Below are 144,179 nucleotides of genomic sequence, written 5' to 3' on the forward strand. Positions count from 1 at the left end.
ATACAGAGTGTGGATGCTTCTGAAGGAGCTCTGCACAAGATTTGAAGTCCTTTTGCTGCAAACAAATCTCAAAATGCAAACACCTTAGATGGGTTAATGGAGGACAGCCAACTGGTAGTAACTTTATGTGGTCATGTTGAGAGGTCCCAGCAATCATCAAAGTATGGAAGCATATTTGCTTATAGTTTCATTTGTATTTATGTATGCATTGGAGTTATATCCCACCTGTTCTACAAGGAGTTCATGGTGGTATTCATCTTATTCTCTTTTTTTAAAAAATAATAATATATTTTTATTTGTTTTTTTAACATATCATTTCCAACATTCATTTAACACAATTTCTTATCTTATACAATATTTTTGACTTCTGTCAACTCCTCTGATGATTTTCCATTTCTATCACTTATTCTGCCTTTCTTAATTTCTCTATAACCTTTAATTATCATTAACTAATAATTCTCCTCATAGTCTTTCTTGCAATATTTCAAATAGTCCCCCTTACAAAACTTATTGCAATCCTACTAGTGTAATCTGTTCATTACATTTACTTTTCAAATAGTTTGTATATTTACTCCAGTCTTCTAAGAATCTCTGGCCCCACAGGTTTTGAATTCTTCCTGTTAATTTATCCAGTTCTGCATAGTCCATCACTTTCATCCTCCATTCTTCTTTTGTCAGTAGTTCTTCTTGTTTCCATTTTAGGTATCCATCTCATTCTCAACTCCTTCTCTATCCTCTCAACAACCCTGTGAAGTATGTTAGGCTCAGAGATACCAACAGGTGCTCAGGTTACCCAATGAGCTTCATGGCTGCATGGGGATTTAAACCCTGGTCTCACATTTCCACATCGGTTTGCTTTTTAAGCAAATGTTCCCATGGAAATTCATCAGCATTTTAGTGCTAATTTCTACACAATTTTGGAATGCAACTTTGCTTAATACGCTCCCTTTCAAAGTAATTTCCCACAGTGTCGTGATATTTTGCACACATATAATCATGTTATTGTAAAGTTGGAAGGGACCACTAGGATCATCGAATCTAGCCCCCTGCAATGCAGGAATCTTTTGCCCAATGTGGGGCTCAAACCCACAACCCTGAAATTAAGGGTCTCATGCTCTACTGACTGAGCTATCCCAGAGCTTCCATATTGTTCTTCTTCTTGTTGTTGGTATACTGCACTAAATCTCAGGGCAGTTCACTACATAAAATCACAATATAAAAAAAAATGATATATGCATTTGTGGACACATTACTCAACTAGAGAATACTACTGCAATATTGAAAGAAAAGCACATTTTGAAAGTTGGCTGTGTTTTAACATATTGTTTCAGAACTGCAAATCAGGTACCGTATGTTCTGGCGTACAAGATGACTTTTTATTCCTGGAAAATCATCCCAAAAGTGGGGGTCGTCTTATACGCCGGGTATACATGGAGCCACCTTTTGGGAAGGAGGAGAGGGAGCTGGTGAGCAGAGGCGCCCCTTCTGCCGTCGCTCCTCCTCCCTCCCCACAGAAGGGGACGCAGCCACCGCTCTCTCCTCACAGCAGAAAGTCCTTCTGAGTGCGGTGCTCACCCACCTGCTGCTGCCATGGGAGCCGGATCCGGCCTCTGCTGTGGCCGCGCGGGGCTTCACTTGGCTCGTGGGCGCCATGAAGAGCCTACCACAGCGAGGTGGTGCTCGGCTTCGGCCGGGGCTCCAAGGAGCTGGGCATCCCCACAGGTGAGGGCAGCGGAGGCCAAGGTGGCCGCTCGCAGCCTTTTCCTGGAGGGAGGGAAGGAAGGAGCCAGGAGGGAGGGAGGGAGTTCCACCCACCAAATGCCTCACGCACCTCTGGCTGCTGCTGCGACAACAGAGGCAGCAGAGAGGTGCACGCTCTGACCCTGGCGGCGCTTGGTGGGCGGCCAAACTCTATAATTTAACAGCAAAAGTTGGGGGGTCATCTTATACGCCCAGTCGCCTAATACGCCGGAATCTACGGTAGATTCCCCTTTCCTTTGCTGAAACGTAGCAAAAATAATGCCCAATTCTGCTGCTGAGCTGAGCTTTATTTAATCTTAGAATCTTAACTGCTTCCGAATTTTAGCATCCTGTCTGCCTGTCCATTAGAATTTGCTTGCAGAAGTTGACCCCAGCAGCACAATCAACTTCCCTTATGCAACAGACAATTTAAATTCTATAAGCATGTTCATATGATTTAATCTCAACAACTAAGCCACCAAGTGTTAAGTATTATAATACTGTTTACTCTTTTACTTCATCTCAAATAGACTGAGAGCTATTATTATTATTATTTTAATTCCTCAGAGGTTTTATAGCAACTCGGATACCGCAGCTTTAGCCTCGCTGAGATTTATAATCTAAATATCACTCTTCTGAGCCGCAACCACGTGAGGTCGGCCTCTTTCATTCGTAATGCAAACTTTAATAAATTGGTAAGCTTCCAAAATTGCAGCCCCCTGGTGGCAGGGAACTGAGATTGTCTTCATGATTGACAGAGCAGACCTTCATTTGCATAGCAGAGTGGGACTTATTTATCTGTTTACCAGTACAGTGGTACCTTGGTTTTCGAGCATCTCGGAAGCCGAACGTTTCAGTTTCCAAACACCAAAAACCCAGAAGTAAATGCTTCCATTTTCGAACGCACCTTGGAAGTCGAACTTCTGAGGTTGCTTCCTGTTTGAGTTTTCCGTAAGTTTTGAGGCTTCCACATTGAGTTTTCATTTTTGGAACATTTAGGAAGCTGAATGGTCTTCCAGAACGGATTGTGTTCAAAAACCGAGGTACCACTGTACAGATTTTTTGAAATGTAGGAACAGACCAAGAATTTGACGAGTCCAGAAGCTGTCATGAGACAAAGGTTCTTAAGAGCAGAAGCAGTAAGGCCTACAAGGTCTACACAATCATTCAAGCCTGTTAACTGTTGACAGCAAACTGCTGAATCATTGTGGCTCACCTACAGGATGACTCATTCTCTCCATAAATTTGTATCGTATTTGCAGGCAGGCCCAGTGCAGTGTGTGTGTGTGTGTGTGTGTGTGTGTGTGTGTGTGTGTGTGTCTCAGCCAGCGTTGTGTTGTCACAGAGTGGCTCCAGGACTCTAGTAAATCAGGAACTAAGACTGTGCCTCTGTGAAGAGTCAGACAGCTGCTATGAGCACTCTGTCTATGCTCTTTAACTATGCTGTTTCTGAACAAGTTTATTTTCTCAAGTAAAAGTTTTATTCTGTTTATGAAGAAGACTATGCGACATTAATTTACCGTTGCTCGACAGAAGCTTGTTCCCCCCAAAAGAAACAAGTCTGTGTCTGGAAGAGCCAGTGTGGTGTAGTGGTTAAGAGCAGTAGTCTCGTAATCTGGAGAACCGGGTTCGCGTCTCCGCTCCTCCACATGCAGCTGCTGGGTGACCTTGTGCCAGTCACACTTCTTTGAAGTCTTTCAGCCCCACTCACCTCACAGAGTGTTTGTTGTGGGGGAGGAAGGGAAAGGAGAATGTTAGCCGCTTTGAGACTCCTTAAAGGGAGTGAAAGGCGGGATATCAAATCCAAACTCTTCTTCCTCTTCTTCTTCTTCTTCCTCTTCTTCTTCTTCCTCTTCTTCTTCTTCTTCTTCTTCTATTGCAACTGGCCAGGGAGAGAGACAATGCATGGTGGTGCCAGTTCTGCACACTGGCATCTGGGAACGTGACCAAGAGATGTTTAGATCCACACCTTGCCCCTAGAGGCATTTTTGGCCATGCCTGCATTCAGTCATCCCTCCCTCTCTCAGTTCCAGTGCAGAATTTCCAGTCACTTCTGGGCTGAGTGGGATTTTTTTCCCCCTCCTCCCCACAAACTGGCCAGATCAGGCAGTTACTTTTTGGTTTTTTACCAACTCTGAACTAGTGGGAGTTTAGGGTTGGGTGTAGTTAAAGAAGGTAATGGAAGACCAGGGAACAGATGAGCATACTTGGACACCTCTAAGGTGAAGGATGTTTTTGGAGTCCAACTGTTCTTGGTTATGAGTGCCAGGAGCTTGTCCTACACTCGAGTAGGACCCTGGCAGAGACACATGCCCAACTGGCATGTTCTCTCCCTTCTGGTTGATCATTCGGGAGCTTCAAAAGCTTTCTTCAGCCCGAACATCACAGCAACTGATGCCAACAGACATCGGCACACTTAGGGATCCGCAGAGTTTGCGCATCATGCGTGACAGACCTCAGCAACTCAGCATTTTGGCTAATCTACTTTATTTACATATAAACATACACAGAGCACTGCAACATGGCTCCCTCTCTCTCTAGCATCAGACAGCAAAGAGAGCAAGGACAAAGGACAACAGTCTCACTTCACGGAACACAGTAACACATCCTGTCTCCGTCACTTCCCACTTTGTGGAGTCGAAACATATACCGTCATGTGATAGACAACAATCCCATGACTGCAATCATGGAGCAGGAATTATAACAGTGAGGACCTTAGGTTGGATATGGGACACTTTGAGGCTTACTTGACTAGAATTTGGGTGGCCTGGAAGGCAAGGCTTCCCCACTGTAATGTGGGTGCCTAGACTTTGGGGCTATGCTCTGTAATGCCCTTTGTCATGGACAGGTCTTTTTGGCTCACCCAAGGCTAATGTTTAATAACATAAGAAGAGTCTGCTGGATTAGGCCAATGGCCGTCATCTTGTTCACACAGTGGCCAACCAAATGCTTGGGAGTAGCTCAAAAACAGGACCTTGTTAAGTATAATAATTATGATTATAAGTCAGCAGTTTGCAGAAATCAATTATCTCCAAATGTGGCGGCCTTGAATTCATGAGTCTGGCGTCAGTGCCATCCAGCAGAAGGGAGCTTTTTGGTGACTCTCTGCAGCTGTCACCTGGGCTTGCTTGTCAACAGTTCTGATTATCAAGATATTTCTCTTCCTTAATTTATAACTAGTATTTTGTAAACTTTGGCTCAACCTTGCTTTTGGCACTGCCTAGCAAAGTGCTCAGCCCAGCCCAGCTTCATGCAGCCTCATAGTTTAGGCATGTTAGAACAATAAAACAATGAGATGAAACAATAAATCAAAACAACAAAACGAAGCACTAAAAGGAGTTAAGAAATAAAATGGAAGAGATAATTAAAACAAATGCTAAGGGTTGGTTATAGAGCAGAAACTTGCCTTAGAGTGGCCTTAGAGCTCAAAACCTTGCTTCAAGCATTCGGCAGCCATCTTCCCCTGTCCTCATAGGCAGTCTTGTTAAGTATAATTGTTTAATTTATACTGTATTGCTAACATCGGGAGCATACTAAAGGACTGATAATTAACTGTGGATGTTCTGTGCTCTGATATGGAATGTTTACCTTTGAACATGTGATGAAGGTACTGTATTTTTCTGTGTAAAAGATGCCCCCTATTTTTGGGAACTCCAAATTAAGAAAACACCCCTTAGCACTACCTGTGTATAAGACAAGCCCCAATTTTAAACCTAACTTTTTGGTAAAAAACAAACAAACAAAAAAACCAACTAGTCTTATAAACGGAAAAATATGGCATATGGCTGCAAATCTCCATTCTGAAGGGAAATTGCCTTTGGTTCTTTGTTCCCAGGCTTAGCGGGAGTAAGGATGTGTAAATGAATCCTGTATGAGAGTGAATGTGGCTTCAGGCAAAATGGAGGCTGTAAGGAGAGAGACACTTTTGCTTCTAGGTCTGTTTGGAATTACATTTTATTTCTTATTAGTTGCTGAGCCTGTGCTGGACATGCACAAGATATTGAATGGAACTGTTTGGCTGTATCTTTGACATTTTTGTTCTGTTTTGAAGGAAGTTCTGCAAGCAAAGTCTTGAATAATATCTAATCGGTCTGGACAATGTTTTATAAATTTATCCTCCATGAATTTGTGTAGTCCTCTTTTAAAACCATCAAAGGTTAGCATAGCATCCCACACTGCTCATTTCCCCTGCAGATGTTACTAATAACACGTGATCCTAGTTCAACCCATTTCATGTATCTCATCTCTTTATTCCCAAATCCCTGCACAACAAAGCCTGTAACCCTTATTGCTGTTACAGATAGGTAGCCGTGTTGGTCTGCCATAGTCAAAACAAAAAAAATTCCTTCCAGTAGCACCTTAAAGACCAACTAAGTTAGTTCTTGGTATGAGCTTTCGTGTGCATGCATGTATCTGAAGAAGTGTGCATGCACACGAAAGCTCATACCAAGAACTAACTTAGTTGGTCCTTATTGCTGTGTCTCTGTTATCAGAGTGGAGAATTTGCATATTGTACAGGCATCTCCTTCCCTAACCCTGACTCATGCAGGGGATGGTGTTGGATATTGAATTCCCACTCCTCTGAAAACCTCACAGACTGCTTTGCACTTTGGTTTATGCAAAACCCTGTGGTAATTAAGCCTGTTGAGAAATTTTGCTGATTTTTATCAGAGCGCTTTTGATTTTTCCTACACGCCTGCAAGGTTTCGTTTGAGGAATTCCAAACTTGCTCCAAAGTGTGCCTTAGAAATCCCACCCCCATTTCCTTGATAAATCACAAGTCTCAGCAAAATGATTTTGGGTTTCCAAAATTTCCCAACATCCTTTTCCCTCGAGGAGATGCTCCCAAGTGAGTTCATATCAGAGTGCACAAAATTAAAATTTCTTCGTTTCCAGAAACCTGCTCCTCACAGTGGCCATCCAGGGATTTTAGGAAATCTCAAAAGGAAATACCACTTGCCCTCCAAATGAAATGGAAACCAGTCATCTTCAAGGCAGTCTTTCCTAGGAATGTTTTCACATCATTTCAAACTTTTAACACTCCTCTTGTCTATTTCACAGGACGTATGCCAGGAACAATGCAATTGCCTCTAGAAATGTAGGGGATTGTGTGTTGTTGAAGTCAGAGGTCTTTTCTTACCCCAGATTCACATTGATTGCTCACAGAGCGCCTTAGGCATTATTGCAAATACATTCTTTAATTATTAAACTTCAAATTCAAACTTTTGTTTTTCCTGCTTGCTCATCCAGGGCTTTGCTTTGCTACAAATCCGACTTGTGTTCCCTGCTGTTCTTCCTCCCATTTAGATTAGATTTATTATTAACATCTTTTTGTTTTTATTTTTAAAGCATTGCAAAATGTAAATATATATAAACAAAAGCACATACGTATGAAACCTGAAAATGAGTCCTAATACTATTTTTATGTAAACTAAGATTGCGGGAGCAGACAGAGTTTTCAACAAAATCTACATATGCACTCACCAAAGAAAGGAGAAGTAATTAGACTTCCATTTGCCACCTTTTCCTCCAAACAAATGAAATCTCCTGCCTACCCAGGCCTTGAGTGCTTGATCAGAATTCAAAATGTCCCTTATCAGCTTTTCCAGGAAATGTATATTTAGCAGAAGAAATACTAGCCGTTAGAATTGAAGTTTTTGGTGTTGGATCCAGACATAGCCACACTTAAGAGTAGACCAACTGAAATAAATTGTTCCACTGATTTCAGTGAGTCTACTCTAACCATGCACAATCCTAACCATGTTTACTCAGAAGTGGATCCTATTGAGTTCAATGCGCCTTATTCCCATTCTGAATCCAGCCCATTGCGTTTCAATGCAAAGTCCCCAAATTTCTTGTGCTAAAGTTATGTTCAACTACGAAACTCGTTGTACAACACGCTAAGCACCCAGCACCCTCCAGAGGTTTCTACCAACGCTTACATTTGTACCCTGATTTTTCCCATCCTCTGGGTGTCTTTGAAGAACCATTTCCTTAGAGGAAGTAGAACGTTCTGTCAAAAAGGTTCTGAGAAGATGGATGCAACTTCAAGTGTCAGGGGCGAACTGGAGAAGCCAGTGTCTTGTCCCAGCATTAGCCGACGTATGTAAAGATAATATAAATTTAAAGAAGCAATGTCATCTGTCACGCTGCATTTGCCATGTCTGAATCTCTAGTAACCTGTGGCTGGAGCTTGAGGGTGTATTTTGACATGCTTCCAAGCAAGTTAATCCCAACGTCACATTTGAATAAGAAAGGGTAGAATGACCTTTCTCCCAATACAATGTATATATTAGGTTTTGTTGGTGTGATTGTTGCTTTCATGTGTATTTTATCACTTCAGAGGTGTATATTTTAAAATAAATATACTAGCTGCTAGTCCTGGCAGCAGGCCTTTGACCTTGCATCCCCCTCAGATATGATGGGATGTTTCTATAAACCATTTCTATAGGCCATCTATATGATTTGCAAGGAACAGACTTGACAAATTCTCACACAAAGGGACTTACAATCTAAAAACAGATAGAAGGAAAGAACAAAGGAAGGGAAAGGAAATGGAGGAAGATGTAAACGGAGAGGAATATGTGGTGATGATGATGATGATGATGAATTTCATTACTGTACCACTTGATATTTTTAAGAAAAAAATGATCTCAAAGCTGTTTACAATCTACGTTAAAACATCAAATAACACAATCCAGAATAAAACATTACAGCGGAAAGTGAAATATAAAGTATACATTCAAAGCAACATAGTTCACAAAATTTTGAAATCATTTTGAAATAAAACATTACAAAGAAGGTCAAGTAATAATAATAATAATAATAATAATACTTTTATTTATACCCCACCCTTCCCAGCCAGAGCCGGGCTCAGGGCGGCTAACACCAGTAAAATTACAATAAAAACATAATAGGGGAAAAAACAATTTAAAATACAGGTTAAAAATACAATTAAAATGCAGCCTCATTTTAATAATAGCCCATAGATCAAGACCATAAGGGGAGGGAAACATAAGGGTCAAACTGAGTCCAAACCAAAGGCCAGGTGGAACAGCTTTGTCTTGCACGCCCTGCAGAAAGATGTCAAGTCCCGCAGGGCCCTGGTCTCTTGTGACAGAGCGTTCCACCAAGTCGGGGCCAGTACTGAAAAGGCCCTGGCCCTAGTTGAGACCAATCTAACCACCTTGCGACTTGGGACCTCCAAAGTGTTATTTGTGGACATTAAGGTCCTCCGTGGGGCATATTTGGAGAGGCTGTCCCTTAGGTATGTGGGTCCTAGGCCGCACAGAATGCAGCACACTTAACCAAAGAATTAAATAAATACCTTAACATATCAAAAGAAAACATTGCTAACGGAAGTCGAAATATAAAATGCACATTTAAAACAGCAAGAGAATCAAATGGAAGCATAGAACCTATCTGCTACTATTGCTGCCAATGGTGGTTCATGGCGGGCGGTCTCCACTAAGAGCTAAAATTATTCTGATTGCATGTACATTGGCTTAGTTAGAATAAGGTATTGGGTTTATGGCAGGGTTGGGGAAGCAATTGATGTCAAAATTACCAGGGTATACAAGGCTGGCATCTACTGGCACAAACTCCTATCCTCCTCTGTCCTCCATGCAAGTGAGCAAGGGGCATTAGCAGAGTTCGAGGGCACCTTCCAGTGAGATAAAAATACTTTAGGGTAACTAGTAGAGCCCATGGGCTGTGTGGCCTACCGGGCCTTCCTTGAAAAAATGGATTTTCAGGAGAGATTGGGAAAAAAGTAAAGGTCGTGTGAATGTGATCTGGGAGGCAGTCCCAAGCATATGAGGCAGCTACAGAGAGACAGGGAACTTTTCCCAACCCTAGAGTCACATTTCATTATAGGCGACCTCACAACAGGTGCACCATCTATGCGGGGACCGTGGGGGCCAAGGCCCCCCAAATTTTCAACAATGGGGCCAAGCTCCCTCAATATTCCGCAGCCGGGCAGGCCCCCTCAAGCCCATCTGCAGCTGCGAATAGGCCCTGTCAGGCTTAGCTGAGGCCGCAACAGGTCCTGTCAGGCTTTCCGGAGGGCATGCCAGGCCCCATTGGGACTCCTTCACCATGTGTCATCATATGTGTGCCCCCCCAAATATTGGGCGGAATCCTGCACGCCTGCCTCCCAATCTAACCTCCCAAGGAGCTCCCACCCATGGGTGGGAGGTCCGGCTCCGAGAGCCTTCTGGCGGTTCCCACCTGCGAGAAGTGAGGTTACCAGGAAAAGGTAGAGGGCCTTCTCTGCAGTGGCACCCTCCCTGTGGAATGCCCTCCCATCAGATGTCAAGGAGATAAAGAACTATCTGACTTTTAGAAGACATCTGAAAGCAGCCCTGTTTAGTTTTCAATGGTTGATGTTTTAACACTTTTTATTATTATTATTATTATTACTAATATTCTGTTGGGAGCCTTCCATAGTGGCTGGGGAAACCCAGCCAGATGGGCTGCGTATAATAATAATAATAATAATAATAATAATAATAATAATAATAGGTAAAGGTAAAGGTACCCCTGCCCGTACGGGCCAGTCTTGACAGACTCTGGGGTTGTGCGCCCATCTCACTTAAGAGACCAGGGGCCAGCGCTGTCCGGAGACACTTCCGGGTCACGGGGCCAGCGTGACATCGCTGCTCTGGCGAGCCAGAGCTGCACACGGAAACGCCGTTTACCTTCCCGCTGGTAAGCGGTCCCTATTTATCTACTTGCACCCGGAGGTGCTTTCGAACTGCTAGGTTGGCAGGCGCTGGGACCGAGCAGCGGGAGCGCACCCCGCCGCAGGGATTTGAACCGCCGACCTTTCGATCGGCAAGTCCTAGGCGCTGAGGCTTTAACCCACAGCGCCACCTGCGTCCCTTAATAATAACAATAAATAAATGGGTGGAGCAAAATAAGCGACTCTTTCTTTTTGTATGGTATTGTACATTCTAGCCACACACACAAATCAGGAGCTCCTACAAAAGCACATATACAGTAGTACCTCAAGTTAAGAACTTAATTCGTTCTGGAGGTCCATTCTTAACCTGAAACTGTTCTTAACCTAAGGTATCACCACCGTGCCACCGGAGCACGATTTCTGTTCTCATCCTGAAGCTAAGTTCTTAACCCGAGGTACTATTTCTGGGTTAGCGGAGTCTGTAATCTGAAGCGTATGTAACCTGAGGTACCACTTAAGGCACATCTGTAACCCGAGGTACAACATCCTTAAGGCCAGCAGAACCACAAGGAAGGTTCAGAGCAGGGATAGTGAGTGATGTAGCCTGCGGAAGAAGCCTGGACTAGTCAGAGCAGGCATAGGCAAACTTGGCCCTCCTGATGTTTTGGGACTACAACTCCCATCATCCCTAGCTAACAGGACCAGTGGTCAGGGATGATGGGAGTTGTAGTCCCAAAACATCAGGAGGTCCGAGTTTGCCTATGCCTGAGTAAGAGCTTAAAAAGAATCAGACAGAGGCCTGTAGGACAGTATTTGGACCCTTGTTCTCTAGTTCTCCACCTCTATACTAGGGGCTTTGGATGACTGGGTGTGCTGGAGCAGGATGAGTGAAGGTAAGTGCATGACTTATCCTTGTTTTTTCCCCCAAATTTGGTGCTTTATCTACTAATGACAATGATTCATTAACTATATACAAACTTGTGTGCATTTTACGCAGCAGCAGATTTTGTTGAGTTCAGTGACTCTCCAGTCCAGACACTTAGGATTGCGGCCGAAATGTACATCCTTCCATTTCATCGGCATGCTCAAGGCGACGAGCAAAATCAATATCACACAAAGCAACAGTACCAGATCAATACGAAATGATTAAAACAAAGATATAAATCTTTTTAAATTTTATTTCAAAATATTTAACGCAGCACCTAGAAAAAAAATAAATCTTACATGATGATAAAAGCCTAAGATGGGAACATAATTACAATAAATCACGGCGGTTTTAGTGAAGCGTGTGGCAGCTGAACATAGACATGTTCTTTGCTGTTCCAAAACACCACAAACAAATGGTCTATTTGTCTCTTTTCCATGGTACATATGAACTTTGCAATTGCATCGCTGGAACCACACTACAAGCAGTAAGTAACTAGTCCATTACAGAAGATGGAGCCATTTTTCACCCCATTTATGTGCAATCATCTTTCCTGTTGCTGTTAAGAGATGAATGATAATTGCCAAATCCTCTCATTTAACAAGGACCTCCTGAAAGCCAAACAAGACAGAGGGGTTCTTTATCCAGTATTTCTCCAATGTGATAGAGAATCATAGAACTGTAGAGTTGGAAGGGACCCCTAGGGTCATCTAGTCCAACCCCCTACAATGCAGGAATCTCAGCTAAAGCATCCATGACAGACGGCCATTCAAACTCTGCATTAAAAACCTCCAAGGAAGGAGAGTTCACAACCTCCCAAGGGAGACCATTCCAATGCCAAACAGCTCCTATGACATTAGATTTAAAAAGTTTTGGAAATTTACGAAAACAGTTGTGAATCAAATTAGCAGCTACCCTATCCAACGAAGAGGAATATTTTATTTAATCACGACAAGGTGAGATTTCATTTCACTTTTAATTTGCATACTACCTTTACATATTACTATATTTTATTTTGTGAACTGCCCTGAAACCCCTGGGTATAAGGCGGTACAGTCATACCTCGGGTTAAAGACGCTTTGGGTTAAATCTTTTCAGGTTGCGCCCTGCAGTGACCCAGAAGGGATTACTTCTGGGTTTTGCCACTCGTTCATGCACAGACACTCAAAATGACGTCATGTGCATGCGCAAAAGTGGTGAATTGTAACCTGCACACACGCAGACATGCAGATGCAGGTTGCGTTCTGCTCAGGTTGCGAACTGAGTTCCGGAACGGATCCCATTCGCAACCAGAGGTACCACTGTATATAGATTCTAATAATAATAATAATAATATAATATATACAAGGCAGTTTACAGCAACAAAATATACCACAAAGAACACACACCTTATACTAATCTGAGCCAATACAGAAAGTCATAATAAAACATAACTTTAAAATGGAACAACTTACATCAAATAAAGTAATATTCAATAATCTAGTAGAAATCTAGTTGGAATTAACTCTCAAAACATTAGCCAATAATAATTAAACTGAAATTCACTCTTAACAATTACAGTGAATAGCTATAAGTACGACCAGAACCCTGAAATTCTGATCATGTTTCCTAGGTTAGGTGGGTGGAAGCCACACAAACTGAGGAATGTGGTCATGCACCTCCTAAACCAGTAATGGGGAACATTTTTCAACCTGAGGACCACTTTCTCTTCTGGGCAAACTTCCAAAGGCTGATTGCCAGCGGTGGACTTGGCCAAAGTGGAGAGAACAACAAATGCAAATGTGAACAGCAGGCTAGTGTGTGGCAACCTCCCTCACTGAAGATGGCCATGAGGTACAGGACCATTGTGGAGGGTGGTTTTAAAAGCTTAGATGCTCCCTGTTAGAGAATACTTGAGATGTCTTTTATTAGGTGCCTGTGGTAGTGTTTCTTGATAACCAGCAGCATGGGATGGCAGTTGTGTGAAGGGAGAACCACTTATCCATCACCCTGAGGATCAAATGATGGCCAGACTAGGCATGTCTCTCTATCTGAAAACCTGGATCACTGCTGCCAAGCAGTGCAGACATTACTGAGCCGAGTGGACCAATGGTGAGTCCCGTTTCATCACTTGAGGTGAAACAGGAAGTGCTGCCCTGCTGCCTGCTCCATCCACTCCACCACCAATGAAGAAGGGGCACCAATTCCCACCAATTTCCAGTGAGACTTCATGCGCTTTTCACAGGATCTCGCTGGAAACCCATGCCAATGGAAAAGCTGTTTCTTCACCAGCAGTGGAAGAGGTGGGGCATATCCTTGGGGGCTTCTGCCCCAGGAGGTAGCAGCTTCACACCACCTAATGGCTGGCCCAGCCTTGTGTATTTGCCATTGTATTATTGTAAGGCAGAAATGAAGTGCTTGTGGACCCCCAGAGGCTGATGAACTTCAGTTCTCTTCAGTCACAGCCAGCAAGGCCAATAGCCAGAAATTATGGGTGCTGCCCATGGAGTTTTCTTGGCAGGGTTACTGGAGTGGCTTGCTGGTTCCTGCTCCAGTGAGAGCTGGACCATAAAGAAGGCTGATCACCGAAGAATTGATGCTGGAGAAGACTCTGGAGAGTCCCATGGACTGCAAGAAGATCAAACCTCTCCATTCTGAAGGAAAACAGCCCTGAGTGCTCATTGGAAGGATAGATCCTGAAGCTGAGGCTCCAATACTTTGGCCACCTCATGAGAAGAGAAGACTCCCTGGAAAAGACCCTGATGCTGGGAAAGATGGAGGGCACAAGGAGAAGGAGTGACAGAGGACGAGATGATTGGACAGTGTTCTTGAAGCTACCAGTGTGAGTTTGACCAAACTGTGGGAGTCAGTGGAAGACAGGAGTGCCTGGTGAGCTCCGGTCCATGGGGTCATGAAGAGTTGGACACGACTAAACAACTAAACAACAACCTGGGTGCTGTAATCCCATAGATCGTCAGAGACCACCAAAACAGAAAACAAAAATGTTTGGCTTTTTGCTTTCACTTGCCAAATGTATATGAAATGAGAATACCTTTTTTGTAATGTCAAACAAACCTTTTCTAGACCTTTGCAGACTTATTCAGCGTAGCATTCCCGGCTCCTGTTCTGCTCAGCCCCTCACAAATATGTGAAAGCCCCTCACAAATATGTGAAAGAATAGGAACAAACCATGGCTATTTATTGCTTTGTTATTAGCACACTACATTCTGTCAAGCTCTGCAACAGATACCTGCCTTATCGATATAATCTATGAACACGCTGTTTGTAATTTAATTTTAAATCCCCAGAGCTGGCACTCGTTGAACACAAATGGGGAGAAAATGAGGTAGACACCTGAAAGCATTGGGGAGGTGCAGATAACTTTTGTATCATTATTATCATTGTTATTATTATTTTGCAAAAGCAAAGAATGAATAGAAGCTATTGTCACCCACTGGAGATAAAACCCACACTAATGATTGTGCAGAGCTATTGTTCAAAGCCTACACAATTGCTTCCCTAGTGAAAATTCTGTTTACAACCGTAAATTAGGAAAAAAATACTGTGGATAGAATGTGAGAGCTGAAAGGAAATATTGCAAAGTGATCAAAAAATACTTGCAAAAATGTATAGATTATTAATGAAAACCACATCAGAACAAGAGACAAAAGGGGAAAACATGTTAAAATGGAAGCACGATTTGGGATATGAGATAGATCTGGAAAGATGGAAAACTTTTTGGGAGAAAAACATAAATTTTACTGTGTGTGATTTATTAAAGGAGAATTTCAGAAAAATTCACCACAGATGGTACCTAACCCCTGACAGATTGTCAAAAATAAAGAAAAGGAACAACGACAAATGCTGGAAATGTAACAGAACAAAAGGTACCTTATACCACATGTGGTGGACTTGCCCAAAGATTAAAACCTTTGGGGACATGATCCACGACGAAATAAAAAAATTGATGAGGACATCACACACACAAAAAGACAGAGGCATATCTATTAGGAATTCTAGACAAAGATATCCCAAAAGATAAAACTAACTTATTTCTATACGCGACAACAGCGGCAAGAATTTTGATTGCTAGCTATTGGAAAGAAGACAGCATCCCAACAAAAAGAGAATGGTTGTCGACTGCTAGTAGTCCATATGGGCAAATGGGGCACTGCTCCACCAACCTCAGTCTGCCACCAACCAACCCCCACCGTCTTGTCCTTTCACTCACAGCCAGTCAGAGGATGACTCTGTTTGTTGATGGCTCTATCTTCACTTAGACTTATTATTACCCCTAGCTTCCTTCCCTAGCAGTCCTAATCAGCAGCAACAACCACTGTTGGACAGGGATGGACAAGCACTCCGTTTTTGCTCTGAATCTTTCACATATGTTCCACCATATTCTCATTCCACCCCTTTTTTACAGTAATCTCATATATATATTAAAAGGGTATTTAAGTATACCTTTCTGAAAAAAACCAGAGGCCTTTCTCTTGGGCATGGTCAGACAATTGGTGCCAAAGAAGGATAGAACTTTTTTATGTATGCTACGACAGCAGCAAGAATACTTATTGCAAAACATTGGAAGACACAAGATTTACCCACCCGGGAAGATTGGCAGATGAAGACGATCAACTACATGGAAATGGCAGAAATGACCAGCAGAATTCAAGACCAGGGAGAAGAGAAAGTGGAAGAAGATTGGAAGAAATTTAAAGACTATTTACAGAAATACGGCAAAATTAAAGAAGTTTAGAAAGAGACTGGTATTAAACAATTTGACTTTTGCATAAGCTGTTTTTAAGATTGTGTGTAATATATTATTATGAAAAAGCAGGTAATGTTAAATCAGAAGGATTTGCTAAAACAACAAATTAAAATAGAATGCAAAAAGAGAGGCAAGAGGAAGTCAAAGGAACAAGTTAATGAAAGGACATTTTGGAAAGTTTAATTTTATGTGCTTTTTTTCTTTTACGTGTTTGATTGTTCATCTTTCTTTCTTGTTTCGTATTTTTTTGTTTTTGTATTTGTGTAGTGTGTAGTGGTTTTTGTTGTTATTGTTATTGTTGAGTCTATTGTTAAAACTTCAATAAATATAAATTATATATATATATATATATATATATATATATATATATATATATATATATTCATATGAAAATTCATGTTTAATACATACACAAATAATGTATTTGAATGATGTTTTTGTGTCAAAATATGCATTTTCAAACATATTCTGATATTTTATTTCAGCTAAGAACTCTGTCAGAACATTGGAGAAGTATTAAGCCAAATGTATATCTAAGTCGGGGTCTGCATATTGGTTTGGAAGCATTTGTATTGGAGCTCACCCAGCTTGACTTTCTCAAGTATCCCTTGGGTAGTGGAGCTCATTGGGTGACCTTGGACCAATCTCTTCCCATAACTCATTACATCATGTATGTCACCTTCAAATCTGTGGAGAAAGGGTGTGCAAATCAACCGATCTGAAGGATTTCAAAGGGTGCCCAAAGTTTTGAAAATTTAAGTGCAATGTCTCCATTTTGGACCCAGCTTCCATATGGTCAAAAGTGAGGTTGAAGGAAGGCAGAACGAAAGCCAACTGTACAAATTTGCTTTCCTAAATGGGCAGTCCCATTTTGCAACTGGTGAATTGGGGAGGAATTTTGGTGTGTGTTTTCATGTGAGGGCAAAAATTTGCATTTTTGGGGGCGGCATGGCTCTCTGGGTAAATGCAATGGAAATGATGACAGATACGAATTGCGACTGAATTATTATTAAATATTAGTAGGTTGGGACAAGAAGTTTTTCTTGGTTAATGGATAAAGACCTTTTGAGGGAAATTTGTAATATGTGCAGTGCAGTCCTGTACATGTCTTCTCAGAAGTAAACCCTTATTGATTTTGGCAGGGCTTACTCCTGGGAAAATGGGATTGGGATTGCAGATATGCCTTAAATAACACTGGACAGCTATATTTATAAGAAAAGGGAGCTGTGCAATTGATTCCAATGATTCCTGAAGGAAAAAATGACTGCCATGTAATGTTTTAACTCACAAAAGAGCAAAGTGCATACAATTACAGATAGGCTGTAATGTTTAACCCAAGACTGTTCAACCGAAAATTCACAGCTTGTGTTGTTGGCATTGTGATGATGGAATCTCTCTCTCCCTCCTTCTCTCCATTTCTCTCTTTTAAAAAGATGACATTTTCAAAATTGAAATTTGGCGTTGTGCTTGTTATCAAGGCCAGTTGATCATGTTGTGACTCACGCTTCTGTGGTCTGCCTTCCCGGATGATGCCTGCACAACAGCATCTTATCTACTGCAGCAACATAAAAATCAACTCCGAACACATTTTAGGGGCTGTTCTGATATTACATCAAGGCATCCGTCTGCCTCAGGAGACAATGGAATGTGCCTATGGGGGTGAAGTCAAACTACTGCATTAGCAGCACCAAAGCGGCCTCCCTAGGGCACAAGCCTGGACAGTGTATGGAGGTCCTGGGCTGCCCAGACAATTCAATTCAAATTTATTTACGGCTATTAGCCCATAAAATATGTACAAACATAAAAGCACAGAAGCATAAAAAACCAATACATCTAACAACAGAAGGGGAACACCACGATGCAAGGGTGGGTCATTGAGCAGTGACAAATAACAGCTTGGGGCCCGGAAAGATCCAAGGGACGGTTCACAGAAAAAGGAGAACTGGAGACGAGATCCATCATGCACTCTCATCATAACTGTCCGATTAGTTTTTGTTGTTGTTGTTTTTTGGTGGTTTTTGTGTGTGAGATAACCGCATTCAGGAATCTCGCCACCTGCAGAGTTACAGAAGGATCTGTATCCTGCAAAAGCAGTGCGGCATGTGACTCAACAGGCCTGCCAACCAAGCGCAATAAAGCAGGACCCAGAAATTTAGTCCTAGCTATGCTATGTAAGAGACAGTTGAACATTATATGTGGAAGAGATTCAACTGTTTTCCCGTCACACTCGCATAGCGGAGACACCAAACCCTTGGAAAATCTGTGGCTCAGCAGGTTCGATGGAAAAACATTGAACCTTGCACGAATAAATGCAAGTCGGTGTGGTACAGATGAAAGAGATGACATGTATGATGGAAGGCCAAGTGGTGGGGTTATTCCGTGATACCTGGGGGAGCAGACACCCCCACCCCTGGAGAGGTTGTGTTGGGCTGCCCAGACAACAAGAAGCCCCTTTCAGTCTCAGGGATGTGGCCCAAAGGAAAGCTAAGCAATACATTTGGCACCAGCTTGGCTGCAGGAGTTGCCGGAAAGAGGCTTAACAAGGCATCACCCAATCGTTTTAGAGACTCCGCTCAGGATTTGTATAGCGTTTACTTCTTGACCTTTTCTTCTCTGAAAGATATCCTGCAAGGCAGCAGAGGGCTAGGATCAGAGTTTCCTTCTCGTAGATGAACTGCCTTCCCAGATGGACGAGCCCCACCTGCCCCTGGTATAAAGAATGATGTAGCCCTAATAGTAATAGATGTCTACTCTGTCTGGCTGCCAGTCTCAAGAAGGGCTCTTTCCTAGCACCTGCTACCTGAGATTCACTTACATGGCTATGCTGGGAATGGAGATGTCTTTTACACACCAAGCCACAAGTTCTGCCATTGAGCGATGGCCTTTCCTCCCATTTGCCAAAGCATATGACATGTGTTGATGAACCCTAGTAATTAAACATTGTTAATGTATAAAATAATATTATTGTATCTCGTAGCTGTCAAAATGTTTGTATAAACAGCATATGTCTTCCAGGAAAATGAATCAATAGATTGCCATAGCAACTTAGAAGCATCTATAATTCTTCTGAAGGCAGAGTTCAATATTCTACTGGTGCAATTTTCACCACCCTCCTCTATTTAACAGCAGAGTTGGAAACAAAAAAATGTGATTTTTCTATACCTCTCCATGTAAAGAAAGGGAATTATTTATGCTGTCTGCTTTCTTTTTGATTATTTCTTTAACTTGCCATTGTGCAGAATGTGCAATTCTCCCCTCTCTCTCACAATTTTATTATGATTGCTTGATTATTTAAAACCCATGCTTACCAAATTCAGTGCTTTGACCCACTTCGGTGCTGGTGAGCTATAACTTTGTGTCTAACAAGAAAAGGGGGAGGGAAGCTTTTCCCAATCAATTTTCTCTTCTTTTAGCAGCTAAGACATATTTTCCCTTGACTGTTTTATTTGCTTTGACACACTGAATGCCGAGTGAAAACCCAAAGTAATTACATGGGTAGCTACTGAGTCAGTTCTCTGAATATCTAAATAATCTTTGTTTGAGACCCACTTTTTGGATTTTAAAAAAATGGGTAATTCCTACCACTGTAAGTTTTGCTCATTAAATATGAAAAATATGGGGAAGACCCCATGCAACAGTCACTTGTTGGATTCCAGTTCCCATAATTTCTGAAGCTGGCTGGGGCAGATGGAAGGTGTAGAACAAAATATACAGCAGGTCAAAGGATGGGAAAGGCTTCTATAGGCCAAAGAGAGTCAAGGGGAAAAGTCTATTTACTTTCATTTTCATTTTTGTCGGAAAACCTCTGTATCTTTTTGGTAAGCATTTAGCTACTTCTTGAAATTATGACTATTTTCCTTCCACATTGACAGCTCAGAAAGAACTGTGCAAAAGCCCCCATCTAAAGGGAAGTTTTCCTTCTGCACATATGTTTTCCCTCTGCACATAACTCTGCACATAACTGTGGAAAATCTCCCGTGATTTTCATTCCTACACCCATCCAGCTGATTTTTAAGATCCCAGGCAACTCTCCAGTCTCTGAGCTAGAACAAAGCAAACAGCTGAAGGGTGCTTCTGCACCTTGCAAGGAAGGGAGCTGCACAACACTGGAGTTTGTTTGGCAAATCTGGGAACACCCAGATAGATTGGGCTAAAGCTGAGGCAGAGACCCTTTATTTACTCTCTCTAATATACTTCCACTAGCCTATTGGGCAGGTGAGAGCCACACCCTAGACACCTTCACTTTAGTAATGTGATTTTCATTGCTGTTTTTCATTGGACCTTGAAATGTTCCTTCTCATCAAGCACAAAATTTCAACAGAAAATCTGGCTCAGCTAATCTGTAAGGCCAAACCATATCCTCTGAACTGTCAGGGAACTAGTTTTTCATAGCTGGATTCCATGTCATGATCCGAATGTCCAGCAGTGATCTGAACACAGTTCCAGACAAGGAATGGGCAGTGGTGTTTATATAGAGGAGGCAATGGACCTTAGCTCCACCACTGAAGCAGAGAACCCCAAGCCTGAAGCCATTGAGCCTAGATCCTCAGAGACTGCAGCCCCCAAGCAAAGATCCATCAAGAGGCCGGTATAAAGGTAAAGGTAAAGGGACCCCTGACCGTTAGGTCCAGTCGTGACCGACAGTCATGACCTTCCCGCTGGAGTGGTACCTATTTATCTACTTACACTTTGACGTGCTTTCGAACTGCTAGGTTGGCAGGAGCAGGGACCGAGCAATGGGAGCTCACCCCGTCGTGGGGATTATACCTGGCTCCAAAACCTGTAGTACAATGGTAGAAGTTCCCAGGCTCAATCCCTGGTATCTTCAGGTAGGGCTTTTCTTTGAAATCTTAAAATAAAATAAAATCCTGCCACAAAAGTAAGCAATATTGAGCTAGATGTTCCGACTCAGTATAAGGCAGCTTCCTATGTTCCTGTGTGAGGACCAATTAGGACAGTGTGTCTGGCTCAATGACTTCATGGAAGGACAATAGCATCCTTGAGTAGAGCCTGAAAGGTATAGTCAGACTCAGGGAACATAGAATAACTCAGTTGAGAAGGAGCTGTCCATAGAACGTTAGCTGCTTCCTGGGCTCTGTCCAGGGTCCTGAAATGACTACCATTGACCTCCTGAGTTTGCAGGCATGCTATTATAATTTTTTTACTGAACTCTTTCTCTTATTCCTGTCTCTTCCTTCCTCCTTATACAGACTGTTTTCTGGATGTTGTTGGTTGTTGTTGTTGAACATGGAGTTAGCACAGGCATGGGGAATCTCCAGTGCTTGGACCTAATTAGACCCACCAGGCATCTCCATATCGGATCTGACAGTTTTGGCCAAGTCATTCAACCCTCCCTGCCACCTGATGTCATATAGGACATAAAATGAGGCTGGGGCCAGATGTGGTTCCTAGAGCACTGGTTGCACAGCTGGGTATTAGCATCAGGAATTGTTGCCAGTTGTCAACAGTGCCAGTTAGCTATACCAAAGTAGTATGCTTTGTGTTGCTTTATTTTCCCTTAGGTGGTATCCAGTGCTGGATGCAATGAAATTATTAAACCTGATTTACTTAAATTCATTAATTTCAGTGGGTATACTCTCAGTAGAAGTTAGTTGAATACAACCCCTTTGTTATGTCCCCCTGGCCCTACTCAACCATAATTGCTAGTGACTTCTGTTTTTGCATGCCTCTTCCTTGTTTTCTATTAGCATTTTTGATCCTGCCTGAAACTAAGTATTGCATTTAATATTATCCGTATTAAAAGCAATAAATCATTTCAAAAAGAATTTTTTTTAAAACCTATCTGTGACATGGAGTGAAATGTCAAGAGATGAAATACTAAGAATAATAAAGCGACACAGTGATCTCAAGTTTTATAGCTGATGTTGTAATGGTTTGTGCCTGGTCATAAAGTTGATGTATTTTGTAACCATAAATAAATAAAATTACTAAGTAGTCCTTTAGCCCATGAATCAGGCTGTCATCCTAAACACGGGGACTCAGGAACGGCACGCTACGTCACAGCTTTCTTGTTCCTTGCTGTGAGGTAGTAAGCGGGGGAAAGTCCAAATATCCATAATGAGCATGTCTGTGTGTTTGTGTACACCAGGGGTCAGCAAACGTTTTCAGCAGGGGGCTGGTCCACTGTCCCTCAGACCTTGTGGGGAGCTGGACTATATATTGAAGAGAGAGAAAATGAACAGATTCCTATGCCCCACAAATAACCCAGAGATGCATTTTAAATAAAAGGACACATTCTACTCATGTAAAAACAAGCTGATTCCCTGAATGTCCGTGGCCTGGATTTAGATGGCAATTGGGCCGGATCTGGCCCCCAGGCCTTAGTTTGCCTACCCATGGTGTACACATTCACAGACACACTTCTACAGATAACTTTTTTAAATGCCCACTTAAAAGCAGACTGTGGAGGAGCCAGCCAAGCCTCTGTCAGGTAAGGAATTCGATTATTTGGGTGTCACAATGGAAAAAGAACATAGGAAGATGCTTTCTACCTGGTCAGACCATTGATCCATCTAGCTTAGTAGTGACTGGAAATAGCTCTTTGGGGTTTCATACCTTTTCTGCTCTACCTAGAGATGCCAGCGACTGAACCTGGGATCTTCTACATGCAAAACATGTCATCTACTATGAAGCTACAATCCCTCCCCTTAAGTAATGGTCAGAGAAGATAGCTTACTATAGAACAGCCATTCCATTCCCACCAACTAAACCTCTTTCAGAGCTGGAATGATCATAAGGGACCCAGAGGTTCAGTGAAGGTTTCTGTGGGCGGAGGTCGACCCTGAGATATCCTGGTCCCAGCCAATGCTCCATATGTCAACCAGAAGTTTTTGGTATAATGATAGCTCAGCCAGTAGAGCATGAGCCTCTTAATCTCAGGTCCGTCGGTTTGAGCCCCACGTTGGGCAAAGCGATCCCAGCATTGCAAGGGGTTGGACTAGATGACGTTCATGATCCCTACAATTCTGAAATTCTATGTGTGCTCACTTGCCCTGGCCCTCACTCCATACACCCCGTGTTAAATTTCATAATAATCTGACAATAGTATCTGCAAATATGTTCTGGAATCTTATCCACACTAGCAAATATGCATTCACTTCAGGAAATGTGGGGACGGGGGAATCACGTTTGTGTCTTCTCTACCAACACTATTTCCCCCCAGTCTCTAAAATCTATGAACCCAAATCCTTTCTCCTGCCAGTAATGGTCCTTACCACACTTTGGTTTCCATCAGAAGAATTTGTCTTGAATCACATCTCCCTCTGCACACATATAAACACACCTTTGTAGCTCAGAGTAATGATGTTACAATTGCAATTCATTCGGAGGGGAGGGGGAAATGTTACATTCTCTTGCCCAAGATGAAGAGGACTGGGAGGCAAAAGGTTACTGTCAAGACGCCAGCGGTAAGAATAGATCTGTAATGTTCTGTGTAAATTACCCACCCCGGCCTGTGGAATCATTCATCTAGAAGCAGTATAAGTCCAAACAAAAATAATGGCTTCTTCTTGGACGCATGTGGGAAAATCAGGTATTAAATCTGTCCAAACACATAGAGGCCTCTGCCCCCAAACACTAAATATTTCAAGTTGTATGCTGACCTTTCTGCACCTTTTGCATGTGCTTCTTTGCCGTTACAAAATGCTACAGTGGATGGAAATGTTGTCAATTAAGTAAAAAGGGTGTTTTTATCAACCTTTTCATGTGAGGAATTTAATGACATTTTAAGGTTAAAGGAAAAGTCAAGCATTGATTTGTGCCGTCTGCCTTTAATGTGGCTAATGAATAGAGTTTTCTATAAAACCTTTATAATCCGTTTTAAACCTTAAGCTATCAAAAGGCTCCTAGTTCCCCCCCCCCCGTTCCCCTAACAAAAAAAACTTTTGACAATTGAAGGTATGCTAAAACAGTCTACAGTATCTATATCTATCTATCTATCTATCTATCTATCTATCTATCTATCTATCTATCATCTATCTATATCACTATATATAATGAAGATAATTGTACATGTACAGCAATGGGGAAAATGTAGGGAAACAGTTTAGAACATTTAATAATAATAATAATAATAATAATAATAATTTATTATTAAAGAGAAGTAGAGACATCACCTTGCCAACAAAGGTTCGTATAGTTAAAGCTATGGTTTTCCCAGTAGTGATGTATGGAAGTGAGAGTCCTATTCTGAGTAGACTGGTTGAAGTGAACCTAAGTTAGTCAGGTATATCACCTTCAGTAGGTCTACTTCAGGGTAGAACTAGCATTGAATACCATCCTATGGGCAGAATTCTCCTAACCAGCTTCTACCTGTAAGTAGAAGCCTTACAGAAGGGCTTCCACTTGTGTAATGGGACTCTCTCCCCCCCCTCAAAAAAATTGTCTTGGGAATGGGTCAGGGGAAACCCCAGAAGAATGTGCAAGGTGAAGGGGAGGATTGTTCTGTCTGGCTAACTCTCATTTCACAGCAGTCACTGCACATTTTCCACATAACTTCCTTCCTAGGAGAGCTAGAGACTTAGATATTTTAAAATGAAAGCTAAGAGTCTGGGGTGTTGGTTTCTGTTTATGCCACTGTGCAGTGCTAGGAGCCCTAAGACTCAGCTTTGCATTCCAGACTGTTGGAAGTCTCACAGATGTTACTGGTTTCCTGTTCCTTTGTGTTCCAGTTGCTCTCTGCCTTTCACAGAGAAAGGATGTATTTTCTGTCTGCGTAGTTAGAAATAAAACTCTTAGCAATGTAGCTCATATTTCACTGCTTTGATACTCTGCTGAATGGGGAATGTGCCTGGAGCCTTATCAAAGGCTCAGGTCATTAATCATCATCGGAGGAGATTCTGAAGGCTCGACCGGAGGAGTAGCTTGGTCGCAGCGGAGATTCCGACATGGAGCACCTGCCCAGGAGTACCCCCCCCCATACACACATACACACCTTGCATTTGGCCTAGGCTACAGCTTCCAGGATGCATCCTGGGCTAGTTGAAAAAATAGTTTAATCTAATATAAAGCAGTTGCATGTATTTCCTTACACACCAGAGGGACAATGCCATGCTACTAGGAATTGGGAGTGGTCCTTTAAGAGCACTATAGCGCTATGAGGACAAATCACAAGAAAGATGAACACTGCTGTCAAGTTTCTCAGGTTTCCTTTGGTGAATAAGCACACTTTAATGAGATCTCTGCACAGGTGATAAATTAGATGGCGTCCATCTTTACACTGCCTCCAGTGTAGCCAAATGTAGATCTTATGCATTCAGTTCTTTTGCTTTTAGCAAAATGTGCCATATTTCCATTCACTGACTGCAAAAAATGTGGATGAACTTTTGAATGGAAGGCCACCTTTAATGCTACATCCATTTGCAAAGACCATTTAGCATGCATTTATTATTTATCATAAAAGCAAATAATTATTTTGTGCAGACCACGTGCCTTCCTATCTGGGTCGTGTTTGCTAAAGGCCTTCTGAAATGAAAGTCCCCGCACATTTTATTAAAAGGTGTGCGACCCGGGAAGGAAAGATGCCCACAAACATCAAACGATGAGGTTATGGCTCCAACCTCTTGACTTCGTAACACATTCATTTACACAAATAACCATGTCTCTGAGAGCGTAATGGGGAACAACAATCACTAAAGTAATTACATAACCTGTAATTAGGAAAGATTTCTCTCTCACTGCAAGGGTGAAGAAGAGAAGAGAGAAAATCCAGGAAGAGACTAACAGACGGAGAAGCTGTTGAACTGAATGGGATCCTGCATCCTGACTCTGAATGCCACTAGGGAAAAATAATGCCAGGAAGCACAGAAGACAATGGCGATTCATTTCCACTTAAGTGTAGAGTTCCACACTCATATTTGTATATGCTTAGTTCTATTATTGGAAGGACAGATTGTGAAGCTGAGGCTCCAGTACTTTGGCCACCTCATGAGAAGAGAAGACTCCCTGGAGAAGACCCTGATGTTGGGAAAGATGGAGGGCATAAGGAGAAGGGGACGGCAGAGGATGAGATGGTTGGATAGTGTTTTCGAGGTTACCAGCATGAATTTGACCAAACTGCGGGAGGCAGTGGAGGACAGAGGTGCCTGGCATTCTCTGGTCCATGGGGTCACGAAGAGTCGGACACGACTAAACGACTAAACAACAACAAATTATTGAGGCTCTCATATATTTGAGAAGTTGCCACGTGAACCTTCAATAGAGCCGCCCTACTGTACGTTCACTGTGTGTTTCCAGAGGATCTCAAATCAGCACTTAAACATGCTGAGCAGGCATTGATGGCAGATCCATCCATTTTTGGTCCCTGCCTCTGTCACATGTGTTAATTATATTCCATCTCATTTATGTTGCCATTTCTGGCAAAAAGAAGTTCCAGGTTCAGTCTCCTGCATCTCTCCTCCACCAAACTGGTTTAGGGGTCAGACCCTCCGCCCCCCCCCAAAAAAAGTGCATGGGGTTGGGGAGGGGAGAGGAGAAATGATTGCACTTATGGGACAATCACCTTAGCACTACATTGAATTCCTCTCAGTGGGTCTCCTCTGAGTAAATCTTCATTAAAGCTGGTTTTGACCTTTAAAGCCCTTCACGGCCTAGGATCCTTGTACCTATGGGACCGCCTCTCCCGGTATGCCCCACAGAGAGCCTCAAGGTCCATAAATAGCAACACCCTAGTGGTCCCGGGCCCTAAGGAAGTTAGATTGGCTTCAACCAGAGCCAGGGCCTTTTCAACACTGGCTCCGGCCTGGTGGAACGCTCTGCCTCATGAGACCATGGCCCTGCAGGATCTGATTTCTTTCCGCAGGGCCTGTAAGACAGAGTATTTCCACCTGGCTTTGGCTTGGAGCCAATTTGATTCCCTCCCCCTCTTTTTTTCTTTTTCCTTTCTCCTCCTGTCTCCTCCTGTGATGAGGCTGCATTTTAATGTTTCAATATTTTAATTGTTGTATTTTAATATTGTTTTTAAGTTGTATTCATTCAACTTGTTTTTATTATTGCTTGTTAGCCGCCCTGAGCCCAGCCTTGGCTGGGGAGGGTGGGGTATAAATAAAAATTATTATTATTGTTGTTGTTGTTTAGTCGTTTAGTCGTGTCTGACTCTTCGTGACCCCATGGACCAGAGAACGCCAGGCACCTCTGTCCTCCACTGCCTCCCGCAGTTTGGTCAGACTCATGCTGGTAACCTCGAAAACACTATCCAACCATCTCGTCCTCTGTCGCCCCCTTCTCCTTGTGCCCTCCATCTTTCCCAACATCAGGGTCTTTTCCAGGGAGTCTTCTCTTCTCATGAGGTGGCCAAAGTACTGGAGCCTCAGCTTCACAATCTGTCCTTCCAGTGAGCACTCAGGGTTGATTTCCTTCAGTATGGAGAGGTTTGATCTTCTTGCAGTCCATGGGACTCTCCAGAGTCTTCTCCAGACCATAATTCAAAAACATCAATTCTTCGGCGATCAGCCTTCTTTATGGTCCAGCTCTGAATGTAATCCATAGTATTTGCTTCCTGATCTCTTTCCTCAGCTCAATTTGAGTTCCTTCCTGCCTATCGACTTTACTTCCCCTCCTTATTTCTTCCCTTTTTGGAAACAGCTTTAACTCCCCTTTTCTCCATCTCCCATTTGCTTTTTGCTTCTTACTTGGACAGTCAAGATGTCTGGTTTCTTATCCCATATGTGCCCACCTGGCCACTTCAATCTGCGGAACAAGCACGGGTAGCACATAATACTCATTCCACAGTAAGAAATCTTTTTGTGTTGCTGCAGCCAAACTTTGGAACTCCCTGCCTATTGACATCAGGCAAGCAACTTCACAGTACTCTTTGCTAAGATTCCTGCTCCGTGATTGCAGTCATTAGATTGTTTTCTATCACATGACGGTGTATGTTTTGACTCCACAGAGTGGGAAGTGACAGAGACAGGATGTTTGTGTTACTGTGTTCCATGAAGTGGGACTATTGTCCTTTGTTCTTTCTCTTTGCTGTCTGACGCTAGAGAAAGAGGGAGCCATGTTGCAGTGCTCTGTGTATGTTTATATGTAAAAAAAAGTAGATTAGCCAAAATGCTGAGTTGCTGAGGTCTGTCACACGAACTGGGAACACTCTGTGGATCCCTAAGTGTGCCAGTGTCTGTTGGCATCGGTCGCTGTGATGTTCAGGCAGAAGGAAGCTTTTGAAGCTCCCGAAGGAACGACCAGGAGGGAGAGAACATGCCAATCGGGCATGTGTCTCTGCCAGGGTCCTACTCGAGAGTAGGACAGCTCCTGACACTCTTTTCAGTGCCTGCTAAAAACATTCTTGTTCAGGCAAGCTTATTCAGACATATAAATGTTTGTTCATCTTTTCTTTTAGCTTTTAGGTATCATTTTGATGTTTTTAATTATTTGTTCCTCAACTGCTTTTACCGATAATTTTAATATTTCTTGGTAAACAGCCAGAAGTGGTGTATCAATGCAGTCAAGGGGTATATATATTTTGTTAAATAAAATAATTTCTCTGAAGTTGCAACCCAAATATTGCCAGTCCAACAAGAGCCAATACGTCTCAGATTATTAAGCAGTGGTTTGTGGGAAGAGAAAATGCAGTCCATTGATCATTCTGCATAGGGTTGATTCATTAATTTTAAAAAGGATTCTGGGTGTATACAGACTTAAGTGATATCAGAAGTGGCTCTGTGCCTAGAAACCTATTCAGGTTTTTGCAGAGCTGAATGCCAGATGTTCACAGAAGACAAATGTTTTGAATGCCATACTCAAATGAATGGGGAAACCCTCATGGAGATTCCCGCATTGCAGGGGGTTGGACTAGATGACGCTTGTGGTCCCTTCCTACAGTTCTGTGATCTATGATGAGCCATTCATGTACATTAGGGCCTCCCATTCTCTCTCCCACAATGAAACTGGCGTGCACGAGTTGTGAACGGGCTACAACCCTGAGTGCACCGTTGGCTGCCAAGAGGCCATCAACATTAATGGGATTCAAGCAGGGCAACTGAGTGCAGGATTGCAGCCAAGGCTGACAGCCCATCCATTTTAATTAAATTATCCTGATTCCTAATTTTATGGCTTCCTCTTTTGCATGGGGAAATGGTGTAGAGATTATTGTTGGTGTAGCTCAGTTTTTTTTCTCTCCAAGTCTGCAGTGTTTCTATATATGTGTGTGTTTAAAAGAAACACAGACCTTACCATCTTCGGAAAAGCAAGAGATCCAATTATTTACTGTAAAGACTATGCAGGCATTTGCTGAGCAGCCTGCCAAGATGTAGCCTGCAGTAGAATTCCACCTTTGGCCAGGACTCAGCCTTCTATATGAACCTTCCAGCTATGGCAAGCTCTGCTCTGCTGGAGGCCTCCTCTGCAGAGATCCCGAGGCTCAGGCATCTTGTCATCTTGATTAATAAAGCTTCCTCCTTTGTTTCAATACAAATCATGGAAGGTGGCAGTCCATCGCAATGGTTTGTAATCTTTTAGGCATGTGAGCTACTCATCTCAGCTTCCCAGTGCACATCTCTCTCTCTATCACACACACATTCTTCTTCCATCCTTGTCTACTCTTAGTGGGGTTTGAGGGAGGAGTACATAGAGTAACCTTTGCACTCTGTGTAAAGTTGCTCATAGGTGTTCGGATTTTAAAGAGTTCACTTCAAACTCACAGATCTTTTGCCGTTGATCTCAGAACAGCTTTCTTTTTAAAATAATAATAATAATAATAATAATAATAATAATAATAATCTAATGCATAGATATCGTTTACATGTGTGATTTCATCCTAGGAAAGCATCCATTCTCACCACTCCGCCCCAAACTGGGCATTCTGGAGAAAACTAGTTAAGAGGGAACCTGATAGCTGAATGTTAAGGTGCGGGGATACTGTAACGGTTTGAACCTTCCCCGAAAAGGACTTCAAGTTTTTCATATCTTGAAGAGAGAACAACTAGACCTAATATGTTTGCAAGAAACTCATATTGCCAGGATACACAGGAAATTGTTGATAAATAAGAGACTTGGACAGGAATTTATTTCATCAGATAAAGTCAAGAAAAGAGGTGTGGTGATCTACGCAAAAGAAAAATGGGCTCCAAAAATGATATTTAAAGATGAACAAGGAAGATACCTGGCAATTGAAATACAAATTCAAGGAGAAAAAATTTTGATAGTTGGAATTTATGCACCAAATGAAGGGAAGACCAATTTTTTTAAGAAGTTGCATGAGACTTTAATGGACTATTTCGACTATAAAATAATAATGATGGGAGATATGAATGGAGTCGTCTCCACAAACATGGACAAAGCACAAAGACAAGTGATATCCAAAGAAGGGAGACTACCAAAGACTTTCTTTGAGATGACTGAAACTATGGATTTGATTGACATTTGGAGAACAAGGAACCCTCTTGAGAGAGAGGGAACTTTTTTCTCTGAAGCAAGAATTGACCAAATCTGGGTAACTAGTAGTCTGGCGCCAAGAATAAAAAAAGTAGAAATCTGCCCAAAAACGTGCTCCGACCATAATGCGGTAAAGATGGAGATGAAATTAACAACAACTGGATCCTTTAGATGGAGAATGAATGACACCCTATTCAGAGATGAAGAGATTTACAAGAAGGCCCAAAAAACATTGAAAGATTACTTTGAGATAAATTTGAGAACAGATGTGGAGAAAAGAACAATTTGAGACGCTAGTAAGGCCGTGATGCAAGGTTTCCTAATTCAACAGAACTCTATAAAGAGGAAAAAACAAAATGAGAGGAAGGAAAAAATCTTGGAAAAAATGAAAGAAGGGGAAAAGAAATTGAGGTCTAAACCAAAGTCTCATGAGATTCTGAGAGAAATAAAGTACTACCAGATACAATATATGGAACTGATGAATCAAGAGATAGAATGGAAAATAAAGCAAATGAGACAAAAGACATTTGAATCAGCAGATAAATGTGGGAAACTTCTGTCATGGCAACTGAAAAAGAGGCAGAAATTGAACACTGTGACAAGTTTAGAAATGGATGGAAAGATTATCCACAAACCTAATGAGGTAAGTAATTGTTTTCAAAGCTTTTTTAGGAAATTATATGCACAAGGGCCAGTTAACGAACAAGAAATAGAAGAATTTATTAAAAAATATGGACTACCAAAAATTTCAGAACAAAGTAAAATGATTTTGAACGAGAAAATAACAGAACAAGAAATAGAGGGTGCCATTCAGAACATGCAATTGGGAAAATCACCAGGACCAGATGGTTTGACTGCTAGATATTTCAAAGCGCTAAAGGAATGGCTAATACAACCACTGAAGGAAGTCTGTAATGAAATTTTGGAGGGGAAAAAGGCACCTGAATCGTGGAAAGAGGCTTTTATCTCACTTATACCGAAAACAGAGACTGAAAAGAACCAGGTCAGAAACTACCGCCCTATATCTCTACTTAATGTGGATTATAAAATTTTTGCAGATATCTTGGCAAAAAGATTGAAGAGAGTGTTGTTAGGGGAGATTCATAAGGACCAAACTGGCTTTCTCCCAGGGAGACATATGTCAGACAATGTGAGGAACATTATAGACATTTTGGAGTTGTTAGAAGTGGACATTAACAGGAAGGCTGTTTTAATTTTTGTGGACGCGGAGAAAGCCTTTGACAATATTTGTTGGAGCTTTATGAAGAAGAATCTCCAAGGGATGGGGGTAGGCCAAGGTTTTGAAAACGGTATAGGTGCAATATATTCTAAACAAAAAGCAAAGTTAATTGTAAACAATGTGGTAACGGAAGAAATACCCATAGAAAAAGGTACACGAGAGGGATGCCCAATATCCCCTTTGCTTTTTATATCAGTCCTGGAGGTTTTGTTAAACATGATTAGAAGGGACCAGTTGGTTAAAGGAATTCATGTCGGAGTCAGACACTACAAGCTAAGGGCATTTGCAGATGACCTAGTATTGACCTTGCAACAGCCAGACACTAGTACTAAAAGAGTATTAGAATTAATTGAGATATTTGGTCAAGTAGCAGGATTTAAATTGAACAAACAGAAAACGAAAGTGCTGGAAAAAAATTTAACAATGGAGGCAAGAGAGAGATTTCAGAGTGAAACAGGTTTGTAAATAACGAAAAAAGTGAAGTACCTGGGGGTAAACTTAACATCTAAGAATGTGAACTTATTTAAGGATAATTATGAAAAACGCTGGACAGAAGTAAAGAAAGATCTAGAAATATGGTCAAGGTTGAGACTTTCCTTGTTAGGCCGAATTGCTGTTATTAAGATGAATGTATTGCCTAGAATGTTATTTTTATTTCAGACGTTGCAGATTTTGGACAAGATGGATTGTTTCAAGAGGTGGCAGAAAGACATATCTAAATTTGTCTGGCAGGGCAAAAAGCCCAGAATAAAATTTAAGCTTTTAACTGATGCAAAAGATAGAGGGGGCTTTGCCCTGCCAGACTTAAGACTTTATTATGAATCGGCAGCTTTCTGCTGGTTGAAACACTGGCTACTTCTTGAGAACACAGACATTTTGGATCTGGAAGGGTATGATAATAGCTTTGGTTGGCATGCATACTTATGGTACGACAAGGCAAAGGTGTATAAAGGTTTTAAAAACCATATTGTTAGGAAAGCATTATATAATGTTTGGATCCGATATAAAGATTTGCTGGAAAGTAAAACTCCCAGGTGGTTGTCACCAATGGAAGCTAAGGAGGTGAAAAAACTTAACATGGACTCCAAATGGCCAAAATATTGTGAAATTTTAGAACAAGATGGTGAAAAGGTTAAACTTCAGAGTTATGAGAAATTAAAGTCCAAAGTCCGAGATTGGTTGCACTACCATCAGATAAATGAGACATTTAAACAGGACAGGAAAATAGGATTTCAGAAGGAGAGGTCAAAGTTAGAAACAGAATTGTTAGAACCCAATACTAAGAATCTGTGAAGAATGTATAACTTGCTGTTGAAATGGAATACACAGGATGAAACGGTGAAATCAGCTATGATTAAATGGGCACAAGATATCGGTCATGACATTATGTTTGCTGACTGGGAACAGTTATGGACCACTGGCGTCAAATTTACGGCATGTAATGCCTTAAAAGAAAACATAATGAAAATGATTTATAGGTGGTACATGACCCCAGTCAAGCTTGCAAAAATTTATCATTTGCCCAATAATAAATGTTGGAAATGTAATGAGACTGAAGGTACCTTTTACCACCTTTGGTGGACCTGCCCGAAGATTAAAGCCTTTTGGGAAATGATCTATAATGAAATTAAGAAAGTCCTTAAGTGGACTTTTCCTAAGAAACCTGAGGCTTTTCTCCTGGGCATGGTTGGCCAATTGGTATCAAAGAAGGATAGGACCTTTTTTATGTACGCCACCACAGCAGCAAGAATTCTTCTGGCAAAGTATTGGAAGATGCAAGAACTACCTACTCTGGAAGAATGGCAGACAAAGGTGATTGACTTCATGGGACTGGCAGAGATGACCGGCAGAATCCGCGACCAGGGGAAAGAGACAGTGGAAGAGGATTGGAAGAAATTTAAAATATATCTTAAAAATTGTTGTAAAGTTGAGGAGTGTTAAGATGTCAAGGGGTAAGAAGCAGAGAATTACAGCTGTAACTAACAAATTAAAGAAAACTTAATGAATGGGAATCAAATAAATAATTGACTAGAGGAGTTGCTAAAGGATTGTAAAATAAGGATGCAGCGATAGGGAGGTATGGGGAAGTCAGGGGAAAGAAGGTCACGAAAATAAGATTATGAAATTATACATGTTTGAATGTTTTGTATGTTTTTGTTTTGTGTTTTGTTTGTTTTTTATTATGTGTTTGGAAAATGAATAAAAAATATTTTTTTAAAAAATGAATGTTAAGGTGCGGGGATGACCCTCCATATAAGGTACAAGGTGGGTGCTGATAGGTACAGTGAAGAATGGTTGAGGAAGTTGCATTTCATGGGCTGTGGTGGTATAATAATAATAGTAATAATAGTAGTAATAGTAGTAGTATTAAAGGTAAAGGTAAAGGTACCCCTGCCCGCACGGGCCAGTCTTGACAGACTCTAGGGTTGTGCGCTCATCTCACTCTAGAGGCCGGGAGCCAGCGCTGTCCGCAGACACTTCCAGGTCACGTGGCCAGCGTGACGAAGCTGCTCTGGCGAACCGGCACCAGAGCAGCACATGGAAACGCCGTTTACCTTCCCGCTATAAAGCGGTACCTATTTATCTACTTGCACTTTAGGGTGCTTTCGAACTGCTAGGTGGGCAGGAGCTGGGACTGAATGACGGGAGCTCACCCCGCAGTGGGCATTCGAACCACCGACCATGCGATCGGCAAGTCCTAGGTGCTGAGGTTTTACCCACAGCGCCACCCACGTCCCTAGTAGTAGTAATAATAATAATTTATTATTTATACCCCACCCATCTAGCTGGGTTTCCTCAGCCACTCTGGGCGGCTTCCAACAGAAAATTAAAATACAATAGTCCATCAAACATTAAAAGCTTCCCTAAACAGGGCTGCTTTCAGATGTCTTATAAAGGTCTGGTAGTTGTTTTTGTATTTGACAGCTGGTGGGAAGGCATTCCACAAAAGTTTGTTGGGGAGAAGATGAACAACCAAGATGTCATATATTTTGCCTATACAGTGGTACCTCTGGTTATGAACTTAATTCATTCTGGAGGTCCGTTCTTAAGCTGAAACCATTCTTAACCCTGAGGTGCGCTTTTGCTAATGGGGCCTCCCACTGTGCGCGATTTCCATTTGCATCCTGGGGCAAAGTTTGCAACCAGGAGCAGCTACTTCCGGGTTAGCGGAGCTCGTAACATGTAGCGTTCATAACTAGAAGCGTAACTAGAAGTTCGTAACTAGAGAACCAGTGTGGTGTAGTGGTTAAGAGCGGTAGACTTGTAATCTGCTGAACCGGGTTCGTGTCTCCGCTCCTCCACATGCAGCTGCTGGGTGACCTTGGGCTAGTCACACTTCTTTGAAGTCTCTCAGCCTCACTCACCTCGCAGAGTGTTTGTTGTGGGGGAGGAAGGGAAAGGAGAATGTTAGCCGCTTTGAGACTCCTTCAGGTAGTGATAAAGCAGGATATCAAATCCAAACTCTTCTTCTTCGTAACCAGAGGTACCACTATATAGTGCATAATTTTGTGTGTGTGTGTGTGTGTGTGTGTGAGAGAGAGAGAGAGAGAGAGAGAGAGAGAGAGAGAGAGAGAGAGAGAGAGAGAGAATGGAAAATTCTCACATACCCATTGAACTCTGTCCTGAAATGCAATACTGAACCCCTAAGCCCCAATCTGACGGATTGGGAACTTGGTGTGAGGCTCTGTACTTGAACGTGCTAGAGAAAATTCTCCCAAATTCTCTCTTTTGCAGATGTCTTCAATGCAGAGAAGCTGCTTGTGAGTTAGCAACCCTTGGAGTAGAATTTAGTAGCATACCACCTGTAGTTGGTTTCAGTGCAGTGGGCATTTTTTAAAAGCACAATATTGCAAGGAAACAGGGTGTCTAGAGCACTGGCTGTCATTTTAACTACTGGAAAGCAGCATAGAAAGATGCAGCAACCACAGCAAAGGGAGAAGAAGAGGTTGAAGATTAGAAAATCTAGCATCCCATCTCTCTCAAAGCTGTGTTATGCATGCCTTGGGAAGGACAATTTCCAAAATCAGGCTACAATTGACTTATGTTGTTTCTACAGCGTCTTCTGTTTTCAGACCTCACGGTCAATTATACCGGATTTATGGGGTCGAATGGCCTTATTAATCATCAAATTTTATCCGAGCATGGCTACACGAAAAATGTAATTCAATGTAAAAAATGAAATCAGATCAAGGGCTAAATTGAATTTAAAAATTCACCCCAGACTAGATACTGAATTAATTTTAGATTTAATCTGAGTACACAATAAATTGATTAAAAATTTAAACCTATTTGAACACTAAACTGATTTGAGCGATTAAAAAATAGAATAACACTGAAACAATTTAAACTTAAGCAACCCAAACTAAAGGGCAATTGCAGGGAGGAGAGAGAGGAGCAGGCCTGGAAAAACCAGCTGTTTATGGTTTCAGTATGAAGTTTTCTTGTCGTTAGAATTATAAGGAAGATGTACAATACCATTGAATGGAGAAGAGCATGACTTTTCACAGTGGATAGATGTTTTCATTTCTAACCTTTGGCCTGCCTGCCATACTGCCTAAAGTCATATAGATAGATACAGCCCAATCCTTTGAATTTGGCTCTGTTGTCAGAATAAGGAACTAAGAACAGCTCTGCTGGATCAAGCAAAGGTCCAGTGTCCTGCTTTCCAGCAGGCCAACTAGGTACCTATGGGAAGCCTGTAAGCATGCGCTGTAAGGTCCAGTTACTGGTATTCAGAGGCATACTGTCTCCAAAACTGGAGGCATTTTGACACATTGAGCAAAGTGAATAAAACCAGGGAATAGAATCATGGAATCCTAGAATTGTAGAGTAGGGTTAGAAGTAGAAGATAGTGTATTTTAAAACAGTATTATTTGTAAGTGATAAAACGTGAAGCTTTTATGTGAAGCTGGAGACTTAAAAATGGTTAGAAATTATGATATATGTAATGAGGTCCAGCGCCGAGGGCCTTCTGGTGGTTCCCTCCCTGCAAGAAGCTGCTTGGACGAGTGAAACCGACCACCTGTCTCCTTGATCCTTGCCCATCCTGGCTGATAAAAGCGAGCTGGGAAGGGCTGGGTGATGGGCTCTGCGGGGTGGTGAATGCTTCCCTCTGTGAGGGAGCCTTCCCAGACCCGCTGAAAGAGGCGGTCATTAAACCGCTTCTTAAAAAAACATCTTTAGACCCGACCAATTTGGCCAACTATCGCCCAGTCTCAAATCTGCCATTCTTGGGCAAGGTGATTGAGCGGGTGGTTGCTGAACAACTCCAAGCACGCCTGGAGGAAACGGACCATTTGGATCCCTTCCAATCGGGATTCAGGCCTCACCATGGGACTGAAACTGCCTTGGTCGCGCTGGTTGATGATCTCCGGCGGGCTAGGGACAAAGGTGAGAGCTGTTTCCTAGTTCTGCTGGATCTCTCAGCGGCCTTTGACACCATCGACCATAACATCCTTCTGGACCGTCTAGAGGGGCTGGGAGCTGGGGGCACTGTTATACAGTGGTTCCGCTCCTTCCTCCTGGGCCGTGTCCAGAAGGTGGTGGTGGGGGGTGAGTGTTCAGACCCCTGGGCTCTCACTTGTGGGGTGCCTCAGGGTTCTGTCCTCTCCCCCATGCTTTTTAATATCTATATGAAGCCGCTGGGAGAGATCATCAGGGGGTTTGGACTGGGTGTTCATCAGTATGCAGATGACACCCAGCTCTACCTCTCCTTTAAATCAGAACCAGTGAAGGCGGTGAAGGTCCTGTGTGAGTGCCTGGAGGCGGTTGGAGGTTGGATGGCGGCTAACAGATTGAGGTTGAATCCTGACAAGACAGAAGTACTGTTTTTGGGGGACAGGAGGCGGGCAGGTGTGGAGGATTCCCTGGTCCTGAATGGGGTAACTGTGCCCCTGAAGGACCAGGTGCGCAGCCTGGGAGTCATTTTGGACTCACAGCTGTCCATGGAGGCGCAGATTAACTCTGTGTCCAGGGCAGCTGTCTACCAGCTCCACCTGGTACGCAGGCTTAGACCCTACCTCCCCGCAGACTGTCTCGCCAGAGTGGTGCATGCTCTAGTTATCTCCCGCTTGGACTACTGCAATGCACTCTACGTGGGGCTACCTTTGAAGGTGACCCGGAAACTGCAATTAATCCAGAATGCGGCAGCTAGACTGGTAACTGGGAGTGGCCGCCGGGACCACATAACACCGGTTCTGAGAGATCTGCATTGGCTCCCAGTACGTTTCCGAGCACAATTCAAAGTGTTGGTGCTGACCTTTAAAGCCCTAAACGGAGGCGGCGCGAAACAGCAATGGCGGTCCTCTTCGCGCTGTGAAGAGGGGCTCCGCGGAAAAGGGTCGTCCGCTACGGCAAAGCGGAGACCCGTTAAGAAAAACCACAGGTAGAGTGAGCCTGTGGTCGTGGGACTCGGCGGGCACCAAGAGCGACCTCGGAAACGAAGAAGGGACCCCGTAAGGGGCTCCGGAACGTGGAGGGGGTAGCGGTGCTGTGAGTTCATCGCTCTTTCCGCGGGAGTGAAGCCGCGCGGCTGCTGCTGATGAGCGCTGACCTTTCTTCCTTGAACATTCGATTGGAATCAACTTACTCGTGAGTAAGGTTTTTGAGATTTGGGACTCTAAATTTCTGAAATTTGGCTGAAAGCGGGAGACGTTAAAAAGGAAGTCCGTCTTCCGGCTCTGTTTAAACACCAAGCAAAGAGCTATAAATCTGAAGCGCTGAGAGGGACTTTTAAGAAGTTGGAGTACACCTTGCAAATTCGAATTAAAGTGCATGGAAAGTTAAGAAAAGTTGAGAATTTCTTTTTTACAAGAGGATATAGGCAGCAACCTCTTCCTTTCTCTTTTGTGTGGATTACAAAGTTTCAAAACAGCTCTCGGGCTGTCTGGATACAAAAATCATCAGACTGCGGTAACTGTATATAAGACTTTAAAGTTACTTTGGGGCTACTTTTGTGGTTACAAATAAGGAACTGTGCATGCACCACTGTAAAGAACACGTATTCTCTGCTAGTTTAAATGAACTTTTGAAGGTTCTACCCCTTGGTTTTCGGTTTTTCTTTAACTTTTGGAACTTTTTGGAACTTTTAAAGAGGGGAATTTAATGGTGGAAACTTTTCACTTTTTTTTTTTTTCTCTTAACTTTTGGGAAGCTCCCCCTACTGGATTGTGGAATATATAGTCTCTGGGAACTGCAGGGTTTTTTGTAAAGCTTCTGCCTGGATGTTTACCTTTCGGTTTGTCTTTCCCATGGGATTTACAATTTGACCTTGCTACATGGACAGCTGTGGAATGAGTGGAGCCGCAAAAACAAGAGCTGCCAAAAAAGCAAAACAATCTGAGCTAATACAAACAACCTTGCCGGTGCAGCCTCGCAGATCATCAGTTCCAATAGTTACAGGTCTGCAAGAAGGAGAAATTAAACAGCCAGCTTTTCGGGACATGGCTGCAGGAGGACTAGATCCTGTATCTAAGGAAATTTTGGAACAGCTGGCAGCGTTAAATAAAAAGGCAGATGAGCAGGCCTCTAAGTTTGATCAGGTGACAGCCACAATCAACAAATTGACTGACCAAGTTTCTAAAAATTTAGAGGCCATTGGAAATTTGCAGGCAACAACAGCAGAAAATCGTAAATTAGCCGAAGAAGCAAATTTAAAGGCAGACCAAAATAAAAAGAGGATAGAGGAAGTAAGAGGAGAAGTAAGACCACTGAGCAGACAGCTTAATGAACAGCAAGCCTACCTGTCCATGGCAGAATTGAAAAACCGGGAAAGCAACCTTAGGATTAGGAATATACCAGAACTTGAGAAAGAAGATTTGATCAGCTACCTGACGGCAGAAATATCAAAGTTCTGGGGTATCGCAGAAGACAAGGACTTTAAAATTGTCACCGCCTTCAGGCTGGGAAGAGTAGCAAAGAAGGACAAACCAAGAGATTGCTTGGTCATTTTGAGATCTAAGCAAGAAAAAGATAACATACTCGGCCTTCATTTTAAAAATACATTGGTGATTCAGGGAAGAACTGCAGAAATCTTCAGAGACATTCCGAAACAGCTGTTGGATTTAAGAATTGCATATAAAGACCTCGCAAGCCTACTGAGAAACAACACAATCCCTTATAGGTGGGAATTCCCTCAAGGACTATCCTTCAGCATTAAAGGGAAAAAAGTGAGAATTAGATCAGCAGAAGACCAAGAAAAATTTTTGAACGACTACGGGGAGGACCTTCGGAAAGGAGTAGCAGGTGCCTGGCCACCACCTCCGCCTGGTGCATTACCTCCAGATCTTGACAGCAAGAAAGACACTCCTACTGGCTAACAATTTGATTCAAGATGTCTCTGCAGCTATTTAGTTGGAACATTCATGGTGCAAATTCCCCTGAGAAAAGGAAAAAGATTTTTCACATATTGAGAAAGGAACAATTGGACATCATATGCCTACAAGAAACACATGTGACTAGGCTCCATAGGAGAGTTTTAATTAACAAAAAATTAGGCCAAGAATTTGTTTCCTCAGACAAAGTTAAGAAAAGAGGAGTAGTGATTTATGCAAAAGAGAACCTAGCACCAAAGTTGATATTTAAAGATGAACAAGGAAGAATTTTGGCGATTGAAATCCAAACACAAGGAGAAAAATTTTTGATAGTAGGAGTATATGCACCAAATGAGGGGAAAGCGGAATTTTACAAAAAGCTGCATGAGATAATGTTGGATCATATAGACTACACTAACATCATTTTGATGGGAGATATGAATGGAGTCGTCTCTACACATATGGATAAGTCACAAAACCAAAATTTGACTAAAGATGGCAGACTACCTAAATCTTTTTTTGAACTGACAGACAATATGGACTTGATCGACATTTGGAGGACCAAAAACCCACTAGGTAAAGAAGGGACTTTCTTTTCTGAGGCTCACCTATCATGGACAAGAATCGACCAAATTTGGATAACTAGAGGGCTGGCCCCTAAGACAAAAAAAATAGAGATCTGCCCTAAAACCTGCTCCGACCATAACGCATTGAAAATGGATCTGAGACTTGTGCCAGCTGGATCCTTCAGATGGAGAATGAATGACACTTTGTTCAGAGATCAGGAGATTGTGAAGAAGGCCCAAAAAACGTTGAAGGATTATTTTGAAATCAATATGAATACCCCGGTGGACAAGAGAACAATCTGGGACGCAAGCAAAGCTGTAATGAGGGGGTTTCTGATTCAACAAAATTCTATTAAGAAAAAACTCTGGAATGGGAAAAGAGATAAGATTTTAGAGAAGATACGAGAGGGTGAAAAAAGACTTAGACTTAACCCAAAGTCAAAAGAAGTGTTAAGAGAAATTAAGTTCCATCAAGCACAATATGCCAAATTGATAAACCAAGAAGTAGAATGGAAAATTAAACAAATGAAACAAAGATCTTTTGAATCAGCAAACAAATGTGGAAAATTATTAGCATGGCAGCTGAAAAAGAGACACAAATTGAATTCTATTACCAACTTGGAGGTTGATGGAGAAAGTATTCAGAAACCAGAAGAAATTAGAAAGTGTTTCCAGAGATATTTCAAAAAACTGTTTACTCAAGGTCCACAGGCGGAGGAGGAGATTATTCAATTTTTAAAAAGTAACGGATTGAAAAAATTATCCCAAGATAAACAAACAACCCTGAATTACAGAATAACACAGCAGGAAATAGAAAGTGCCATTCAGAACATGCAATTGGGGAAATCCCCAGGCCCAGATGGACTCACCTCCAAATATTACAAGGTTTTAAAAGATTATTTGATTCAACCATTAGTGGAGGTGTGTAACCAAATTATGGAGGGGAAGGGGGCTCCGGAATCGTGGAAAGAAGCATTCATCACTTTGATACCAAAATTGGAATCTGAAAAGACTCAACTCAAGAATTATCGTCCTATTTCACTCCTGAATGTGGATTACAAAATTTTTGCTGACATTCTGGCAAGTAGATTTAAAAAAGTTCTGAATGAAGTAATTCATAAAGACCAAGCAGGCTTTCTCCCTGGTAGACATCTGTCTGACAACACTAGGAATATTATAGATGTTCTGGAGCTACTACAGACAAATTTGAACACAAGAGCTGTATTAATTTTTATAGATGCAGAGAAGGCCTTTGACAATATATCTTGGAAATTTATGAAGAGAAATTTGGAAGGGATGGGAGTGGGAGGGGCGTTTCAAAATGGTATAGAAGCAATCTATTCAGAGCAAAAAGCTAAATTGATAGTGAATAATGTGGTGACAGAAGAGTTCAGAATTGAAAAAGGAACACGACAGGGGTGCCCCCTATCACCCCTGCTATTTATCTCGGTCCTGGAGGTACTGCTGAACTTGATTAGAAAGGATCGGGAGGTACAAGGAATACAGGTCGGAGGTAAACAATACAAGTTGAAGGCCTTTGCAGATGATTTGGTTTTAACACTACAGGAGCCAGAATCTAGTACTAAAAGAGCTTTAGAATTAATTTATGAGTTTGGTCAGGTGGCAGGATTCAAGTTGAACAAACAAAAAACAAAGGTTTTGGCGAAAAATTTGACTTCTTTAGAAATAGATGAGTTTCAGAAAGAAACGGAGTTAAATGTGGCTAAAAAAGTGAAATACCTGGGGGTGAATTTGACCGGGAAAAATTTGAATTTATTCAAAGATAATTATGAAAAATGCTGGATTGAAATTAAAAAGGATTTAGAAATCTGGTCAAGGCTAAAACTTACCTTGTCGGGAAGAATTGCAGCTGTAAAGATGAATGTATTGCCAAAGATGTTATTTTTGTTTCAAACCCTGCAGATCGTGGATAGAGTGGAGTGTTTTGGAAAGTGGCAGAAGGACATTACGAAATTTGTCTGGCAGGGCAAAAGGCCCCGGATAAAACTTAAAATACTAACAGATGCTAAAGAAAGAGGGGGGTTTGCCCTGCCGGACTTAAGGTTATACTATGAGGCAGCATCCTTCTGCTGGCTGAAGGATTGGTTTCTACTAGAAAACACTGATGTCCTAGATCTGGAAGGGTTTAACAATGCTTTTGGATGGCATGCATATTTGTGGTACGACAAGGTAAAGGTACATAAATTGTTCAAGAGCCATATTGTCAGGAAAGCTTTGTTTAATGTCTGGACTAGATACAAGGACTTATTTGAAAATAAGACACCGAGGTGGTTGTCACCAACGGAGGCGAAGACCACCAAAGTACTTAACATGGAGAGTGGTTGGGCTAAATATTGTGAGATAATAGAAAAAGTTGGAGATAATTGGAAGCTGCAGAGTTTAGAAAAAATAAAGGACAAGGTGCGAGACTGGTTTCTCTATGCCCAAATTCAAGAGATGTTTAAAAAAGATAAAAAGATTGGTTTCCAGGTGGAAAAATCAAAATTAGAGACAGAACTACTTGAACCTAAGACGAAAGTGCTCTCAAGAATGTATAACTTGCTGCTTAAATGGAATACACAAGATGAGTTAGTTAAATCAGCTATGATTAAATGGGCTCAAGACATTGGTTACAACATCATGTTTGAAGACTGGGAAAGGTTATGGAACACCGATATGAAATTCACGGCATGTAGTGCCTTGAAAGAAAACATTATGAAAATGATATATAGGTGGTACATGACCCCAGTCAAACTTGCAAAGATTTACCATTTGTCTGATAAAAGGTGTTGGAAGTGTAAGGAAGCTGAAGGAACGTTCTTTCACCTCTGGTGGACATGCCCGAAGGTGAAGGCATTCTGGGAAATGGTTTATAATGAGTTGAAAAAGGTATTTAAGTATACCTTTACTAAGAAACCAGAGGCCTTTCTCCTGGGCATTGTGGGCCAGAGAGTGACAAAGAAGGATAGAACTTTCTTTTTATATGCAACTACAGCAGCAAGAATTCTATTGGCTAAATATTGGAAGGTACAGGAGCTACCCACGCTGGAAGAGTGGCATACGCAGCTGATGGACTATATGGAACTGGCCGAAATGACTGGCAGAATCCGAGACCTGGGAGAAGAGGCAGTGGAAGAGGACTGGAAAAAATTTAAGGACTATTTACAAAAACATTATAAGTTATGTGAATGTTGAGAATTTGTTAAGTTTTTAGACAACAAGCTTCAGATTTCAAATTTTTGATATTGCTGAATTTAAGTTCTGATGATGAAATGACTAAAGTTTAGGGTAAAGTTTCTATATTGAGGACTGTTGGAATTGTGAACTAACAATATTTCCCCTAAACCTAATATACAATTGAGGAAAGTACAAAACACAGGAAACAAGGTATTAATTTGCTGTAACTTTATTTTATTGAAAAAGATGCAGGGGATGGAGGATGTGGGGAAGTCCAGTGGATCATGAAAGGTTGTTTTGTGGAGTAAGATCTCTTTTTTGCTTGTGACCTTTTTCCTTTTCTTTCTGTAAAACTGCCTTTGTTGAATAACTGACGATGTATCTGACCTTGGAAAAAAGCAAATAAAAACATTATTATAAAAAAAAAAATAAAGCCCTAAACGGCCTCGGTCCTGTATACCTGAAGGAGCGTCTCCACCCCCATCGTTCAGCCCGGACACTGAGATCCAGCGCCGAGGGCCTTCTGGCGGTTCCCTCATTGCGAGAAGTGAGGTTACAGGGAACCAGACAGAGGGCCTTCTCGGTAGTGGCGCCCGCCCTGTGGAACGCCCTCCCATCAGATGTCAAAGAGATAAAGAATTACCTGACGTTCAGAAGACATCTTAAGGCAGCCCTGTTTAGGGATGTTTTTAATATGTAATGCTGTATTGTTTTTAATACTGATTGGGAGCCGCCCAGAGTGGCTGGGGAAACTCAGCCAGATGGGCGGGGTATAAATAATAAATTATTATTATTATTATTATTATTATTATTATTATTATTATTATTATTATAATTACAGGGAACCAGGCAGAGGGCCTTCTCGGTAGTGGCACCTGCCCTGTGGAATGCCCTCCCACCAGATGTCAAAGAGAAAAATAACAACCAAACCTTTAGAAGGCAGCCCTGTTTAGGGAAGCTTTTAATGTTTAATAGGTTATTGTATTTTAGTGTTTTGTTGGAAGCCGCCCAGAGTGGCTGGGGGGACCCAGCCAGATGGGCGGGGTATAAATAATAAATTATTATTATTTTATGTAAACTGCTAAAGATGAAGTAAAATGAAAATCAGAAAGGTGGGACTTGGGGAAGCCCTCCTAACAATGTTTAGGAAAATAAGGATAAGACAAGGATTTGTTTGTATTGTTTGTTTTTCTGTTTGTGTTCTTTATTTGTGTTATAAAATGAATAATTTGGGGGGGGGGAAATAGAATTGTAGAGTTGGAAGGGACCCTGGGAACAGTAGCGAAGTGCATGCTCTGCTGCCGGGGGTGGAGAACAGGCAGGGGCATGGCTGGTGCCCCCCTGGGGGGCGTGACACATGCCCTGGGGGACGCGGCGCACATCCTGGGGGTGTGGTATGCCACCCACGAGGGCATGCTGTGGCACCCGCAGGGGCATGGCGTGTGTTCTGGAGGCGTGGCACGGTGTCTGTGGGGACCTGGCGCCTGGCGCACAGGCAAGGTGCATGCCGCGTGTCGGGGGCACTGCAATGGCACCCTACCTGAATAGTGGTGCCAGGCGTGGTACACTTCCCCCGCACTCCCGTTCCTCCGTCAGTGCCTCGGGGTCATCTAGTCCAGCCCCCTAAAATGCAGGAATCTCAACTAGATCATACATGACGGATGGCCATCTACCTTTAAGGGACCCCTGACCATTAGGTCCAGTCGTGACTGACTCTGGGGTTACGGCGCTCAACTTGCTTTATTGGCCGAGGGAGCCGGCGTACAGCTTCTGAGTCATGTGGCCAGCATGCCTAAGCCGCTTCTGGTGAACCAGTGCAACTCTGTTTACCTTCCCACTGGAGTGGTACCTAAGAGGGTTCTGGAAGCTTCTGCAAGCTTGTGTGAAAGAAATAAGCAGAAGATTCCTGATGTTCAGAGAAGCTGAGTACAGCTGGCTTAAGCTGGTTCTCTTATCTCTTCTGCCAAGGTCTTTCTGACTATAATAGTAAGGCCAGAAGGAGCCTGGTTTCACTCTCTCTCTCTCTCTCTCTCTCTCTCTCTCTCTCTCTCTCTGGTCTGGTGTTCTGTATATAGTGTTAAGGTTTAGTCTTTTTATAAGCTATTGTAAGTTTAAGTTAGGTCTGCTGCAACTGGATTTCTTATGGACAGCGCCAATCCTGAATGTACTGGATTTAAAAATTAAAAATAAATAAAAAGTTGTCCAGCAGCACCTCATAGGCCAACTAAGTTTGTTCTGGTATAAGCTTTTGTGTGCATGCAGACAAAAGCTTATACCAAAACAAACTTAGTTGGTCTACAAGGTGCTACTAGACAATTTATTATTATTATTATTATTATTATTATTATTATTATTATTTTGACTGCGTCAGACCAACACGGCTACCTCCGTGTACTGGATTTGTGACTGTTACGTTCATTTGCCTTCAGTAGCAGTAAAGCTCTGCTGGATGAAATACAATTGCCTCTGATCTATTTTGGGGGGAATCCTGCAATGTGTTTAAGTTTTTACTCTGCTAACTATATGTCTGAATATATTCTGGATCAATATTAAGTAGAATTTCAATGACACGAAGATGAAAAGGAAATCCCATTGCATGAACATAACTCCTTGTAGGCAGGAATGGATCAATCCCAGTGTAATAAATAATAATAAATAAATGATAATAAATAAATGGCTAAGCAGCTACGTGACTTAGTCCTGCTTAATGCATAGGGAGTGCTTTAAAAATTGCTTGCCCCAAGTGGTTACAAAGTCGTCTCCACAAAATATGAGGGAAAAGATTTCATTGGTGGGGGAGAGTCATTTTGTCTGAAATCTCTCTTTATTTTCATATAAAATTGTAGATATTAATAATGCCACAAACTCACACATCCCACACACAAATGAGGCAGGATAAACAGTTACACTTGGAGCTTGTATAGCCAGCCACAGTGCCATATTTATTTATCTTTAAAAAAAATATATTATTGAGGTCAGACAGAAGAATTAATCCTCTCTCCCAGGATTACACAAATTAGTTAGGAAGAGGAAAATTTAATCTAATAAACTAAATATGGCTTGCTCATAAATATCACTATCTTCAGGAGCCAGGAACAAATGGAGGGAAGAAAGGAAAGAGCACCAAACAGCATTTAAATAAACAATTAATGAACTTTCTACAGTTTATGAAATATATTAATTCTAATTTGAGATTGCATTAGCAGTTGGGTTTAGGGAATATATATATATATATATATATATATATATATATATATATATGTATTTGCTTTCGTATATATATATATGTATATATATATATAACAATTAATTCCTCTAACTAAAACCATCATCAGCTCTTTGCTTAGCATTCCTTAAAGTATTGACAAAGATAAGCAGTATGTGCTTAACTGCTAGGTGTTGTTTTTTTAAAAATGAATCAATAAATGAATTTATAAAACTGCCCAAAATACACAAAGCAAAGGAGGAAACCCTCATCATCATCTTCTCCAAAACCATCTTCAACATCTCCAAAAATATGAAGCTTCCCTGAAAGGGGAAGGAGGACATTTTGCACCATCTATGAGAGACTAAAAGACTGTAAAATAAACCATATGACAAATGGCACATAGCTGCATATATTAAAGCTGAGGTCAGGCCCCTGGTAGGGCTGTGAAAGACATCTTCTGAAACCTGGAGAGCCACTGCCCTCCAGTGCAGACAATGCAAACGTGGTTTGTATGTTGCACTAAACTGTATTTAAAAACAAATTGTGGTTCAATCTTGCCATACAGGGTGCTAATTCCTGCTGCTGAAAGGTTCTTGCTCTGCTCCTCATCCAGTCCTACCTACTGCTGCTGTGCTGCCACGAAACAAGCCGGAATTCATCTTGCAATGGGATCGGAACCTGGGCTCCTTGTTGGTTTTCTCCAACAAACCACAATCAACAAGCAAAGAACAAACCTTGTTTACCACTCATGGTTTCTTTGGAGAGAAGCAAACCACAAGCCTGGATAGCTCAGCTGGTTAGAGCATGGGGCTGATCATGCCAAGGTTACAGGTTTGATCCCTGTATGGGATATATTCCTTCATTGACAGGGGTTGGACTAGATCAGGCACCCCCAACCTGCAGCCCTCCAGATGTTTTTCGCCGACAACTCCCATGATCCCTAGCTAACAGGACCAGTGGAATTGTAGTCCAAAACATCTGGACTAGATAATCCTCAACATAGGAGCCAACTCCTAGGGACTGAGGTCCCTTCACACACACCCCAATAAAATATTGGAGGGGGCTGCCCCCCAAGTTGATAGGCATTTCTATTCAAATGGTTAATTATTATTATTATTATTATTATTATTATTATTATTATTTATTTGTATCCCGCTCTCCCCAGCCAAAGCCAGGCTCAGAGCGGCTAACATCATCTAAATAAGACAATATGCATAATACAATATACAATATGCAAATAAAATAACGTTCAACATTCATTAAAACAATATAGAATAATATTAAATATCAGCATTTCAAAATTAAACAGAAATCTACTCAACAGTTACAACAAGCAATTTCTAAACTCCAATCAATAAAACAACAGCAAACCACAGTGCACAACATAATACAATGCAAAATGAGAAGCAGAGACTGGAGGGTAGGGCAAGGCAGGTGGAAGGAGGCCTTGCCTGATGGAGTCTCTCCCCTCACAGTTCTTCCTCCAGGCATAGCTTCCTTAGGTTGTATGTTTTGTGTTTGATTATGTGGAGCATAATGTGGAGCTTACCTACCCTCAATTGTTTACTCAAGTTTGTAGCCCCTGATCCTCAGGGTTTCTTCCAACTCTGTGATTCTATTTTTTCTATAATGGGTGCCACTGTTTCTTCTTCCATTCTCTCTCTCTCTCTCTCTCTCTCTCTCTCTCTCTCATATCCTACTCTCCCTGTCTCTCTTTAATACACACAGCCACTACCACAACCCCATGAGCCAGCCACACATATAAACCAAACATAGACACAAAAGCATGACCCACTATTATCTGCCACTTACAAACATCCATCCATCCATCCATCCATCCATTCACTGATAAATCCTTTTTGGCCCCCACCCCCTTCTGCATTCATTCATTAATTTGTGCCCACTTCCATTCACTTCCCTCAGCCATGTTTATGCATAGGGTAGAGATAATAATAATAATAATAGTAATAAAATTTTATTTATACCCTGTCCTTCCCGGTTCAGGAAACTGGGCTCAGGGCGGCTAACAACACTTAATTGATGCTACAAAAAAAACAAACCAGGATAAAATACGATATAAAGTGTAAATAACAATAAAATCAAAAATCAATTTAGGGGGAAAATCCATCCAATAAACATTAGATGATCACCAGGGCTAGCTGGCTAAATTAGTCCCACTTGGGCCAGTGAGGAGACCAGGGGAGAATTAGCTGTGGGATCCCAGAGCGGGCAATCTTCACAAAAAGGGTGGGAAGGAAGGGAAACAAAAGGTCTGTCCAGGTTCAAATTGAAAGCCAGTCAGAATAGTTCTGTCTTACAGGCCATGCGGAAGGAAGTTAAATCCTGGGGAACCTGCATTCTTCCAGATCTTGCAAGACAACAAATTCCATCATACAGTACCTGGCCATTAGCCATGTTGGTTGGGGCTGATGGGAGTTGGAGTCTGTCTCTGTCTCTGTCTCTCTGTCTCTGTCTCTCTCTCTCTCTCTCTCTCTCTCTCTCTCTCTCTCTGTGTGTGTGTGTGTGTGTGTGTGTGTGTGTGTGTGGCACATGTTCCTTCCTTAAGGCATGCTCAAAATGTCCCATTCAAAATGTGACATCCACATAACCTGGAGGCATGTCTTCTGTGATGGACACAGTCCCACAACACTTTCCTAAGTCACCTTTAGCCACGCAAAGCAGTTTCCAACCGATCCCAAGTGATGAGAGATCAGTTGCTGTAGATGTCTCTATGAATCAGCTCTAACATTCTACACTTTGGACGACTTTTCCTTCTGTGATTGCCCCTCCAATCCAGAATGTGGAAACATGTTTTTCAGTGTCTGGTTTTCCTACTCTGCCTTCTGAATGCAGAAAGCACTCTCTGCTATTTGTAGCATCAGTTTGGGACCCTTCTTCCTAGGCTAACATCAATACAGTTTCCCCCCCCTGTTGGTGCTCACACCTGAGTCACAGGGACCATTTCTTCCAGATGCTGCTCCTACCCACAATCCCTCCCACAATCACAATGGGTTGCCTGTGTCCCTTATCACATCACTGGGCAGCACGATCTCCCTTTCATCTGCAGTAAGGTAAAGGTAAAGGTACCCCTGCCCGTACGGGCCAGTCTTGCCAGACTCTGGGGTTGTGCGCCCATCTCACTCAAGAGGCCAGGGGCCAGCGCTGTCCGAAGACACTTCCGGGTCACGTGGCCAGCGTGACATCGCTGCTCTGACGAGCCAGAGCTGCACACGGAAACGCCGTTTACCTTCCCGCTAGAAAGCGGTCCCTATTTATCTACTTGCACCCGAGGGTGCTTTCGAACTGCTAGGTTGGCAGGCGCTGGGACCGAGCAACGGGAGCGCACCCCGCCGCGGGGATTCGAACCGCCGACCTTTCGATTGGCAAGCCCTAGGCGCTGAGGCTTTTACCCACAGCGCCACCCGCGTCCAGCAAATGTGTGTGCTTTCAGTAAATGGACAGCAGTAGCCTTTGTATTATTATTTTTTGCTAAAAGAAAAAAAGAAGTATTTGCTCTTAATGAACTAGCTTGTTGAAGCATGGAAAAGTCATTTCCACATTAATCTGCACCCAAAAAGCTGCTCAGATAAGGGCTGGACTGAGCCAGTAAGTCCTTCTCGACTCATCTTGGTGCTACGGGAAGTCTAATTGTGCCAGCAACAATTATCTATCTGACAGAGGGAATGTCTTAATTTCTCAAACTTCCTTTTATAGTTTGGCCACCATGCATCTCTCTGCTCATCTGCTTGCCATACTTTGAGTGCTGCTTGCTGATGTAGTATGAATAGTCTAAAACTTTTCTCACCACCCAATTCTAATCCATGCTGAATTGTAGGGTGTATAGTTATTTGTGGGCTTCCCACCGGTACTTGGTTCCCTCCTCTAAGAAGAGGACATTAGAATGGATACATTAGATAAATATTTGCTCAGATCCAAGAGGGACATTCTTATTATTATGGACGCGGGTGGCGCTGTGGGTTAAACCACAGAGCCTAGGACTTGCCGATCGGAAGGTTGGTGGTTCGAATCCCTGTGACAGGGTGAGCTCCCATTGCTCGGTCCCTGCTCCTGCCAACCTAGCAGTTCGAAAGCACGTCAAAGTGCAAGTAGATAAATAGGTACCGCTCCGGTGGGAAGGTAAACGGCATTTCCGTGTGCTGCTCTGGTTCGCCAGAAGCGGCTTAGTTATGCTGGCCACATGACTTGGAAGCTGTATGCCGGCTTCCTCAGCCAATAAAGCGCCGCAACCCCAGAGTCGGCCACGACTGGACCTAATGGTCAGGGGTCCCTTTAACTTTACCTATCCACTGGGTATAAGTAAACCTTGCAGCTTCCAATCAATAGAGGCCAGGGTTGAGACTAGGGAAAATATACCTTGTGGTTTCCCACTAAATGCTTAAGCTCCACCCCCTTTGTCCTTCCCCCTTGCTCTCTCTTCACTCTCCTCTTGCATGAGGCCACCATGAAATCTCCTCTCACGTTGTAGAACCAAATGTTACCATTGTGAATATGAAGTGAGCAAGTAAAAAAAAATTTTTTTTTAGTTTACGAATGAGATGTCTGTGTGTTTTATTTTACCTTTGTAAGCACTACTAATGTCATGTGAATGAAGTAGATGGCGGGTTAGTTGGTGCCTCCCCTTCCCTCTGTGCAGCGGCAGCAAGAGCCCAGGGGGTTCCAGGCCCTCACCCAGGGTCTGTGTTCCTTTTCCCAGACCAGCACTCTGGATGGCTTACACAAAAACAACACTGATAAATTACAAAAAGCTGAACGCATTGTTGTTGTTGTTTAGTCGTTTAGTCGTGTCCGACTCTTCGTGACCCCATGGACCAGAGCACACCAGGCACTCCTGTCTTCCACTGCCTCCCGCAGTTTGGTCAGACTCATGCTGGTAGCTTCGAGAACACTGTCCAACCATCTCATCCTCTGTCGTCCCCTTCTCCTTGTGCCCTCCATCTTTCCCAACATCAGGGTCTTCTCCAGGGAGTCTTCTCTTCTCATGAGGTGGCCAAAGTATTGGAGCCTCAGCTTCAGGATCTGTCCTTCCAGTGAGCACTCAGGGCTGATTTCCTTCAGAATGGATAGGTTTGATCTTCTTGCAGTCCATGGGACTCTCAAGAGTCTCCTCCAACACCGTAATTCAAAAGCATCAATTCTTCGGCGATCAGCCTTCTTTATGGTCCGGCTCTCACTTCCATACATCACTACTGGGAAAACCATAGCTTTCACTATATGGACCTTTGTTGGCAAGGTGATGTCTCTGCTTTTTAAGATGCTGTCTAGGTTTGTCATGGCTTTTCTCCCAAGGAGCAGGCGTCTTTTAATTTTGTGACTGCTGTTACACTGAACGCATATAAAAGAATAATTAAACTCTAATAGAATTAACAATATGAAAACATATCTATTAAAATATGGATGATCGAAACAGCACAGCACTGTTTGCATTTGATAGATTATAGATTGCATTTTTTTCACTCATACTCTGTTGATGCCTGAGTATATTCGTCTTGTTTTTACACTGGCTGGAGGCTCTTTGTTTTGTAGATGTGTCTCCATAGCTGTATTGGAAGCATCTATTTATTTTTGACAATTGCCAGCGCTAGGAGGAATATCTGTTTTGTCCTATGGGCTGTATGTCATCCATGGCTCTGTTCCAGATCTAGCTGTGTGCAGTTCGTCATGAGCAGATGCTACCAGCCCCCGAAGGGGACCCACATCCCTAACCATATCAGAAGATTTATCCAATTGCTCCATTGGGGCCTGGAATGAGCATCGTGTTGTGGATGCCAGTGCATATCCAAATGTTGAGTTAGACATTGTGTGCTTGGAGAAACCTGTTTCCACATTCAGAACACCAGCACCAGATTCAAGTAGCTTTTGCAGCTATCATGACCTGAATTCCACCAGACGTGCATTCTGTGTGTGTGTGAGAGAGAGAGAGAGAGAGAGAAAATATATAATGCCTGATGATAGTTATTCTGTTATAATATTTTTCTTGGCATTATTATGCATCATTACCTGTTTCATCATCTTTGATTATCGTTGAGGGTGGGAGCAGTTCCTGACTGCACATGAAAGCACATTCAGCTTGCTCTGTTTCAAATCAGTAGGAGATTATATGCTTCCGAGATGGCTTTTCAGGGCTAAAAGACCTGTAGGGGATTAAATAGCCATTTAGATTTTTACATTATTATAATTACATTCCTTTTTGTACAGCAACATACTTTAAAATCATTTACACTGGCCCTACCTAACCGAAACCTTTATTATGGTGCATCAGCCAAATTAGGTCTGTTAAGTTAAGCAAGGACTGAAGGAAACGCTTTTGCTTTGCAAAAGGGCAAAACACAGAAGTGGAGGTTGGTGCCCATTGGGAGTAATAGGGCAGAATGCAGGGAGAGCAACAGTAGGTGGAGCCAGAGGCAACAGTGGGTGGAGCTGAAACCAATGATAGGCAGAGCTCACTAATTCCGGCTTTGTCTCTGTTATATGTTCAGTGGTCTTTGTTTGCCTGAGCTTGAGTCTGGACTGAGGATTCTGAGCTCCTGTGTTCTGATTCGATACATGTTGTCCAATCACAGAACATTTCAAGATTTTGGCCTCTGTCATTGGCCCTTGTACTCTGAGTCATGATTCGTAGTTTGGAAGTGTAGACAGCCAATCATGTTGGGAGTGGGAGGGGCCCAGCCTTTCAGAAATGTATATAAGTAGTTGCTTTGCCTCTTGTTTCCCAGTTCTGTAGTTCAATAAAGGTTCAAAACACAGGTTACTGTGGAAGGCAGGAGTTCCCTGCATGGGTGAGCTAGCCCCAGTGCTGGGTTTACGTACACTTCAGGTTACAGACGCTTCAGGTTACAGACTCTGCTAACCCAGAATAGTACCTCAGGTTAAGAACTTCGCTGCAGGATGAGAACAGAAATCATGCGGCGGCAGCAGGAGGCCCTATTAGCTAAAGTGGTGCTTCAGGTTAAGAACAGTTTCAGGTTAAGAACGGACCTCCAGAACAAATTAAGTTCTTAACCCGAGGTACCACTGTAAAAGTAAACAAGCTATAGCTTAGGGCCCCACTCTCTTGGGGCCGCCCCAAAAAATTCACTATTAATAGACTTCTTCTTAATTGTATTTCAGTTCGACAACTACTTTGATAAAATACATATTTTGTTATGTGCAAATGGTTTTTAGATATCTATTAGGTCCATAAATTACCATATAACATATATTCAACAGAAAAAACAGTGACAAATTGTTGTCAACAAAGGACAGCTGGACATATAAGGACAGCTGGACATATAAAGGGCCCCATTACCTTCAGTAGCTTAGGGCCTCATCAAACCTAAATCTGGCCCTGGCTTGCCCCCCCCCCCACCCACTCAAGTAGTCTTACAGTTCAGTTCTTATGAGAGCATCACCTTTCCATAAACATACACCTGCCTACGCTGGGACAAAGGAATCATTAAGCATTATGCTGCTTCATGAGCTATGAGCGCTATACAAACATGCGGGACTTCCTCCTGCTTGGTATTCTCCTGTGGTTCCCAGTCTTTATTTACCATTGTGCGCTCAGTTCTAATTGGATGCCATGTGCTCAGATATGTGCTACCGTGGCTTGTGAAACATCTGCCGCTGCCTTATATATGTATTTGCAGTGGTGACACACACACACAATACTGGAAGGAGATGGGTAGAGCGCCGATTAATTGGCTGCCCCTCTTCTCCCAAGAGACTTTGCTTTTCTGCAATGTACCAGACACAAGCTAGCCATTTTTCTCGGTTTCCTGTGAGAGAGAACTGTTTCCAGACAACATGAGGCATAATAAGTGGCAAGGTTAAGTACACTGCTGCCAAGCTGGGCTCTCATCTTAAGCATGCTTTGAGTAAGCCCCATTGATTTCAAAGGGCACAGTCCGGCAATAATGAATTCTAGGTGAGTTGCAAAGGAATCTCATTCCATTTCTTTTCTCAGGACTTATTTTTGCTGATTTGAGTTGTGCTCACTGAAAAAAACACACGCTTGGTTGAGACAGTCAATGAAAATCTGGGTAGGTCTGTGTTGAGCAACTTGCATGGTTACAATTGGTCTCATTGACAAAGACTTCCTTTGACTTCCTTCTCCTACTTATGTATTCACAACTACTGCCATGCTGGTTCTTTTTTTCAGCCTGTGGGCTACATGGCTAGGTAGGCAACCCTCCAGAAACCACATGCCAGTGGTGGGCGGGGCCAGGTGCAAAAGTAGGTGGAGCAACTAAAGCTTTGTGCAGTGAGTAGCCTACATTCCAGCCAAGCAAAAGTCAGTGATTGCTAAGAACATAAGAACAACCCTGCTGGATAATGTTACGCTCCCTCTGCTGCCACTGTGAACATTTACACTGGCAGCTACTAGGACCCGGACTTTGTCTCTGGCAGGGCCTGATTTCAAAGCTGGCACTCTTGAGAGATCCAGTTAGTTTAGTCTTTGGGCAGTCTGAGGCACTTTGAGGAACTCAACCAAACATGTGAATTTTCCCTGAACAAAATAAAAAAAATTCCTTCCACCTTAGAGACCAACTAAGTTTGTTAATTGGTATGAGCTTTCATGTGCATGCACACTTCTTCAGATAGCACATGAAAGTTCATAGCAATAACAAACTTAGTTGGTCTCTAAGGTGCTACTGGAAGGAATTTTTTTTATTTTGTTTCGACTACGGCAGACCAACACGGCTACCTACCTTTCCCTGAACAGTTTTTGTGTGGTGCTTTTTATGTGTGTCTGGTTTCTTTTAATGATTGCAATGGTTGTGTTGTGATGTGTTTATGCTAGAATGTGTAGTTTGGGGAAAACTTTGGACCTCCACTTGTTGCTGAACTGCATTTCCCATCAGCCCCAGCAAGCATGGCCAGTGACCAGGGATGGTGGGAGTTGTAGTTCAGCAACAGCTGGAGGACCAAAGTTTCCTTGTCCATTTTCTAAAGAAAGGCAGAGTGTAAATTGAATACATAAACAACAGCTCTCAAAAACATGGTGGAACAAGATAAGCATTTTGCACTGATCATGCACACAAACACACAGAGAGACATTTATTTTATTGGGGTGGGTTATTATTGTTATATGGAAGTTTCAATGAAGCGTTTTGAAGCAGGATAAATGTAACATTCAATAACACGACAAGGAAAGGCAACTGATAAAGACCAAGATGCCAATAAGCATAAAACATCTCAATAGCTGCACAAGGTGCCATTCTTGCTGCTTTTGTGAAGAAAAATAGCCTAAGTGTTTTTCTCCTTCCGCTTTCATCCTGAGATAAATAAAACCCAATGATTTCTAAAGAGATGCCTCCATTAGATAAAGTCGTCATATTACTCAGTAGCTGTAAGGGGGAAGCCACCATTATGAGAAAGTATGAGTTTAAAATTCTATCCTGTTGGTAAAATTTACTGCCTCAAACAAGTGGCTACCCCCTTGGTACTGCAATTTAAGTCTTAACATGGCTCTAGAAATAAGTATATGCTGCATCTTGCATGTTCCTTAGCATCCATTACCTCTTTGCTCTTACAAGACTCTTTTTTTATAGAATACTATATTTTCTTTATTTGACAGACCACAACGAGTAAAAAAAAATTGTCTGTTCTTTATCCCTCAAACCTCAAACATCATAATATATCAGGCAAAAGTATGAATTGTTTTATTTATGTGCAATATCTCCAAAGCACTTTTTTAAAAAAGTAAAATACTTAAAGCGGTCTAAAACCATTAAGATGTTCTCCTCTGCGGCCAGTTCCCATGTCCCTTTTGGGGCAAATAATGTCACGACAGGCCTTTTCATAGCAAAGGACTGAACAGCTTTATTCTAGTTCGGTTTGGCTGGCACTCAACTGTAGGTCAATTGCATCCCATTTCATGCAGATCTTTTGAAAGAACACATTTAAAATCTATGCATTTTGTATTACTCTTATTAGATTTCTTAGCCACCCTTCACCATGAGTTCCCAGAGCAGGCTACAACAATTTAAAAACACATTAAGGAGGGGATTCCACAACTTTGAATATATTGAAAGTGCACTCTGCCAATCTTAACACCTGAGAGGGTCTCCTACAGGGAAGGAGTTGGTCTCACCAGAGCTTCCTGGTGCATTTTCTCAGCGACAGTTCTACTACATTCCCTTTTATATCTTTTCAATGACCGTGTCAAAGATTCACTTTTTGTGTGTGCCAATATTGTCAGTGGAAAGGCCTTAAGATATGAGGCTGTAAGTAGCAAATATGATATACAGTAAATGGACTCTGGGCTTTTCAGCAGTAGTAATACTTAGCCTCTGAAATGGAGTAATTAGAATGTTAATTAGTTCACTTTTGTGAAGTGCTCTAAAGGCATGTAAGTCCTGACGTTGCCATTACTTGAATTTTATTTTTAGCCTTCGTCACCTTTAGGGGTGTTTCCCTTTTCTTAAGAAGCAAGTGGCAAAGTGGAATGTGTGAGGATCCTGAGAGACCTTCAGAGCCACAGAGAAAGATTCCAAACATGGGAGAGGTTTTTTTGGAGGGGAGGGAGAGAGACATACATTGAGGGCAGTGCTGGATTTATGTGTAAGCTAAACAAGCTATAGCTTAAGGCCCCTCTCTTGGGGGGCCCCCAAAAATTTTTAAAGAACAAAATCCTGGATGTACATTTCCAAAATATAAGATACAGTATAGGTATTATTTATGAATGTGACATATTCCTAGAAATACTGTCTTTTACACTCACTAAGTGTAACAGGGTACAAACGTCTGCTGTCCCAATGAACAGTGTAGACCACTGTGGTGATATTGATATTATATTTAAAAAATGCATTGTTTTAACTACAATTGCATTGTACAGGTTATAACACTTAACTTCATATTACTAAAGCTATTTATAATTATTAGTAATTGGAATCATATATCACCTATTATTATTTCATGTTATAGCAAGTTTCTACAGGCTAGATTATGAGTCTTTGTAAATTGTGTTTCTAAAGGAACTTTTGTTATTGCCAAATGCCAATGTGTTTGCTTTATTAAGTTTGTTATGAATAAAAAAATCATTTTAAGTTAGAGATTAATAGTTATTTCACTATTAATGTACTTCTTCTTAATTGTATTTCACTATTAAAATACTTCTTAATTGTATTTCAGTTCAAACATTACTTTGATAAAATACATATTTCATTATGTGCAAATGGCTTTAGGTCCATAAATTACCATATAGCATATATTCAACACAAAAAACAGTGACAATTTGTTGTTGACAAAGGGTAGCTGGATATATAAAGGGCCCCATTACCTTCAGTGGTTTAGGGCCTCATCAAACCTAAATCCGGCCCTGATTGAGGGTCTTGTGTTATCCATCAGGCATCCAGATAGAAAATAGGACACATCACATCATATCAACACATTAGCCTCTACTGTAAAATCTGTGGTTTTAGATTGCAGTGAAGTCCCACCAGAGGGCAGATCCATTATTTTGCCAGCAGTGTGGTCAGCTCACATGAACAGGGTCAGAAAGTGCCAGGGTGTGGAATCATCCCAGATGTAAAACCAGAATAAGAACATAAGATGAGCCTGCTGGATTCAACCAATGGATCCAACCAATGGATCCAACCAATGGCCCTTCTAATAGAGCATTCTCTTCTCACAGTGACCAACCAGATGCCTGTGGGAAGCCTACAAGGCAAACATGAGCACAACTGCATTCAGCCCACCTGTGATTCCCATCAACTGGTATTCAGCATCATTTTGCCTCTGACCGTAGAGGCAGAACATAGCCATTGTGGCTCATAGCTTCTGATAGCCTTCTCCTCCAGGGATTTGCTTAATCCTCTTTTAAAACCATCCAGGTTTTGGGCAGAAGGCGGGCTGCAGCAGAACAGAAACACTGTTGCATGTGTCAAATACGGAGCAGAATGGAAAGCAATGCCTTCTTATATTCTCCAGTAACCAAAAGATAAAGTGGATATAGTCCATGGATATGGTCTGTAGGAATTGTCCGGTCCTTTGGGCTCTTTCTTCTGCATGCTTTTTCATTGACGCCTCTAATATATTATACCTCCAGAGAGAATTTGTGTTATTACTTGTAAACACACACAAACATAAATTTGTTTTTTTCAACGCACGGAGATTTATAGCTCTCCACTTTCACAAAAGAGTAATTTTTATCTCAACCATATTCGAGTCATTAAAATTAAAACAACACATGGCCAGATTTACAACTGTGTACCTTTTTTTTATTGGGAAGTGTTAATCTGATTGGTTTTACAATATGGCGTTACTCATTCTGTAGCATGCCCCCAAAGTTTATTAAAGCCCAGGGCAGGCTGCCTTTCTGCCTGTTCCAAAATGCAATGAGGTTGAAGTATTTGATGTGCTTTTCCACCAAGGGTTCTCCTTGCCAGAATGTCATAATTGCCTGCAACCAGTTTCAATTAATTATGTGGCATTTCCTTTCAATGAATGAACTGCTTCAATGAACGCTCAAGCTGGATGTGTCTGTTTGAAATCCATGAGCCTACATTTATGATAAGATAATGAATGCACTCTCGTCAAGCGCAACCATATTGAAAAAGGCTGTGGGCAAAAGTACAGTATAATAAATTTTGCTAAGTGGAGACTGTATATGTTTTAAAGATGGGTCATTTTCTCAGTGGCTGGAAGAGAATGACATAGGCCAGTGGCAGTTCCCAGATCGGTTAGGTATTATTAAATGGGGGACTAGTGGAACCAGGAAAGACTCCAAGGATTGCTTGGTACCAATTCCTTTGGGACAACCCTGGGTTCAAACAGAGGAGTAAGCCATGCCAGATGCATTGCTCACAGTGCTGCAGATGTGGCTTTGTTAACCATCCTGAAGCTCACCAGAAGTCCAGCATGGGCTGCATATCCTGCAGGAATCAGGTGAATTGACATATCCCATAGAACACCAGAAGTTGAAGCCATTGCACGGTCAGAATGATCACATGTAATTCCTCTTGAAGAGGCAACTAGCAAAGCCCATTCTGCATAGGGAGGGATGGCAACTCAAGAAGAACAAGGGAGCATTTGGGGAAAAGAGAAAGCTTAAATAGCCTGGCTTCCTCCCCATCCTCACTGGGTGAATCACCCATGCAAGCTGTCCCCAACACCTTCATTGGAGAAAATAATCCCAAGTCTTCTTCCCAGGGGAGCTGGGATATGGCAAACACACATGCACACACAATGGTGGGAGTGGCAGTCTCCAAGGATGGACCATCCAAACTGGTCCCTAGCCCTCTTGAGCTGAAGCACAAGTTGTCTATGGTGCTCTATCTGTGATGGCCTAACATGTCTTACATGTAAGTCACAAGATGCTGTAGTCACCAAGAGCACATGCATATTTGAATACTTCTTGAGAGTCCAATGGACTGCAAGAAGATCAAACCTTTCCATTCTTAAGGAAATCAGCCCTGAGTGCTCACTGGAAGGACAGAGCGTGAAGCTGAGGCTCCAATACTTTGGCCACCTAATGAGAAGAGAAGACTCCCTGGAAAAGACCCTGATGTTGGGAAAGATGGAGGGCACAAGGAGAAGGGGACGACAGAGGATGAGATGGTTGGACAGTGTTCTCGAAGCTACCAGCATGAGTTTGACGAAACTGTGGGTGGCAGTGGAAGACAGGAGTGCCTGATGTGCTCTGGTCCATGGGGTCACGAAGAGTCGGACACAACTAAATGACTAAACAACAACACCTGCAGTTACTAACATGAGTTTGACCAAACTGTGGGAGACAGGAGTGCCTGGTGTGCTCTGGTCCATGGGGTCACGAAGAGTCGGACACGACTAAACGACTAAACAACAGCAACAGCCATGATGGCCACTGTCTGAAGCAGTATGCCTCTGAATGCCAGCTGTTGGAAACTGCAGGTGGGGTGAGTGCTGTTGTGTTTGGGTTCTGCATGCAGGCTTCCCATGGGTATCCAGTTGGCCAATGCTGGACTAAATGGGTATTTGACCTGATCTAGCAGGGCTCCTCCTGTGTGCTTATTTTTTGTTACCCCTCTCTCACACTACACCCCCATGCAGCACAACTTTCACTATTCCAGAGAGCCCTCTGATCCTTGAAGCTTTTCAAGGAGCAAAGGGAAGAAGAGATCCATTGTGCAAGTTTGATACCCACTCACGCACTGCTAGATACAATGCAATACCTGCTAGGATGGATGATGCACTGTGTTTGACTTACCCCGATCTTCACCTTTCTAGACCTTATCAATGTAAACTCATTCCATCTCTGATCTACTCTGTCAATCTGCAGATCTTTTCCTATGTCTCTCTGGCTTGCAGCTGTCTGATTCATTTATCACTATGGAGAAAGATTCTATCAAGCCTACAGTTTCCCCCCAGAGCAAGGGTCAACAGATTGCTTGTTAGAATTGCCTGTGCAGACACAGTGTCTTAAATGGACGAGGCTTGAGAGAAAGGTCAAAAGCAAATCTTAATTGTTCCTATGACTCAATCTTTGGCCTCAGTGACATCTGCTAGAGCTTTTGTGCCTTAGCTGCACAGGAATTAAAAACCAAACTGGCTTTCTACAATAGATTCAGGACCAAGAGAAGCCCTTTGGACATCCTCCAGGCTTCTTCTCTTTGATTTCACAATAACTGGCTCGAAAGGGAAACAAGCAACATACCATGATTCAGACACTTTCTCCATCACTAGGTCCACAGGCATCTAGATAGAATTCCAGCTCAGCCACCATTGCATAATAAATCCATCTTGGCCCTCCCCGGCCAAAGCCGGGCTCAGGGTGGCTAACACCAATAAAATTACAACAAAACATAATGGGGAGGCACCAGTTTATTAAAATACGGGTTAAAATACAATTTAAAATGCAGCCTCATTTTAATAGTAGCCCATAGATCAAAACCATAAGGGGAAGAAAACATAAGGGTCAGACTGAGTCCAAACCAAAGGCCAGGTGGAACAGCTCTGTCTTGCAGGCCCTGCGGAAAGATGTCAAGTCCTGCAGAGCCCTAGTCTCTTGTGACAGAGTGTTCCACCAAGTCAGGGCCAGTACTGAAAAGGCCCCGGCCCTAGTTGAGACCAAGCTACTGGTGGCTACTGTTAGAATTCCTGATCCATGATTGCAGTCATGGGTTTTTTTTTTGTCTTTCACATGACGGTATATGTTTTGACTCTACAGAGTGGGAAGTGACGGAAACAGAATGTTTGTGTTACTGTGTTCCGTGAAGTGGGACTATTGTCCTTTGTTCTTTTCTCTTTGCTGTCTGATACTAGAGAGAGAGGGAGCCATGTTGCAGTGCTCCATATGTGTTTATATGTAAATAAAGTAGATTAGCCAAAATGCTGAGTTTCTGAGGTCTGTTACGCAACTGCGCAAACTCTGCAGATCCCTAAGTGTGCCGATGTCCGTTGGCATCGGTCGCTGTAATGTTCGGGATGAAGAAAGCTTTTGAAGCTCCCAAACGATTGACCAGGAGGGAGGGAAGATGCCAGTCAGGCATGTGTCTCTACCAGGGTCCTACTCGAGTGTAGGCTGAGCTCCTGATAGCTGCTAGCCATGCTGGCTCTGCTCAGACTCCACAGTTCAAGTCTGTTAGGCTTCTGAATATCAGCTGCCAGAAGCCACAGGAGGGGAGAATGCTCTTGGTCCCAATTCTTGCTTGAGGTTTTCCCATGGGCATCTGGAAGACCTGCTCCCTGCCTTGCAGGCCTTTCCCCACCTGGCCTGGGAGGGCAGGGCAGGGCCCTGACCGACTCCAGCTACAAAAGCTGAGGCTGCTGAAGACTCAGGTCATTGAGCCTCAGCTTCCACAGCTACTGCCTGCCATGAACCACCATTGGCAGAATTGGCAGCAACAGCAGCTGATACGTTCGATGCTTAGGATAGTATTTTAATCTCTTGCTAATTGTGCTGTTTTAAATGTGCATTTTATATTTGACTTCCTTCAGTAATAAGTTTCTTTCAAAATGTCCAAGATAATTTTTTTTGTTAACTTTGCATCGTTAAATGTGCATTCTGTAGTTGACCTCCTTTGTAATGTTTCATTTTGCAATCTTTAAGAAAGTATTTTAATTTCCTGCTAATTATGTTGCTTTGAATGTATACTTCCTTCCTTCCTTCTGTAATATTTTATCCTGAATTGTTTTATTTGATGTTCAGATGTAGGCTGGAAGAAGTATAGAAATGAAATGAAAATAAAAATAATAATCTGGTTAGCCACTGTGTGAATACGATGCTGGATTAGATTGGCCAGTGGCCGGATCCAGCAGGCTCTTTTTACATTCTTAAGGGTTGAGAATAATGACCACCTTTAATGGACAGTGAAAGAGGAGAGGTGGATAGCTCTAGTTCTGGTCAACGGACCATTTTCACATCAACCTATGAATACATTAATACAATAGAAACCATTTAAAATATTAAAATCAGAGTCATCCAGTATTGCCTCATTGGCTTCTTCTGTCTTGTTGCAATATAATGTATTTGCCAAGGTCCTGTGCATTAGCTTTGGGAATAATTAAAAAATGACGACTAAACTACCCATTTTAAATATAAATTAATAAATTTCTATGAAAGACTATTAATGTTTTGTAATGTTCCAGACAGTACTTTCCCCAATACCAGTAGGCATGTATCTAGAATTAACGTTAAAAAGACTGTAGCTGCCATTTCATATTAAACCACCCTGTGTAACGCTATGTTCCACCACAAGCAACTTTTAAGTAATTTGGTTTCATGTGCTCCCGAGAGCTCTTTTAAACCCTGGCCATTGTACAAATATGCACTTCCAGAAAACAAGTCATTCCAACATCCACAATAATCACGATCCCTTCACGTGATCCTTGCATAGGATACATTTGATTTACTAAGTTCAAACAAGACAAAATGATGCAGACCCTATTAAGGATCACTTGCTTCTTTAAATATTGGTTAAAGGTCATGTGTGTACGCAGGGGGGTGGGTTGGACTGGGGACAGGGTACTTGGGGTTGTAGGAGGTAACCTCTGTAGCTATACTTTTTCCCTGATGTGGCAAATAATGTATAATTTATTTGGTAAATGGTACATGGAAAGGGCTTTTTAAAATCCTCTCTAGATCCATGGGCATGATCCAGACTGTGTGGTGGGGGATATATGTGTCTGTGTTTACCAAAATTGAAAGAGATAGTATCGCAGAGATGCATCAGCTTGTCTACCTTAACCTTCAGTTTTTTTTTCTGTCATTGGAAATGGGAATCTGAAGGGCCTCCAAATGTCATTGGACTGCAATTCCCATCAGCCCCATCCAACATGGCCAATGGTCGGTGTCAGGGAACTGCCATCGGAAGGACAGGAGGTGGAAGGGCTCACGGAGGTTAGAAGAGACTTAGCAGCAGAAGAGGGAACCAGCAGGGGGAGAGAAGAAGCTCCGAGGGAAAGTGAGTCGGAGGGATGGCTCAGAGACACTTCCAGCGAAAACAGTGGGGAGGTTTCAGGACCTCCTATAGGGACACCCACTCCTCGCCGGAAACTGTCGCGCCGAGAGTCCAGAAGACACGTTTCCGTTAAGGAGCTTTTATGTTGGAAGAGATTCTGTAAACGCCCACTGTCGGATTCTGCCAGCGACTGACGGAGCCATGCTTAAGGGGCTCCGTTATAGACAGAGGTTTGCTAACCTGGCCAAACTCTGAGGGACTAAGCTTTTACGCACAAGCAGCTCATCATCCCATCACAGTCGGGCATTATGGAAGTTGGATTTCAACAGTAGCTGGATGGCCACAGGCTTCACATCCCTGGTGTTTAATATCAACTGAGGAACATTAATTGCTGGAAAGAAATAGAAGAGCACAGCAGCTGATAAGATCAAATCCAGGTGTTTTTCCAAATTCCATTAAAAAGTGAATGAAATTGAAAATGAATGGTTTACATTGATTTACACATGATTTTGTAAGTGTCTAATTTATTAATCAGTAGCTGCTCTTTAAACGTGTGTAAATCAAATTTGCATAATGTATGTAAGCAATTTAATCTTTCAATTAGCTAATTAATGTAAATGTTAATAGAAACCGAGCATTAACACTCAGTTGCTCAAATGCTATCCGTTAAAAAAAAAAAGGACAAGCTTTCTCAAGCAGCCCTCATAGTTTTTTATTTGTAGTCTCTTAAAATTTGGGATGGCAAACATCACACATCCTGAATAAGCGATACAATTTTAGCCGCATATATTTATATTCCAGTAAATCTTATATTCAGTGTCATGTCTGTAAATAGAGCACAAAGAACGCAGGAGTTTTGAAGAGCAGAGTTAGCTGAGTCATATCAGAGGTCCAGGTATGAATATGAACTAATATCACTATTTTAAATTATAAACAAAGGGAAGAACTAATTGCTTGTGGTTTAACACAGATGAAGATTGGCTGCTGTTTGTGATTGGTGGAAAAGATTTTTTTTTCCAAGCTAGGGAATAGGAATGGGATATAATAGGACACTGCATATGTAAGGAAATATCCTCTGGGTAAATATAACAGTTGCTTCATCATTTCAATCAGAGTGGGGCATCTGCAACCCATGGGCCTAATTAGGCATGCTAAGTCCACCCATTTGGCCCAGAAGGCATTTGAGCCAAGCCATATTATCTATATGACATTAGGTGTGGGACTGATAAAGATCTGGTTCAGTCAAGGTTTGCAAGCACTGTCCTATGCAAAATGCTGTTCCCAGATCTCAACAAGACCCAACAACCAGCTGATTACTGAGTCTTGTGAAGCCCCTTACAGTGCAATCTCCATGACTGTTGGGTCTTGCAGAGCACTTTGCAAGAAGACCTAGTTTGACAAGTGGGGAAGGACCTTCCACCTGTAAATCACTTGATGTCACAATGGTGTCAACTGCCCCCACATGCCTTACAGAGTACCCCTTGCAAAGTGCTTCATAAGGAGCTATTGGAGGCTTTCCAAGACATGTAGCTCAGCTGATGAGTTTTACGAACCTGTGTGTGGAGTACTTTTCATAGGGTTTTGAATGATCTGCAGATGTTGTTGTTTAGTCATTTAGTTGTGTCCGACTCTTCGTGACCCCATGGACCAGAGCACATCAGGCACTCCTGTCTTCCACTGCCACCCACAGTTTTGTCAAACTCATGCTGGTAGCTTCGAGAACACTGTCCAACCATCTCATCCTCTGTCGTCCCCTTCTCCTTGTGCCCTCCATCTTTCCCAACATCAGGGTCTTTTCCAGGGAGTCTTCTCTTCTCATGAGGTGGCCAAAGTATTGGAGCCTCAGCTTCAGGATCTGTCCTTCCAGTGAGCACTCAGGGCTGATTTGCTTCAGAATGGATAGGTTTGATCTTCTTGCAGTCCATGGGACTCTCAAGAGTCTCCTCCAGCACCATAATTCAAAAGCATCAATTCTTCGGCGATCAGGCTTCCAAGACCTGTAGCTCAGCTGATGAGTTTTACGAACCTCTGTTTGTGGGGTACTTTTCATAGGGCTTTGAATGACCTGCAGATACCACACACACACCCTCAGCTGAGCCAGATCTTAACCTGCCCCATATCATAGATGGGCACAACTTGCTCAGACCAGAGACCCCCACCCCTGATGCACAACAACCCATGTTTCTTGCACAGAGTCGATTCCAAAGATATGCAAATAATAATAATAATAATAATAATAATAATAATAATAATAATAATAATAAAAACTTTTATTTATAGCCCACCATCTGGCTGGGTCCCCCCAGCCACTCTGGGCAGCTTCCAACAAAACACTAAAATACAATAACCTATTAAACATTAAAAGCTTCCTTAAACAGGGCTGCCTTTAGATGTCTTCTAAAAGTTTGGTAGTGCAAAGAGATTGTTCTGCAGGAAAAACACAAAATGTCTAGTCCTATGAGCAGTGATGTCAAAGCCACAGGCTCATGTAAAAGCATAGCAACTCTTTCATAAAAGGAAAACAACAGCAACAGTTTTTTAGTAGCAACTGTGGTGCAGAGGACATAATTATCAGTGTGGGTGATAGAGGACCAAGGTGAGCAGAGAAAAAAAGCCAGGAACTGCAGAGATAATCATGGTTCATCCCATGCAGTTGTGTTCAGTAAATCAGCTTTTTTTACTTCTGCAACCATTCCCATGCAACGATTCCAACGTCTGGATGAGCTCCAACACCTTCTCAGATGTTTTTGGGATCTCACAATACCACTGTGGGAATGTGAAAGCAGGATTTAATCTATCCTCAGTTGCAAACTTCTTCTTTTTCCTGGCAGTTGCTTCAAATTCAAATTGCTTTTAAATACATACATACATATATAATTACGATACAATCATTTATGTCTTATAAAGTTATTACTACAATCATTGTCTATGGCCATAATAAAGCATTTTAATTATGCCGTTTCACATGCCGTGAATATAGAAATAGCTCTTCAGGAGAAGATGCCATTTCAGTCACTTCAATGATTATAATTTCAAAAGTTTTAAAGACTTTTCTTCCTGGGCATTCCCCCTTAGGTGTTTCAATATTGTCCATTATCACTTCCAGGCTGATTACTGAGCTAAATCAGAGGCGGATTTAGGGCAGTGTTACCAGTTCTCCCACAATGGGTGCCAAGCCAAGTGGGGAACAGGAACTATGATGTAAAAAGGTAAAGGTAAAGGACCCCTGGGCAGTTATGTCCAGTCAAAGGTGGCTATGGGGTTGCGTGCTCATCTCTCTCTACAGGCCAAGGGAGCCGGCGTTTGTCCACAGACAGCTTTCCGGGTCTGCAGTAAATAGGGCTTTTAGTGTGGCTGGCTCCATTATGGGGAATAGCAGTCCTGTCGAGATATGACAGGCACCCAATATCTGCACTTTCTGGCAAGAATCACAGATACATTTGTTCCAACAGGCTTTCAGAGCTGGATAAATGGGTCTTTACCACAAGTGCCAACTTGATGGGCTTTAGTCCTGTTGCTGTTTTTTTGCATTTTTAACTATTTCAAATTATCTTATGTGCAAATGGTGTAGAGACAGTGGTTTAAAAGCCAATTAAAAAATCAGTACAACTACTACTACTACCAATAATAAAAAAATTATGCCACCCCAAATAAGAAGTTCATCAAAAGCCAACTACTGAAAACAACACAGGAAACTATTATGTGGGTGAGGGAGGTTTCATGCTATCCATCCCAGCCAATCTGGGATCATGGGCAGCATATGTAATTCTCATAGCTCTTTTCCCTGGCTGGCTATGCCCCATTCCTTGCCTAAAAAAAACAACAACCCTAAGAATTATTATTCGGTACAGGTTTCTTCTTCTCCTTCTCCTTCTCCTTTTCTTCTCCTTCTCCTTCTTCTTCCCCCCACTCAATATGAACTCTCTCTTGAAAACATATTTTCTCAGAAAGCGTACTTTTTTTTTTTGCTAACAGTAGCAAAATAAAATAAAAAAAGATATTCTGAAAGTACTCCAGACTGCCACAACACATTTAAAAATAATTCGTCTCCCTTTCACAGTGTATATTGCACCCTGAATATGTAGGCCACAATCCAACGGAAGAGTTCAGTCTGCTTAATGAAATCCATTTGTTTCCGTGGGGCATAAGCACACTTTTGGCTGCAACCCTATCCATACTTTCCTGGAAATACATTTCACGGAGTTGAGTAAGACCCAAGAAGGCATACAAAGAATCATATTGTGATTGGGTGGACATGGGTAGACAAACTTCTTTTTTTCTATCAAGAACTACATTCATTCTCTCAGGGGTATCCTGTTGAGAGTCAAATTCTCTGGGGGTCTCAATCTATCAGGGGCCACATGATGACTGTGGGTGGGGCAGGCCACCTCTTTCCTTTCTGCCGCTCTGTCACCACCCCCTTTCCTCTTGTGGTTTGGGAGGAAATCCAGGGTTGTGTCCTACAATGATGGAAGGCATCCATCATCAAAACAGGATGGTATTTGGTAGTTCTCCAACCGCCTGCAGCAACCTGCTGCTCCCACGCTGTGCTCTAAACAGCTGTAGGAACATCTGGGGCATATTGGGGGGTGAGGTTATGAGGACTTCAGGACCAGGCCCAAATATTGGCTCCTTCCCCACCCTAACCCACCCTGCTGGCATGTTTGAGGGGAATAGAGGATTCCTAACAACTTTCAGGATTCTTTTGGGGACTCCATGATGAATAAAGTGGCACTAGAGTGCTTTAAATCTGTGCAATGAATGCATACCTTCCAACGTTTCTCCGGTAAAAATTGGTATGTCCCATTCCATAATGATCATTTTACTATTTATACCCCACACATCAGACTGGGTTGCCTCAGCCACTCTGGGCGGCTTCCGGCATATATAAAAACATAATAAAATATTATTATTATTTTTTAAAAAAACTTCCCTATTCAGGATTGCCTTCAGATGGCTCGTGGGTTGGATAACTTCATACCCTCCAACATTTCTCTGGTGAAAATAGGCACATCCTACCACACCCTCCAACATTTTTCTAAAGAAAATAGGGACATCTTAAGGAAATGTGGGACATTCTGGGATCAAATCAGAAACCGGAATGGCTTCTCTACATCAAGGCGGTCCCAGGAAAATAGGGGCACTTGGGGGGGGGAGTGTCTGTGAATGTAACTGCAGAATATAAAAAGTCCATGACAACATTGATTCAAAGGTTGACTCTTAAAAGCCACCCCATCCCTTGTTTGCCCTCTTCACAAACATAAAAAGCAAAAGGGGAAGAGATTCCCAGAGAAGCAGCCTGGAGATTAAGAATGGGTCCACAGCACTCGGGTCTTGCCCAAAGGCATCTGTCTGGGAAAAGATGCTGGGTTGGGTGGACCACTGATGTGTTCAAGGAAGCTCATCTGCCACTGTAGGCTGCAGCTTCAGCATCTGTCCAGTGGCAGACTTGGGTCCTGCGGTGGCCCTGTATCAGCCCAAATTTTGGCACCCACTCAGTTCTCAAGTTGGGCACCCCCCAAAAGCAGGTAGGGGAAGGTGCCCAGCCTTGGGAAAGAGGCACAAGGGCTCTGTCTCCTCCCCAAAGCTGGAAAAGTGCTAACTAGGTGTCAGGGAACTGACATCGGAGCCAGAAGTGGAGGCAGGGCTCCCAAGAGATGCCGGAGAAGGGCCGAGCAGGGAGAGAGGCAACTCATCGGCTGGGGAAAGAAATCAGCGTAACACCAGGGATAAAGGGGGGGGGGCGGATGGGGGAATCGGAGAGAGGGCTCCAGGACTCTTCGCTGGAGACCAGCGGGGAGAGCACAGGTCCTCCGCTACCCACACCCACCCTGCGCAGAAGACTTCCGCGCAGGGAAAGTAGGCGTAGACTTGGTGTCAAAGAACTTCTTTGCTGGAAGAAGTTCAAGAAACGCCCACTGACGGATACTGCTAGCGACTGAACAGCCACAAAGTGAAGGGCTGTCCAGACAGGAAAGGTTTAACCAGCATCCTAGCCAGGAGTGGCGGCAAGTTACGCACGAGCAACCCCATATAACCATTACACTAGGCTTGGGAAGCAGGTGAGAGGACTCAGGTAAGACCCTATCAGAGCCTCACACCACTTTCCCAAAGCCCAGCACCTTGCTTACCAGGCTTTGAGATGGTGCCCCTCAGTTCAGTGCCCAGTGCCTGCACACCATTCGCACAGGCCTAAATCTGGCCCGATCCATCCAATGCACACATGAAACCTCAGGGTCAAATTCTGGCTCAGCGGTGTATTTTGCAACCTGGACAAACAAAGCTGAGCAAGATGGAAGTGGGAAAGGCACGCCACTATTTGCAAGGCAAGTAGGAAACGTCAGAAAATCACATTGTTCCTGTGCTTGTTTGCATGCAAGTTAAATTCACAGGAAAGGCAGTTTTCAAATGTAAAGCACTTAACTTTTTAATGTAGCTGGTTAGCAAATTGGATAAAGGCAATGTATTGCACTAATGTGAAAATAAAAGTGCTTATTTTCTGTTTTCTCAGGGCTCTGTGATTTGCATAACGGCTGCCACAGAGAGGCTGCAGACAACTCGGCTGGCCTTTTGTGATCCTCAGCGCTCAAATGAAGCAACTTAATGAGAAAGTGAAACACTGGCATAAATAGGTGCATCAGGCAAGTTGATTTGAACAAATTCATCATCATCATCATCAGAAGAAGAAGAAGAAGAAGAAGAAGAAAACAGGCAACTCTGTTGTACTGAGAATTGTGTGTGCCTGTAGGGTAGAAACACTTGGAATACCAAGTTGTATCTAAGAAACTGATGCTCAGAGTAAACCCACTGAAAATAATGGACATAAGTTGATCAGGTCCATTTACAAACCCAGAACATATCTCAGATGAAAATAGGGACATCCTATTCCATCGTATGAGACGCGGGTGGCGCTGTGGGTTAAACCACAGAGCCTAGGACTTGCTGATCGGAAGGTTGGCGGTTCAAATCCCTGTGAAAGGGTGAGCTCCGGTTGCTCAGTCCCAGCTCCTACCAATCTAGCAATTCAAAAGCACATCAAAGTGCAAGTAGATAAATAGGTACCGCTCCAGCGAGGAGGTAAATGGCATTTCCATGTGCTGCTCTGGTTCGCCAGAAGTGGCTTAGTCATGCTGGCCACATGACCTGGAAGCTTTCTGCAGACAAACGCCGGCTCCCTCAGCCAATAAAGCGAGATGAGCGCTGCAACCCCAGAGTCGGCCACGACTGGACCTAATGGTTAGGGGTCCCTTTACTTTACCTTTATTCCATAGTAACAACAACAACTAAATTGTTATTGTTATTACTTATACTACGTCCATCTGACTGGGTTGTCCCAGCCACTCTGGGCAGCTTCCAACATATAGAAAAAATATAATTTAAAAAAAACCTTCCCTATACAGGGCTGCTTTCAGATTTCTTCTAAAGGTTGTATAGTTACTTATCTCCTTGGCTTTGGGATTGCATAACTCCACACCCTGCAACATTTCTCCAATGAAAATAGGGACAACCTAAGGAAAAGTGGGATATTCTGGGATCAAATGGTTTCTGTAAATCTGGGACTGTCCCTGGAAAATAGGGACACTTGGAGGGTCTGCATTAATTTCAATGGGTCTGCTCTAGCCAGGACTAACATTGGATACAGCTGTTTACATTTCTGTCTGCCCTATCCCAAACTAGATATTGTAGAACAGGGAAAGGTGTGAAAAGGGAAGCCACGAAGGAAAGGTAACAAGGGACTGATAAGTCGGCGTTGTCATCTTCCACATATCATTTAGAGCTTTGTAGTTTTGAAAAGTAAGAGGGGGAGACATTGTCAAGCCTTGTTAAATTATATACAGTGAGAAGGAAGTATATTTCTCATTCTATCCCAAGCGCTCAGAGTGTCATACGGCCGTTTTTCCTAAATGTTAATAGACCCCTGAAGGCTCACAATCGTTGGCAATCAAATGCTTTGGGAAGGAAAAGGAAGCCAAATGAAATTTAAAAAAGAATTCTAAACACAAAACTCGTTTTAAGTAAATAAAAAGCACCCATACCACACCATAAATAACCAGTTCAAAAAGCCATTCATAGTACCAGCCCTCTGCTAAATGCCTTGTCTCAAGTGAATTCATTTGAATATTTCAGGGATGCCTTTTAGGTTCCTGCCTGCTGGTCTGTCCTCTGATTCTGATTGGTTCTGACACCCAATCGGCCTCATGGCTCCTGGCTCATCCCACACTGCTGTCCACACCCCAGGCCAGCCAATAGGGAGGGGCGAATCTGCCCATCTTGTTTTCTTATTTTCCCAGTCTTCTCCGCATTTGCAGTTTGTTTTCTTGAAAGTCCACCTCCTTTCCGTCAACTTGGGATAGTTTAATTACCTTTGCAACATTGATAGAATGTGGATATCATCCTGCAAGAACACAAGCAAACTTTTCACATTTATGGGATACCTTTATTTAAAAACTGAAATGACTTTTAAGTTTGATGTACCATATTTTTCTCCCTATAGGACTCACTTTTCCCCCTCCAAAAATGAAGGGGAAATCTGTGTGCATCCTATGGGGTGAATGCAGGCTTTCGCTGAAGCTTGGACAGTGAGAGGGATCGGTGCGCACCGACCCCTCTCGCTCTCCAGGCTTCAGGAAGCTATCAGAAAGCCTGGGGAGCCCTGTGGGAACTCCCACAGGGCTCCCCAGGCTGCGGATAGCAGCCTGCTGCCCGGAGCGCGGGGCGGGCCGAAGCAGAGCGCCCCGCGCTTCAGGCAGATATCCACAGCCTGCTGCCCGGAGCGTGGGGCGCGCTGAAGCCGTGGCTGGGGGGGGAAAAATATTTTTTCTTTATTTCCCCCCCCCCCAAAAAAAAACTAGGTGCGTCCTATGGGCCGGTACGTCCTATAGGGCGAAAAATACAGTAATTGATGCTCTGGGGGTGGGTGGGGGTGTTTAATAATGATTGTTGCTTCTTGTATAATTTTTTAGGTGGGAGGCAATGTATCCCAGAAAATCCATGGTTCAGTTTCTGGACAAGTTTACATAGATGACATTTTCCGATGAAGCATTTTTCAAATTAATTTTTTCCAAACTCATCCCATGGATCTGAAATGTCACATTGGAAATTGGACCTAAGCAATATATACAGAACCCCTTCATGAGCAAAAGAACAGTATGACAGACAAAAGGTTAGCGAAAGAGTGAGGTTTTTTTCTCCTACAAACGCAATGACAAAATTGAACTTGGTAGCCAGGAAGTAATTAAACTACCATGAGCAGAGAATGATTAAATTACTTGAGAGACTTGGGTTTGCCATAGCTTATAAGATGTACATTTTCTTTACATTTCTTAATTTAAAACTTATGATTAATATAAAGTAGGCTGCTAGACGGGTTTCATGGCACTGTGAAAACGCACAGTTTATTAAAATGAATGACCCCATGAAAAAGCATTAGCATTTGGCAATTTCTGAGATGTAATGAAGCAGAATTAAAATGATTAAGAAATAAATTGGAAGAAAACAGTGCGACTTTTTGTGTGTAAGTGAACTCCTGTTCCAAGGCAAAACTGGATGTGCAGTGTCCCGTTCTACATTGTAGTCCACTGAAATGTTGAGAGGCAAAAACTCTGGGAAGCTTTGATAGCATGAAATGAGAATATGTTAAGTGGAGAAGTGGAGAATGAAAAAGCAGTAGACAAGTACTTGTAACATTTCAACCAAAAAAGCCCGGGACAACCTCAAAATAATCAGTTGAAAGCAGATTTAAACAAGCCAGGTATTTAAACAAGCCCACTTACGAGGAGTGAATGAGGCACACTTCATGTGGGATGAAGTTACATAATAATGGAGCCACCACTGAGAAGGTCCCGCCAGTGGCGGAGCTTCATGCTCCTGCACTGGGGGGGCAGAGAGCAGGCAGGGGCGGGGCATGGCGTGCCCAGCCTGGGCAGGGGGCAGCCACGATGGCACCCTGGGGCTCACGCTGCTGGGGGCGGTATGCTCCCCCTGCACTCCTCTTCCTCCACCAGTGTGTCCCGCCTCTTATATCTGCCAGTCTGAGGGATCCAGCAGACAAGCAAGGCCTTGGCAGCCAATCTTGACTTCATGTGCCTTCACTGATAGCACCCAGCAATGTGGGATATGGGTGGAGAAATGCAGACTATTTTCATGTCACAAGATGGGGTAACATATTAAATGTTATGGATGTGGAGGGGAATAGAATTCAATACTTAGCGAACAACTGTGCAATTAGCACAATGTCTCATTTCGCCTACAGCCAAACAGAATCATAACAATCCATGTTTCTTTAAAAATAATGGTCCCCATTTCATTAAATGTACAGATGTATCAGGAAAATTCCACGTCGATGGGAAACAGCAAGGAAATAACAGCATGACACCAGGACTGGACCTTTCTGCAATGCCATCAGCTAAAAACACAAAGGTCTTTTTTTCATTACTGAGGTGACCTCCAGCTTCCTTATTGATCATTTCTGTCCCAGAAAAAGAAGCCAACAAAAAGTGTAATAGGTATAAAAGATTCTTAATGTTACAGGGTTATGAAAAATTGTTCTCGGATTGTTGTGTGTGTGTGTGTGTTTGTTTAAAAAGCATCAAACCCCAAAGAAAGTATACAAATAATTGTATGGTTTCAGATTTCATAACCATGTTTTTCTTGAAAAATTCATTCTCACTGGAAGCACTGTCACACAAACAGGCTGATCAGGCTGTGCAAACAAACAAAAAAAGAAGTAAATCCATACCAGAGGGGAAAATACATTTCAATTTTACCAACATAAATTCCAATCACTATATTGCTGAGCAACCCACTGGCTTCCCACAGTTAATATATTTAATTTTGTTTTATTTATGATTTTCAATTTCATACATTTCAATAATTTTTCAATTTATTTTCACTTATTTTAACATTTCAAAACTTGACTTCCTTCCCTCTCTTTCTGCAGTTCCTTAAATTTATTTTTGTATTTCTGCATATTCCAAATTAACTTAATTTACTCATTTTTTCATCTACTTTAAATATATACTCTTATAAAACTGCAGGTTATTACAATAATCCTGCCAATGTTCTTATCTATTTGCAGTTTATTTATAAACATTCAATAAACCATCTTCATTCTTTTATAAAAAGTTTGTTCTCGATTGCTTATTTTTCTGGTAAGTTTTGCCATTTCTGCGAATTCCTTAAGTTTTTATATTAATTCTTCTTTCGTCAGGATTTCTTTCCATTTTTTGGGCAAGTAACATTCTTGCTGCTGTAGTTGCATACATGAATAAATTTCAGTGCAGTTTGGGTAATTCTGTTCCTATAATTCCCAAAAGGAAATTATATATTAAATTATATTTTAAACGTCTTTTTCAATTCATTAAAAATTTCAATTCAGTAAGCTTTAACCTTACTACAAGACCACCACATATGATAAAAAGCCTTCTTTCTCTTTACATTTCCAACACTTACTAGATTTTGATTTTTACATTTTTGCCAATTTACTCAGTGTTGGGTACCATTGATATAGCACAGCCTGACGTTCTTATATCCTGAAACTGATCAACTAAGGAGTCTTTAGTGCACATAAGGCTTGTTGGAAATTGTGCACAATTCCCTCTTCATGGACTGATTATCTGCACATTCTCCATGAAACCTGGTGAATGTGCACAATGGCTGGTTGTTATGCACTCAGCATACAGTCTCCCTAACACAGACATCCCCCAGCATTCCCTTCAGCTCTCTTTCTAAAACCCAAAATAAAACAGGGTTGCAATACCACACTACTTCTCTCACAAACGTGTTGGGCTTCGGCTCCTATCATCCCTGACCATTGGCTGAACTTCCTGGGGATGATGGAAGATGTCGTCAAGCAATATCTGGGGACTAAAGCTGGAAAAACACTGTTCTAAAGCAGACCAGTACTATTACCACCACAGGCAGATGTTTGAGATGAGGCTTAGGGAACAGTGCCTTGTTCCAAAGGCTGCCTAACCGAGATCTTGGCTGAGGAGAGGTTTGTGGTGCAGGCTTCCCAGTTTAAACTCTTAGCCGCTATGCCAGTACATGAAGAGTGAGTTGTGTTTCATTTTCTTGGCTTCATCATACCTTAAGTGGAGTGCTTTTGGACACTTGCTCCAGTAATTAAAGACTTTTTCCTAGCTGCCAGAGGTGGGTAACAAGCTGGAACATCAGCAGAACAAATTCATTGTGTTTATCCTCCGGCAGTCAAATGACTGCGGTTCTTTCACACTGACAGCACCAGCTGGGTTGGGAATCATAAACATTGGTCATACTGTAACTCTATGCACAGTTAAGTGAGTTCTATAACCAGTGAAGTGATCATGCTTTACAGAGAGAGAGAGAGAGAGAGAGAGAGAGAGAGAGAGAGAGAGAGAGAGAGAGGGTATCTCCTTTCTCTCCTACTTGCATAACATGACAACAATATAACCTATAACAACATATCACAGATTTTATTCATTGCATATTGCTATCTGGTGATAAAGACCAGCAGGAGCATAACAGTGGACGCAAAGTTATTGGGTCCTTCACTCACTGCCACTCCAGCACCAAAAATGGTTGCAAGAGACTGCCTGAAGCCCCAGCAAAACACCAGTGTCGTAACTGTCAAGTGCATTAAGCGCAAACAGCCATGAGTGAAAAGAGAGCTTTCAGAAGGTGGAGACAATTACCCAGATCAGACAAATTACCCAGGCAGTGATCCATTTGAATGGCGAAATGGAGTTGTGCAGCCCATCTAATGTAATGTGGAGTGGCTACTTCACACAGAAGCCTCTAAATAAAGACGATAGCCAAACCCACATAATTCCCCTCAACAACAACAAAAGTGGAGGGGGAGCAGGTGAACTGGGTCATCGCACAAATCGACATCAGCACGGCGTGCCTGCCTCATCTGGTCTCCCCTTTACATGGCGGGATAACAAGTGCCTGTCTGGCCACCAAATGAATCACTGCTCGTTGTAGAATGCATAATCCACTGGAATGGACTGTCTGAACTGCATTATTGTCCCATTGTTGCAGGTCGTTGGGCTAACTGAATTGTTATAGGCCAATTCATTTCGAAGCTTTGTTTGTTTGTTTTATTAATTAATTACATTAATATCCTTTTGTTGTTGTTGTTGTTTAATAGAACTGTATTTTCGTTGGAGAATCAAGGTAGCATCGGGAAGTTACCAGGAGCTCTTCCCACCAGGCATTGACCAGCCCCAGACCTGCTGAGCTTCAGCAAGGTGGCTGCATCTTACATTCCTTTTTTAAAAAAATATTTTTATTAACCAATTTCAAAATAACAATTTGTCAATCCTCGCAATCAATTACATTATTCCCCCCCTTTATTCCCCCCTCAACCCTCCCTCTCCCCCCACCAAGAACTTCCCTCCCTGATTTTTTTACATACCTTGTTTTCTGCATGTTATAAAATTGTATATATCCTTGCTTTGTCTATCATATGTTCAACTAATAAATAAATTTGTGAATGTTTATTCAAAACCTGCCAAAGAGTCCAGTTCATTTTGTTGTCTTTTTAGATAGTTTGTAAAAAGTTCCCATTCTTCCTTGAAGTCACAGTTGTCCTTTTCACGCAGTTTATATGTCAATTTAGCCAGTTCTGCATAACTCATCAATTTTTCTTGCCACTGTTCTTTCATTGGGATTTCCTCATTCTTCCATCCTTGTGCTAACAAGATCCTTGCCGCTGTTGTAGCATACATAAATAAGTTCTTTCTTTTTCTTGGCAGGTCTTGTCCTACAATCCCGAACAAAAATGCTTCTGGTTGTGTGTTTTTTTGCAAATGTCAATGTAAACATTTTTTTTCAATTCATTATGTATCATTTCCCAAAAAATTTTACAGTAACTTCTCTGCATTCCCACCACATACGGTAAAAAGCATCTTACATTCTTTTTAAGCATTCGTTCATTCAGGACAAATCACACAGCACATAGTTAAACTATGGAGCTGGCTCCCGCAGGAAGCAGTGATGGCCACCAACTTATATAGCTTTAAAAGAGGATTGGACAAATTCATGGAGGGGAAGGCTATCAGTGGCTATCAGCCATGGTGACTACACTCTGCCTCCATGGTCAGAGGCAATACTTCTTCTGAATACCAGATTCAGAAGTTTGAGAAACTATGAGGCCTTATTACCCCTAGCATCAGATATCACTACAGTGGTACCTCGGGTTAAGAACTTAATTCGTTCTGGAGGTCCGTTCTTAACCTGAAACTGTTCTTAACCTGAGGTACCACTTTAGCTAATGGGGCCTCCCGCTGCCGCCGATCTGCCGCCATGCGATTTCTGTTCTCATCCTGAAGCAAAGTTCTTAACCCGAGGTACTACTTCCGGGTTAGCGGAGTCTGTAACCTGAAGTGTCTGTAACCTGAAGCGTATGTAACCCGAGGTACCACTGTATTCTGTACTGGACATCCAGGGCTATTGAAAAATCTTTCTGTACTGGGGGGAAGGTAAGAGATCTGGAAACAGAGCATTCACCAAATGAATGGTGTCAAGCAAAGTAGATTTGCCCCATTCACAGGAAGAGCTGTTCCACTCTAGCTACAAAAGCCTGAGTCTCTACATCACACCATAGATCCAACCACAGTGTAACAGATGCTCATATTTTGCTTTTATTTTTGTCCCATGAAAAACAGTTCTGCTGACCGAGGATGGCTTAATGTTTGGCTATTCATTCCATGGTGTATGCCAATTTGACATTCTTATGAAACAAGCTGTTTCTTGTCTTTTGAAAAGATGTTTATGTGAACTTCCCATAAATGTGAAAAGTCAAAACAAGCCCCTTTCCATCCAGCTGGATCAAAATCATCTGAAATTCTTGGAATGTCTTCTCCCAGAACACCAGGAGTACAATCCTCATCCCACCAAGAGAGAGAGAGAGAGAGAGAGAGAGAGAGAGAGAGAGGCCAATCAATGTTATATGCTGGATGTTACTTCATATTCCCGCAAATATGAGGAGGCAAAACAAACTGCATCCTAACTATTTATGAACCTTGTAAAACTCCCTGGACTTCTTTTCCCGTAACAACAAACGCAGCAGCAAAAATGTCATATGTTAATGTGAAGACTGAAACAGACTTTCCAACTTCAAAGCCCTCTTTATTAGCTTAAAAGATGAAGCCCTGCTTTCAGCAGTTTTGTGAAGATGAAGGATCTACCCACCTATCAGTAGTAAAGTATACAAGGTGTACACTGCAGGCAGGGCTATGGGAAGCCTTCTGGTGGTGACAAGGACCACAATAGCAGGCAAACTGAAACTCCCTGGGTTTCAGTTTAACTTCAACCACAGCCTTGTTTCCTACCATCAATACTCCACTGAACCAAAGGACAATGAGCTATAGGAAACATCACTCTTACTCTGAATTAGATTCATTTGCCTTGCATGCCAGGCATTCCTGACATCCTGGTCTTGCTATGGAATGGTGGAGTTGACAGAATCAGCTGTCGAACATTATCTAGACCAAATAACATCTACACAGAAGCCTACAGTGATAAGCTTGGACTACTGCAATGCGCTCTGCGTGGGGCTACCTTTGAAGGTGACCTGGAAACTACAACTAATCCAGAACGCGGCAGCTAGACTGGTGACTGGGAGCAGCCGCAGAGACCACATAACACCGGTCTTGAAAGACCTACATTGGCTCCCAGTACGTTTCTGAGCACAATTCAAAGTGTTGGTGCTGACCTTTAAAGCCCTAAATGGCCTTGGTCCAGTATACCTGAAGGAGCATCTCCACCCCCATCATTCTACCCAGACACTGAGGTCCAGCGCCAAGCGCCTTCTGGCAGTTCCCTCATTGTGAGAAGCCAAGTTACTGGGAACCAGGCAGAGGGCCTTCTCGGTAGTGGCGCCTTCCCTTTGGAACGCCCTCCCACCAGATGTCAAAGAGAACAACAACTACCAGACTTTTAGAAGACATCTGGAGGCAGCCCTGTTTAGGGAAGCTTTTAATGTTTGATGTCTTATAGTATTTTAATATTTTTTGGAAGCCGCCCAGAGTGGCTGGGGATGCTCAGCCAGATGGGCGGGGTATAAATAAATTATTATTATTATTATTATTATTATTATTATTATTATTATTATTATTACAATGATAAGTTTGCAAAGTATTTTGACTGGCAAATTCACTCATATTCATGCCACACCTGGTGCCACAACTGATGCAGGTGGGAGTGTCTAGAGCACTGGATAGTCCTGTTAGATAGAGTAAGCTTCAGTTATCACAGTCTGAAAAACAGGACCTGAAATTTGCAGCTGTCTGGCCAACCACGTGATCTTTTAAGAGCTAATTGGAGGAGCATTGGCTGGAAGAGTCCAAGGGATAGTTAATGCCTCAGTGGCAGAGAGTTTGATTCTGACTGCCTTGATAGAGGTTTGTCCTCTCCTTGGAAAGCACTCTCTGGACCCAGATGTATTGGACAACTCCCACCTAGTCTTGGGCAAGGTGATTGAAATGGTGGGGTCCACCTTCAGGCGTGTATGGAGGAAGCTGATTAGCTGGACCTATTTCAATATGGATTCAGGACTGGATTTGGCTCTGGGATGGCTTTAGTCACCCTGATTGATTGGGAGAAGAACAAGAGGAATGTGTCTTATTGATTCTCCCTGATATCTCAGCAGCGACTGCTGATACCATTGACCACAGTATACTTCTGGTGCAGCTCTGTGGGTTGGGACCATGCTGCAGTGATTCCTCTCCTTTCTGCAGTACCAATAACAATACCATAGGGGGAGTTCTGCTGAGCCCCTGGCACTTGTGCTGTGGGGCCTGCAGGGTTCCATCTTGTCCTCATGCCATTTGCTATCTATATGGAGCTGCTGGGAAAGGTCATCCAGGAGTTTAGAGTTGTCATCAATATATAGATGACACCCTGCTCTATCTTTCCATTCCATGTGAATCAGGAGAGGCTGTTCAGCTGCTGCACCAGAGTCTAGAGGCAGAAATGGGCTGGATTAGGGCCAAAAACCTGAAACTGAATGCCAACAAGATGTGAAGACATTGATGGTGAGGGATTCCCAGGGCAAGGAGTTGGGTGAGCAGCCTATTCTGGGCAGAAGTGCACTCCCTCTGAAGGAGCAGGTTGTAGGGTGCTCCTTGATCCAACACTATCTCTCGAGACCCAGGTGGCCTTAGTGATGAGCATCTACTTTCAGATACAGCTGGTTCACCAGCTATTGCCAAACAATAGTAGCATGCACTCTGGTTACCTCTCATTTAGCCTATTGCTAAATGTTCCACCTAGTGCTGCCAGAATGCAGCTGCCAGATGACTGGACAGCATAGCTAGATGAGCTCATCTCATACCAATCCTGAAACAGCTGCACCGGCTGCCTATTTGCTACCAGGTCCAGTTCAAGTTGCTGGCTGATGTATAAAGCCCCAAATGGCTTAGATATATGAAGGATTGCCTCTCCTAATATCTGACCCATTCCTTGAAATCTGCAAGGGAGGCCCTGCTGATAGTTTACTCTGTGGCCATGGTCCGTTCTATTATGATACTTAGGGCCCCACTCTCTTGGGGGCCCCCAAAAAAATTGAAGGGGGAAAAACTGGATGTACACTTCCAAAATACAGTGGTACCTCTGGTTACAAACTTAATTCGTTCCGGAGGTCTGTTCTTAACCTGAAACTGTTCTTAACCTGAAGCACCACTTTGGCTAATGGGGCCTCCCGCTGCCGCCATGCCGCCACCACGCAAGTTCTGTTCTCATCCTGAAGCAAAGTTCTAAACCCGAGGTACTATTACTGGGTTAGCGGAGTGTGTAACCTGAAGTGTATGTAACCCAAGGTACCACTATATAAGATTAAAAATAAAATAAAACCTACATACAGCAACAGTGTTTTGTTTAGTGTTGTGTAGGCTCCTATGATGTAAGTAATGGGGCCCACCTGCTAGCATGCTCCCTAAAATATCACTGGTTTGCTCATTTCTATATATAGGGTGCCAACATGTGCAAATGGCTTTAGATACCTATTAGGTCCATAAATTACCATATAGCATATATTCAACACAAAAAAACAGCGACAATTTGTTGTTGACAAAGGACAGCTGGAAATATAAAGGGCCCCATTACCTTCAGTATCTTAGGGCTTCATCAAACCTAAATCTGGCCCTGGATACAATGCAGGGCCTTTTCTGTTGTGGAACATCAATAATCGTAGGAATCCCTTCCATTGAATGTGTAACACACAAGCATACTCTTGCTTAACTCCTTTTGAACTCAGCTGCAGATATATCTGTTTTCTTCGGTCATTGGGGATAGATAAGACAGCTGGCTGTTCTTTGGGTGCAAAAATATGTATTGCTGAATTTTTGGAAGACTATTTTATGCTTTTTAGTGTTGATGCTATATGTAGTTGAAGGGAAGTTTCCAACTCTTATTTATCATGATCATCAAGATCAACACTGTCTGCTGTCCCAATGTCAAATCTGATTGGTTAAGGGGAACTGTGACATCACAACATTGACAATGTAATTCCTGATTGACTGAGATTATGCTGTGAGGAAGGAACAACAAAACTGGGATAAGTCTTCCATCTCAATGCATGAGACATTCTGGAAACAAATAAAAAAAAATGGCCTTGCCATGAACGTAAATTGTTAGGAAAATATAACAACCACATGATTCATTAAAAAAAAAAGAACTTTGCACAAAGTAGGTCAGAGAGATCCTCCGATTTCTCAGCTTAATTCAGTGGTTACACAACAGGTTGTTGAGTCAAACAGTGTGACGGTATTGTCTGTCTGGTGGTCTGATTGCTTCATTTTAGATCCCCTCCCCTCCACCAATACTGGAAATCCATGCTCTCTGTTGGAAAGACAAAGCTGGGGGGGAGAAACTCTCTCTGCAGGTTGCAAAGCGAGAAGACCTGTAAATTGAGCCTCCACCCAATCGCTCCATAAGTGAAATGGTGGAGCAGATTTGAAGGCTCCTGCCTGGCAGTGACACTCAAAGCATTTCAGAGACAACCAGAAGAGTGGAGAAATAATCCAGTGTGACATGTGGATCAGGCTTTTTCCTGTTTGGTACAAATATGCTTTCCCTGAGTTCCCAAAAGTTTGTCAAAGCTAAACTAATACATGTCAGCTGGCTATAGTTCTCAGAAATCCCCATGGCAATAAATGTTGCAACAACAACAACAGAACACGTCAAATGCAAACAGCTGTTATAAATTGGATAGAAACTAGTATGGGCAAGCTAGCCGTGATCTGATTGACTTGTGGTCCATTTCCTGGACTAATGAATAAGGCTTTATTTCTTTGCTGTATTGAAAAGGTAACCAACTGTCAAGGAGAAGGGCTGTTGTTGTTTCTGAGGACATAACCCTGTTTCTTTTGTTTATATTCTTTGCTCTGCTACCACAGTGGATAATGGGTGGGAGTTTCTTGCTGTGGGCAACAATTACTACCAGTTCTGGGCACCAGAATTTAATAAAGAGATTGATAAGCTGGAATGTGTACAGAGGAGGGCAATGAAGGTGATCAAGGGTCTGGAAACCAAGCCTTATGAGGTGACTGAGAGGAGATGTGGTAGCCATCTTCAAATAGCTCAACGGCTGTCACACGGAAGATGCTTTCTCCTGCTCTGGAGGGTAGGCCTTGGACTAATGTTTTCAAGTCACAAGAAAGGAGATTCCGACTAAACATCATGAAGAACTTTCTGACTGTAAGAGTTGTTCAACATTGGAACTGTCTCCCTCAGGAGGTTGTGGACTCTCGTTCCTTGGAGGATTTTAAGCAGAGGATGGATGGCCATCTGTCATGGATGCTTTAGCTGAGATTCCTGCATGGCAGGGGGTTGGACTAGCTGGCCCCTGAGGTACCTTCCAACTCTACGTTTCTATGATTGGGCAAGAGAGAGATAGTGAAAGGTACTGAGTCACTCTGCTTTCTCCTCTATTGATTTCACCTGCCAGAAATACAGTGGTACCTTGGGTTACAGATGCTTCAGGTTACAGACGCTTCAGGTTACAGACTCCGCTAACCCAGAAATAGTACCTCAGGTTAAGAACTTTGCTTCAGGATGAGAACAGAAATCATGCAGCGGTGGTGCAGCGGCAGTGGGAGGCCCCATTAGCTAAAGTGGTACCTCAGGTTAAGAACAGTTTCAGTTAAGAATGGACCTCCAGAACAAATTAAGTTCTTTTTTATTATTTTTATTGGAAATTTTATTTACAACATAACATAAATCCCCCCCTCCCAATACAGAAATCCACCCTCATTAAACACGAACATAACAAACAATAAGCATAATATACAACAATACAAACAACCAAATAAAATATTTCCTTTATCCTGTATCTGGCCTCCTTGTTTACTTCTTACAAGCTGTTTCCTTTATGAATCATTCTTAATATTTTTCTAATTATAACTTAAATATCCACAACGTCTCCTGCAGACATTAATCAAAACAAGTCCGTTCATTCGTTGTTCACAACAAATTAAGTTCTTAACCCAAGGTACCACTGTACCTCTTGCTTGACCCATTGGAGAATAGAGAATGGTGTGTGTTTGGCCCTGCCTTCTTTCCCCAAACTCTCCGCTGGTATGTTGCTCCCCAGAGGTTGCCTATGAAGAGATGTGGGCCTCTATCTCCCTAAACCTGGTGTCCTGGAAAGCCAAGAAGACCCTGATATATATCTTGATGTTTTTCTCGAGTTGTTTGGGAAATGATAGCTGAAGCCTAGATAAATCACAGCCACAATAAACTAATTTCCTTGATTGACTGTGCACCCCGGCTGCCGAGGCAAGAGACAGTCACTCGTCCCAGCACCGCAGCCATCTGCTCTGCTATTTCTCCAAGAGGGAGTGATTGTTGATTAACGCTCTCTATGCAAATTCCCTCTCTTTACGTGGAGTACCCCCGTGATCATTTGCATAACATAGACTGATGAAGAAATGAGTCGGTCTATTAATGTGGATAAAGCACCGCTAATGGCCCTAGACTGCCCATGAGTACAGGACAGATGCATCCACTTTGGCACCTGTAATTTAGGGCAGGCTGTGAGCATCTCCTCTCCAAAGGTCCAAATCGGCAATCAGCTCAGCTCTTGCAATGGCATGCTGTGTTCCCTCGCAGGGAGGTTGAGGACACTCAGCGTTCTGCCAGCTCATCAGACAGTGATGCATAAGGACGCTTTGTATCAGAGGGTGGGAAGCTCTGAGGAACCAATGCAAATTTGACGTGGAGGAACAGATTGTGGGAGCAGCTATATGCGGCAGGGAGAGAACTGGTGCGTTAGAAGGCAAGATTCTGCCCTCTTTCCCAAGTAGAGCTGGAGAAAGACCCACCATAAGCAGCAATTAAGATGACATCTCTACCCCCACAAACACTTCCCAGCACCACTCGCATAACGCCACCTGTCTCTGCACGCACGTTCAAGCTTGAGATTGGTTCTTCTTCTTCTCTGTTCTGGCTGTTGCCTGGCAGGGCTCAGAGCACGCAACTTGCAGTTTTTGAAGAGCTGTTTTAATGGCTGGCATGCGTGCCATACCTCCCAATATTTTCCAGATGGACACAGAGACACTTGATATTTTCGCTCCAAGGCTTGCCACCACAGACCCCACAACTATTACATATTGCTGAAGGGCTTTCTCTGCCAGCTGCACGATGCGTTTATTGAATCTTTAGACGCTTGCTCTGCCCTGATTTATATGTCAAGAAGGTGTTTGTTCTATCATCTCAAGGCAAGCTTTAAAAATGTAGTTATTATTACTTTTATTAATTGCATATCTATCCCACCCTTTCCTCCAAGGAACTCAAGGTGGTGGACACAATTCTCCACCTCCTCATTTAATCCCCACAACAACCCTGTGAGGTAGGTTGGGCTGAGAGGACTGGCCCAAGTGACTGGCCCAAGTGAGCTTCATGGCTAGGTGGGAGTTCAAACCCTGTTATCCCAGGTCCTACTCCAACACTCTAGCCACAGTTGGACATCATCAGCTGTAGCACACAAAATGGCAAGCTGTGAGTGACAAAGTCCCTCTGCCTGCAATCCTAGTTATGCCTTCTCAGAAGTAAATCCCATTGAATTTTGCTCTGTGTAAAAGTAGGGCTGGATCACAGCCCCGACCACATTTATACTAGGGTCACGCATTTAAGCAACATGGCTTCCCCCAATGAATCCTGAGAATTGCAGTTTACCCCTCACAGAGCTATAGTTCCCAGCACCCTTTCCAACCTAAATGCACGGTGAAGATGTGACCCATAAGTCATCATTTGTACTCCCCCTTTCGCCTTGGAACTCAAGGTGGCAAACATGGGATCCCAGGCAGCCTTCTAGTCAGCCCCTGACCACATGCCTTCCTGCCACCTGTTCATTTCTTGCAAGCGAGGAAATAAAAGACATGTGATGCTAACGTAGAAGATAAGCATCTGTAGATCAGCCAACTTTATGAGGTGCGTGAAACAGAGAAGCTGGTGGGCATATATAAATAGAAAAATGAGTGGTGAGTCACTCAGTTTTGCAAAGTGACACAGCAGGGTGCAAATGCACAGAGCCTCTCTGTGGAACTTCTCCAATCTTATTGAACGTATTCATTTATTTTGGCCACCCCTTAAAATTCCTTGGGTGATTTGCAGGGTGGCTAACGTTGCTCGTCTTATATCTGAAGAACACTGTAAGGATAAAAGCTCCCCCAAAAAGGAGATTTAAGCAGCGGAGGATAGAGTTGTCAACACCATTGGGATTCGTTTGTTTTTGTTTGTTTGTTTGTTTGCTGGTTTCTGCAGCTCTTGGTAACACACCAGATCCTAGCTGGGCTGGCAATTAGCTCTTTGTACAGGTCTGGGAAATGGCCTAGGCAGTGACCTAATTCAGAGTCAAATATGATTTTCCATGCATTCAGTGGACATCTGGGAAATTAATCCAATTATTCCGAATTATTTCTGAATCCGATTAAGGGCAGGTTGCCCATCCCTAGCCACTGCACAGAAGACTTTTGTAAATGAGGGCTTGGATCTGCAAACATGGGGCTTTAGCCTTCCTTTATTGTATAGGACAACTTGACCATCAGTTTTATGAACCTATTAAAGGGATAACCACATACTTGTACTATTGGACTCTTCTCTATTAGACATGGAAAAGGGTGTGTGTGTTTATGTGTTTGCTTCCGATTGAGTGCAGGAAGCTCCTGCATCCAATCAGAAGTCATGCCTTGGTTTTCGAATAAACTCCCGGAACAGATTAAGTTTGACAACCAAGGTACCACTGTATCATCTTAGAAGAGGCATTAGCCTCGTGATGGCAAACCTGTGGCCCTGAAGATGTTATTGGACTACCATCACCCTGACCATTGGCCACGCTAGCTGAGGCTGTTGGGGGTTGGGGTACAACGCAAAGCAGAATCCACATTCTCACAATTCCGAAAGGTCACATTACTTGGTGTTGAAAAACATGAGCAAATTATGGGTGAATGTTCAAGCAGATTTGATGAAAACATGATTTGGGGAAGAGCGTATGCAATTTCAGAATGACCTTTTGATTTGATGAAGCAGCACATTTCGATCCAGATTCTGCCAATAAGAAAACTCAGCTGGCAACCCTATAGCTCTATTCACTTAAGTTACGCCGAACATTGTCAAGCGCTAATCAAAATGTGTGTGGGTGTTGGGGTGCGGGCGAATGTACAAGTGAGTTTATTGTAATAGCTGCAATTTGGTTTGCACTTATGGAATGGAATTGTAAAATATATGGCATGCTGTAATGTGTTACCGGTTAAGGATTACACCCATTCAGAATTGTTGGACAAGCATATAGCAGAACCGATAACATAAAGCAAGCTCAGTTTCAGGCAAGTTTCCCAGTAACTGGAAGTTGCCAGAGACGGAAGGTCTCCCCCCATTGAGAATGTTCTATCTGGTCTTGCCCAGGGAGTCATCTGGCCATTCATGTTTCATGGCTGCTTTGATACAGAATATTGTAGATGCTGACCTCCTGGGACTTCATTATATTTATTTAAGGAATATTCATTATATAGAGAAGTTTCAAAACATTATGACTGGCAAAAAATAAATAAATGAAGATTAGAAAAAGGATAAAGGGGTCCTTTCTTTCTTTCTTTCTTTCTGGACAATCCTCAGGAAGAACAAGTCCATTCCCTGAATCCTTAGTAAAGAAACAGAAACTCTGGGATGCTGCAATGCACAGACATATCTTCACAGGAAGCATCCCGTTGGTAAGGCTTTAGTACTAACAGAGGTCCAAGCTGCATCCATTCTATCAGGTGAAGAAGAGGGAGAGATGGGATCACATGACTTCATCTACTCTGCTGTTAGACAAGCTCCATCAGGCTCAACCCTCCACTGTCCTCTACCACACTCATTCCATTAGGTTATAGGAGAGAGAAAGAGGAGGGAGTTAAATGGGACAGCATCTCCATCAGCTCTACTGAAAGAGCAACAACTTTCAGCTCCTCCCCATTTTTTATTTCTTGTTTTACCATTCCTGCTGTTCACTACAGATCTCTGAAACTACGGATTAGTGTCAGAGACTGATTCCCCCCCCCCCTTCTTCCTTCCCAGTCCCTTTTCCTTTTTCACTGTGTGTCTTAGATTCTTTCACATACTGAGAAGACAGTTCCTGCCTTCAGGCTTGTTAAGGGTGCTGTGAATTCTAATCCATGGAGGGGTAAGCTCTGGTTCCCAGGATTCTTTGCAGCGGGGAGGTCCTTTCGGTGCACTGTGTTTTTTATGCAGTCTAAGATAAAAATGGCCATCACCACCACCATCCCTCCCCTTTGCCTTCTCAGTGCTACTGAATGATTAAATTATTGAAAAGGAAATGGGGGGTTTGCAAGGGTACTGCCCGCTCTGATCATCAGGGAGGCAGAAGTGTCTTTTGTACAGGAGGGAAGAGGTGGGCTCTGCACAACTCTACGTCACAAACCTTGTTTCATCTTCCTAGCTGTTTTTACTTGGACACCAGACTCGTTTGGTGGGATTCAACATAGAAGGTAATTTTGTCAGTGCAATAATTTCTGTTTTCTAACAGAATGACTTCCGTATTGCAGACATTAATATTGCGCAGCTTTAAGGGTGCATAAAAACTGACTCCTCTTGGAATAAAAATTGTGCAGCTCCATAAATATGTTTCAAAAGCTTTACTCACAGAACTTTATTCAAAACAGGTACAAATACAAATAATGTTACGTCCAAATAGCGTCATAAGATATATGCTTGTCAAACAGACATTCAGAGGTTAAATATCCTATCCCAACACTCTCACTAGGCCGCACCCCTCAGCAATTCTCCTTTGCACTCTCCTTGACTGCTTTGCCTGGATTGAATGTGTCTTGGGCCCTGACAATGCCTCAGGAATATAGAGAGCTGTGCATATAAACCATCCAACTGTAGAAAGGTAGATTTTACATTTATTGGTCCACTCGCTCTTGCCTCTGGCCCCATCTACCACCTAGAAGAGAATTGCCTAGAAGAGAATGTAGGTTTGGGGCTGAAAAACATTCCCTACTCTTGGCATGTGGGAAGAGCCATATCTCAGTGGTGGAACATCAACTTTGGATGCAAACAGTCCATGGTCCAGTCTCCACGTAGGACTGGTCCCCTGCTTGAAACCCTGGCAAAGAGTCTTCAAGACAATATTGAGCTAGATGGACCAAAGTTCTGACTCTGTATAGCTCAGCTTCTTATGAGTTTGAGACCTGTGGCATCCCAGAACAGAACTCACCACTGGACTCTCCCTGTCTGCTAATCCAGCACATTTCTACAAAACTCTGAACACAGTGCTGTGCACTGACACTTGGGAACTAAAAGGGGTTTGACAATAACACTTAAAACGATTTTCAGGACATTGCAATATCATTGAAACTTTGTTTTATTGAACACTTGATAAAAAAGCAAGAATGTTATTCTCTTTTCCTGTCAGATAATGGGAGAAATATATCTCGCCTGCAACAGAATATCACTTTTCCAATCCATGCCTATCTTTAACGCATTTGCTATCTCCCTACTATTATGCTGTGTGACAGTGGCAAAATGAAGCACTCTTGGGCTGTGGCTGTACTGGCCTTATTCTGTACCATATAGAGATTAGAGAAGGGGAGAAAAGTCATTTGGTTTTCATTTTAATGCAAACCTACCTAATTTGTGCTTTCCAAACCAATGCAGAAAGTGAAATGGTCGTCCCTCACAAATCACACTTCTCTGGATTTTGTGACACATTGTTCCTATAAAACAATGCCATTGTTTTTAAATGCACACAGTGGGGTAAAGCAGGCACCAAAATGTGCACATTAGTGAAATTTCTTGCAAAATGTGCTATATTAGGGGAAATTACATGCAAAAAATGTATTGCCTAAACAACTCAGGCCCTGAATATCTGAAAGATCACTTCTTTCCCTGCAGATCCTGTCTGGTGCTGAGATCAGTGGAGGGGGCCCTCTTCTCTGCCCTCAGAGGCTTGGGGTCATGATGGTCTGAGAGAAGGCCTTCTCTGTGGTAGCTCCAAAGTTGTGGAACTCCCTCTCCACACAGCAGACCCTCCAAGTGCCCCTATTTTCTAGGGACATCCCTGATTTGGAGAAGCTATCCTCATTTCCAATTTGATACCTGAATGTCCCACTTTTCCTCAGGATGTCCCTATTTTCATTGGAGAATTGTTGGAGGGTATGGAGTTATCCAACCCTCAAGCCGTCTGAAGGCAATCCTTTATAGGGAAGGGCTTTTTAAAATGTCTTTATATATTATGTTTTTATATATGTTGGAAGCTGCCCAGAGTGGCTAGGGCAATGCAGTCAGATGTGTGGTTGACCAAACTGTGGGAGGCAGTGGAGGACAGAGGTGCCTGGCGTTCTCTGGTCCATGGGGTCACGAAGAGTCGGACACGACTAAACAACAACAACAACGTGTGGGGTTTAAATAGTAAAATTATCATTATGGAATGGGACGTCCCTATTTTCATTGGAGAAAATAGGCACCTTCATTGTACAGTTTCCAGAGGATATTGAAGATGCATTTATTTACCCTGGCTTTTGACACTTGAGGTTCATATTTTTAGGACACCGTCCTATTTTTGTGGTTGCAATTTGTTTTTAAACTGTTTGTAATATTGTGACCCATGCTGGGAGCTTGGGGTGAAGGGCGCGTAATAAATAAACAATAACACTATACAGTGGTACCTCGGGTTGCATATGCTTCAGGTTACATATGCTTCAGGTTACAGACTCCGCTAACCCAGAAATAGTACCTCGGGTTAAGAACTTTGCTTCAGGATGAGAACAGAAATCATGCAGCAGCGGCACAGTGGCAATAGGAGGCCCCATTAGCTAAAGTGGTGCTTCAGGTTAAGAACAGTTTCAGGTTAAGAACAGACCTCTGGAACGAATTAAGTACTTAACCCGAGGTACCGCTGTATTTGCATGCTTGCATTAAAATAAAAATGAAAACAAAATGTGCACCCAATCTGGTACAGAAATGGAGTGACCTATACTTGAATGGAAAAATGAGAATCCATTTCCAACAAGTAGCTTTAGCTTTAGTATCTGCATCTTTTAATACCCATGTACACGTAACCCTTTGGTTATTCTTCTGTCTCAAGCCCCTATGCAGGAAAACCAGGACCCCAGTTTAGATGTGTGAGTTGCAAGGTATCTGTGAGCAATGGCATATGCTCAGCTAACAACCAGAAATTTAGGAAACCATACACAAATAAATTTCAGTCAAGAAGGTCTCAACCTCTTCCAAGGGCCAGCTTTTGGGATGCAACCGATGGGTGGGGTACTTCCAGATGCAGAATTTGAGAGTGAATCAGTAAAGAACTCCAACCAGAAGGCGGCAGCAGAGAGGCCTCAGCAGCAACTGGGATGAGTTGCAAGAGGGGACTCCAACAGATGGCAGCAGAGGATGGTTTCCATTGCTCTGCAACTCTAAGCCAGGTCTAGGATATCTCTAAGCATCACTCCCTAGTGGATTTCAACAATAGTGATTTCAGCTGGAATTGTTCCAGACAGTGAAGCTTAACAACCCCCTAACTGAAGCATTCTACAGGAATCCCGTCCAGCCCTTCACTTTTCTCTCCTTCGCAAAGAGAAGGTCCCCACTTTTCCCTAGCAGATCTGTGACCCCTGCTCTCCAAAGGCTACTTATGCTCAAGTGAACCAGCACCAACACTCTTATTGAGTGACAAGGAGCTAGTTGACATGGAAGCTCAAGTGGCCCAACAGTTATTCCAACGGTTACAATAAAATGTCGAGTGCAGCTCTATCCAACATGCAAATGAGTGTGGCGTGGTGGTTTCGGACGTTATGCTTTCTCTGCACTTTCTGCTTCCACCACTTGATGCCATATATTCTTGTCTCTGTAGCTTTACATACATATAACTTGCTCTTCATGTCTGGGGCGGAGTTACAATTGAGCTATGATTTTTATATTTTTAAAGTATTTTTATATTTTTTAAGTAGTAGCCTTTCCTGGAGGTTTTACCAAATATAACTGGGAATGCAAATTTCAAGAAATAGAACATTAAAGGCTTACCTTCCCCTGGGGCTGTATAATTAATCCATATGTTGATTCAACAAACTGGTCAGACTTAGCAAAGTTACTTTCACTTCTCAATGGCTGCTTGCAGATTTTAAACTGCATCACTCCACTCCACCGTAAATCTCAAGCAAACATCCAAAGTTATTTGGCATCTCTAGGCAGAAGAATTGCTTTTGCTGGGTTTCAGGGGTGGTGGCCAAAGGCAGGGGACTATCACGGGTGTCGATGGTTGCCGTCCAGCCATTTTGGATGGCTGCAGCGGGATTTCAAAGGGGCTTTAGAAGAGCCTCAAAGGAAGGGAGGATGTTTAAAATGTCGTCTGGCGACTCCCGGAGTCCTTATCTGGCTGGGATATAAGCTTGTTTTCCGGGAGCGTATCTTTTCCCCTCACCATTATTTTTTAAAAGCTCCTACTCACTCTGCTGAGGCTCACAGGAGACTTGCTTAAGCCATCACCTTCTAACCGGAACCTATTTTTTGCTGGTTTTGTGGTGTTTTTAAACTGCTGCTACTGTGTGGTTTTCTATGGGAAAGGGGCACAACAGTTTCTAATCACTTTGTAAGCAATAAAATTCAGCAAGAGTTCAAACCTCATGGAAGATCCCCAGCACCCTTGTAATCTGCACATCTCAGGGAAGGAATAGCTATGGAGATCTGCAGGTGGAATGAGTGTACCTCTCATTACAGTTTACGGTAGTCTAGCATTGCAAGCATTTGAGAAGGGGTGCAAGTTGCATACAGAAGCTGAGATCTGATTGCACTTCAGTGCGGCAAATCACATACTCCTAATCCTGCTCAGAGGCCCTGAAACTATTATAGAAAGATATTTACACTGTGTTCACTACCAGTCTCTCTTAAATATTAATAAAAAAACAAGCTGCTCAAACTAGCAACCACACCCTTCTCTTGGCTAGCTACAAAGAAGGTGCTTTGAGTTGTTTGGATGTGTGGCCTTCAAGGGAACAGCTCTGAGCATGCTCAGAAGGCAGGAAGGCAGGAAGTACTGCAAATCAAGTAGCCCAATGTCACCCTATAGTGCAGAAGCTGAAATTGCCCTCATAGCAACAAGAAGGAGGGAGAACCTTCACAACAGGGGCTGAAAAGCTGGCAGTTTTGACACTCACATTTCACATGGGTTTTGCACCCAGAGATGCACAGCAGTGCCTTTCTCATCATAGGTATAATTTTGTATTAGAATTGACTTTGTGGTGCAGAGTCCTGATTGGCCTGAGAACTGTAGATTTGACAGAAATGTGTGCAGACCTTCTCTGAGTTCAAATATAAAAGTGTGGGAGGGACAAGGAAGTGTGTGTTGCTAAGAGATTTTGGGGGGTACAGGTTAAAATTGCTTGATATTCTCCTTGGGAGGCCTTGCAGAATTGCCAGTGTGAATTATAGGGTTTAGTTCCAGCCCCAGTTGAGAAACTGCTGGCGCCTGGGAGGACTCATCAGCGAGGCAAGTTTCTGCAACTGGAGAAACATGGGAGAGGGCAGAAGCAGGTGATCCCAAGGTCAGGAACTACCTGCTCATGCCCAGGGAGAAGCTGGAGGAAGCAAGGAAAGAGCAAAAAACCCTTTCCTGTTTGTGTGCAACTTTGGGCACCAAGAGAGCTGAATTCATTGTGCCAAACATGCTTTTATCATGCTCTGATCTGTATAGCAAATGTATGACCCATCTAGATGCCCCAAAAGCACAAGAGATATTTGTGCAACTACCTCCCCTGCCAGCTAATGAAAGACTTCACTTGGTCGCTTAATAGCCCAGCTAAAATATTATCCAACAATCCAACGAAGACTCAGAGGATTAATTGACTTTTAGATGCCATAGGCCCTGAAGGACCCATCTGCTAACTAGCTCATGGAAATAATTAATGTCTGGGGTCATGTGATCGTTACATTAAAATGTCAGGGAAAAAACAATTTCTTTGCACAAACATAGCAGTGATGAATATGAGCAGACTTGAAAGCAGGAGGTTTCATTAGCTGTGTTTTATTTAACTTGGGCAGGATTGAGTGTATGTAGAAACATGGATTAATATTTAATTTTGCAAGGCATGTGGTAGATATTGCCATACTACTTTTTACAAGAGGAGAATGAGGAGCAGATGATGATGATGATGGTGATGAATGTTTCCAGTTGCCACTGCATCCCAACCTCAGGTATACGCAGGAAGGGAAGGGAAGGGGGAACTAGTTTTAAAAAGTAGAGGAATCAGTCTGTAGAAACAATCTCTGGAACTATGGTGCAATATATAGTGCAAGTTTAGTGCTCATTTCCATGCTGTTTGCTTCCAGAAAAAAATATGTTTGCAGAAAATATGGGAATGAGTGCTAAACCTAAACTACATGTCACTATAGTTGAAGAAGAAGTGGAGGAGGAGGAGGAGTTTGGATCTGATATCCCGCTTTATCACCAGCCGAAGGAGTCTCAAAGCAGCTAACATTCTCCTTTCCCTTCCTCCCCCACAACCAAAACTCAGTGAGGTGAGTGGGGCTGAGAGACTTCAGAGAAGTGTGACTAGCCCAAGGTCACCTAGCAGCTGAATGTGGAGGAGCGGGAATTGAACCTGGTTCACCAGATTATGAGTCTACCACTCTTAACCACTACACCACACTGGCTCTCAGTGATCCCTTCTTTGAGAAAGAGATTGTCCCCTTGGGTGAGGCCCATAGTGTTAGAATTCCCGCTGCATGATTGCATTCATGGGATTTTTGTCTATCACAGGACGGTATATGTTTTGACTCCACAGAGGGGGAAATGACGGGGACAGGATGTTTGTGTTACTGTGTTCTGTGAAGTGGGACTATTGTCCTCTGTTCTTTTTTCTCTTTGCTGTCTGATGCTAGAGAGAGAGGAAGCCATGTTGCAGTGCTCCGTGTGTTTATATGTAAATAAAGAAGATTGGCCAAAATGCTGAGTTGCTGAGGTCTGTCACGCATGATGCGCAAACTCTGCAGATCCCTAAGTGTGTCAGTTGGCATTGGTCGCTGTGGTGTTTGGGCAGAAGAAAGCTTTTGAAGCTCCCAAACGATCGACCAGGAGGGAGAGAACATGCCAGTCGGGTGCACCACAGGAATCTCAGCTAAAGCATCCATGACAGATCCAACCTCTGCTTTAAAACTTCCAAGGAAGGATAGTCCTCAATCTCCCAAGAGAGACTATTCCTCTACTGTAGAATAGCTGAGGCTCTTGTCTGGGCCTTTACTCTGAGAGAAGCTCGGAGGTTGATGACAAGGCAGGTGAGTCTTTTCAGTTGTGGCTCCTCTTCTGTAGAATGTTGTCCCCATTGAGTTCCACCTGGGACCTTCACCAACTCCTTTTCAGCACCAGGTAAAGACTTAGCTTTCCCTTAGGCCTTTGATGGACTAAGTAGATTCTGTCCGATTGTAAGTGTGTTGCCAAAGTTGCCTATGCTGTATTGTCTTTGATATTTGGTTGGAAGCCGCCCAGAGTGGCAGAGGAAACCCAGCCAGATGGGTGGGGTATAAATAATAAATTTTTATATGTTGTTGTTGTTGTTGTTGTTGTTGTTGTTGTTGTTATGCAACAAAGGGATTGGTGTGGAAATGGTAATGTATTAGTAGCAATAATAAATTACATTATCCAATTCCTGAGTTCTGGCCAGTATTTTGACAGCTATCTCGAAAGACCGACTCACATACAAAAATAAAAAAAAATATAGCCACCTGGTAAGGATGAAACAAGTGAATGAGTGACCAAGACCAGGTCTATTTTTTCTAAAGTTGTGATGAAAGTAGGCATAGTTGCTTGACCCTTGCGTTATTTCAAGATCTGAGACGTCCAGGAATCTTCCACTGTAATACAAAAAAGCAACTAACCAGAATTGCTCCCTCTCTTAAGTTCCATTGCATAATATTTCGGATTAGATCAGTTAAGCCTTCAGTAAAAGGTTCTCCAACAATGCAGGAAGTGGGGGTGAGGGAGAAGACATTTGATTGCTTATGCAGTGTTCATTGGGCCCTGAAGAAAGTGTGGTGAGGGGGAGGAGATCATCAGCAAAACTATTATGACAAGTGAAATTATGGAGAAAGCCACATGCCAGAGGTACTAAATTATCAGAGAGATGTCTGACTAATAAGGGGTACATCTGGTGTATTGAGAAGAGAGACATAAAAAATCTAGTTAATATCAAGGATTAATGTGAATGCCTTGGCTGGCAAACTGCTTGGGTGAAACAAACATATTGAACTGAACCGAATGCAAATTCTGTGAGTTTCTTTGAGAGCAAATGAGTGCATTTTTAAAGCATACAGAACTTTATTTAGAAGCATACAGAACTTTCTTTCTATAAAGTTCTACAATTCATCATTATAGTTGGTCCAGTGAGAAAACGAGTACAGTATCTTAACTCATGCAATTTCAACCATACGCAGTTGAAGGACGGCTGGTTGGTATCCCTCAAGTTAAATGAAAGGAACACTGGGTTTTCCCAGGGCAAAAAGAGCTTTTAAGCTCTTTGCCTTGCTTGGGGTGTGGGGTGCACCAGCTATGAAATGCTAGGGATGCTTGCATGGAGACGGTTTGAGTATATGCATTTTTGCGTATAAGCGCCATCCCCAGAATGTGTGGGTAAGATGCCATCATTCTATACTCATCAGCTCAAACGCTACTTACTCAGGGATGCCATCACAAATCTGTTGAATGGTCTCTTTAAATTTGAAGGTTCATTATTGTTCCACAAGATGTGTATTTCTTTAAGGGCCAGAGCAAATAACGTGACTTAGTTTTACAGCTGTGAAGCAGTACAGCAGCTGCTGTTAAGTTATGTTAATTAAGCTGTTGGGTATAGTATATAAAGAGCAACACCTAGCTCTCTCAGTACCCAGGTGGATGGGTCATGCTTATTGATATATTTAGTGTAAAAGGAGTTTTTGTTTCTGTTATTAAAACCTAGCAAAAGTTCCAGTTACAGATAGGTAGCCGTGTTGGTCTGCCATAGTCAAAACAAAACAAATTCCTTCCAGTAGCACGTTAAAAACCAACTAAGTTAGTTCTTGGTATGAGCTTTCGTGTGCATGCACACTTCTTCAGATACACTGAAACAGAAGTGTACTTCCAGACTGGAAACTTCTGTTTCAGTGTATCAGAAGAAGTGTGCATGCACACGAAAGCTCATACCAAGAACTAACTTAGTTGGTCTTTAAGGTGCTACTGGAAGGAATTTTTTTTGTTCTAGCAAAAGATATTTTTGAGTTCCTTGTAATGTGTGGTCTCCCCAACACGTCTTCTGCAGATCAACTAATCTGCAAATAGCCAACAGGATCGTCTATAGCTATAGATCAGTGAAACTTACAGAATTCAAAGGAATTTCTCTGTGTTGCTTCATTTTCTTGGGAGAAAACACTGCAGGTAGATTAGACAAGGGTTGATTGAATGGATTCTGCTTTCATGTAGATGATGGTATTGCTGAGGCAAGTAGACACTTCCTTGTTCTTCAGAAGTTTGAAGATTCTCCCCTTTTTCCTCATCTCATGATATAGCTTATGGCTGAACTGAATGGATCAGTTATAAAAAAAAGGTAAAGGTAAAGGACCCCTGATAGTTAAGTCCAGTCGTGGATGACTCTGGGGTTGCGGTGCTCATCTCGCTTTATAGGCCGAGGGAGCCGGCGTTTGTCCGCAGACAGTTTTCCTGGGTCATGTAGCCAGCATGACTAAGCTGCTTCTGGGGCAATGGAACACCGAAACCAGAATAACGCACGGAAGCACTGTTTACCTTCTTGGCAGAGCGGTACCTATTTATCTACTTGCACTTTGACGTGCTTTCGAACTGCTAGGTTGACAGGAGCTGGGACAGAGCAACAGGAGCTCACCCCATCGCGGGGATTCGAACCGCCAACCTTCTTATTGACAAGCCCAAGAGGCTCAGTGGTTTCGACCACAGTGCCACCCGCATCCCCAGGATCTGTTATAGCTATAAACTATTTGAATATGCTGCTGACATGCATCTCTTGTTGGAAGTGCAGCAGCCAAGATCATCCAGTGTGTAACTAAAGGGTTAATTCTGTTCTCAGTGCATAGCAACCCAGAAAAGCTGTCATGATCTTCAGTGTGACAGCACCCGCTCTGATAGACTCTCTGGCTGTGAGGGAGCTTTCTTATGGATGTTTTGTCAACTCTAATCCTGCTCTGAAAAGCTCCCATCGAAAAGGCAAACACCCTTTGTTTCTTTTTCCTCAAGTTGTGCATTGCTTGGTTCAATTTGTTTTGAAATCTCATTTTCTCTCTGGACTCTGCATTATTTAAGTGCCTCTACCAACAAATGTTTCATATGAATATAGTGACTGGAGACAAGCTCACCTAAACTTCACCCAGCCCACTTACCCTGTGTCAAAACATGTCAATTTAAGTCTTATGGTCAGTGTAAAGGTAAAGGTAAGGGGACCCCTGACAATTAGGTCCAGTCGTGACCAACTCTGGGGTTGCGGCGCTCATCTCACTTTACTGGCCGAGGGAGCCAGCGTTTGTCCGCACACAGCTTCCGGCTCAAGTGGCCAGCATGACTAAGCCACTTCTGGCGAACCAGAGCAGCACACAGAAAAGCCATTTACCTCCCTACTGGAGCGGTACCTATTTATCTACTTGCACTTTGATGTGCTTTCGAACTGCTAGGTTGGCAGGAGCAGGGACCGAGCAATGGGAGCTCACCCTGTTGCAGGGATTTGAACCACTGACCTTGTGATTGCCATGTCCTAGGCTTTGTGGTTTAACCCACAATGCCACCCACATCCCATGGTCAGTGTACACCCCTAGAAAACATTGCTTAAATAGAGTTAAATATGAATTTTCAATATATATTTTTAAAAATTGCACAGATTAATGTGGGAACAAGGGAGAAAGGGCTTTTGAATAGATACATGCAAAATCAATCCATTCATCTCTAGTTAGCAATGTAGTGAGTCATCCAAACAGTACTTGTTCCCAAGTTTTCAGAGTCTAGGCTGAAGCAAGAGAGGAAAAGGTCTTCATGGTTTATGAACTCTGCCCTTGGGCTGTCCAGCAGTCACACACGCAAGAACTAAGGAATGAGAATGAAATTTCTAGCCAGTCACCACAGGCTTCTCCCTCAGTCTCCCACAGACATTTTTTCAGTTTGGAGACTAAGAGAAATAACAAATATGTAGTGCAATAGATGCCCATTAAGAGGCAAAAGTAGCATCTGTAGCAATCAATTGGCAGAAATCTCTTTTCTGGATGGATGGTCCAGCCTCTGGATTGGGAAGGTGCTTTGTTTAAACAACAACAACAACATTCTGTATGCCTTCCAAATCCTGTGGTTCTACAACTCCATGAATTACTGCAAATATCATTTGTTGTTCAAGAGAAAAGTAAGTTCTGCAGAGGCTATTCTTGGCTCTGTGCTGTGATTTTGAAGAAAAAACAGTCCGTTTTATGGAATGAATTGCTATTTTCGCATAACATCATAATGTGTGTGAATTACATTTGTGCGACTTTTTCCATTATGTTTATTCTGTGCTTGAATATGAATAAAAATTTTCATTCTTATTTTGCTTTGATTCCCATTAGGTGCTTATTCAAGATAGCCACATATTTATGAGACAATTTCAAGGAATACAGGAGCTGAAAACAACTGTGCTTGCACTTGCAAATTCAAAAAAAGAGTATCATTTGCACAGCATACATATATAATAGCATTTTAAGAAGTTTGCGGATCAGTTCCTTTCCTAGCTAAAGTGCACTTGGTTTTAGCTAAGCCCCACAGGAGGGCAAACATTCCTCATTGCATCTGCCAGGAATCTCAGCACTACACAAACAATTAATAATTCTGCCATTCCAAGGTCCAGCATTGTTTTCCGAAGGTGACATTTCAGGTGAATTTGGGAGTTCCTGCCAAAGCAAAACATCCGAGGCATTTGAAGGAAAACCACCTGAGTTTCCATAAGACAAGCATAATGGGAGGAATTCAAAGTTGAAACAAAGTGATCATTCACTCCATCAGTTTGGACAATCCCTCCCTTCTTCCCCTATGTACTGTTTTGGGGTTTTTCTCATTCCCCGGAGACAGATGTGGGGTGTGCCAGGGGGTTCAGAGGGAGGAAAATGTATGTACAAGTAGTCAACATTGTATAGGATTTCTGCTGCTGGGACATGTTAGATGAAACCTGCCCAATGTACTGAGGCATATGAACTCATTCTGATACTGGAACCCATGCCCTGTTCCTGCCTAAATACAGCACTCACATTAACAAATAATAAAGTTTCCACTGGCAACTAAAACAAAGTAAGTGTAGCTCCAGGCCAATGGAGGTACTACATATGAAAAGCCCCCATATCCAACACCTGTCTTATTTCACTTGCAGGCTCACATGGGAGCAGACAGTCCTTTAGATAGCCCACATTTAGCCAGTTTGCTAATCAGAATATCATGGAAGGGCTTGGCCAAAGGCATTGCTGAAATCAAGATGATTGGGGTTGCCATATTTCAAAAAGTGAAATCAACACTTCCGACATGGTTGCCATATGTCCAGATTTCCCGTTTTCCACCCAGACACTGTTTCCAATGGCCAGAATGTGTCTTGGATTTTTTTTTTTAACAGATAAATTTATTCTTGACCAATAAATAGTGGCTCCTGGCGATCACTGCGTTGTTATCAAGATGCTTACAAGGTGACTCTTTTATGATAAATCTTCCGTCATACTGAAGTCAGACAGACTGGCCTGTCATTTCCTGGATCTATCTTTGCTTCCTTTTCGAGATTTGGACAACATTTATGCATATCCAGTCCTATGCTCACTGTTTCTCCAGGATTTCTCAATGCAAGAATTAGTAAGAGAATAAGGCTCTTTAGTTCCATAGTATGTCATTCATCTGGTCTAAAGACTTGAACTCCTTTAAGATAAGTCTTCTTTGGCGATCACTCGTAGCCGAGTAAGATTGTCTTCCATAAACATGGTTTTAACAATGAGTCCGTAAGTGAATGTGGAGGCCATTTCTGGACCCACACATCCTTCCACAGTGGGGACATTGGTTTCCAGGCAGGAGCTCATCACGGTGTGGATTTGCCAAGCCTTCCTACAACTCCAACCACCCCTGACTATTGGGCCATATGGACAGGAGTTGATGGGAGTTGGAATCCAGCAACATATAAGAGGAGATGCATTCTGCCTAAACCAAGTGAATTTGCATCTGTGCTTAATGTCACATCCCCTAAAATAGCTAGGCTACATTGCATATTTTTTTTTGTACAGTTGTACTGTGTTCCTCATTTCTCCCTGCTCTGGGACATAAAGGATCGCAGAGGGAAATTAACCAAATGGATTAGGGCAGCCACAATCTCCTACCAGACAAAAATAGAGCCATATATTGATGCAATGTGCTACTGTTGCAATATTCACAAAGTGAGAATGATTGCTTTAATCAAAGACAACAAAATGCTTATGTTGATGAGGAACCATCCTATTTCCTCTGAGAAAAAGGCATAGCATTTAGCTGGGCTGAAAGATTTGAGATATGTATGCATCTCAAGACACACTTGAAAGAAACTTGCAAGCACACATTAGAAGGGAAGCATCTGGCCACATGGCAAGATTATTCGCTTAATCTCCAGTGTATTCTTCTGTTTTAATTAAAAGATGTGTGAAACCACCCTGTGAAATTTCAATGAATCTCTACGGAATTTCACCTAAAGCGAAATTTGCAAGAAAATGGGAAGTGTGAAGTGGGGGTTCTGGACAAGTCTATCTCGCCAACATATTTTAATCCAAGTTTCAATCTCACAGAAAATATGAATGAAGGTCTCTAAATTAAGTTGTGCTATGGATTGCATCTCCTTCTCATATCCTTTTGCTAGGAATCCACTGTGGATGGGGACAAGGAGGAAAACCAAAACTAAAACTCTTCATCCAGTGAGTGAAGCTGGTAAATCTGAGAATGAATTTGCCATAGAATTTTTCCTAAAACAAAATGGTGAAGGGAATTCAGAATATACTGCCATAGGGCAACTGGGGATGTTAGAGGACTCTCAAATAGCTTTCCTTCTATCAGGTGGATTTCCCATCACAGCATGGACTCTTCTTATGGATGCTTTTTGTCTTAGTCCTTTACAACAGTTTTTTTTTAAAAAAAAACATAGAGCCTTAGTCAGTCAAAATTTCTTTTGCACTTTTCCATAGCAACATAGGAAGCTGCCTTATACTGAGTCAGACTATTGGACCATCAAGCTCAATATTGTCCACACTGACTAGACAACTAGCCAGACCTTCAAACAGGGATCACTTCCAGCCCTATCTTATAAGCCACCCATCTGACTGGGTTATCCCAGCCACTCTGGGTGGCTCCCAACAGAAACAGATGTTCTACTAATGAGCTACAACCATTCCCCAAAGATGCAGTCCATCCATCCATTATTTTATTTGTACGCCACCGATCTACAGTTAAAACAATGTCAAAGGCAGCTTACAACATGAAAAAATACATAATTACAGCATAAGTAGTCATAAACTATAAATATCATACATCAAAAAGTACACAACTAAATCAATAATTTCCACATTAAATCATAACAAGATCTAAAAATAAAGATACAAAATAATAATATCAATAACAGCAACAAGGTAAAGGGACCCCTGAACGTTAGGTCCAGTCATGGCCGACTCTGGGGTTGCGGCGCTCATCTCACTTTATTGGCCGAGGGAGCTGGCATACAGCTTCCGGGTCATGTGGCCAGCATGACTAAGCCGCTTCTGGTGAACCAGAGAAGCCCATGGAAATGGTGTTTACCTTCCCGCTGGAGTGGTACCTATTTATCTACTTGCACTTTGACGTGCTTTCAAACTGCTAGGTTGGCAGGAGCAGGGACTGAGTGACGGGAGCTCACCCCGTTGTGGGGATTCGAACCGCCGATCTTCTGATCAGCAAGTCCTAGGCTCTGTGGTTTAACCCACAGCACCACCCGTGTCCCAACAGCAACAAACCCACCCCCAATAATACACCAACTCAAGAGTATTTTGCAGCTGGAGTCTGTCAGGGCCCTGCTTTCCCAGGCCAGGTGGGAAAAGGCCTGCAAGGAACAGGTCTTACAGGATTCAAAGCCAAAATCTAGGCATTCGAGTCCCAAAGTTACTTCTGTCTTTGAAGGACACCCCTGACCCAAGCCCAGTGCCAGAGATGTTGTGGTGAAGGGGACTAAATCCTGGGTGCTGTATTAAAACAATGAAATGTTTTGCTTATACATGCATTTCAGATATCCTGGTGGGGCATTACAGCAAAAGTTTATTTCTCCTCGTGGTGCCAGTGTGAGAGTCAAATGAATAACTTATTATATATTTCGGCTCATCTTCATTATTTGAAGTGTCATAGGTATGCCTCAAATCTTGCTGGGCTCAACATGAAACAGCACCCCCAAAGCTGATAGATTTCTAACCGCCTGTAGTATGCCACGACTTTTGAATAGGTATTCCTTGCCCAGGAATGTGAATAGACACAGTGGGTTTCAATTTTGAATGGCAGTGGCAACATTTTCTTATAGATTGTGTACCTAATATTCTTTTCAAAATAAGCATCGTATCAGATATTATCAGAACTGCCTTCCTGTATCGGACCATGATTGAAAAATACTATGAAGAGCAGATCACACAGGGCATGCATAAGCAGCCAGAACTTTAATAAAAACTGGCTTGCAGATAAAAAAAGTGATACAGCAGACTGCTACTTGCAATACAGAACTGGGACTGAAGCATCTGAGAGCTGACTCAAGCACTTCCTGATACGACAAGCCAGCAGAGCCAATACACTACCCAGATAATCTAGTCCAGAATCTTTTCCCAACAGCAGGAAGCCAGATGTCCCACGAAGCACACAGACAGGGCAAGGGATGTTGGAGAATCCTGATGAAAAAGGAGACAGCAGCAGAAATTGCAGATGGACCAGAAAGTATTCCGTTGTATGTATTCACTGTCAGTTGTTCTTGATTTCAGTCCACAAATGTAATTCATTGTGCTTCTTCCTGACTTGCATTTCATTTTCTTTGCACAGAATGGGTTAGAATAACATAATGACAACGTGAATACATAATTTAAGTCATTAATTGTGTGAATGTCATAAGTTATGTAATTTCACTTCAGCAGACAGCAAGTCAAATAATGTCAGTTTGGGCAGAAGATGAGCTGCAGCAGAACAGAAACAAATGTGACAAATATAGAGCGGAATGGAGAACTATACCTTCTTAGATTCTTAAGCAGGGCTTTCCCTTGTTCTTCATCATCAGCATTTGGAATTGAGAAGTGTACAACCGGCGTTCATGTAAGTTCCATTTAACTGTAATGGATACTAATCATTGACAGATGATGATGGTGATGACTTAGTTGCTTGCCTCCCAAAAGTGACCTAGGACTCAGCTGCATAAAGTCAAAATATGTGGGGTGCCACAGGGTTCTGTCTTGGGCCCGGTCTTATTCAACATCTTTATCAACGACTTGGATGATGGACTCAGGGGCATCCTGATCAAATTTGCAGATGACACCAAACTGGGAGAGGTGGCTAACACCCCAGAGGACAGGATCACACTTCAAAACGACCTTGACAGATTAGAGAACTGGGCCAAAACAAACAAGATGAATTTTAACAGGGAGAAATGTAAAGTATTGCACTTGGGCAAAAAAAAATGAGAGGCACAAATACAAGATGGGTGACACCTGGCTTGAGAGCAGTACATGTGAAAAGGATCTAGGAGTCTTGGTTGACCACAAACTTGACATGAGCCAACAGTGTGATGCGGCATCAATAGGAGTATAGCATCTAGATCAAGGGAAGTAATAGTGCCACTGTATTCTGCTCTGGTCAGACCTCACCTGGAGTACTGTGTCCAGTTCTGGGCACCACAGTTCAAGAAGGACACTGACAAACTGGAACGTGTCCAGAGGAGGGCAACCAAAATGGTCAAAGGCCTGGAAACGATGCCTTATGAGGAACGGCTAAGGGAGCTGGGCATGTTTAGCCTGGAGAAGAGGAGGTTAAGGGGTGATATGATAGCCATGTTCAAATATATAAAAGGATGTCACATAGAGGAGGGAGAAAGGTTGTTTTCTGCTGCTCCAGAGAAGCGGACACGGAGCAATAGATCCAAACTACAAGAAAGAAGATTCCACCTAAACATTAGGAAGAACTTCCTGACAGTAAGAGCTGTTTGACAGTGGAATTTGCTGCCAAGGAGTGTGGTGGAGTCTCCTTCTTTGGAGGTCTTTAAGCAGAGGCTTGACAACCATATGTCAGGAGTGCTCTGATGGTGTTTCCTGTTTGGCAGGGGGTTGGACTCGATGGCCCTTGTGCTCTCTTCCAACTCTATGATTCTATGATTCTATGAAATACAGTGCTTTGAATGTAAACATGCAACACCAGATGGCGATAGAGAGCAAAATAAATTCTTTGTGGTTTTCCATAGCTATGTTTTTTTCTTTTGTTATAACCATCTAATTTCTTACAGGTTTTTTCCTGTGTGTAGATCTACCCCCCCCCAGTGATTTAGAAACACAATGTAATCCATCTTTCCTGAATTTTCCATATCTTTTAAAAGGCCACAACTCAAGAGATCCTGACAGTATCTTTTGCCAATTAATTCCATAATTCATGCATTTTGTTGCGGTGGAGGGCTACTTCATCAATCAGCTTAGTGGATGAGCCCAAACTCCAGCATTATGAATGAATGAGATGGTTGCCTTTTAGGTGCTATCTTCTGTAGATCAGTAGGGCTCAGGAATAAGCTTGTTATATCACTGCACTTCTCAAAATGGTACAGCTGATTCCCTGTGAATCAAAGAGACGCCGGTGTGCACAAGCATTATCTTGAACACATCAATGCTCAAACTGGGGAAAGGGCCACAGTCACATGTGGGAGCTCCATCTCCAGGCATGTAGGCTCCTTTTTAGACACAACTAGCATGAAGGTATGAAAAGAGTTTTAGATAATATCCAGTTGTACATGCTTAGAAATCTCTTATTAAGGTTACTGATTCATATCTTTCATGCTTATTTGTGGTAAGAACATAGTATAATAACATAAAGAAGAGCCTACTGTATGTTAGGATATTTCCGTTCCACCTTAAAAGGGAGCAGGCTTGTGAGTCTGCGTATTTCCTGGTCACAGGATGTTTATGTTTGCTATTGCTTTCGTTTTCTCTCTCTCTGCACCAGAACACGCTAGCAGGCAGTCACGTTTGTTCTTTGTTCTGACCAACGCTGAATAAACATTCTAAATGATACCCTCCTGAGTGCAACTTTTGCTGTGTGAATTCTGCTGACAGAGTGTGCACCAGCCCAGGAATGTGGCAAGCTATTTCTTAGGCTTTGTGTCGCTAATTGCTGATACTGTATCTACGGGAGGTCGATGGATCGTCCGGCAGCCGGCTTGGGGGCTCAGATGGACTTTATCTCCCTGGCAGTATCCCAACACTGTATCAGGCTAATAGCTGATCTAGTCCAGCATGCTGTTGGTTGCTTATTTTATTTATCACTTTTATAACACCACTTATATCTTCCAATAGTTCAGTGTGGTGTACATGGTTCCCCTCCTCCCAACAACCCCATGACATAGGTTAGGCTAAGGTGACTGACTCAAGGTCACCCAGTGAGCTTCATGTCTGAATGGGAATTCAAACCCTGGTCTCCAAGGTCACAATCCAATACTCTAACCATGACATCACAAAGGCTCTCACAGGGGCCAAAATAATGCCTGTGTGCTGGTCCCATGGGTTACCCCAGAGGCAAGGTACAAGTCCAACCCGTGGTCAAAGGTGCAACGGGGAGGCAGTCCGTAGAAGGTGAAGCTGGGTGCAGGGCGGGGAGCCGGGTGAAGTCAGGAACAGGCTTGCAATCAGGGAGCCAAGGTGGGTCAGGAGCTCAGGCAGGAAAGCAGGGCGGGGTTCAAGCAGGAACTATCAACCAACAATGTTGCTCCCACAACTTGGGACTGGGGCTGACCAGCTTTTATCTCCCCTGAGGCATAGGGTGGCCCCAATCCTCTGGTGACTCGCCTCTCCTGGCCTGGAGATGAGCACTCCTCCTGTGGGAACTTAGTTCCCTCCACCTCTCTGCTCTGAGCCTCTGCAGCTCAGGAGAGGCTGGAGGGTTACCAGACCCAGAGGCAACCTCAGCTTCCCCTGACGGGGCTGAGAGTGGAGCACCTGCAGGCAATGGGTCTTCCATCACCTCAGGAGCCAGAGCAGACTCAGCTGATGCCTGCACCTGAGGATCCAGCACAGGTGATGACCCTTCAGGCTCATGCCCCAGCCCCGGCTCAGCTGCTTCTGGAGGTGGGGAATCCTGTGCAGGCTGGGATCCCTCAGGTTCAGCATCAGAGTCCGAATCCCAGGCCATCACAGCCTGTAGGAAATCCACAAGCACTCTCCCACTCCTGCTCTTTTCAGCAATTCAGAAGCGTTACTGCTTCCAGGTCCATGACCTTCTTCACCATCAATTTGTCCGACCCTCTTTTAAAGCCATCCAAGTTGGTGGCCATCACTGCCTGCTTGTCAGGCTTCAAGGAATCCGATTCCTCCCACAGTGGGCAGCCAAGGGGTAGATTACAAGAAGAGTTCTTACCAAGTCCTTTATTCAATAAACACAGAGGGGAACTTTGGAAAGTGCCTCTATGTTGAAGTAATGGTGTTGCCAACTAAAGCCCCACCCCTCTGTCTCTACTATTCTACATCATCCCTGCACCGGCTGATCTGTGCTTTCTGCCTCTGAGCTTTATGTTCCACTGCTCTCAATGTATGCCGGGTCCTAGGAGGGGTGGAGCAGGAACACTTTCCAAAGACACTGACTTTGTCAGCTGTCTCTCCCCTGGTGTTTCTTCTTCTTCCTGCTTTCCCAACATTTCCCAACTTCTCCCCTCTGCAGCCTCTGAACTGTGCCCTTCTGCAAACCATCGTTCTAAGTCTATACTGTCCTCCTCTTCTCTGGAAGGTTCAGGAAGGGGGGTGGTCCCCACTATTCTTTCTTAGTCCAGTACCTGACACTCTTGTGGGAATGAATTGCATAGTTGAGCTCTGCACTATGTGAAGAAGTGCTTTCTTTCATCTGGCCTGAACCTCCCGATATTCAGGTTCACCTGATGTTCACAAGTTATTGTTGGAAAATTCCATTCCACCTTTAGTTGCAGACATGGAACTGTTGCATGTCACATGTCTATTTATATACCAGCACAGCTTGCTGGGAACTTCCGTTGTGTGTATAGCTTTTGCTTTTCCCTGTCTCTCTGAGAGGACAGAGAGAGAGAGAGATGACATATTTCTTTGTCCTGATTTATGATTAATAAATCCATAGTTGTAGTATGCTTTCACAAGCCTCATGCCTATTCTGTGTGCGCAGTTTCTATCTGCTGATATAGTGTGGGTCGCTGATTTACATCGGAGCAGAGGCCGATGGGTCTTCGTAGCAGGACGGCTGGAAGGAGACAACCCAGCTGGGGCTAGCCAGCTGGCCTTGCAACCCTCTGCATGCTGACAGTACTATGGCCACGAGAGTGTGATTACCTAAAAGGTAGCCCATAGTTCTACATACATCCCTGCCCACTGTTTCAGCCTTTGTGTGTTCACACCAAGAATGTCATCTTCTCCAACCACACCATCCATTTCCCAGACACAATGAATTACTTTGCACTCCAGAGGAATTACAGTGGATGATGCCGTGCAGTGTTGCAGGTGGTCTCTCAGTTCATCCTGCCATTTGGGTTTTTCTCTTCCCTTTTCATTCCCCTCCCTCCTTCCATTTGTCATAGCTTTGATGAAAGCCCTTGCCTCCTTGTGTGATACGATTCTCTCTCCATGATAGGCATAAAAGTGAGATTAATTAAGGAGGGGCAGCTGGGGAGCAAAAAATGTGCAAAATCACATCAAGGCCAGTATTTCTTGCTCTGCAGATGGTGAGTTGCCTGGAAGAATCAACACAGGCTTAATTACAAGAAGAAACAGAGAGCTTTGGAAAAAGGAGGAAGGAGCTGTGCGCAGGTTATTGCATCAGAATAGCAGTAGATGCCAGCAGTGGAGGTTAAAAGGAAGTTTTCCCTGAGCAATAAATTAAGGAGGAAGAGGGTCTGATGCCCTTCTAGAGGACAATGTGCATGGGCTCTGTCTTAGTTAGGACTAGTCCCAAACTGAGATAGAGGAGAGAGAGGAGAAAGAGAGAGAGAGAGAGAGAGAGAGAGAGAGAGAGAGAGAGAGAGAGAGAGAGAGAGAGAGAGAAGGCATGGGTGAATCTGTCAATTTCAGTTTCTCCTTTTTCCAGTTTTGAGTTCAGTTATCCACATTTCCAGTTTGCCATTTTTATTTTTTTTTAAGTCCTCCTGTAAATGCACTGGATTTTTCATACAAATTTATTTTGCTACACACATGGTGCAATTTATATGTTACTTTCACTAACTTATAAATATATATGGATATTTACCCCCAGTCTAGGCATTTTTGTACACATTACTTGGCTGGAGAACTGCATTGCAAAATTCAGAGAAGTGCAAATTTTGAAGGCTGTTTCTCAGTTCTTGCATTGTTTGCGGGGGCATGCAAATTAGATAGGCTCACTTTTCAGCATGAACTGAGTTGAATTTTTTTACCGTCCCTAATGTATGGCAGCTGAGGATGTTGCCATAGGCAATATATAAATACTTTTTAAAATATATAAATGGCATGAAGCCGGAGAAAAGTTGGTCCCATGGTTCCTTGATAATAGTTAAAGAGAACCAATCTTGGTAGCAAATTCAGTACAGTGGCACCTCGGGTTAAGTACTTAATTCGTTCCGGAGGTCCGTACTTAACCTGAAACTGTTCTTAACCTGAAGCACCACTTTAGCTAATGGGGACTCCTGCTGCCTCTGCGCTGCTGGAGCCCGATTTCTGCTCTTATCCTGAAGCAAAGTTCTTAACCTGAAGCACTATTTCTGGCTTAGTGGAGTGTGTAACCTGAAGCGTATTTAACCCGAAGCATATGTAACCCGAGGTACCAATGTAACGAGATTCAGGTTAACCAGCAATTCTTCAGCATCCAGAGATTTACTAGGATAACACTTATCACTGAGAGTTTGCATCCCAACATTTGAACAAAAGTTTAAGACATTGTGTCTGTTTCATAGCAACTGATGTGGGTGATACATGAAAATATTATGATCTCAAGAACAAAACAAAATGTCCTCCAAATCCATCTGAAAATGTTTACCGGTGTGTGAGCTGTATTGTGTGGGTGGGATTAAATGCACAAAATAGCTAATTGTGCTTTATGCATCTTCTTTTTGGGCTCCTGCACAAAGATACTCTGTGTTCCCAACTTAGCTTCCTATTTTTTGCCATAAATGATCTGCCAGGGCAGAACTATTTAAAAACCTGTTAAAATGACAACTCAATATTACAAACAAAAGAAGCAAAATAGTGTAAACCCTTGACACACCAACCCCTAAATACTCCCCCAGCTGTAAACAATATCTCCCAAACATTTTTCTTTAAAAAATAAGCTTCTTAAGAACACCCATGCACCAGAACCTTGATATTATCAAGTATTTAAAGTCAGACCATATACAGTACAGTGGTACCTCGGGTTAAGTACTTAATTCATTCCGGAGGTCTGTTCTTAACCTGAAATTGTTCTTAACCTGAAGCACTACTTTAGCTAATGGGACCTCCTGCTGCTGCAACACCTCCAGAGTACGATTTCTGGTCTCATCCTGAAGCAAAGTTCTTAACCTGAAGTACTATTTCTGGGTTAGCAGAGTCTGTAACCTGAAGTGTATGTAACCTGAAGCATATGTAACCCGAGGTAACACTGTACATTTAAAATCAAGGCTGACACCAAACTATCTTATTAGGAACATTTTCAAGATCACCAGAAACATCTCCCTTCCATTGCTCCCATCCCATAGTATTTAAAAAAGGGACATGGGTGGCGCTGTGGCACTGAGCCTCTTGGGCTCGGAAGGTCGGCAGTTTGAATCCCTGTGATGGGGTGAGCTCCCATTGCTCTGTCCCAGCTCCTGCCAACCTAGCAGTTCGAAAGCACGCCAGTGCAAGAAGATAAATAGGTATTGCTGCAGCGGGAAGGTAAATGGCATTTCTGTGCACTCTGGCTTCTGTCATGGTGCCCCATTGCGACAGAAGCGGTTTAGTCCTGCTGGTCACATGACTCTGAAAGCTGTCTGTGGACAAACACCAGCTCCCTCGGCCTGAAAGCGAGATGAGTGCCGCAAACCCATAGTCGCCTTTGACTGGACTTTGATTCTGGACACAGATTTGACCTGTGCCTCCATGGACAGCTGTGAGTCCAAAATGACTCCCAGGCTGCGCACCTGGTCCTTCAGGGGCACAGTTACCCCATTCAGGACCAGGGAATCCTCCACACACAAATATATATATATATAATCAACTTTCAACAAAAGGTTAAAGCTCAAACAAACATATTTAACAATACATTTCAATAATACCATTATTGCAGAGATATTTGCTTTGTTAACCCAGTGAAATACAGAAGTCGGCAGGTGAAAATTGGTCAGAAAGAGCTGGACGGGTGCCTCCTGTTCTGTGTGCTCATGACCGCTAGTTTTTCATGAGGCAGCGGCGTAGCGTGGGTTATCAGCACCCGGGGCAAGGCAAGTAATTTGCGCCCCCTAACCGGGGGCAAGGCAAGCAATTTGCGCCCCCTAACCCGGGGCAAGGCAAGTACAGTAATTTACTCTCCCAAGCAGCAGCAGCAAGGCTTCTCTTTCCCCCGCACTCTCCCGGAGCTGTCTCTTTTCTTTCCTTTTTTCCCTTTCTCCAAGGCTTTTCGCTTTCTCTCCTTAATTGATTCCCCCTCCACACCTCGGCGTTTCCTGGCTGCTCCCCCCCTTCCCCTCTCTCTCCTCCTTGCTCTGCTTGCCTTGCCCTGCCCTGCCTGAGGGCGCCCTGAGGAGACTCCGCTCTCCTTTTTGACCAGGCGAGGTGGAAAAAAGGGGGGAAAGTCTCTTCCCGCCCCACGCCAGACTCCCTGCTCAGCTCGGCTCACTACCCAGGTGGCCAGTGGAGAGAGAGCCGCAATTACCATAAAGCTCCTCTCCCTCCGCTTCGCCAAGCTGTCAAAGCCCGGCAGCAGCGGCAACGGCAGCAGCAGGCGCAGCCAGACCCCCGCCAGCCAGCCCGCGCGCCCGGCTTCCTCTCCTTTTTTTGCCCGCGGCAGAAGGCTTCACTCTCCCCCTTCCGTGACCTCCTCACCAAGCCGAGCGAGCGCGGGCTCCCTAACCCGTGGATTTTAGTAGGGGCAGAGAGCTGCTAGTGTGAGTGCGCCCCCTGCCCATGCTGCGCCCGGTGCGGCCGGCACCCCTGGCACCCCCCACGCTACGCCACTGTCATGAGGTACATGAAATCCATCTGAGAGCAGCAGGAGCAGTATTGGTCATATGTCTCAAGACGAGACAGCTCCCAGAACTGAATCTGCATGTGTGAAATGATCCACGGTTTTCAGGTGTGCGTGGAAAATACCATTTGTCTGACTGGAAAAAGAACAACAAAACATCTAATGTGCCTGCTAACAATCTATCTCAGGCTTTCAAAACAGAGATGAAATTCTTCAGGCTGCAAGAAATCTTCCACAAATACACCATAAAGATGCCAGAGTATTCTTATTCATCTTGGTTTTGAGTTATGCTCCCCATCAAACAGAAAGCCTTTGATTCTCCAGAGTAAAAAGTATATGATGAGGATATAACTTTCTCTGCTCCCTGCCCGCACCAACCTCAGCTGGGTGAGAAATTGCGGAAACGGTGCAAGCATTCAGTGTACAGCTTGAAAAACAGGCATTCCCTGTTTTCTAGGATACTGTTGGGGGACCCTAAAATGGTAACCCTGGGTGACGTCAATTTCCATGCAGAGGCTGCTGTCAGACCAGCTCAAGCATCCATGGCCCCATGACAACCATGGGTCTTTCCTTTTCTTAAAGATTTTCTTGATTTACAAAAGTGTGTGCAATGTCTCTCTCTCGTATTTTTTTCCCCATGTAACATTTTTACAAATCAATTTCATCTGTTGAGACATTAGGAAGAAAAGGGAGAAAGAGGTCTCGCCACCAAAGGAACACAAGTGAACAGCCAAGAACCTGCACAAGCAACGCTGACACCAAACCCTACATATACAGTCATAAAAGGTAAAGGTAAAGGGACCCCTGACCATTAGGTCCAGTAGTGACCGACTCTGGGGTTGTGGCGCTCATCTCGCTTTAGTGGCCGAAGGAGCCGGCGTACAGCTACCGGGTCATGTGGCCAGCATGACTAAGCTGCTTCTGCCAAACCAGAGCAGTGCATGGAAACACCGTTTACCTTCCCGCCAGAGTGGTACCTATTTATCTACTTGCACTTTGACGTGCTTTTGAACTGCTAGGTGAGCAGGAGATATACAGTCATACCTCAGATTAAATATGCTTCAGGTTGAGTGTCTTCAGGTTACGCTCCGCGGTGACCGGGAAGTAATGGAACGCGTTACTTCCGGGTTTCGCCACTCGCGCATGTGCAGACGCTCAAAATGACATCACACGCATGCACTGAAGCAGCGAAACGCCACACGCAGATGCACAGTCGCGTGTTATGTTCTACTCAGGATGTGAATGGGGCTCCAGAACGGATCCTGTTCGCATCCAGAAGTACCACTGTAGTAAGTAAAATAGAAACATCGCCACCCGACCCCACCCATAGATCTTTCTCAGATGGTCCTCGGTCCCACACACCAGGAAGGGCACAGTGTTGATGTGATCTTTGCCCCAAGTGATGTGAAGGATGGACTGAGGATAGAGGGACTGCAATGCACTCCCATGTGATGGTCAGACGTTTGCTGGATTGCATTATCCCTGATCAGTGCCTATGCTGGCTGGAGTTGTTAAGAGTTAAAGTCCAACAAGATCTGGACTCCCTAATCGCTGGTATATGGGCAAGGGTGGTCTGCAAAGATAGGAACACAGGAAGCTGACTTATCCTGAGTTAACTCAGTATTGCCTTCACTGACCAGCACTGGCTTTCTGGATGTGCTGGTCCCGGGGGTAGGTACCGTGGGTGTAAGCAGAGTCCACACGAAGAGGGGCGAGGTCCAAGGTGGAGAGCCGGGCGGGGAACAGGAACGCTGGAACAGGAGGCTGAGCAGGGAACAGGAGCACCGGATAGTCAGGAACAGGAGGCCGAGCAGGGATCAGGAACACAGGAAGGTCCGAAGCCAACAACGACGTTGCTCCCGCAACCTGGGGCCAGGCTGACTGGGCTTTTATCCTCTTCTAAGGCCGGGGGCGGTCCCGGCCCCCAGGAGCCCCGCCTCCTCTGGCCTTAAGGCGAGCACTCCTCCTGGGGGCAACCAGTTCCCTTCGCCTCTCTGCCCTAAGCCTCTGCAGATCAGGAGAGGCCGAAGGGTTACTGGGCCCTGGAGGAGGCTCACCTGTGGCCACTGAGTCGTCAAGCCCCTCTGGGGCCAGAAGGGCTTCACCTGGGGCCAGCTCCTGAAGCTCTGACACAGGTGCAGGCTCTTCAGCATCTAGGCCTTGCCCCAGTTCAGCCGGCCCTGGAGGCGGGGACTCCAGTGCAGGCTGGGATTCCTCTGGTTCATCCTCTGAATCGGAATCCCAGGCCATCACACTGGAGTTTAAGAGGTGGAACATTCCCAGCCCTACCGGAGGACACCAGGAAATGTGAAACTGAGACCTTCCACTGAGCTAAAACCTTTCCCTGGGCTCCTTTTAGTTCCTGGGTTCACGGCCACTTCTTTTGGCCTACGTTTTCCCTTTCCTGGTTTAAACTATCGGGTGGTCCACTCAGATTGCCCCATGAGCTGTAGGTGGTGCACCCAAACTTATTCTGAGTACTCCAGGGCAATGTGCTGCCCTGAATCAAAACTGAATCAACCTCTAATGAGCAGCTAGGCTGATTGTCAGCAGAGCTGTAGCCAAAGCTTCTTGGTCACTTAGCTCTTGGATATTTTTTATGTGTTCAGAGAAAGTCGACTATACCTGTAGCTCAGCAGCTGAAGCACACATGATCACAGCCCGTTTTTCCTTCTCACTCAGAGCTCAGCTAAGATTGTGGGCCAAGGTTGGATTCCCAAGCAGCAGAACTGAGAATATGGTTCAAAAGAAATTAAGGCTGATGCAGACTGCAGAAAGACAACGGTGTGAGTACAGAGGCTGACGGAAAGAGCAGAGAATAATTTTGCATATGTAATATTACTATTTAAATCGCTTCATTCTTATCCTGAAATGAAACATGTACGACCTCTTTCTTTAAAAAAATGAGCCTTGGAATAAATATTCATCACCTTTGATTGTGATAACATTCATAAAGTTTGATAGAAATGATAAGTAATATTACTATAAAACCTATCGGTCTTTAAGATCTTGAATTAACTCATATAGAGAAATGATTACACTGAAAAGCTTATGTGCTCCTTAATCACTTTTTTCATGTTATCATTTCTATCAAAGGTTTTGAATGTCATCATAATCAGGAGAGGATGGGAGTTCTGATTGGTTTCACCCACGCAGTCACCAGTGGAGAATCTGAGGTTATTATGTATGTTTTCCAGGATTATGGCATGGGAAGGCATCCATGTCTTTTTAAACCCGAGATTCTTTTATTGAATGAAGTATATTAATGTGCATTCTGTAAGGAACCACCATTAGCCACAATCATCGCTTCTTTGTCTATATGTAACAGTAAATAACAGAAACTCATTCAACACTGATGTTTACTGATAGTTGATCAGATTTTAGAAGATCCAGCAAACATGCCAGAAATATTCTGGCATTTACCTGTGAGGCTCAATCAGAGCTAGGAATGTTCATTTTAAAAAAGGAAATAGTTCCAGTTCAACTTATTCAAAAAGGAGCTAATTCCAGTTGCCATTTGTCCCTTTACAAAACAAACTACTGGTAGTTTGCTTCAGGTTCAGTTCACAGTTCAATTCAAGTTCATCCAAATGAGCCTCAGCAAAAAGAAAAAAGAATGGAATTGAAAGAATGCAATATGAATTGTCTAGTTTATTTTCTTCTGTTCAATTATGATCGTTAAACTAAATGCCCCAAAGTCTAAAGAATAATAAAAGATGCATGTAAGAGAATAAACTTGAAGACGAACTACTTTCAAGTGTACCTTTTTTTAGATAGTGTTTTTATAGAGTGCTTGTACAACACATTGCACCAGATATATATCAACAATTACAAAACGAAGACCTAACAGCACTGAACTAATGCAATGAACTTCCTTAACCCAAACTACTTCATTCCAACCACTGTTCTCAATGGCTTGACTTGCCAAATGAGAGTGTGTGAGCAGCTCACAGCTACTTTGCACCTCCCCACAGTGGCGGAGGAAGCCTCTTGGGCACCTGGGGCGCGTGCCCAGGGGCGGGGCGAACTGTGGGGTGAACCACCCAAAGGGACAGCATAGACGGCACCCAAAGGGACATCCCATCCACTGTCTGCCCACTGCCTTCCCCCCAGCTGTAAGGCGGCTGAGGCCCCACTGCGCGCCCTGTCCCTCTGGGTGCTGTACGTCCCATCCCTATGGGCCTCCCTATTGGCACATCAGTAATCCACCCAGGGGGGATTTTGTCACGCCCCCCCAGGGATGACACCTGGGTCAAACCGGCCCCCCTTTCTCTACCACTTCCTCCCCAGAGTGGTTAAAGCACTCTCTTCATGAACGTTGAGCTTTAGATTTATTCTGTAAATTTATTGATTTACATTCATTCAACAGAATTCAATCATTCAAATAGATTTATTGAACTGTAACCAAGATTTATTCATGGTTGCAGTTCAAAGATAGTGTGGAGAGAGCTGAACCATGACGCACTAGGTAAAGGTAAGTGAGCTGCTGTCAGGGAGTCCATCCGCTCAGGCAGTTTGGCTTAGCGTGATGTGTGAATCATGCCAATGCCAACTAAGTATCTTTGTGGAATGATTATATTCCATCCACATTCAATTGTCAAGACATTCTTTGAAGACACCCCCCAAAGTTGAAGTTGGAGGAACATACTGTATCAGGGGCAGATACCAGAACAAAGTGGAAGTGGAGGAGATGGCAGGGAGTGAAGAAAGAGCTGTGTGTGGAGAGGGGCCCTTCTTCCCATCCTTCGGACCCCCTGGGAAACTCAACAAAGCTTCTGTCTCTGGGAATGGGTGTGGAGAGTGCAGTTGAATAGATCACAGCTGTGGGTAGCCTGGGGAAGTACAATCTACCTTGAGCCTGCCTATAAAAAGTAAGTCTAGAATGATTCTAGGGCAGCGGTTCTCAACCTGTAGGTCCCTAGATGTTGTTCGACTACAACTCCCATCATCCCTGAGAAATGGCCTTGCTAGCTAGGGATGATGGGAGTTGTAGTCCAACAACATCTGGGGACCCACAGGTTGAAAAAGGCTGATCTAGGGAGATGTCTGCTGTCTCCCGGAACTCTTCTCATTGATAAGACTTTTGTTGGTAAGCTGACAGTGTGTTTGGACCCAGGGTGAGAACTCGGAGACTAAGAGGGAGGGTGTGTCAGAAGAAAAATGAATTGATATTGATTATCAATTCTGGCGGTTCCCTCATTACGAGAAGTGAGGTTACAGGGAACCAGGCAGAGGGCCTTCTCGGTAGTGGCACCAGCGCTCCCTTCAGATGTGAAGGAAATAAGCAGCTATCTTATCTTTAAAAGACATCTGAAGGCAGCCCTGTTTAGGAAAGTTTTTAATATTTAATGCTGTATTGTTTTTAACGCTTGATTGGAAGCCACCCAGAGTGGCTGGGGAAACTCAGCCAGATGGGCGGGGTATAAATAATAAATTGTTGTTGTTGTTGTTGTTGTTGTTGTTGTTGTTATTATTTATCTATGTTAGTAACTTTATATTAACGTAACTTTTTAAAATGTAACTATGTATTTCTGTAAGACAGTGGAACCTCTATTCACAACCACAATCCATTCAGGAGGCCCGTCTGAAAGTCAAAACGGGTCACTGGGAGAGGCGTCATTGTGCGCAGGAGCGGGCAGCGATTGCACGCTTCTGCACATGCACGAATAGCGATTGCGGCTCCTGTGCATGTATGAATGACAGCAAACCCACCATTTACTTCCGGGTTTGCCACGAACGTTGGGCGAAATGGATGCAAGCAGAGGAGGACATGATGAAGAAGAAGAAGAAGAAGAGGAAGAAGAAGAAGAAGAAGAGGATGAGGAGAAGGAGAAGGAGGGGGAGGAGTTTGGATTTGATATCCCACTTTATCACTACCCGAAGGAATCTCAAAGCGGCTAACATTCTCCTTTCCCTTCCTCCCCCACAACAAACACTCTGTGAGGTGAGTGGGGCTGAGAGACTTCAGAGAAGTGTGACTGGCCCAAGGTCACCCAGCAGCTGCATGTGGAGGAGCGGGAAAGCGAACCCGGTTCACCAGATTACGATTCCACCGCTCTTAACCACTACACCACACTGACTGTACAGTGGTGCCCCGCAAGACAAATGCCTCGCAAGACGGAAAACTCGCTAGACGAAAGGGTTTTCCATTTTTTGAGCTGCTTCGCAAGACGAATTTCCCTATGGGCTTGCTTCGCAAGACGAAAACATCTTGCAAGTTTGTTTCCTTCTTCTTAACACCATTAATACAGTTGTGACTTGACTTTGAGGAGCAACTCATAGAACACAGTGTACATAGTAGCCTTTTTTGAGGTTTTTAAAGACTTTGGTGATTTTTGAAGCTTTTCCAAAACTTCTTTTGCAGCCATTTGGTAAGTTAAGCTTTTAAAACTTTTTTGGGGGGTTTTGGATTTTGGGTTGGGGTGTTTGGAATTCAAGGACTTGGTGTTGGGGAGGGGTTTGCAAGAATCTGGAAGCTTGTGGGTTTTTTTCTGCATTTTTATGATTTTCTGTGACCATTGGGCCACTCTGCTGTTTTTTTAAAAAAAATTCTGGATTTGAATTTCTGTGTGCTGGGTGGCTGGGGGAACAGTTGGGGAGGGGTTTGCAAGAATCTGGAAGCTTGTGGGTTTTTTCTGCATTTTTATGATTTTCTGTGACCATTGGGCCACTCTGCTGTTTTTTTTAAAAAAAATCTGGGTTTGAATTTTGAAATGCTCTTTACAGTATGTGTGACTTTAAAGAGCACTTAATAAACTCTTGTTGTACCAAATTTGGCTTTGTTTGGACTTTTTTTGACCATAGGAACGCATTAATTGATTTTCAATGCATTCCTATGGGATTTCGTGCTTCGCAAGACGAAAAATTTGCTAGACGAAAAAATTCGCGGAACGAATTAATTTCGTCTTGCGAGGCACCACTGTACTTTGTTTGTTGTCTGTTGTTTCAGTTTTCTGTACACCACTAAGAGATATTGTTAATATATTAGGTAGTGTAGAAATTAAATAATCCATTTGTCAATCATTTTTATCCTGAAATCCACCATCTCTGTTTCATCAGTTTCCAGAACTGGACTTCTGGCAGAAACATTTCTGATGTTTATTGGTAGCTCTAAATTCCCAGAAAATAAAAATAAAAAAGTCTGCTGGCTAAAGCACAAAATTTCTCCATCATGTCCATTACGTACTGATAAAGAATGGGACTGAAAAAGGCAAGTTGACACGTGTCCCAAACAAGCTATGCAATGCTATTATTTCTGTAGAAAAGATTGTTCCTTCTCTTTACTACACGGGGAGGAGATATAGCTCATCCTAACTATCAATGGATTGCCACTGGTAGGATGATAGGATTTAATAAGTGAGTGATTGTTTTTAGCCATGGAGAAAGTCCGAAGTAACAGAGTTTGACTTATCTAGCCACTCAGATAAAACAAGGATCAGTGAATAATCCACATTCTGTGTGGGGATTGCTCTGCTTGTGGGTACACTGGGGGCCTCACACATAAATTTCATCAAAGAGATACCACGGAAATGAGAGCAGCTAGCTGTGGCCTGAGCAAGAACGGCCTTCTGCACCAAATTTGTCAAAGGGCCTTTGTTAAATATCATGCCATCTCAATAAACAAGTGGCTTTTGAATTGTTGTCAACACGATTAACCCTGGCTATTTTCGGTTCGTAAGTGAACTGAGTACCCCCCAGTGAGAGGACATCTCTTGTTAATATAAGGAGGGAAGTCTTTGGATTCAAAGCTTGAGTTGCCCATTCAGCAGCTGCCTTTCATGTCAGTTTTGGAAGACCAAATGCACAGCTGCAACATAGAAGATCCAGGGAAAGAATTTCCATGTGCTTGGAGAACATCGTCTAAGGGAGTCTTCATATCTAGGTCACGATCCTACAGGAACTAAGCAGTGATTTCCATGTTGTTAAACACGGGCTTAACTTTTCCGCTGAAATCCATAGGATTTAAAAGTGCTTTAATTTGGATTGATTGTGCCTCTAGTGTATGGACGTCTTAAGTGTGGCCATGGAAGGGGTGCTGTTGGGGGAGCCAATTGAGGAGATTTCACCCCTCCCATATCCAAGAATCTCCTGATGATCTCTGCTGACTCTCCAGAGAGGAGGAGCAGTGTTCTGCTCTCTACTTATTCTACTCCAGCACCACATCAGTCAGTCAGTCAGTGTGTCGGAGAGAGAGAGACTGAGTGTTAGAGATTGTGTGTAGAGATAAGGTTGCTGCTAAGAGCAGCTGCAATGGGACACAGGTGGCGCTGTGGGTTAAAGCCTCAGCACCTAGGACTTGCTGATCGAAAGGTCGGCGGTTCGAATCCCTGCTGCGGGGTGCGCTCCCGCTGCTCGGTCCCAGCGCCTGCCAACCTAGCAGTTCGAAAGCACCTCCGGGTGCAAGTAGATAAATAGGGACCGCTTACCAGCGGGAAGGTAAACGGCGTTTCCGTGTGCAGCTCTGGCTCGCCAGAGCAGCGATGTCACGCTGGCCACGTGACCCGGAAGTGTCTTCGGACAGCGCTGGCCCCTGGCCTCTTAAGTGAGATGGGCGCACAACCCCAGAGTCTGTCAAGACTGGCCCGTACGGGCAGGGGTACCTTTACCTTTACCTTTACCTTTAAGAGCAGCTGCAGACACTCAGTGTAGTGCAGCATTCATTTATGCTTAGACCTCATTAAGCTCTGTATATAGTTGTATAATAGTTGTAGATAGAATAAAAGATGTTATTCTACAGAGCTGCTCTCCAAGTTGTTTATATACTCTGCTAGACTCTGCTGTGCGACGACTGTCTTCTTGTGGAAGTGAATCTGGTGCTCACAACTCTAAGCTGTGAGTCCACAGCACTTAGACCTGTTCCTGTGCAGAAGGTGGTCTCTGGAAGTGCTACCCAGCTCGCCTAGCCCAGTCAGGCTGAAGTGCATGAGTCCAGTTGGTGGTACTGGCTCAAGGGTGATGCTGACACCAATGATGAGCCAAGCCCAAACCTCTGGGACAGACTGGGCTCAGCATAGAACACCACAATGTTTTCCATTGTCCAACAGCTTTTACTGTCAGAAGGTTCTTCCTAATGTTTCGTTGGCATCTCCTTTCTTGTAGTTAGCATCCACGGAGTTGGGTCCTACTCTGGAGCAGCAGGAAACAAGCTTGCTCCATCTTGCATAAGACAGCCCTTCAGATATTAGCCTCCTTAGAAAGACTTTGAATACGACCCATATCTTTCACCACCACAAGCATTATTGCTGCTGCTGCTGTTGTTGTTGTTATAGGTAAAAAGAAAAAAGGTGGGCGCAGGTGGCGCTGTGATCTAAACCACTCAGCCTCTGGGGTTTGCCAATCATAAGGTCAGTGGTTCGAATCCCTGAGATGGGGTGAGCTCCCGTTGCTCTGTCCCAGCTTCTGCCAACCTAGCAGTTCGAAAGCACGCCAGTGCAAGTAGATAAATAGGTACCACTATGGCGTGAAGGTAACCGGCATTTCTGTGCGCTCTGTCACGGTGTTCCATTGCGCCAGAAGTGGTTTAGTCATGCTAGCTACATATCTGTGGACAAAGGCTGGCTCCCTTGGACTGAACGCAAGAAGAGCACTACAACCCCATAGTTGCCTTTGACTGGACTTAACCATCTAGGGGCCCTTTACCTACCTTTTACCTATTTTTATAAATTAATTGCCCATCAGCAGAAGACTCCAAAGAAATGTGCATAAAACTCAAACGAAGTACAATAAAACAGAGCTAAAAACATATATGCAGTAAAACAAATAAAGTGAAAACGAATCTATTAAAACATAAATTAATTGCAGTAAACATTGGTTCCTCGTGATTGAGAGTGGCCCATGGGCTCATAATTTTCTGAGCATTCCTTTCTCCTGACTTCACTCTCTTCCCCACCCCCACGTCTGATTGCTTCTATTTCAAATCCTTCAAACTAAATTAGACAATTGTTTTGATGGCAGCTGCTGCGCAAGGGGTGCTCTTGAATTTTACCTTGAGCCTACTAATTAAATTGTATATAATAGTGACAGCACATTGACATTGCAGAAGTAAATGATCCAATCTGTTTGCCGTTGAGGAACGTTTCGGAGTTGGCTTAATTTCATTAATCTTGACCAATGTGAGCAATATGAAATAGGTTGTTTGGGGGAGGGAAAAAGATTATGTCCTGGGGCATATTTTTGCAAGCGGTATTCTTATCGAGAATTCTGATGGTATTTGCATATCCGCATACTGTTACAAAATGACATAGATACCTAAATATTTGCACAGCGGCATAGTTTCAGCTATCTGGAGAGGTCAGGACAGGGAAGCAGAGGCTTTGATTTGTGTTTGGCGAATCTACTTATTTATTATATATATATATATATATACCACTTAGTGTCAAAATAGGTTTCTATGCCCTTACAAGGGGTTATGTGGCCAAACACGCTGAGAGCTATTGGATTGATGGCTAAGAGGTATTGGACATTTCAATCTCGAAACTGGTAACCTGGTAATTGCTTTTAAATATACTTTAGTCATTGTTGTTTTTCATTAGAAAGAATAACAGAATTATAAATTTATATTTCAATGTTTTAATTTTACCTCAAACATTATTGTTTTAATATATGGATGTTTGTTGGTTTGCTGCATTTAAAAATGGCTCTCCCCTTCCTCATTTAATCCCCACAGCAAAGTTAGGCTAAGAGGGGGTGACTTGCGCAAGGTCACCCATTGAGGTTTGTGGCCAAGAGGAGATTTGAACTCTGGTCTCCCAGGTCCTAGTCTGACACTCTCACACTACCACCCTGAGCAGTTTTGCAAGGAAGAGTAGGATACAGCACAAATTTAATTTTTTTAAGCTGTTATTTTTCCTTCCTGTCTTAGAAGATGGCAAAGCCTGTCCAGCCTCGGTTCGTTAGAGAAAAGCTGGACTTCTATGAGGAGTGAATATGTAGCTCAGAGCTTGAGCTCTGGTTCTGCATGAAAATATAATCCTGGGTTTCATTCCTGGCATCTTCAGCTGGAAAGGTCAAATGGACTCAGGAGAATCCCTGCCAGTCATACGAGACCATGTTAGGCTAGAATCTTGCTGTTTGGTGGACAAATAATCTGACAGTAGAAAGAATCTTCTCATGGCAAACACCATTTCTGTAAATCTTCAGTAATGCAATAGAATAGGATCCAAAGGTAAGACAGTCATATAGCATGGCTACAAATAAGAAGCAAAATGTTTCCTGCATGGGCACCAATGAAATGAATAGGATCAGTCAAGGAGCATAAAAGCAACCACTGTTGCACAATTACTATTCATTTAAATGGAACTTGATACTGCTGAAGTTACTGCTGTAGAACTGTATTCAAAGGGAGTTCTGTGTCGGCGACTATGAGTAATGTCTAAGTCCCTTGAAAAGCACTGGCTGGAATCCAAAGAACTATGCAAAGAGCTTCACATCCTCAATTGGTGTTGGGCTTGAAGAGCAGATCTCCACACCACATGATGCAGCCCTTTCTGAAAGGCAGAGGTGCTTTTAAAAGCAGCTTGTAATATGGCATATGTTGTTTCAAGAAAATTGTTGTTCATTTAGTCGTGTCCAGCTCTTTGTGACCCCATGGACCAGAGCATGTCAGGCACTCCTGTCTTCCAGTGCCTCCCACAGTTTGGTCAAACTCATGTTAGTAGCTTCGAGAACACTGTCCAACCATCTCATCCTCTGTCATCCCCTTCTCCTTGCGCCCTCAATCTTTCCCAACATCAGGGTCTTTTCCAGGGAGCCTTCTCTTCTCGTGAGGTGGCCAAAGTACTGGAGCCTCAGCTTCAGGATCTGTCCTTCCAGTGGGCACTCAGGGCTGATTTCCATCCCATGGGTGTGCCTAAAGGAAGTTGAATCATTGCCCATGGGGTTAATCTCATGCTAGTCCTACTCAGAGTAGACCAAGTGAAATCATAGGATTGCAGAGTTGGAAGGGACATGCGGGGTCATCTAGTCCAACCCCCTGCAATGCAGGAATCACAGTTTAATAATCCCTAACAGATGGCCATCCAATTTCTGCTTAACGTCCAAGGAAAGAGAGTCCACCACCTTCCAAGGGAGTTCATTCCACGGTCAAACAGCTCTTACTGTCAGAAAGTTCTCCCCAAGGATCGGAATCTCATTTCTTGTTGGTTGAACACATTGGTTCGGGATGAACATGATCAATGTAGATTCATTGATTTCAATGGGTCTACACTGAGCAGGACTAGCATTGGATACATCCAATGAGTTTGTGTCACTTGAACATCCCCTTCATCCATGATACAGGCCACAGTTTTCAGATGCCCTAGGATAAGTACAAAATAGGCCACCCTAGTCAGCGATGGAACATGGGGATTCTGGAAGGAAGATTGTGAGCCTGCCTGTGGCTTCTGCAAGGACAGAGCTATAAAATAAAATTGTGCATCATTCAGCGTAATTTGAATCTTACACAAAAGCACCTAGTCCATATGGATTTCTCTATCTTGTAATCTCATTATATTGCTTCTTGCAATTCACAGACTGCTAAGTATTGCATCTACAGAGCCAATACAACTGCCAAGACGCACTTGCAGCTGGATTCTGTTTGATAGTTTCTGGTTTCCAGGTGAAGATGGTGAGGAGTAAGGCTGCTTGTCTTTGAGTTCCATGGTCTGTTCTAGTTTTATTTTGTGGTTTTTTTTTTAATTTTGAATAGTTTTAAAGTCAGTTGGCTCAGCAGTGTTAATTGCAACATACAGTTAAGGAGCATATCAGTTTTATCTGTTTTATTTTTACATGGGCTAAAAAGCTATATATTTTAACTAGAGAACAGGCACTGGGAGATCTGCTGTTTTGGCTCAGTGTTTAGCTGATAAGGAATGCTTAGCTGCCCTACCTTGCCTGAAGGATACTCTACAGTTTTAACAGCTTTTAACAGGCATAGGCAAACTTGGCCCTCCAGATGTTTTGGGAGTACAATTCCCATCATCCCTAGCTAACAGGACCAGTGGTCAGGGATGATGGGAGTTGTAGTCCCAAAACATCTGGAGGGCCAAGTTTGCTTATGCCTGCTTTTTAACATGGCTACCACATGAGCACAGACCCACAGCACTTCAGACAAATTTTCCAGAATCCCATTGCAAAATGTAGTCCAGAAATCTAAGTTCAACTATTGCAACTCTGGAACAAGGAAGGTGGAAGTAAATGCAAAGAGATTGCAGCAAGATGTAATTAATATAGGTTATATGGACAGCCCTGGTCCTTTACATGGCGAGTGTTCAAGGAATGGGGCTGGAAATACCTTATCCCAAGGAGGAAGTTTTGTTACATATTTCTCTAATGAAAACGTAACTAACTGATCTAAATTATTGTAAAGTACTTGTAAAGTATCTAAAGTACTTGCTAAAGTATTGCACTTGGGCAAAAAAAAAATGAGAGGCACAAATACAAGATGGGTGACACCTGGCTTGAGAGCAGTACATGTGAAAAGGATCTAGGAGTCTTGGTTGACCACAAACTTGACATGAGCCAACAGTGTGACGCAGCAGCTAAAAAAGCCAATGCAATTCTGGGCTGCATCAATAGGAGTATAGCATCTAGATCAAGGGAAGTAATAGTGCCACTGTATTCTGCTCTGGCCAGACCTCACCTGGAGTACTGTGTCCAGTTCTGGGCACCACAGTTCAAGAAGGACACTGACAAACTGGAACGTGTCCAGAGGAGGGCAACCAAAATGGTCAAAGGCCTGGAAACGATGCCTTATGAGAAACGGCTAAGGGAGCTGGGCATGTTTAGCCTGGAGAAGAGAAGGTTAAGGGGTGACATGATAGCCATGTTCAAATATATAAAAGGATGTCACATAGAGGAGGGAGAAAGGTTGTTTTCTGCTGCTCCAGAGAAGCAGACATGAAGCAATGGATCCAAACTACAAGAAAGAAGATTCCACCTAAACATTAGGAAGAACATTAGTAAGAGCTGTTCGACAGTGGAATTTGCTGCCAAGGAGTGTGGTGGAGTCTCCTTCTTTGGAGGTCTTTAAGCAGAGGCTTGACAACCATATGTCAGGAGTGTTGTGATGGTGTTTCCTGCTTGGCAGGGGGTTGGACTCGATGGCCCTTGTGGTCTCTTCCAAATCTATGATTCTATGATTCTATGATCAATTGATGTTCAATGCTGATACACATACTGTACTCCCAGGCACCTCAGCTTGCTTCATATAATGAAACCTCAACAATGCCTAACAACGATCTAAGCATGATAGACACAACAAAGACTGAAACTTTTATGCGACCAATATCTTTTGTCTAAACAAACAGCAGAGGGAATCTTTTACTGTATAGACACATTGGAAAAGCAAGTTTTTGGTTTGAATGCCATAAATTGTACACTGGTTGGGTTAGGGGAGACAGGCATTCTGACTGTAGCCCCACGGATAAGACCATAGCAGCAAAGAAACTGCAGTTAGTGATGGTTTGAGGGTACATCAAGACAGTGACTTAAATAGAAGATATTCTGCTTTTGCATACGGCTTTGGTTTGAACCTGAGTTAAAAAGTTCATTGAAAGAAATGTCTACAAGAGGAGAGCAAATGAAAAACCAAGCAAATCTCCATTCACCCACTATTAGTTTTGCTGGAATAATCTGACAGCTGCGAGCAGGTGAAGATTTGCCGTTGTTATGTTTGCCAAGATTCTAGCACTCCGACACACTAAATAAATATTGTTATTAGGGCCTAGAAGCAGCGTCAGATGTCAGACAAAAGGAGTAGCCAATTTTTTACCCGTCCGTGTCACATCTGAGCACAAATATTATCTTTTCTCCTTCCTCCAAATATAATCGGTAATAAATAGCTGTGAGAAATTTGCTGAGCAGGAGTCATTTGCTGCCTCATAAACTCATAAGCAAGTGAAACCATCACTTATAAGAACAATTAAACATCCAGGCTGCTGATCTGTAAGGGCCTAAGCTAAGGGAATGCTCTTGAAAGCTGTAGGCCTACAGGAACTCCCCCTCTCCACCAGAAGCACCAAATGAAAAGCTGGCTGCACATTTAATAGGAATGCTCAAAGTTCATTAGATCTGGAGTTATTCTGTGAGCCTCAAAATTGCCCAGATTTTAACACGTTCCCTGTGATTTGTGATCTAATTACCATTTCTCATTATGTGTACTACCGAAAGAGCAAATGAGCACTGGAGAATTTTTGTTGTTACTGCTGCTGCTGTAGTCGTTGCCTAATGTTAGTTATTTACAGAAGGAAGCTCGCTAACAGCTTCCTTGCTCAAGCTGCCAAAAAGGAATTGTACCTCACCAAATTAATAAAAACAACCCCCTCCCCAAAAAGGGGGACGACAACACAGAAAAGCAACAGATGAATGGTCTCTAAATATACAATGTTATTAATAGGAATAGGAAGGATTCCATGCGCTACTTAAAAACCCTGCAGAGACAGAGAAATCTGGAAATCAAAATGCACTGTTGCAAAAAAAAAAAAAGTATCTTTTGGGAAAGGTTACGGAGGATGATTCAGTAATATTTCTATTGCTATCGTTCTAGCGATACCGGTGACGTTCTCCGGAGGCAGACTCAAAAGTGATCTTTGGGGGCTCATTAAAGCACACCTCAAATGAGAGGGCAGCTGTAGAAACCTTGCAATCTGTATTCACAGATCAAAACCTGTACTTGAGATGCTTTGTATGCAGAGGATCCTAAATCCAATCCTTGGCATCTCCCTGTAGGGCTTGGAATGACCTATCTCTGAAATCCTGGAGAACCACAGCCAGTGTAGACAATGCTCTACTCAATGGACCCCAAAGGTCTGGTTCCGTTCTAAAGCAGCTTCCTGTGTTCAGGCAAAGGGTCACAGCTCCATGAAAGAGCATCCATTTTGCATGCAGAAGGTCCCCAAATCCTATGTTCCCACTGCAGATCTCCACTGCTGGTCCTGGTCCTCAGCACCACCACCCGATCTCCTTTCCTTACCTTTCAGGGTTTCCCAACCTTGGGTCTCCAGCTGATTTGGGACTACAATTCCCATTGTCCCTGACCACTGCTTCTGCTAGCTAAGGCATGATGGGAGTTGTAATCCAACAGCAGCCGGAGACCCAAGTTTGGGAAAACCCGCTTTAGCTGGTGGGAACTACAGGAGCGCTTCCAATATTATTACATGTAAACTTAAGAGTCTGATCCACAACTAACCAAAGCTGAAGTACTCCGTATCCAATGAGGGAAATTGCCTTTGATTCCATCTGTACATGAGGTTGTGGTTTGAGCTGAATGTATTTTACAGCCTAGCCTTATATTTCCACAATACAGTCTGGTCAAACAGCGCACTCCATGGGACCATAAAATGTCCATTTGTGCACCATATGCTTCCTGCTGTTCTAAGCTGATTAAACAAGCATCAAGGACGCCAGAGATGCCTTGTGGTGTAGCTGTCATTTTTAGTGGTTACATAGTTATATATGCAGTAAGCAAGGCATTAAATAAGCATGTAAAATAAATATATATTTATGAGCATGATGCAAAGGAGGCTTCCCTCTTGGGGAATCCTGGGGATTGCTGGGGATGCCCTCTCCATTGAGGTGTGCTTTTAATGAGTCCCTGAATATCATGTCTGAGTCTGTCTCAGGAGAACTTCCCTGGCATCTCTAGAATGATAACAACGGAAATATTGCTGCATTATACTCCACAACTTTTCCTGCAAGATAAAAATTTTAAAGTGCCTTTCAGATTTCTGGTTTTTCTGCTTGTCTCCCCGCAATGCATCTTTGAGTAGATTCTTTGATGCACCCACACTTGATCTCATTTCGATCCTGGCCTTCCTCTGATAGCTCACTCGGTAGGTCATGAGAATCTTAATCTCAGGGGGCCACATTGGGCAAAAGATTCCTGCATTGCAGGAGGTTAGATGACCCTCGTGTTCCCTTCCAACTCCACAATAATTCTATGAATCAATAATAATAAAATAATAATAATAAAATTATTTATATCCCGCCCTCCCCAGCCGAAGCCGGGCTCAGAGCGGCTAACACAATAAAAGTAACACAGCATTCTAAAATCAATTCATTCTAAAATCAATTCAAAATCAAATTAATGGCAACCATAGGGCTAAAGTTCTGTGAGGATTACCAAAGGAGAGGGTCAGACTGTGCCTTGGCCAAAGGCCTGGTGGAAAAGCTCTGTCTTGCAGGCCCTGTGGAAAGATGTCAATTCCCGCAGGGCCCTAGTCTCTTGTGACAGAGCATTCCAACAGATCGGGGCCATGGCCAAAAAAGCCCTGGCTCTGGTTGAGGCCAGCCTAACCTCCTTGTGGCCTGGGACCTCCAAGATGTTTTTGTTTGAAGACCATAAGGTCCTCCGTGGAACATACCAGGAGAGGCGGTCCCGTAGGTACGAGGGCCATACCCCAGAAAACAACTCCATGAGCTACATTAGCTGGGCAAAGGTGAATTTCTTGGCCAAGCAAGAACTTCACTCAAGGTTTCATCAGTCCCACACGTTACCAACTATATTGCACTGCCCTCCCTGAGTCCATTATAGTATCTAGTATCTAGACATGATGGGAAGCACTGGCAGAGGAAGGTGGGTGCGGGGGACTCATCGCTCTGGGTGTCATCCCTGAGTGGCGGTGACATTCGGTGCTCCGCCCGCAACTCGGATTTCCACACCTACTGTGAGCTGTCGGGGGAAGGGGGGAGCTGCTGCACCACTCTGCCGGTTCCTTCCTCTCCCCTTCCCACTCACCTGCCTCCTTCCTGTCCTCTCTTCTGCCTGCCTGCCTCCTCCAGCCAGGAGTGCGGCACAGCTGGCAGTAGGCATGGGAGTCGTGGTCAGGTGGTGCACCGTTGCCCCGTGCCCCTGGCTGGAGGAGCCAGGCAGGCAGGGGCGAGGATGGGAAGGAGGCAGATGAGAGGGAAGAGGAGAGGAAGGAAGCGGGACCGGTGGGTGTGCGCTGTTAGGATATTGATGTTCCGTTCCACCTAAACAGATGTGTGGAGCTGTTGTATGTTGCATGTCTGTTTACATTCCAGCACGGCTTGCTGGGAACTTCTGTTTGTGTATAGCTTTTGCCTTCTTGTTCTTAGACATGAAGGAGAGCAGACATGTTTTCTTTGTCTTGATCTATGCTGAATAAAATGCTTGTAAATATGCTACACATATCTACCCTTCCATTGCGAAGACTTAATTACTCTGCTGATTAGAGGGTGCTCCAGCTTCTGAAGAGTTCTGAAGCTGCGGGCCACTGATTTATTCTGTGCCAAGGACCAGAGATCGCCTGGCTACCGGCCAGTGGGCTGAAGCCAGCTGGGGTCCTGCAAATTGCCCCCATTTCCTTGGACGCATCTCAACACATGAGTGGCTACCCCACGCCTGGGAGGGCACCCTCTGCAGCCCTCAGGAGCACACACCCATACCCCTCGAGAATGCGCCCGGCCTGGGCAGCGTAGGCATATGCTCTGCCACTGATGGGAAGAGGCTGTAACAGTGATAGAAAACTGATTTGCATAAAGGAAGGTCCCAGGTTGGATGCCAGGTAGGGATAGGAAAGACATCTACCTGAAACCCTGGAGAGCTGCTGCCAGTCAGTGTAGACAGCACTGGGCTATTTAGTTATTTCATAAATGTATTAATCACTTGATTGTTAAAAAAACCCTCAAAGCAGGTTACAAAGAATGGATGGACCAGCTTTCCTCTGCAATTTCTTCCCTGCATTCTTGCATGAATGCTGCAAAGTGGAGAATGCCACAACAGAAGAACCACACAAGGCACAATCTAGCCAAGCTACCCACTTTTAGGTAGGAGTGGGAGAGGAATCTGATGTGGTTCATGTTCAAAGGGAGATTTCCACTTTCTGAAACTGTATGCAGACTGAAACACAGGCATGCTTCAAAATTCATACATCTCCCAATTTAGCAGTGCAGTTCTCCAGCAAAGTAATGTATATGAAAACTATTAGTGAAAATAGCATACAAAAATGTATTAACTCAGAGCATTCAAAAATATGTATATTGGAAGAAATTTGCAAAAAAATGCTGATGAATTTTCATGACTTATTTTTAATGCAATCCGATGTGGAAATGTGAATAACTGAATTCAAAACTAGAAAAATGAAAAATGGAGAAATACTGAAATTTACGGATCCATCCAACCCTCCTTTGAGGCCTACTGATTTCAGTGAGAAAGAATTATTAACCAGGTTCCTGTTTGTCTGATCAAAACCATGTCCATTGGTTTTCACTGTAGGGTTTGGGCTCCTGTACTGCCTTGTTTCTACTTTTGCTCGACTCAGAAGCAAACCAACTTGAACTGGTGGTGCATGGCTTGAGACTTTGAAACTCTGGGCCTTATTTATGTTACCTAAGTGGTACAATGACTGCGCACAAAGGATAGATTCCATAGTGTTGGCAGATGCACTTTGTCATGCAGGAACAAGAAAAGCTGGCTCTGCTGAACTCCCCTCTCTAGCACAATTTTGGAAAGTACTAGAAATTTGTCCTCTCTTCTTGTTCCTCTCCCTTTCCTCCCTTTTCTTGTATCTGTTCACCCAACTAAAAGCTGAGCTCTTCTATTTAAAGCCCTTCTAGCAGACACACACTTTATAGACATTTCCCCACTGGGGAAGGGAGAACGACCTCTCAGAGTGCAGCCCTGCAAGGGCTAATTCGTTGTTCCAAATAGTTATATATTATATGTGCATTTTGTGAGTCTAGACTGATCTCTGCCAGCGAGTGACTTCTTAGGAAGGGCTATCAGATGTCCTTGACTTCCTGAGGGCTCTCTTTCCTTCCACCAACAGGATACGATTGGCATCAGCGTTGGTCACACTTTCATAAATCATATTTTGCCACTTTCTCCTCTATCTCAAACATCATGTTCTGGTGTGTCAACTGAGATGCCTCTTTAATTTTTTTTAAAAAGCTGAATCTTTGGTAGCCTACAGATTTTGAAGAGATGATCACTAGGGCAGTGACCAAGCATCCTTGCATCTTGTCGATGGATGTTCCTGCCCAAGGGCCAAAAGCTTTATCCACCCACTTCTTGATTTTTTGTTCAGTGTTTTCAATTGATAGCTGAATCCAATGACTTTCATATTTGACATGAAAGTCTCCATGTTCCCTATATCATAACAGGATGATAGATAGTGAGCTGGTGTGGTAGGATGTATACCAAAAAATTGTCACATTTCCCCCACCACCATTCTCAGGAACACACAGCAAGATGTATTTTAAAATGGCTGAGTATCAGTATGGCCTACAATGACTGGCAGAAGTTTCAGATGTGGGAAGTAGTGTCTCCATCCCCATCATTCAGCCTGGACACTGAGGTCCAGCTCCGAGGGCCTTCTGGCGGTTCCCTCCCTGCGAGAAGTGAAGTTACAGGGAACCAGGCAGAGGGCCTTCTTGGTACTGGCGCCCGTCCTGTGGAACGCCCGTCCTGTGGAACGCCCTCCCATCAGATGTCAAGGAAATAAACAACTACCTGACTTTTAGAAGACATCTGAAGGCAGCTCTGTTTAGGGAAGGTTTTAATGTTTGATGTTTTATTGTGTTTTTAATATTCTGTTGGGAGCCACCCAGAGTGGCTGGGGAAACCCAGCCAGATGGGCGGGTATAAATAAATTGTTGTTGTTGTTACAACTCCAACATGTAATCAACCAATTAATGAGAAATTAATGAAATCGTATTCAACTGCTATTAAAGGGAAGATGAAGTTTTGCCCCACAATAACGGGAGCATTACTGTTGCAGACACTTTCAGTGGTAGGGACAAGAAAAGCACAATGGCCAGTCTTACATGTTGTGACCACAAGGAGGGAATGTCATTGCGCAGAGACTGCTTTTATCTGTGTCATTGTTTTTAATGCATACATACATACATAATTGTAATTGTATGCTGCCTTACCATAGTTCAAACCATGCTCAAAGCACTTGCAACATGGGAGAAAGACAGTACAGCAACATAACAAAAGTAGCCATCAACAATAAATCAAACCTTAAGAATACACAACCAGATTGAACAATTCCACATAAATCATAAGATCTAAAATAAAGTTATGAAAAAATATTGATGACAACAAGCCCTCTCCGCAAAGAACAAAACCCTTTAAAACAATGCCCCAGCCCAAAAGTCTGGTCAGCTGCCTCAGCTTTTGTAGCTGGAGTCAGTCAGGGTCCCACCCTCCCAGACCAAGTGGGAAAGGACAGCAAGCAGGGAATAGTTCTTCCATGAAGCACAGCTATTTGGCCTCTTCAGCAGCCTCAGCTTTTGTAGCTGGAGTCAGTCAGTCAGTTCCCCTGTTCTGGAAGTCTGGAATGGGTGGCACCAGGGCTGTCTTTACCAGGAGGTGCGGTGCACCTAGGCGCTGAATTCGGGGGGGCGACAAATGTATTGGCAGCAGTGAATAGCAATGGAGCGAAAGCCCCCATCCGCCTCCTCCGTTGCTCTGTTACTCCATATCATCAAATATTCCCAACGAGTCAGGAAACAAAAGCAGCTATTTCCGCTAAGCCGTTGTTACAGGTGAGCGATTTTCCTCCCCAAAAGAAAGTCAACAACTTTGCCTTTCCCCCTCACAAAAAAGTTCAACAACTTTGAGTTCGCACTCCCCTAAAAAGTTTGGGGGCAGCTAAACTAAATTTGGGGGCGCTGGGCAGATCTCTGCACCCCAGCAGCGCATATGCTAAAGATGGCCCTGGGTGGCACCAACGGGATGGTTCCTTCAATACTTGGTATCATATCCTCTGATATGAGCCTGCCTATATTCTGTTGGAAGGATCATAGTTCGGTGGTGGAGCTTCTGCTTTAAATGTAGACGGTCCCTGATTCCATTCCTGCCATCTCCAGGTAAGTCCGGAAATGTTCCCTATATGAAATTCTGGAGACAGTACTGAGTGAGTTGACTCTGCATCAGGCAGCTTCCTCTGTTCCTATGAACTACATTCATCTCTGGAGGGCATTCTAAGGTACAGTGGCTAGACATAGGAGACAGGGTCTTTTCAGTTTTGGCACCTTTCCCTTGGAGGGAGGCTTTGCTGGTGCCTATTCACATATCTTTTTAAGACAAATGCCTTTGTAATTTTGCTATGCTTTTTTTTTAAGGACTTCAGCCAGGTAGGTTTATATTCTGCTGCTGAGATTTCTTTCTTTAGAAGAAAAAAGAGCTTTCACTGTTTTGCTGTTTCTTTCAGGTGGGATTTTATTGTTTACTACCCAGGGCTACTGGCCTACTGCTTTCGAAAATGAGAGGAACCATGAAGTGACTTGCCAATGCAGCCGCAGAATCTGCTGTTGCAGGGAGAGAAGTGGTGCCACCCATGTGTGAACACACTTGCACACGCCTAAGGAGCTTTTCAGACCCTGGCACAAAAGGGAACATTTGGAGGGCTCTACACTTCATCATGTACTTCCCATTGATGTCTAATCTGTTTCTTTTCCCTCTAGAAGCATCTCAGAGTAAAATTACTACCCTTGGCCAATTTAGCATGTATGGCACTAAATCTTCGGAGGGGGGGGGAATGTGCGTATGTTATTGAGCGATCCGTTCTAAGTATCATATTGATTTCTGTAGTGGAAGCAAAGAGTTCCCAGATGTTAGCTTTTCCTAGCCACTGACATTTCAGAGTTTTAGGCCAAAAAGGAAAGGAAAACAAATGTTCACGGCTCTGTAAAAAGCGGGTCTGCAGGAAACGCTCAGTTATTATACGAGGAAAGGAGAAAAGAGCCAAGAACAGTGGAGGGGTTATTGCTGATATTTCTTAAACTCCCATAGGAAAGGAGAGTTCACAGCACATCTGTAAGGGGAAACATTCTGGTTCAGAAGACACAATGTAACTACAGTATAGTAATAAATGACTTAGCTGGATCTCTCCGTATGAAGCAAATCTTCAAGCAGTAGGCATATAAACCTCACTATTTGTTCCAGCGCTTTGTGAACATTCCTTCCCATGCAGGGTGATAGAATTATAGCCCTCCATACTTCTATTATGAAGTATTTGACTCTCTTTATTCCAATTATTCTAAAAAGCTTTTTAATTCCCCACCCTCTTGAGGAGCAAAGTTGTGCTATGCTACAGATAAAGGGACTGGCTTTTAGGCACAGCCTATTAAATAAGACCCCATAGCAATGGGGATTCAAAATGCTAATATATTTAAAGTGAAACTGGAAGAGGGGTGGATTAAGTAAAATACCGTGGGAAATTCAAAGAAAACCAAACAAGTAGGAATGAGACTAGCAACATTTGTCATCTTTAGTAATGATCGCTTTACATCATCATCATCATCATCATCATCCTAGGGCCTTGTCAGTTGTTGTTGTTGTTGTTGTTGTTGTTGTTGTGTGTTTATATCCCACCTTTTCCCCAGAAAGCTCAAGAAAGCTTACACAAATTAATAGAAAACAAATAAAATATAAATGGCTAGAAACATATAGAGCAGGGGTCAGTAAACTTTTTCAGCAGGGTGCTGGACCCCTGTCCCTCAGACCTTGTGGGGGGCCAGACTATATTTTTTTTTGGGGGGTGAACGAATTCCTTTGCCCCACAAATAACCCAGAGATGCATTTTAAATAAAAGGACACATTCTACTCATGTAAAAACATACTGATTCCTGGACCGTCCAAGGGCTGGATTGAGAAGGCGATTGGGCCGGATCTGGCCCCCGGGCCTTAATTTGCCTACCCATGATATAGAGGGTAATCATTACAAAGTAATCAAACTCTAATAGAAATAAAGCTACATTAAAAAATAAATCTATTAAAATACAGAGAATAAAAACATCACAGCACTATCAAAAGCCCTTTCCTTAAAAAACAATCAGTTCCCAAAGACCTTTCGGACTAAAACAGTCTTCACCTGCTGGCAGAAGAACAACAAAGGTAGGACCCATTCTAGCTTCTCTAGAAGGAGAGTTCCTAAGTTTGGGAGCAGCCACCGAGAAGGCCCTCTCCCATGTCCCTACCAAGTGTGCCTGTGATGGAGCAGGACTGAAAGAAGCGCTTGCCACAAAGGTCTCAAAACCTGGGCAGGTTGGTTTGGAAGAACATAGCCCTTCAGAGAGCCTGGGCCTAAGCAGGCACCCTTGTGATAGCAGTTGACAGAGTTTAAAGGTTGAGCAACAGTTGAGCAACAAATCCAATGCAAGAGTTACAGAAGCTTGTTGCCCAACAGCTGATTCCTGTTCTGCCAGCACAAGTATACAGTTACAGGAATTTAACTTAGGACTCAGCTACGTTAGTCAAAAAAACAAAACAGTGACTTGAATGAGTTATAAACATGCAACACCAGATTGGAGCCAGAGAGCAGAAAACCTTTCTATAGCGTTCTTACGTAAGGTGTCCCCCCCCCCCTTTTGTTATAACGATTGAATTTCTGACTTATTTATAGCGGTTTTCTCTCCTGTGTGTAGATACACCCTTAGTGCTACATTGGATGCAACCCATTATATATTTTTATCTGCTATTTTTATCTACACAGTGGTACCTCTGGTTAAGAACTTAATTCATTCTGGAGGTCTGTTCTTAACCTGAAACTGTTCTTAACCTGAGGTACCACTTTAGCTAATGGGGCCTCCCGCTGCCGCCATGCAATTTCTGTTCTCATCCTGAAGCAAAGTTCGTAACCTGAGGTACTATTTCTGGATTAGCAGAGTCTGTAACCTGAAGCGTCTGTAACCTGAAGCGTCTGTAACCTGAGGTTCTATATTACCACTGTAATATAGAAATGGCCTTGTGACCCTAACAATATAAGAAAAACCATGAAACTTTCCAAGTTCACAGTCCTGTCTGGTATATATTTGCAAATGTCACTTTCAACCAAATAGGTTCATGCTTTTTCCAAAGGTGTTACACAATTGTTTTAAGGTAAAGGTAAAGGGACCCCTGGCAATTAAGTCCAGTCGTGAATGACTCTGGGGTTGTGGCGCTCATCTCGCTTTAAAGGCCGAGGGAGCTGGCGTTTCCACAGATAGTTTTTCCAGGTCATGTAGCCAGCATGACTAAGCCACTTCTGGTGAAACCAGAGCAGCACACGGAAACGCCGTTTACCTTCTCGCCGGAGCGGTACCTATTTATCTACTTGCACTGTGTGCTTTTGAACTGCTAGGTTGGCAGGAGCTGGGACCGAACAATGGGAGCTCACCCCGTCGCAGGGATTCAAACCACCGACCTTTCAATCGGCAAGCCCAAGCAGCACAGTGGTTTAACCCTCGGCATTCCCCGCGCCCCCCTGCACAATTGTTTTATTGCATATCAAATGCAGAACAGTAAACCACTGTTACTCTGTTGATTTTTTTTCTCCTCAGCCAACCCTTCACCCATGAATAAATGTAGGATGAGGTATATTAATCTGTGAGAAATAATTCTAACAAAGAGCTATCCAGATGGTGCCATAGCATAATAAATGCTCCTAATGGAATTATGTGATGCCTGCACCATTGATGTCATGGTAATTTATCTCTTCCTTTCTGTAGACACATCTGAACACAAAGCTTAGCATTGCCTGGGAAATAGCATGGTGCATCAATGGCAATGTCTCTTTGAATGGCCACGTGTTAGATTAAAGATATGAAATTACTTGGCTAGAGGATTTAGAAATAGAAAGTTATGGGGGTTTGTGGGGGGGGGGTGTTGGGGCAGCAGGGAGCTGAGTACAGCCATCCTCCTGAGCTTTCCTTGCAAGGAAGTTTCAAAGGGAAGGGGCAACCACAGACAAGTCCCTGTTGGTTAGCTTATAGGTACTGGTGGCTTGTAGCAGGAGATGCTACAAGATCATCTCCCCAGCAAACCCTTCCCAAAACACTTTGCATTGGCTACAACCTATTTATTTTATGTATTTATTTTACAGATTTGCCGATAGGTCCCTCTCCCTTTTCCACTGGGCCACAGCACAGGAACAATTCAACGGCGGCTTAAGACATTTTGCAACCTTAGCTGAAGGAAAAGATGGCACCCTTCCCCAAGGCACATACGAAAGCCAGCTGGACTGGTAGTTGACTCTTACTCCAATACAGTAGTACCTTGGTTGTCTAATGGCTTGGCTCCCAAGCAAATTGGCTCCCGAACGCCGCAAACCCAGAAGTAAGTATTTAGATTTGCAAATGTTTTTTGAAAGCCGAACATCCGATGCAGTTTGAGTGCAGGAAGCTCCTGCAGCCAATCGGAAGCCGCACCATGGTTTTCAAGCAGACTCCCAGAATGGATTAAATTCAACAACCAAGGTACCACTGTACTAGTGAAAGGAAAGTGTATTCCACTGCAGTTGAGGGCAGAGGGCTGGTGTCACGGTCAGGGCTATGGGCGATCGAAGTCCCGGCTGAGGACGTCGGGACCAGGGACAAGTTGGCGGAGTAGGAGCAAGCAGTCACAAAGTCAAGGGTCCGAGGATCAAGAAGCAGGGAGTCAAGAAGCCAAGGTCCGAGGATCAGGAAGCAAGAAGCCAAACGCATGAAGCATGTTGCTGTGGCAAAGAGCCAAAGGGAAATGCTGACCTTATATCCCTTTCTGGCTCTTACCAACAGGTGCTGTGAGTTACCAATCAACCTCACCTGTGCAGATGTGCCTTGCCTCTTCAGAACAAACTTAGGAAGGCCCCAGTCCTGCGAAGCCCAACTGGGCACAGGGCCTGGCTCCTGCATGCACTCCTGACAAGGCACTCACAACACTGGTCACTCCCCGTACCGCAACATCTGCCACCTGAGACAGCTGCCTCACTCTGTCTCATCATAGGGCTCGCCCTGCCACAACAAGTCTGTGATCATCTATATGGACAGGCAAGGGGGAAATCCTGTATCCCCTTTTATACACTTCTGTGTGAATTCAGTGATACTGATGACAGCTCTGAATCAGAGGCTCAAAATAACTTGCTGGGGAGTGGTTCAAATGAATGGATATCAGTGCTGCATCTGGTCTGAAGGCTAGTGCGCAATGAGTTAGATGCTTTTTTTTGCCATTGTGGCATGCCTTCCAATTCTTCTGCTCTCTGCAAATTGCTCAGCCAAGAACTCCAAAAGTTTGCACAAAATCTCTTAGAATCCTGTGTTTTTGAGTAGTTTATTAGCAGAATCTCCACTCACCTGAGTCCCCCGTGCAAAGTGACAGACTAGCAGAAATGAAAATGTTATTGTTACAAAAGGCAGGCGGGAGAATAAGGGTCTCAACAATGTTATCCTTGTGGGAATAGCCTTCCTAACTTGCACTAGCAAGTTTCTTCACTTAGCAAAGTGCATTCCCCTTCTTACACATCAGAAAGCTGGTTGCAAACTCATGTGAGTTTCTTATGATAATAGGCAATTCAATCTGACTTGTCCAGATTGAGATATGTCCTAATATTCCCGATAAGACCCCTTTTGAATCCCTCATAAAGGAAGAAAGACACTACAGTCTTATTCATAAGTAGCAAAAAGTAGTTTTACTCACGATCAGGCAGAGCACAGTCATGCTTTAGGCTTAAAGTTACAAACATGTACAAACAGGTTTACCCAATATAGAAGATAAGCTGGGGAACTTCTGTGGCAGCCAGCAGTCCAGTCCAGGTGATGCAAGAAGCAGACAGGATGAACAGGAAGGTCAAAAAGAGAAAGGTAGCAGCGTGACTTGGCCTTTTACCAGGTCTGGAAAGGTCACACTCACCTACTATTCACATGCAAGGAAGGATGCTCCAGGCCAGGAGGAACAGGAAGATTCGACTGGTTGGACCAAACATTTCCTTGCATGTCCACTCTAGCAAAACAAGGAATGTTGTACTTGACTGCTCCCAGTGGATTACATCCCGCAATTTTAACCACCTGAAAAGTAAAATAAAGTATAAATTTTAAAGAGAAACCACTCATGAAAGTTTGCTGCATACCTGAATTTTGAATGATATTAAAAAAAACAACAGGTGTTTTTCAATGGATAAAAACATGCCACAGATTGTGGTTCTAACTTTACTTTCTTAGTGGGGGGGGGGAGTCATAGAAGAGAATAAATCTGTAGATCAGGCATGGAGAACCCATGGACCTCCATTCCCACCAGCACAGCCAATGGGCAGTTATGATGCAAGATGCATCCAGCAACATCTGGAGAGCCATAGGTTCTCCACCAGTCATCTATAGATACTAAAACAATAGTTCTGCAGGTTCTTAATGTCTAAGGAATTTTAAGTGTCTGAGTTTTCATAGGCAAAAGTTTCATCACATGGCAGGAATTGGAAAGGATGCATATTACGTACACACAACCATTGAACATTACTCTGAAACAGAGACCAGGTGTTTAAAATTTCCAGCCTCTAGAGTTGCCACAAATATTTTGACGGAAGTTAAACCTAAGGTGGATTTCAGGTTTTCCTCATGAGGTGAAAATCCTGATGAATTTTGACAAAACCCAAAATAGTTTCAATAAAATTGGTAACCTTTATTGGGGTGGGGGAGTTTCACACAAATCTGGATGTTCCTACTGAGTTTAAAGGAAAGCATTTACTGTCCTCTTCATGCCCCCAATGACGCAGCCCTTTTTTTTAAACATGCTTTTTATTGAGTTTTCCATATTACATTTCATTTTCATTACATAAGTCCATAACTTAAAATATTGCTCAGAAATAGCATCGACCTCCTTCCCTCCTTTCTGACTTCCACATATCTTTAACAAATCCATCGCATTTCTATAACCACTTCTTTACCTTGTATCAATTTTTAACATTCACCCTCTTATATGTAAATTAGCTCCTTAATTTCACATTACCAAACATTTAAAAACCAACAGGGCTTGTTGTCCTTGTGTGACTTGCTAGTGGATGGACAGGTGTAGGTGTTCAGAAACTTCTGGTTTTTGTGTGACCAGAATGTAGACTACTTTACAACAGGAAAACTAGTAGCTATTGCTCCACTCGCTTTTGTCTTTTTGCCCCACCCAGTTTTTCACCTTCCCCTCCCACTACTGGCAGGAAGTCCCCTGGAATGTTGCCTACAAGAGACTGTGACCCTCAAGCTGAAACAGGTCCCCCCCACCCCTGATTAAGTCTTCAAAGCTTAAGAAAGGCACTTAGAATTTTGGGTAGAATTCGTGCCTTACTTTTTAACATTGCTATTAAAAATCTCAGTTTGCTGCTGAAAGTGGAGTCGCCACAGGGAATGCATAATTCCAGTGATTGTATGTTTGGATTTTTCCACAATGGATTCAGTGTCCCTTGGAGCAGATGGAAAAACAGGTGTAGAGTCAATGCCAAAACTGTACAACAGATGGTAGTACAATGCACATGGAGAAATGCAACACACATTGGGCACATAAAAGATGCATATATTAATAAGTGTGTGATGGTCTTGAATTTCAACTTCTGAGCCTTATGTGGCACTGGTGTTGGTGTTGGCTTGTGTTGGTGATGGCTGGGGAGAAATTGACATGACAACCAATATTTTAAGTCAGGCATTTCCAGGCAACATTTCAATTCACTGCCTGTTTGCTGCTCTTGGAAGGGAGAGAAATCTGCAATATCTTGTTTGATGCATTTTGGGGTTTCCTCCCTCAGGCTACCCCCGAGCAGAAGCTGCTGTAATGTTGAGTGTGTACAAGCAACAATCTCCACGATGATTGTCTTAAGAAGGATAATTTGTCCTAACATCTTTATCATCTCTTCTCCAGTTTCTCAAAACCTTTCTTCCCCTGAAAAGGAGAAGCTATTTTTCTGCCTCATTCATAAGGCATCATAGAATTTCTTTGGAATTCTGGTGAGTGAAGGTGTTTGAGCTTGCCTTAATAATTGTGAGTTGGACAAGACTTTTGGTGGCCCAAAAACCATTTTCCCAGTGCTCTGCAGTGCATTCTGCCTGTGCATTCTGATCTGAAGAAGCCTCTTGGGAGAAGCTAGATTCTGATGTCTTCTCTAGGGATTTAGATGAAGCATAAGGACTATGGAAGGCAGACCATGAGGAAGATGATTTGTAGAATGAAAGAAAGAGCAATCATAAACTGTGCTGGTCTTCACTGCCAGATAAAGAACTCGAACTCCAAGCTTGGTTTCCACCAAAGACTTAATTGAGAGTTATATATAAGCAAAGCATGATTGCAAGACGCAGCAAGTTCCCTTGACACTTCCCCAGTCCTGCTATGACTCCCCTTGAGAGGTCAACTCTTTGATAATTTTTGAATTAAATTTCTTTTCACATTAATTGATGGAGAATGGAGATGGGGAGATGCAGGACAATTTTATGGCACTAATCTGTACCATATCAGAAACCTGGAGCAGGATTTTCTTCAACACTTGGCAAAATGATGTGGGTGGCAATATGGCTACACTAGGTAAATGATCACCAATATTTAACTTATCCATTGAGTGATGAAGAACTTTGATGGGGTTTTTTCTCTCCTCTTTCACCTGTTTCACAGAACCATTTTACTTAGCCAGATATTCGGCAATCCTTTCTCCCATCTAAGATATCTGCCATTGCACTCCTGCTATTAATGAAATAATTAAGGAATTAATATTATTAATTAATAGCAATTAATTATTAATTAAAATGTAGTTTTTGTTCCTGTTTAGGGCCAGGCCCTCACAAAATAATATGCAAACAAGATCATTGTAAGATAAGAAAGATTTCATAGCTAAAGTTGCAAGACTACTTTAAAGAACTGCTCTGTAACATCCAATTACAATCTGAAGCTCATCTAATTACAATCTCCATTAGAGCTGTTTTTGTTTTGTTTTTTGTTTGGTTCAGGTGTAAAATGCTTTGGACAGGCAGTAGAAAAGCAGCCTAAATAAAACGAGGAGATGAATAATGGCAATGAGCTACATATAGGGCGGTGTACAAGTTAATGAGAAGAAAGTCCCACAGTTCTGGAGTCACCACTCAGAAGGCCCTGCATGTCAACATTACCAATTTAATGGCCTTGAGAATGACCACTGAAACAAATCTTAATGTATGGGCAGGATTGCAAAAGTGAAGGCGGTTATTTGAATGACCTGGTGCTAAGCATCTTGGGTCTTTATGTTTACAATCAGTACTTTGAATTG

Source organism: Podarcis melisellensis (genome assembly GCF_964234715.1).
Source record: "Podarcis melisellensis genome assembly, chromosome: 3".
NCBI classification, from domain to species: Eukaryota; Metazoa; Chordata; class Lepidosauria; order Squamata; family Lacertidae; genus Podarcis; species Podarcis melisellensis.